Source organism: Coturnix japonica, chromosome 2 (genome assembly GCF_001577835.2).
Source record: "Coturnix japonica isolate 7356 chromosome 2, Coturnix japonica 2.1, whole genome shotgun sequence".
In the NCBI taxonomy this organism is placed as follows: Eukaryota; Metazoa; Chordata; class Aves; order Galliformes; family Phasianidae; genus Coturnix; species Coturnix japonica.
Window position 1 is genome coordinate 33,067,841 of NC_029517.1, and position 144,179 is coordinate 33,212,019.

A 144,179-nucleotide genomic window follows, 5' to 3' on the forward strand; every position below is an offset into this window, starting at 1 on the left:
ATTCTCAAGCAAAGATATTTAAAACTATTATTGGCTTACTAACTTAGAGCATCCTGAGAGTTTATTTGGCTTTAGAATTCAATTTCCCCCCCATTGGTTCAATAATGCTGTCTGACCTTTGGTAACATTTGTGCATTTGTGCAAAACACACCTGTTGTTTTCACTAATGTGAAAGGATTGAATGAGGATGGGATACAACACCAGATCTGCAATTTGATGTATTTTTAGAAAACATATGTTTCTTATTTTGGCTTCATTTTTATTTTTATTTTTTTTTTAACTCTGCAAAACCTAAAATGTAATTGAATACATATTTCCAACTGAAAAGTTGAAAAAGGAGCTTCTTCAGTTTTGCTTGTTGGACTTGGATAACCCTCTGCGGAAAGGAAACTATCCAAGTCTTCCTGTTTTGGCCTATGACTTTTTAAGGTACATGGAGCTGCAACAAACAACCATTCAAGGCCATAAATCTGCCTGGATTCACAACATTCACTGACCTCAGTAAACTCTCTGGAGAATATGATTCAAGTTTCATATTTATAAGGAAATCTGAAAATAGCAGGATTTCATGCTTCCTTGGATTAAAAGAAACAAAAAACAAAACAAAACAACAACAACAACAAAAAAAATCAAACACCAAAAACTGACGAACAGCAAGACCCAAATTTACAGTCTGTCTTTATATGTTGTGCTGGATTATATGAATCACACACAGATGTATGTTATACTATCTGTATATACATATATATATGTATGTTGTTAGTAAATTAAGTAGCCCATATTCAGTTCTGTTTCTTATTTCTGTCGAAGTCAAATAGGAGAATTTCGATTATTGCTACCATTTCCATGGATGGGCTAGCTCTAGTTGACCAGTTGCCAAATAAAAGTTTGACTTCATACTTTTACATCCCTTTGAATCTGAACAAAGTTCGTTAAAATATTTGTCAATGCTTTTGTCTTGGCATTTGATGAAATCTGGTTTGATCTTAATGTTTGAGATGAATAAAAAGACAGAGGCTGGTCTTCAGCTGCTGCAAACTGGCATAGTTCCATTTCAATGAAGACCAGAGTTTTCAGCAGAACCCAGCTGGGCTCACAGTTAAGTTGACCTATTCCATCTGTGGTTTGTTCCTTGTTTGCTTTACAGTTAAAATCGAGAGTGTTTCTGAGTATTTCCTCATTCTGCAAGCATCAAGTATGTGAATGAGTAGTTTCTCTTGTGTTTTGAGGGGAAAATCTGTCTAATGGTTTCATATTTGCACTTGGTTACTTCGCTTCTTTATTGCTGACTCCCTGCTATTTAGCATATTCTCTTCCATGACAGTGTTTCTTTTGTGCTGCTGCTGGTTTTGTTCTCCTGTCTTCTTGCTGTTCTCTTGAAGATACCTGACAGTTCACTGCCTGGTGTTTAATTGTTTCAGGCATTCTGTCTTCCAGGTGATGGCTTGAGTATTAGCAATCTGTTAAAACTTCACAGAGACTTATCAAATTATAATGAAATCTGTGAGACAATGATTTCAAAGGTCTGAATCTTAGCAGTATACATTGAGCAGTATAAATAAGCACGTCTTTCTCTTTCAACTACTGATTATACACACATAGAGTATCTTCTTAAAAAAAATATACTTGTATGGAGAATGCAATGTTTTCAGTTTCTACTCAGTAAAGCATAATGGCAATGTTAATGTGGTCATTGCAGGAAGTCCAGAACAATCAAACAGCATGGTACAGTTGGATACAGAATAGGACAGGCTGAAATTACTATGAGCTGCAATGTAGTATATGTTGTAGTGTAGTATATGTAGCGTCTGTTTAGTGATGTTAATGGGGGTTGGAAGTAGGTGATCTTTAAGGCCCCTTTCAACCCAAGCCATTTTGTGATTCTAATCCTGAATTAATGTCATTGTCAGATGCAGCCACAGCATTGCCTGAGAAATCACAGGGGTATTTCAGTTCTCTTTGGGTACTGTCTGTGTCAGCTGGGATTTTCTTTTCCTTAGTGCTTCACCATGGCAAAAAATGTGAACCCAAATCTGAATTCTCTAAAAGTACCTCAAGGAACTTCTGTGCCAGACTGTCTGAGGCTCTTCAGAAGTTTGTTCTAGTGCTGGAACATTCAGAGTTGTTAACATAATAGGGACAACTGTAAAAGGGAAAAGTACTGAAATAACTCTGAATTCTGTATAGATTTGTAAGAAATCATGGGAAACAAAACAATTGGCAGGGATGTCAACAGTAACAAATAAAAGTGAAGGTTACTGTACTTCAGAGAAGGCGAATGCCTTAGACAGAGTTTGGAAAAGACAAAAAGTAAAGACAGGGAGAATGAAAAGTCTTCTTGATTCCTATCTCTGCTGCATTTGACTCAGATTTAAGTGCAGTGTCCTTAGTAATCCTTGACAGAATTATCACCTTTTACTGTGGTCACACTGGTCTGCAGCTGCCCTGAAGACAGCAAAGATGATTGAGTCGCTTTGTCTTTTTCCCTACCTTCAGCCTGTGCCAGCAAAGGTTTTATCAGACCCAAGCACCTGGATTAAATGTGTCAATGTCACTTTGACATCAAGTCTCTTACCTGTCTGTTGAGCTATGTCACAGGCTAAACGAGAAGTTAACTGCTGCCAACATGGTATATAGCAAGCAGTACATTTAACATCATGATTTTTTCGATCAAAATATTGGAGACTTATGCTGAAACTGAGTGCCTTCCAGGAGTTGCATTCTCTGAACAGCAGAAGTTAAAGATCATTCAGTGTATTGCTAACCTGGAGGTATGATATCATATGTATCTGTTGGAATCCGAATCTGAGGGTCAGCTTCCCACAAGATGGTGGGATGGGTATGACTGACTTGAACTCAACCTGTAAATGAACTCAAACAGGAACAATCTGTGTCTCATCAGGTCTTTCTCATACTTGTGCTCCTTATGGGCAGACATAAGTGCAACCACTCCACTTTGCTCCCACCTCCTGAGCTATAAACATTGCTAAACACGGAAAGTGCATTGTCTCATGCTGGGTGTATTATTTTTAGGGATGGATGGAAAGGGGTGGAGAATGTGAGAATCTAAATTAGAAACATGCCACAGAGTATCAGGAGACCTACTCTGTGAATACTTATGATTGTCTACTTTCAGTGTGGAAAGCAGTGTTAAGGTGGGATTTGCATTGAATCAAATCACAAGTGACAGTGTTTTTTTCTGAGTGGATATTGGTGGCACAGATATCCTAGAATCTGGCAAGCAAATGTCTAAAATAGGAGTTTGAAAGTGCACTGACTACAGATGGATTATTCTACAGATGCACAGGAAGTGAATCAGATCTATATGTTTCCTTACAATTCTCCTACAACAGTGTCCTGCACCTTTCATAGACTCATAGGATCATAGAATGGCCTGGGTTGAAAAGGACCACGGTGATCATGTAGTTTCAACCCTGCTGCTATGTGCAGGGTCACCAACCATTATACTAGGCTGCCCAGAGCCAAATCCAGTCTGGCCTTGAATGCCTCCAGGTATGGGACATCTACAACTTCTTTGGGCAACATGTTCCAGTGCATCACCACCCTCTGTATGAAAAACCTCCTCCCAGTATTGAACCTAATATCTATCTTTCATTGCTGTATTCCTGTGCAGATACATAATGCCAATGGCATACCCAGGTATTCCTGAAGGTCCAAGATAGACTTACAGCTAAAATTTCTCTGTTTGCTGCCTGCATGGCAGTCATTCAGGTGTACAGCTCATCACATTTACATTTGTGGTATGGGTTGTAAGCACACAAAAACTGCCAGAGTAAATTTTTCAGGTGTTGCTTCTACCCATAAAATGATGGTGACCCTTTGAAAATAAGCTCACAGAAAGCAAGATATGTATAGAAAACCATTTATTTGATAGATGTTAGCTGCAGGGGAAGGATAAAACAGACCCTTGCCTATAACTGCGTAGGGTAATCATTCCTGTAAGTGAAACATCCTACTGTAATCACACAAAGACTGGAGCACTGTGGAGGCAAAATCAAAATGCTAGAAGACAAGTTGTCCTCCAGTTTATTAGGTTTCCTTCCCGGGAGGGCTACATTCAATTATATTTTTCAGTGGTTTGCCAAAAGTGCTTCACAGTTAAGCCAGCTGAGTTTGCATTCAGATTTTCTGCTTTAAGTTACAAATGTCTTGCTTTTCAAAGCTTTCCAGCTGACCTGAAGTGGCATGCTAACAGTACTAGAGCTAATTGAATTTATATCTCATTTTTCATTCCTGAAGCCTTACAGACCATTTCCTCATTAAAAAAAGGTGAGTGTTTGCACAGAAGCAGACAAGAGAATTAAGCAGCAGGAAAATCTCTCCGACAAGACGTTGTCTCTTTCTTTTGTTTTTTGAGATTGACAGCTGGATACTTCTGTTAACTCATATTTATCTTCCACTAACATAATAATTGGGAAATGACTACTCTGCTAGAGTAGAAGTATCCTGTGGTTAAATGCAAGAGACTCTGTTGCCTCAAGGCTGTGCTCTCTTCTGTCTTTTTAGTGCCATTTGTATATATATCCCTATAAAATTTGAAGATCTTCATCCATCATCAGAAAAGCACAACTCTACAAGAACTGTAAAAATTTCAGATAATCCATGTTACAAAGAAAGTGCTTATCTAATTATTCCGTGCACATGCCTCAGATTTTGATGTTCAGTGTTGTATGAGTTCTCAGTAAAAGACATCATTTTGCATTGCATGTTTTCTTTCCATTAAAAATAACGTCCACTTTCAGACATTTAGGAAATGAACCTAGGAAGTTTTCTTTTGCATCACAGAAAAACACCAAATATTCACATTATTCTCAGTGTTCCTTTGCAGTTCGTAATCCCTCAAGCCATCTAGCTCATACAAACAACTGTAGAAAAACTGTACCTGAGGCCAGGTACACACTGAATTTGGGCAGAAGTACTTTGCAGGCCTTAAAATTAAATAAGCTTATTCAGATAGAATGATATTGCTGTTCAGTAGTATTTATTGAAGTAGAAAACAAGCAATGGCTCAGCATTTTTTTCAAAATGGTTCTGAATGTAAGCTGATTTCAGTACAGAAGATTCTGTGTTGACTCCCAGATCTCATCTGTCAGAACTCAGGTGCTACAAAAAACTTTTACAATTATTTTTCCTGCAAATTAAAAACTATTTAATGAAAAAGGGTGAAATAAATAAATTAATAATATTGCTGTGATGGTAAGTGCAATGTAGCAGGAACCTAACTTTCATTTGCATTGATTATTAAAATGCCTCTTTTATTGAATTACCTTATTTTATCTGCCAAGAGAAATTCTTTGAGTAACTAGTTTTCAGTCTGTGCCTCCCCAACTCATTATTGAAGCAGTACATAGATATTTGGAGATACTGAATGCACAGAGGCATGATCAAAGAGGAAGGAATGATCATAAGTGGAAGATTAGGTCTTTGCAGTGATCAAGAGCACTAAAAGGTGTATGTGGTATGTTCAAAAGAGCAGGTGTCCTCTTTGGGAGAATAGAGACTGAAAATGCTAATTTTTCTTCTGTTGCTGCTTTGCATTTCTGGTCAGTGAAGCAACTATATAAAACAGCCTGGCAGTATGTGTTGCTATAATCCTCCAGAACTACTGGGTATGTTTGGTTTTGCTGATGTCCTTGGCTAGAGGCTCTAAGCTACTCTACATATACAGTTTCGGCTCTTCTGTGCTTCAGAGCAACTGTGACAGGGAAGATTCCGAAAGCAGGCACAGTCATCCTTCTGGCTGAGTGCACCAAGAAGCAGGGGCAGTGGTGTTTAAGATACCCTTCTGAGTGTCAGCATACACAGTCCCAGAAGCAAGTTCATGGCTCCCTATAAGCTAAACCTCAGTGAACTGCTCCATACTCTCCCAGTGCTGCTTTGCCAACTACTGTGTGGCAGATGCAGAGAGAATTACTGCACACTGGGTGGCTGTTCAGATGGGAAAAATAAATAAATAAATAAATAAATAAATAAATGTGGAATTAAAATATTTCATGTGCTAGTTCTTTTTTAATGGTTTGTACATCAACACTTGTGATGTCATCAATGATTAAAATGATATGTAATTTTATATTAACTGCTGCTGCAATGACAGCAAAGGATTGCAAGAAATTTCCCTTTGAACTGTTGTTCGTTCAGACCTTCAGGAATTTGTTGAGAGAGGAAATCATATTTAGCTGAACTGTTTTTTCAGTCTTGCAAGGGTAATGATTTTTGAGCTCAGTCTTCATTGGTGAAATGTTTTATTCAAAACTAGATAAATGTTTCAATGCTGGAAATCATAGTCAGCATCACAATATTAGGCAAATCAGATGCTGAAACTTTATCGGTAAACAACATCATTTGAAAAAAAAATCAGTTGCTCCATTTGTTCTTTAAATTTTTGTGATCATACACAAGTGACTCCTTTGGTCAAACTCTGTTATTCATGGGGCAGATTTGTAGATTGGAATGTTCACTTTTGAGGAGACGTGCTGAGTGAAGACCAGTGAGTGCTGATCTGAATATATCACAGAGCTTGTATTGAAGCTTATCTGCATAGAGACTTAAAGAAAAAAAACTGGTCCTGGAACTGTTGTAGTGCTTTTGCCAAGGAGCTGAAAGGTTCATGTCAGATTTCAAGTCCCTGCTGGGCAGACTCATTTGATTTTCTGGCATCTAATTCAGACATCATCCTGTTGGGAGAAGTAAACACGGTGGGACTTTCTGGAAATCAGCTGGACTTTGGAAATGTCTGTGTTATTACTTAAGTATTTGCTCTGCAAGCAAGATCCATGTTCACAGCTGTGATGTATTTTTCTCAGCTCATGTGGATGACTTGCAGAATCAACATGTTTTTTTCCCCTGCTTGTCTCCCTGCAATGGACAAAACTCTGTAAGGTAGAGGTTGCACTCTGAGGAACCTTCTTTGCATGTTTTTCTAAAACATAGAGGCATTTTGCTGGAAGCCTGCACATTTCCCTCTTATCAAATATTTAGGGGTATTATAGATCATTACAGGTAAAAATAAGTAAGGATATAAGAGCTTCCACTTAGACACAAAAGTTGTCTTGTGAATCTTTTGGAAACTGAGGTTCTATCTAAGATTTGGTAAATAAATAGGTTTTGATTTAAGAATAACCCAGAATCTACAGATAGATCAATGCTGTGGATCTACTAGCAGAAATATTCCTTAAAAAAATTATATATATATAATATAAATATATATACATACATAAATATATATATACGCATATATATGTGTGTGCAATCAGAGAGTTGCTCAGGTTGGAAAAGACCTTAAAGATCATCATCAAGTCCAACTGCAACCTAATAAACTTACCCTAACTCTGGCAGCCCACTGCTAAATCACATCCTTGAGCACCACATCCAAATGGTTTTTAAACAGACTGAACCACCTCCATGGGATCTATCATCTATCTATCTATCATCTATCTATCTATCTATCTATCTATCTATCTATCTATCTATCTATCTATCTATCTATCTATCTATCTATCTAATCTATCTGTATATGTATATACGTATATATCGTACATCTTTGCTTCGATATTTCTACAGTAATGGAAATATCATATAATATTGAAGTGTTGCTGTAGGTGACTTGAGTTAGAATCCAGAAGCCTGGAAGGTTTTGATACCTATACTGTTTTTCTGATGTTCTCCTTTCCCAGTGTTGCTCTTCTGAGGGCTAACAAGGTCTGAAAAATGACCTCATATTGATAATGTTCAGAAAAAATGCACTGACAGTCTGAAGAGAGAAAATTCTGTTGGGATGGCCAGAATAAATAGTGCACAAGTGCCAGGAGAAGAGACTTGTGTGTTCAAGCAGGCATGAGTAAGAAAAAAACCTGCATATTGGGAGCTAGCAGTGGGACACAAAGGGAAAGAAACATCCGAGGTGAAATTATGTTGGAGATTTTTTTTTAAATAGGTATTTTTATGAGTAGGTTATTGTTAATAATATGTTCTAGCACTAGGTTATCAATAGTTTTCATAGTTGCTGACTGACTTATACCCAAGATCCATCTGCAACACTGACTTTGAAGGAAAAAAAAAAACAAAAAAAAACAAAAAAAACTTGAAATATTTTGCCTTTTTTTTTTCTTTGCTTAAGTTTCAGCAATTTCAATATATTTCAAATGTAGTTACCCTGGTATCTTTCAACAGTCCAGGAAATGAATGGCAAAATAATTCAGATTAAAGGCTAAAAAAGGGATCAGGCAAAATCACTGTTGTCTTCATGTGCCAAAATATTTTGCCTGTGGGTAGTTAGAGCATAGTAGAATAAAATGCTTGCAAAGTCAAATAGCATACTCAAGAGTCAGGGTTTCTCCCTGCTTTTGATACAGTGGGTCGTGATTTTTGTTTCCTTGTTCTTCTGAGACATATATTTCATACACGCATTCTAGGACAATGTGTAAGGTATTTTAGTTGCTTTCCCCTCTGTATAGAGAAGTCTGGCTGCTCTAGATGCTGAATATGGATAGCCATTCCAGAAGTCTATGTCTGAGAATTCTGTGGTGCAAACATGAGAATATATACGTCTGATGCCAGCCAGGGGCCAAGACGTGATGGTATAGAGATGACGAGGCAGAGATGAGAATGTACCCTGCAAGTGAAAGAACAGTTTTCACCTTGGTGAACTGTTTGGCCCATACCACCTTTCCTCTTTGAATAGTTTAAGCAGTTAGAAAGCAGTGTAATTTCCTTTATATGTCCACCCATAAATATAATGCAGATAGATCACTAATTCCCTTGTTTTTTTTCAGTTCCTTTCTTCATTTAATGAGTTCAGATGTGGATATTTTGTTCTGTGAGGACATCAAAAGTAGAAAAATGGCTCAGGATAGTGTATTCTTTCCTATTCTTTACTTATCAAGGATGAATATATATATATATACTGCAATACTGTTGCTGTGGAAAGAACACAGCTTTCTGAGTGCCTGCTCTCTTCTGGTTATCCCAGTGCTGGGGAAGAAACAGCAGTTGATTTCATACCCACACCCTCAGCCTCCCTTCCTTTTTATTCTGCCTGATAAAGCAGTAAATTTTCATCACTTATTCTGCAGTCAAGTTGGGGTCAATCATAATCTGACTATTCATGTCCGTGCAGTCCTTTGAAAATATGAAGTGCTGTAAGGCTGTAAGTGCTGAGTGATTTCAGAGGCCTTTTTATGAACACAGTCTTTTTCTGCTGATTTATAAACATCATGTTTCTGTTGCTCATAGTGAATGAAATACAATGCTTTGCAGTGGCAGAGTGTGAAAGAAGAGGCATAATCTACCACAAAAATATTAATGCTTGAAAGTAAGGAATACATTTTTAAGAAAAGGTAAAACTATGTGCATTTTTATTTTGTTTTTGTTTTGGCATGTGTCTTCTGAACTAGTCAAAACTCAATAATAGATTGAATTTGTAAATGCAGCACACATAATATATATTTGAATTTGTTTGATAAAATTTGTCAAATAAAAAGTTTACATAGTTCACTTTACTCCTGCTGTTTTAATTTACTCCTCATTTGACCTTGATATTCATATATCTTTGCAGAATCGTATGCTAATGATCTTACTTATAGACAGTTTTTTTTACCTCCAGGAGGACAGCAGGACTACAAGCCCATTCTGATTACCTGTCCTGTCCAATATAACCTTAGTCTATTGTCTTGATCTCACTCAACTGCCCATTTTCCCTGGACCCTCACCTCTGTTCTAATTGTTTAAAAAGCTGGAGGGCTGCTGTGTCATTTTCAACCAACAGAGTTAAACTGTAATCTGAAAAAGTTATCACTTTCCCATGTTTCCTACCTGTGGGGAATTCAGTTGAAATTGGATCTGTATCTAAACTGGCTTTAGCTTTATTTTTGCCCAGCTTCAAGGCTCTTCAAAAATAAAAACACTCCTCTTTAGTTCCCAGTAAATAAACTTAGCATGTCAGGTCTGGTTAAGATATGTCAGAACACAGCTAAGAAATAGAAAGGCTTTGAGTATTAAATCAATAATGGCTTTTTCCTAGCCAGTAATCACAAGACAGGATGAAACATTAAGTATCTCTTTCAGGGCCAGATAGATAGAATTCATTCTGCACATCATCCATTTTTTACTTCACATAAAAAAGGAAAAAAAAAAATTCATTGCACAAGACAGACACAGAATGCTTGCTTGCAGGCATTTCAGCCTACAAAAATTAAATCACAATAATAATATCTGGTACTTCTGTGTTTATTTGAACAGTTAGAATAAAAGTGAGACATGCATGGAGACAAATCTGACTGCGCTAGTCAGCAATTCAAGGATGCAATCACATTATTGATGAGTATACTGAAGTCCTGGTAAGCTATGATTCTGTTTTAAGAGATGACTGTGTTAAAGTAACAGACTCCTATTCCCAAAACTAAACTTTACACCTTTGAGCAAGCTTCACTATGCATTAAAAAGTGTTAACAGTTTGGCAACTGGAAAGATCTAAATTTAGATCTGTTCATGTGTTGGGTTTTCTTTGTATAATTTTCTTTCAAATACCGGACATCCAAAATAAAACAAATGTGAAAGAATTTATCAGCTAATAAGGCAAATGCTGGGGAAATACTACTTTAGTAGCATTAATAAAACCATCCTTAGTCACTTTGACTTTTGGTTCTTACAAAATTTGATCTGTTTTATTATATCAAGCTGTCTTGACATCTTAGTTTGTGGAAGTTAAGCACATGCAATTTAACTGTGGTCTTGCAAATTATTAGTTGATCCAGGGAAAACAATTTGAAAATCTCAGTGGCTGCTTATAGAGCCAAGTCTACTTGGGCTACCTTTCTCATGCTCTTTATGCTTACAACGAACCCAGAAAAGTAAGTCTTAGACACCTGAGCTAGCATTAGATAGATGAGGTTGGGTACATGAATCTGTATCCACTAGGTTAGTGGTAGCTAGTTTGTCTATTCAGATGCAGAGTATGAAATCAGCCTGAAGCATCCAAGACCTAGGTGTAACATAAATGATCTCTTTAAGGCATCCATGCACACTCACCAGATACAGTGTAAAAACCAGACATATTAATGCTGCTCTTAAAATAACATTTTAAGAGGTAGCTTACCTTGAACACAAAGATTTACAAAACTCTAAAGGGACTTTTTGTCTCAGTTTTTCTTCCTGTACACAATCCGTAATATGTAACCGTTACATAAGGTAGTGCCAGACATGTATGTCAAGACCATTGAAGACCATCAAGGAGCCTCATAAAGTTATAGACTTGAACTCTATAGTTCATAAATCCCATTCTCTATTTTGACATTTTCGTGTCATATTTAGTTACTACACGATGGTCATAATGCACTAGGGACATTAATAGGTAATGCCAGTGGTACACTTTACTTTTTTTTCTAATGTATTAAATACTACAGCAATCAGTAATGCTTTTGCAGCAAATGCTAAAATTATTGAAATTAACATGAATCAATTTGGTGATGAAGAACTTAAAAATAAAGTCAGGCAAACATCCAGGTGCAAAATGAAGCAAAACCTCTTCAGGCAGGAAACCCAGATCAGATACGGTGAATCTACAATCCAGAGACTCCAATGTTCCAGAGAAACATGGCAAAGCAATATTTGTATTTCTGCTGGCACCACAACAGGGAGAGAATGGAATAAAAGAAACAGATTTAGCATGTGCTTCACTCACTGTTAATTGCTATTCCAACAAGTTAGATAAATGAAAAACATCTAAAGTGCTTAGTTCTACCAGGGGAATGTGTGCTTGACTCTGCTTCAGTTCAATTGCTTGGAAGATATCCTAGGAGAAAATGCCCAAGCGACATTAGGGAATTGAGCTCAGATGGCTCCTGTTTTCAGAATGCAGATTTCCATTTCTGTTATTAAGTAAGTATTTAATTCCTTATCTGCTAAATATATATGTATTTTTCACCTCACAGTTGAGTATAAAGTATTTTCAAAAAAATTAACTGATACATTCTGAAGTTTCAAACAACATAGCTACTTTCATTGAGGAATAAAAGAGTGCCTGTCACTTAGAGTGTACTGCAGGGCTCTCAAGCCTTTGAGTGCAGCCAAGGAGTGGAAAATTTCCAGCCATTACAAACCTGCCTCTTTGAAAAGAGAGGTTAGAACTCTGGAAACAGTGATACCTTTGTCAGAAATCTTTTCTCAGCTGACAAAGCCATTGAATAAACATAATTCATTTCAGTATGGAAAGATCCAAAAAGATGTGTTAAGTAGACCCACATTTTCTCCTCTCTGAACTACAACCACTCTGGTAATTCATTAACCAAGCTGGGATCTATTGCAACAGACCGTTGTCTGATTTTCTGACCCCAAATGTGCCATGGGTCAAGTTTCTGAAGATTGATAACACTTCCACACAATAATAACAGTAATATTTATTTCCATGGCTTCTGCTGTAATTTTTCTCCAGAATGACAGCATAGTGTAACTATAACTTGATGTCTAAACAAGAAAGTGTCTGCTATCAAGGGACATGAGTATAAAAATATTAGAGCTTAGACAGAAATGTTTACACACCATAGAGAAGATAAGATCTGGAATCTAATGGGCTTTCTAATCTATCTCAGCTATTAGGTATTATAAATGCATTCAAAACAGACCACAATAAATCTGCCAAAAACAGTGCATTGTCCTAAAATGGTACGTAACTTTTTGACCTACTCCATTTTTCTCAAAAGTTCAAGAAAGTTTTGCCATTGATTTCAGCGGCAGCCAGATCAAGCCCTTTGAGGTGAAATTTGTCATTATGTTCAAACCTTGCCACAAAGGGTAAGTGCACTTTCATCCTTTGATTGTTGAAAATCCATACTTTATTTGATGATTGTCTTTTAACGAAATCACTCTTCCAAGACCTTGCTGTGATGCATGTACATTTCTAATGTTATTAAGAACCTCAAAGGGCAGGTAAATTGACTGTGTTTCTTCTAAAACCACTTCCATTTCAATCTAAAACCTGACTACATTTTGCAATATAGCAGACAGTGTAAGCTGACTTGAAAAAGATAAGCTTTACAACAGAATAAATTCTTACCCTATATAGAATATACTGGGGAAAAAAAAAAAAAAAAAAAGGAAAAAAGGAAAAGAAAGAAAAGAAAAAGGAGGTGGGGGAGGGGAGAAACACAGGGTGAATGTTTTTGAAAAGACAGTAAGTTTTCCCATCTGGCACTTTCAGCATTTTAAAAGAATGTAATAGCAGTGTTACTTTATTTTAACAATTTATTTTGAATAGATTTTTGATCTTTGGAAAAAAAGACAGAAACAGTCAGTACAGTCACAGACTTGGCATGTGCATTTGTGTTCTCACCTCTATGTCTATGATTTCAAAATGAGGTTGATGAATAGCAGTAGCTGGGAATGCTTTGTAAAAGGTGACCATAGAAAATATATATTTGTATATGTAGATATTGCTTATTTTATCCCTCTGTATGAAATGGAAAATATAAACATCAAGACAATGTCTGGAATGCACCAGAATACTTCTGAAAATGGCCTTTCTTCTTGTGCTTTTCTTTGTCAAACACAGGTTCTAGCAGTTATCTTACTACCATTTACTCACAGCATTCATCGCAGTGATGTCTGATTATTTGGACATTCACTTTTACAAGTACAGTTTTAATAGAATCACAGAATCACAAAATCAGTAGAGTTTGGAATGGACCTCTGGAGATCCTCCAGTCCAACTTTTTTGTGTATGTAAATTATTCAGAAATACATGGTAGAATAATTTCATGTATTTTTTTTTAGTTTGCTCATAGAGTCTGACAAACTGTCTCAATCTGGTATTCATTCATGAACTTTCAACCAGCTCTGTGTTTAAGAGCAACACAAAAATCTCAAAACCCTCATCTGCCCTCAGCCTGTCTTTCTTATCATAGAGTGAGAAAGATGAAAAGAGTATTTGCAGTTATGTTTTCAAGATATTATTTCACTACCAAAAAAATTCTGAAATTGCTGTGCGGGAAGGGTGAAACATCCAATATTATGAGGTTACCAAAGCATTTTGTGTCTATTTTTGCTCCTGGCTACTATTCCTCTGTGCCTTTCTCTGGACCACCTGTGTCTAACAATTCTGGACTGAGACCTCACAGTTGCTTGCCCATCATTGGTCTCCAGCAGGAAGTACAATCATTGGAGACCTGCAGCTGGGCAGTATAGTATTAACACTTCCAAACTGGTGTAATGATGTAATCACTCTAGCTCATACTCATTGGAGTCCATCCTTACTGTTTTTGTCTGGATTAAATTAGGGGGCACTTGGATGATTTTTTCCTTGCTGGCAGTACTGGAAGGATGATAACCTTTGGTGGAGGTCAAAGACAAAGATGTAAGAAGTGGTAATGTTTTCAGCTGGCAAACTGTTTGGAAAATGAACATCTGCCTGTGGCTTTACAGACACCCTGGGAGCATTTATATCAACATTGAGAGGATTTCAGAGAACAATTGTTGACAAACAGTGCAAAATTAAGCCCAGTGAAGAAGAGGTATGTGAAGAATTCTAACTTTTCGCAAAGCATAATGTGTCCTTGAAATACAGCATCCTGTAGAGGCCATTTAGCAGTATGTGGGCCATAAATCTCTGTAGTTATTCAACAAAATAATAGTGCATTTATAGAGGCAGGGATAGGGAATTTTGGGTACTCAGAAATGTCTGACAGCATAGTATTCTTTTCATGCACATCTTGCATTTGCTACTGACAGAGGGAAAATTTGATGTGTGCTGTTAATAACCCACCATGCTCTATCTTTCATTCCCAAAGAAGAAAAATATTTCTTTTGCTGCTCAGAATACAGAAGTGATCGAGTTGTTTCCCCTGTAGAGAAGTACTCTACACTGAGAAGCATCATGAGAAGTCAAAATTCATGTCTGGAAATACTCTTATTGCTCTCAAAAGAAATGGCAATATTTGCATCATGTGCAATGAGACAGAGATATGAATGCAATTTGTAGTGTACGCATTATAACATCTCATGCCATATTGGCTTCAGTGTAAGATGAATGCAAATATAAGATAATAGACTTGCACCATTTTCAGAGAAATACATACAAATTTATAACACTGTTTTGAAATGGTGTTGAGCTTAGCTTTCATCCCATTGACATTTGCAAGGTAGTTTCAGCTGTGTCTTAATACTTTTCCTGTCATAAGCCTGCAAATTCAAGCTAACATAGTCAGAAAAACACATTTGGAATAGCAACTGGCAAATATGCAAACAGGGCTTTACAAACATTTTGTAGATCTTGCCACCTTTTATAGATGAAAATACACTGGGAAAATTAAACAGCTTTTTGTTTTTAGCTGAATATTTAGTGCTGAGTTGTTCTCCTGTTCTTTCTGAAGGTGAGCTTTTCACCAGCTCAGCTTGACTTGCTGTTAGTAAAATATATCAATAGAATCTCTTAAGCCTCAATAAGCATTTCACAAATGACAAATAACTCTAACTACAGGAAAAAAAAAGAAACCCATATTCCCTGTAGTATGTTTGCAATGTTATTTCTGCTATAAGCTAGATAAATATTTACTTCTTTTATCGTTACCATCTGTTTTTAAAATGATGCTTTATGTTTGTTGCTGCCTTTGCATTAATTTGGACCTTTCTTAAATTATTTAACTAGCTGTTAAAATCATTCAGAAGCTCTGACTAACACCCTGCTGTATGTACTTCTAGCAATAAATCAGGTGGCATTAGCAGCTGTGTAAGATTTCCCTATAGTTTTGCACACTTTTTAATGACTCACCATTTCTTTCTGCCTGAAGGAATCAGTAAAGGAAGAAAACAAACAAACAGTTTCTGGGGAAGCTGCATATAAAATCTTCATTTTCTGAAGGAATCTCATGATCACAGACTGCTTTACAGATGCCAATTGTTTTTCATGTTACTGCAGTCATATCTTGGATGCATTATATTTTAAAGGAGCCGATAAGAACACGTTTGTGCCAAGACATCCTGAAATTGCACTTAGTAGCTTAAAGGCTGGGGGGAGGGGGAGGGGAGAACAGAAAAACAATGCAATTTCTTTCATTGCTTCTAAACCTTTTCCATGATACCACAAATAAGATTGATCAGCCTGAGTCAGATATACTTGAGTATATTTCTTGGCTTACCCTAAATCTTTCTCCAGTTCCAATATAGTTAATAAAAGCATGACACCTGGCACCCTGTAATCAATCGCATGACCAGGTATAGTTTATTATATACAGTCTTCCATGGGGATATTTTTAGACCAATATTCTAAGCTAGACCCTGAACGTAATTAATGTAATGAATGTTGTTCAGCTTTTGATAGACTGCTACACTTCAGTGATATAATCTTAAGCGAAACTGCATCTTGAGGTGCTAAGATATAAAAAGACATTGTGTTGCTTCAGTAGGAGTAAAATACAGAGTAGCAGTCTGACAACCTTGAAGGTGACTTTTTCCAACCCACTGAATATCAGGTTCATGCCCTGAAATGAAGTTCAGTGAGATTCATTACAGTTCCTTCTGTCACTAGAGTATTAAAACCCCAAATGCATCATTAACTCACAAGAGGGCTTTACTATTTGGCAATAAGGGATTGACATGACTCCAGTGACAAAACCATCTGTGAGAATACTATGGACTTTTGCTGCATGAGGAAATAACTGCATTTATATTAAAGATAAAAGAACTCATTTTGACCCAATTAGTAGCCTTTGTACATTCTGTGATGAAAAAAAGAGCTTTCTTTAGGGAACAGAGGACACACTGCATCTAGGGGACTTAAATTATAGTCACACATAAGTGTATCCACTCTTGATAACAGAAGCACAAATCTGAAATGTCTAATATCTCATCTGGTATAGCTGTTGACCAATCTTTCCTTACCTTTCACTTATACATATGGAAAAGGGATGAAAAACATTAATACAGTGTGGTGCAATATGCCTTAGAGAGAATATGCCTTAGCCATAGTGCTCCTTACAGTAAGTTACAGAGCTTCCAAAATAATATTAGAACATTGGCAGATGTCTCTAGGCTGTTCGTTTTGAGGACAAGGGACAAGAGGGCAAGAGGATTTTTGGAAGGTGTGGATAATTGGCAAGGAGACTCTTTTTCTCCTGGCTAAATTGCTCTTCTCCAGCCTCCCCTGTCTACCTGACATCATTACTGGGTGAATGACAAATCTGATGTTATTTTTGAAGTGAGACAGGGAAGCTGCTTTGTCTCATCAAGATATCGTCATTTTCAGTACATAGCTGCCTACAAACCTTTAACAAACTCACAAGAAATGCTGAGCTCTGAAAGGCATTGAATAAGCTTGAATAGTATTGTTAACCTCCACTCACTGCATCAGCAATGAGGGGAGTCCAGGACAGATATCAGCAGAATGATACCAAACACCTAATGTTTATTCTGAGGCAGTACAAAGGCTGCTCCTAATTTGTATTACTCTTTGAGGAAAGTTTTTTTACATACCTGTTAGGGGCCATAGCACCTCTTAAAGGCCCATAGCTAATCCATTCATGATCTTCTGCTGCCTTTTCTTCTGCCTGAAGAACAGCAAATAAACATGTAGAAAGACAGCCTGAGAAAGTGGTAGATGGATGCTTGGAAGGGTGGGAGCTTGTTCAGTTTTAGGTCAAATAAGGAGACCCATCTGGCATGTGGTGCTTAATCTTCTATACATACTATAGATGCTTAGCAATATGACTAGATTGTTTTGTGGAGTGTCTATATGTATAGGTCGTGTAATGGTGTTTCACTAAATGAATGTGAAAAAATTGTGGTTCATCATATGTAGGCAAATATACTCATCTAAAAAATGAAGAAGAAAAAAAATACTGTTGCATAATAAATAAGTTTCATTAAGCTGAGGGAATACTTATGTAGACAGCAGGGTTTTGGTGAAATTATTTCATGGAAGGAAAAGGGCTGGTGCATTTGTTTTATAACTGGTCTTTTCCCCCTTGGTTTGACATATTCATGTTTGTTTAAGATGAGACAATGAGTGAAGTATGGCTAGTTTTGGCATTATATTTTTAATGAATATTTACATTTATCAACAAAGTTTCTTTACCGATGCCTGATTAACAGAAAGCTTTATGGCAGCAGCAGTAGAAGCTCCATGGACTTGATTAGGCTTGACCTACCCTTCTGGCATGGTCTCTACAGCAGTTTTGGCTGCATCAGTGAGCATACCTTCTGCACACGTGTGGAAAATGTTGTGTGATAAAAATGAGAGCTTAAAACTTTACTGCCATTCATTTATCACCTGTGTTTTCATGGATATGATAACAACTGCTGCATCAGTAGCAATTGCAACACATTTATTTTATTACACCATTTGGGCACACTGGTTTCAGACCGGGACTCAATTGCTGTAGGCACTTTACAAAAAAAGAACAAAGCACTGATCATGATTCAAGGACTTCACAATTCAAGTGGAAAACCAAGAGAAAAATAGCAAATGGGAGCAGAAAAAGATCAGCAAGACAGTATTGATCAGAGGACTCAGCACAGCAGCAGCCTAAATTGTTGTCAAACTGAATAATTTAAATCAGAATCTTGATCATAGAAGAACTGATTCTCTTGTCCATTGCGGTCTTTAAGCCTACCAAATTTAATAGCATTAATCTTCAAAGACACTGATATAACAATACGATCAATTCTACCATGTAAAGGATGCACATTGTCAGCATTGTGAATGGCAGAGGAACTTAATAAGCCAGGAAAGGAAAGAAGGAAGAAGGAGAGAAAAGGAAATAAGTAAAGAAAAGAAAAAGAAAGAAAAAGAACCCCATAAACTAATATCTTGAATGAGTCAAAAACAAAACATGGTTCATAAGAGATCAGTGTGAGGAAGGCTTACAGTTTGTCCTTATAAGCCTGTTAGAAGCACACTCAGGAAAAACTCTGCAGCTCATCTTCCACTCTCAAAGTGGAAAGATAGTTTGGACCCTATCACATATTACTGCCACTATTCACAATCATCTCAATAGTAAATAATAGCAGAAAAGACTTCACAGCTTCAGTGTTGCACATAAACTTCGCAGATGCATAATGAAGGGTTTTATAACTTAGAACAATAGGAATAAGTCTTTTTAAAGCATTTTATAAAATCTTCATGATGACCACTTGTAAAGGTGGATGTCAAGCTTTCACAAAGAATGGATGCCCAAGAGCAGAGTGAAGCCAGAGCCAGGAGAAAACAGACCACCTCATACAAATGATCATAGACTGGAAGGAAAAAAAGATGTTTAAAAAATACAAGGACTGAATTTAATTTCTTCACTCTCTTCCTCTTCAGGTGAGATGGGTGGGGAGTGCCTGAGCCAACCACTGGTTGTAAAAGTACTGACAGTGTGGAATTGGGCACAGCTGCACTCTTTAAGGCCAACTTATCCCATGTGCTAAGGTGCAATATAAGGTACCTTGTTCATAGTACTGCAGGGTCTCAGGCACTGAGGTGTGTATAGACATATCCTATGTCTTCAGTATAAAGTGAGCAGATTTTAAGTCTTGTGTATGTCTGTCACTTTTAAAGCACACAGTAGTGAGGATCTGTGAGGAGGTACTGGAGAACAGCAGCACTCTCAAGAAGTTGATCTGTGGTTGCATTACAAAGGTACGACTGAGCTCTATTTCTTAAGCACCAGTATGTGCATGTACAGAGATGTGAGAGTGTGGACTTGGGATCTGGAAGTGTGCTAGGACTGGAGTGTTACAGCTAACTCCTGAATTAATTTTGTTATAAAGAAAAGGCCTGCCAAGTATTACCTAGAATTTTATATAAGGACTCTCTAGCCCTCATGGATCTTAGAGAGTTTTCTCTGGTTTGCCATATGAAGCAAAAAAATTTCAGAAAAATGTTTAAAATATCATTCAGCTATGGACTTTTAGTTGCATTAGAGCCTGCAGATACCATAGTACTTGTACAACTGTGTGGTCTTTGTGTAATGAGCAAGGACATTTTATTTTCTCTTTTCATTTCATTGAAAACATAGAAACTTGTAAAACTTGCCTGTTCCTTTGCCTGGAGGAAAAAAAAAAAAAGAAAAAGAAAAAGTATTCTAATGGTGGTTTCTACTGTTTGCATTTTGAAAGTAGAGTGTGTCAAGCTCAGGATGACATTTCCATCACAATAGCAAATCATAGTCTGTGCTGATAGAAAATCTGATATGTTTTATGGAAAGTAGTGCTGCAAAAGATGTAGGAAACGAGTATTTCTCCTCTCATTTCATATGCTTGGCACATGCAGGCCTGTGATGAAATTAGGGCAATGCTCAAGAGCAAGTTTCACAGACTCAAATTCTTGTCTGTGCATGGAAAATGACAGAATAATTAAAAACCACTTAACTGAAACTGGTACAATAGTGGATGATTGGAATTACAGTGGAATATAGTCTTGATCTCTTTCTGGTCATATAGGTGAGATAGCAAGGTCTGATTCTCTGACACTTAAAAAGGAACAAAGATAGACACCATAGTAGAGTAGTTGTCACTGAAAGGGAAATTAGTTATCAAATTTTAACAAATCCTGACATTCAAATAAAAGCAAAGAGAAATCCATCTTTTAAAGGTTAGCCCCCGATTTTACACGGGACAAAAGATGAACCTCTGTGTACACACTTGACTCTTCATAAAAATATATTATTTGCCCTCAGGTATGGGTTGTACTTGCCTTGAATTACTGTAAATGTGTTAAGAATAGGGGTAACAGTAGGCACTGTGAATTCAGTAGAAAAGTTTAAACTACAGCTTGATGGTCTTCATTGGATTAAGTAGCCATATCTGAACCAATCCATGGCAACAGAGTTGCATCCTACAAATATTTTGCTTTCCATGTATTTAGATTACTTTGGTGTTATAAATGATAATGGGAAGTTACAAAACAGAATTTATTTAAAAAACATAAATCACTGTTTTCTCTTGTATTTGTGTTCTTGGTTTGTTTTCATTCCAGTGGGATACGGGGGAGGTGTCAACTAGGAATTCAGGATTCAGCTGATGAGATGATGTGCAAAAACTGTATGAAGTGTGGACTTCATTCACTGTGAAAACCATATGATTTTAGTACCGAGTATTTTTATATATTGATTCTGACCAGGAGTAATTAGAGGCAGCAGCACTGTTACATTTGGTAGTTCAGGAAATTACAGTGCATTACTCTGTTTCTTCTTTTTATTGCACATTTATTCATGTAAAAGTGGAACTGAAGAGAAGAAGCATGTCTTTATGATTGGCTTTTTCTAGCTTCATGGCACAAAATTATTAAAGCATGAAAATACAGAATTTGCAGAAGAGAAGGGAGGGAAGATTTATATTACTAGTTCTTGATATTGTCTGGGACTGCCTGTTTTTGCTGCAGACATCAGCAATTTTCAGGATGGACTAACCCAGTATCTGCCTATATACTGCAAGAGACTTAATAGTTGCTTCTTTGTTTGGAGGTCTGTGAGTCTGAGGTGTGTTAAGAGCAAGACCTGAAGAGCAGCTAAATCAGCAGTGAAAAAGCACAGCCCATGAGGTCCAGTCAAATGAAATTGATGGTGGTTCAAGGCATTTAGTGTCTGAGGATATATTGACTGTGCTGAGTGTTGTCTTATTTAGTCTTTAATTGTCTTGAAGGAGCTATTTGAATCACTTTTTAGTATTTTAATGAAAAAAAATGAAAACAAACAAAAAAAACACAAAAAACACCACTCTTGTTGCTACAGAATTATACAGAAATACACAGCAAACTGCCTTGAAGTCATCATAGCCACACAGAACTGACAAAAGACTCAAATCCTGTACTTCACATTGTATGTAAGAATTTTCTCACATCTCCCATTCCAGTTTCCTACTAAGACAAGACTGACTCCCTAGTGGCCCGTGGGGCAGCTCACTGAAAAATGAAACAATGGGTAAACAGGATATCTTAGAAACCACATTTTGGAAAGGAATACAAAAATTCTGGGAATTTTCTCTGTTCTTTCTTCGCTTTGTTTTCTGTACAATTGCAGTAAAATAGGTAAGACAATGCAGAATGTGTAGACATGCTAATCTGAAGGCAACACTGCTGTTGATTTGGCAGACAAAACAACTCTAGCAAGGATAAAAGATCTGCTGTCAAAACAAGAGCCAGTACTAATATCCTTGAAATAACCTTGATTTTTTTTTATTTTTTTTTAATTTTTTTTGTATGGTGTTTGAAAGTCTTCTACAACACCATCACTGACAAGCTAGTAACACATGAGCCATCAGATGGGTGGGAAATTGCTAAACTGAAGAAATAAATGGGATTATTACCTTCTCAAAGCTGAACTGGCACCTGGTCACAAATCACAGAATCATAGAATTGCTCAGGTTGGAAACTAGCATAGATGACATCACATCCAAACACAACCTAATCTTTCTGCTCTGAGAATCCTTGCTAAATCATCATAGTATCATCATAGTATCATAGTCTCATGCGGGTTGGAAGGGACCTTAGAGATCATCGAGTCCAACCCCCGGGATTCGAGCCTCCTGTGTAGCAGAGCGGCACTTCTACCACTTGCGCTACAGGGGGGATTTGAACCCAGGGCCTCCGGTGTTGCAACGTGGCATTCCTACCACTTGCGCCACCGGGGCACACAAATCATGTCCCTGAGCACCACATTCAAATGGTTTTTAAACATGTCCAGTTATGGTGACTCAACCACTTTCCTAGGGAGTCTATTCCAGTGCTTACCAACCCTTTATGTAAAGAAGTTTTTCCTGATATCCAACCTTAACTTACCCTGGTGCAACTTGAGTCCGTTTCCCCTTGTCCTGTCACCAGTGAGAAGAGACCAATCCTGCTCTCACTGTAAATACATTTCTGGCATTGGAAGAGATCAATAAAGTCTCCTCTCAGGCTCCTTTTCCCCAGACTAAACAGCACCATTTCCTTCAGTCTCTCCTTGTAGAGCATAATCTCCAAGCCCTGGAGCTCCTCAGGATTGGGTGTAACTGAGTCCTATCTTTATAAATGATTTGGATGATGTGATGTGCCCTCAGTGAATCTCTGTGTTACTACAAACTAAGAGGAAAGTAGGTTACTCTTGAAAGAATAGCTACTGTTCAGATAGACCTGGACAGCCAGAATATTAAGCCAACAGGAATTATGAGGTTTAGCAAAGATAAATGTGAAATACTACACCTGAAACCGAATAATATGCAGTAGCTGAACATGTTCTTATTTAGTTAGTCTGGGACGCAGTTCTATGGGAAAGGCTCTGAGGGTCCCGGGAAGCAGCAAGTTGAGCACAAACCATGAGTGTGCCCTAACAGCTGTGAACAAACAATGTTCTGGGAAATATCAGCAAAAGTACAACCTGCAGGTCAAAGGGATGTGCTTATTTTTGCCTTCTAGATATTTATTAGTTCACACCATGGATATGATGTCCAGTTTTGCTTCCCACAGTTTAGGAGAGATGTTGAAAAACTAAGTGACTAGAAGATTGAAGAACCTGGCATGTGAAGAAAGCTTAAGGTAACTTTATTTGTTCAGGCTAGAAAAGAGGAAAACTTATGGGATGTAACAACTGTCTACCAGTGCCTGCCAGGTAGTTACAAGGAAAACTGAAGTATTCTCTACCCAAGAATGCACAGTGATGGCTCAAGAGGTAATGGGGAAAGATTGCTTTGAGAGAAAGTAAGGAATAAAGGAAGGAAAAGAGGCCAGACTTCAAAAATGAGAGAGAAGATATATAGAAGCAAAATAAAGAAGTATGACTCAGTGACACATTTTTTATTGCAATATGGCAAATATTGGCTTTAAATTGCCATCCTGAAGCATTCATTCCCTCACTGATTTCAGCATCTTCTTTTGTAGAGTTTTCTGTCTCTTTCTCTATCATTTCTTCTGAAGGCAAAAAGATAGTGTGCAGCTGGGCACTAGATCTTCTTGATATAAAATGAATTTGATACAGAAGTTGTGCCCTGAATTCACATTGGGATCAAAAAAAGCAAGCACAGTTGGAAAAATAATAAAGATAATAAAGAAAGATAAAATAATAAAGATAATAAAGATGATGGTATTCTAAGCACACAGCTTTGAACATGTTTGCAGCTGTACTGTTTCCCATTGATTTCAAAATAAATTTCTCTGGTGAGCAAGAAATAAATTTCAGAAAACTCTTCCAAATTCAGTGAAAAGATCTTTTAAAAGCAAGTTATAATACAAAGGAGGAGACATTGTGACATACTTCAATGTTTTGTTTTGTTTTTTTCTTCGGTGAAATAGTCTATTGAATTGTCAGTCTGGATCCCTTCCTTGCAAGGATTCATGCCAGTAATGGAATCACTCACATTTGCTAAAACAAGTAGTATGTAAAGTATATGCAAAGTCACTGACCAAGAGTTACACTTATTTTAGTATTTTATTTTAAGACTTTGTGTCTGAGGTGTTGTTGACCCTTGATACTCCAGTCTAGCAGAGACAAAACTTTCCTTGCTTCCTATATTATCACAGATGACCTTCTTATTTCTCACTGACTTTTTTTTTTTTTTAATTATTTTTTTTCCTATGCCAAATGCTTATCAGAATTAGGCATAGAAATTCTTGGATTTGTGCAGTAAAACAGGCACTTCTTGAATATAGCAAATTGAATGCTTTTTCTTGAGGTTTCAGAGCAGTTGCTCTCAATCCTTTTCAGCTATTTCAGTAATGACGTGCTAAAGAGTGTTAGCTGACAAGAGGTGCTGCTTCTATTCCGTTACTGCTCCAGGCCTCATCACTTTTTCAGACATCTGTTGTTAGTAGGGGAAGACGTTCCTGTCTTACGTTGGCAGTTTGACTTTTAGAGGTATCAAGTAAAATGCCTGAGAGGATAATGTATTTGTCATTGCCAGTTTCACTAATAATGTCCTGTTGAGTTTTCCTTCTTTTAAAAGCTTCAGGTTTCCTTTGGAAGGGAAAAAAATCATATTTGTTCATGAGAGTGGTTGGTTTCTACAGTTCTGTACAATTTTAAAGCCTATTTTTCCTAATGTTTCCTGAAGTATCACACTCAATGACTTTGAAGGTGTTACTGTGAACCCCTTTGCTAATTGTTCAGCTTTTTCTTTTTTTACTTTCTTATTCTGAAACCACTAGAATAACTTACTTCTGTACCTATCCCAAACAAATTGTCTTTCCAAATCTTACATTTGTCAGACTTGAATCTAATTAGTCTGAGTGCATGTATAACTGATATGCCACCCTCTGGCCTTAGGATCCAGCTTATAAAATGCTTTATTATGATATATGGATGTGAACTGTCTGCATGCAACTAGGTGACTTTATGTTATACATGCAGACTAGATTATCAGTTTTTCTATACTATTGAAGCTGAGAATGTGCTTAAGTCATGAACTTTATGCCATTTTTGAGTCTAGTTGACTATATTTAAAATAAGTGCAACACTGCTGTGTAGTTAAGATCAGTACATGTTCACTTTTCTGATTTCTTGGGTCACTTATGGTGAACAGCTTGGTTCTGGCTAATGAGTAGCTTGAAAGGAACTCAAAAGTTGATTAATTTACCAGTGTGGATATCTAAGCAAACCTTCTATAAGCAGTTCTACAGAGTATATGATTTATAACTAGTTGAAAGTATTTGCTTTTAATAATTTTCTTTGACATAATCAAGTTTAAAGAAGGCAAATGATTGGTCCAGTCTGACTCATGGATGATTTTCATCCCTCTTCTCAAATAGACCATGATACAAAAGCCATATATATTAGGTAATTGTTAATAATATTAAAAAAAAATAATAATCCATTTTATCACTTGAGTAACTGATTTAATTTCAAGGTGGTAAAATGATTTGGCCCTGAGATGTGTATCAGAATGGAGAGCTAGAGGAGTAGTTTCAGCAGCCTGAATCGACCCATGCTTAGTCTGCAAGGCTGATCTATTGCTCAGTGATTCACTTTCCTTCCAACTGAGCTATACTGTGTTCAGGTACTTTCCCAAACTGCCTTGGATAGTAGTCAGACACTTTTCTGAAGGCGTTCCAGTAAGGCCTTAGTTGCTGACCATGCCAGGAAATATTGTCTAAAAAACAGCTAAATTTATATCCCATCACTTTTGTATCAGTTTTGCAACAAAGAGACTGTAGTGAGGGCCACAGAAATGCTATTCAGAGTTTCTGGAATTCTAATCCCCTTAGTAATCAGACCTGCTCTGCAACAGTGATGGGGAACAATTATCAATCACATGCTGAGGAAGTTTTACTGATGCAGGATTTTAAATAAAGTGAGCTGTTGAAGCCTTTTCTCCAGTCACCACTGCCAACTCAGCTACACTGATAATAGCATGGGTGGGAATATTTTTTTTTAAAAGACTTTTCTTAGAAGAGGGCTTATATACAGCTGTAACTTCTTTTGAAACCCTGTAGAAACATAATCAGAATAGCACAGATTTAATCTTAAATTTAAGCATTTATTTCCATGTTGCCTCTTGAAGCTCTTGCTGTGTTTCAGTGCAGGAAGCCTAATCATCTTTTTGGTCCAAGAAGAGTGTTCATAGCATGAGCATTTAAGAAAAATAAAAAATAAATAAATAAAAATTGAAATCAAATGGGAAATATATATATATATAACTTATTTGCTTTGAAACCACAGCAGTCTCAAAGAAAAATTCAAACTTATTCGTCTATGTGTTCTCTGGAACGTGTTCTAGGGCACAGGTTTTTTGTGGGCTTTTTTTTGAGAAAATTTATGTTTACCAAACTTTGTCTCACACAGTTGTGTGTATTTTGACACAGTTAAAACTAACATGAGATATAGTCATTATTTTTGTTATGCCTGGATACATAAGAATTTAAGAATTTTTAAAATATTTCTGTAGCGAAAGAAGTATGTTTTTCATGGTGACTTTTCCTTGGATTTGTATAGTTACATTCTGCCCTTCTCTAAAAAAAATACTTGCTGCTTAGATCATTAAGCTTCAGAGAACAAAGAACAAAACTCTAAAGTTTACTGAAAATTAAAAAGCAAACTGAAATCAATGTGCTACATACTGTGATGAAGTGTGGATTTTCAATTATTTCTAATTCATTCCTGACAATAAATAGTTCTGCTATGCAGTAGGATGGTACACATAGTCTGTAGTTGACATAGAAAAAACAACAGTAACAATGTGGAAATTGCTTTAATTTGGAACCATGAAGTAAAAACAGAGCTAGATGACTGATGATATCAGTTTTTATTATTTGTCTTCTTCCCAATACATTTTGAGCACGTTCCTTGCTTTATTCCTTAGCTTTCTCCATTAGACCTTTCTTAGCACTTTCAATTTCTCCTTTTCCTTCATCTCATGTAAAATCTTAGTAATCAGTAATACACTGAGCCTATGGGATACCCATACATGTACAGATGATTTCCAGAGAGGTGAATCTACAAGGAATTAAGATACTATGCCAAGAATGCAGATCTTAAAAGCTACAGCACCATCTGAAATATCACCAAGGTCTCAGAAGTTTCAGATTTTGGGTCCATCTTTTGATTTGCTCTCCTTTTGCTTTCTAAAATACTCTTGTGGCTATGGCATTGCTGTGAACCTCTTACGCGAGGCTTTCACCCTGTTATGTCATTGCCAGACATATCACTTTATCTGCTATGAGGTATCCCTAGATCTGGGAGATCACCATCTCCCTTACTCAAACTTAGGTACATGTGGTCCCTAAGTACAAGAGAAACTCAGCACTTTCACATTATTTTTTTCTCATCTCTCAGATCCAGGAGGAAAAATAAGGAAATAGCTTTTGCCACTCTCTACCCTCCCATGAATACTGTCTGGGATCCTTGGAGAGATCTGGTTGCTTCAGGGTCTTTCTTTTCATCAAGAAGAAGGAATGAGATTAGCAGAAACTACCAGGGAAAACTTAAAGGTCACTGTCACTCGGTATCTGTCAGCAAGTTTCTATGACCCATGACTCCTAGCAAGATCTAAACAAGTTGGAAGCTTTTATACATCCTGGGATCATGCTGGTGCCTAAGCAGGACAGGAAGTTCCAGGAAGGACCTACAAGTAGTTGGAGTGAAATTCAGCTTCTCCTTCTTCAATATAAAAGGAAAAAGAGAAGACATGAGTTTTAGAATTTAAACTTTAGTGAATTATATGCAAAACACTACTAGGATGAGACATGCTAATGACATCAATCTTACAGAGATGGCTTTTATTGAAACAGTATTTAAACTGTATTTGAAGTTTTGTCAGCAACATTTTTTGCCCTCTAATTTAAGGATACTTATAGCAAAACTGTTGGATTTTCACAAGTGACTGTGTTCAGACTGAATATCTGACTTCTAATTACATTCAACATGTGTGTTCATTCTAGTGTGTCTGGTTAAATTCATACACAGCAGATGTTTTAAATACCTTCTCTCTGAACAGCTATTTCTGCTTAGTGATATCACTAAGTAGTGATTTCAGGTTGAAGTGAATTCTATGATTTCTCAGTTTAGTTTGTTGTGAAGACATTTTCTATTAGATAAAGGGTTCCTCTGTTCTTGTCTATTTGTAGTTTTTCACAGCTCCTTCATTTTTTAATGCACATTCTGCAGCACCTCAGGCTTTGAAAGCCCTATGATATACAACATCAGTGGTATGAGATTTACAGCAGTGTATACTGCCTTCTTACAGACCAACAGAAAATCTGCAATCCTATATTGCAAGTTTCTTTTGCTGGAGCTGAAGTATGAGCCGCTGTTTGAATCAGTCTTTCTATTAATTCCTTTCTGAAGAATAGAAAGGAGTGAAGGAGGCCTTTGTTATTTTTACTTTTGACAAATACTTGATAGTCTTTATGTGTAGATTCCTTGGAGTTTCAGCCACTGCACAATTTTTCCACTCTCATATCCTTGAAAACATTCCTGAATGGGTCCACTCTTTGAGCAGGAAAACAGAATTCACAGAGTACTTCAGGCAATCCAGGATGAGCATTCAACACAATCAAACAGGCATGAATTGTGAAAGGTTTAGTATATGCCATGTGGAGTTGCTGCCATCAGGCTAGTGAATTCACATAGTGATGAAAAAGTATATTAGAGATGCATTTTATTTGCTGATGTGTCTTCCACATCATCTGTTGATGTAACAATCCTCACAAAAATGTATGTCCTGAGATAGAACTTACATTTTATTTTTTTTTAATAGTTCATGCTATCCTTTGTGTCATTTTAAGACTACATATGTCCTGAATTCCATGTGAGGAGTCTTTCCAATGCTGCACATGTTAATGTGCACATGGCTGTTGTTCCCATGCAAAACTTTTACTTTAAGTTGACATACTCTTAGCTATTAATTTCTAATGACAATTCTGTTGTGTAGATTTATTTTTATAAAATAAATTAGTCACCACCTATTTACTTCTCTACTTTTAATGTTTCTAGTTGCAAGTCTAGCAATGAATATGTACCTCAGCTTCCTGTTTTAAACTCAAAAAGCAATGGAAAAGACACAAAAATTAGTATAAATTGAAAGATGTTTTGTTAGCTTATCTGGAAACTCAGTCTTTCTGTTGACATTCTAAACTGTCAGTCTTTAATATATTTAGATTATTTTCCATATTTGGTAGTGGTGAGTATATATGTTTAGCTCTTCGGAGACAAATATGTTTTCCTAATGCATTTTAAGATGAACCCATAAGATGATACTGAAGAGGAGGTGATTAAGTCTTAAGTTTTTTTTGTAGGCTTCAGTAAAATACATATTATTTTTCTATCCAAAACACTTTGCATGTTCTTGCAAATGTTTTCTAAGCAGTAGCCGCAGATGGTACCGAACACTGGTATGCTGTTCTGAAGTAAATCTCTTCCTGTGAGTTCACTGTTCTTCATTTTCAATTTCTGAGTTGGTTATGACAAAGTGTGTCTTCTAAAAGTACAGTAATATGGATGTTATAGTCATAAAAAAAGTTTTAGTAGCCAGAAGTCAAGTCTGGGTTAAATTTATAATCACTAGAATTATGACCAGTAGCATTAAACTATTGGCAAGAAAGCTAATCAGTTTATTAAAAATAATCACATCAGGAGTAGTCGCTATGTGAAGTTCTCAATCTATTTCAGGCAATCATAGAACCAATGTGTTAAGGTTAGCAAAAAGTGTGACTTTTTCCCCTCTTTGGGCACAGCTTTTGTTTTTGCATTGTAAGATGGTAATGTCATCTTTGAATGCAGAATGTTATGTGGGGATGGAATTCAAGTTAGTCATATCCTTGGACTGACCAGCCAAATCTCTCTCAGCTGTTCTGTATGAGAATATACAACTCATAACATAAAAATTTAGCACATGATTTTTAGGGTTTTCTGCTCTTTTATAATGTATTCGCACACAAGGGAGGTAGAACTTCCATGAACACTTTAGGAAACTCTAATATTTTCTCTAGCTTCACGGGTTTTGTAAGCTAGGATTTACACCATTGTGAAATCAAGAAACAGGAGTCTCCAGTTTCACAATCTTCTTAGACTATTTCTCCAGCAATCTTTTAAAGGATCACCCTAATCCTTTATTTATTATCCTTTACATGAAATGCCTGTAGAGTGCTACATCATTCTCAGTGTATTTCAAGCTGTCATATGAGGTTTATGAAGAGTGTTTTCTTCCTGGTCCCAGTTTACTTATTTTAGTGTGTTCATGATTCTGTTGCAGTTTCCCAGCATGTTTTGTAGCAGTTTCTGTAGAAAATGCCACTATTGGGGATGACTTTAGATCAGTTGTGATTTTAGAGAACACCATTTCAAAAATCATTCACTTTCCATATGACTAGTGGAACATATCCTTGATTGAACTCTTAAAGCCCTTGTAAATCTGGGATACTCCCTTTAATTTCTGTAATCTAGCTGCATACTCAGGAGTGCTTTCATTTACCTTTTAGTTAGGCCTGCACAAGAAAAATGGTCTGCAGTCACCTGAAGGTGTTGATCTAGAGTTTTTTATGGAAAGTGCATAACACTGACGAATGTGGGCTTCACAGTTTTAACTCCCATCACATTTCAGGAAGGAGGTCACTCTCGGTTTCACTTGTAATAAGATAAAATAAAAACCACAGAACAAAAGAAAATTAAATGATCATTTCATTATCTTGATATGAAACAAAAATAGTCTTCTTTTTTTTTTTCCTTACCGAGATACAAATCTCTCATTTCTACCTGATCACAGTATTGAACACTCAGTTTTTAGACCTTTGGCATATGAGCAGATTTGATTAATTTGTTACCTTAATGAAATACAGTTCTTCTGTGGACCTGCTACAACTGACCATGCAAATACTTTACTGCAGTTCCATTAAAGTCTTGCTCAATTGCCTGTAACAGCAATTTCACTTCTTCTGAATCTCTACACTTTTTCCCCTTGCTGTATTGCATTCTTGGAGAAGTAATTCAGTGTTGCAGTTGATTTTAGCTTATCTTTTTATTCAAATTACAGTTTCTGGGAAATTAGATGAGGTTACTAAACATGAGATTTACCTGTCTTCCTGTGTGAGAGGGCTTGGAGGACCACAGTAGAAAATTATCAAGAACGGTGGAGATGTCTCAATTTCTTAAAAAGATACCACAGAGTACAAAGGATGGATTGTCCATTTTATGCTGTTTTCACATCTCAATGTAATTTTCAGTATGAATGCTCAATCCTTCAGACCTTACTAGTGACTGTAGAAAATACTTGGAACACAGGGGCAAGCTGGCGGCTCACTGCCTTTTTTACATTCAGTACTGAACTTTAGAAGCTACTGAACTTTAGAAGCATCCAAGAAAAAATGGATGTATATATACACTGTTTGTTTGTTTGTGGTTGTTTGTTTGCTTGTTTGTTTTTGGTAAACTACTTCACATGTTATAGGAAAGAAAATTATATATAGTAGAATATTATTATTTAGAAGATGTATACCAGATCTTGACTAATCTATCATCCTTCTTTAACTGGTTGTAATAAAGTCATCAGAATTTTTATTTATTTATTTATTTATTTATTTATTCCTTTTTTTTTTTTTTTTTTTTTTTTTTTTTTTTTCTTTTTTTTTTTTTTTTTTTTTTCTTTCTCTAGGTATTAAATCTCTGGGAGAAGTTTTGGTAACTACACAAATTGATCCAACAGTTCTGTCACTATTTTTTTCCATTACTCTATAGAAACAGAGCAATTTTTTTTCTATGCCAGTCAGTGCAATTTATTTTACAAGTTAATGTTAGTTTTAAACACACAGCATTATATTAACAATTAGCATAGCCCTAATCAAGTACCTAATGGGTTCAGCCAAAGGTATTCCTTGAAGTTTGCCTTTTTCTTCTTCCTACATAGCAACCATTAGCCCTACAGACATTCTCTGCCCACACACAGTAACATGATGATGATCACATTAATAGCTTTGTTCACAGCCCTTCTTTGGTTTCTTGCCCTTGACATTCCTCCTCCTCTGGGTAGTCTACTTCTGTTTTAGAACTAAATGATTTATCAACCTGTCAGTGGATTTCTTTCCCACCTTGTATTTTTTCGCCCCACCCCCCTGTCCCCAGTAATTTTTATCTGTCATTGCATGGGTTGCCAACGTCTTGACAGTTCTCAGAATGTGACACCTGCAGTACAGTGTGAGGCTGGAAGGGGAAGTTTCCATTCAGTTTTTTTTGTTTGTTTAAATTTTAAGCTATGGGTGCAAAATCGATTGTATATAATCCACAGATAAACTTGTCTTTCACAAACACTCTGGTGAGATGAAAGTTACTACGTCAAATCTTCCTTCACTGCAATTCCTCACAGTCTCCTCTCAAACTATTTAACTGCTAATTAAACCTGGCTATGGTGGGTCAGAGCTTTAAATGATGTAGCAGACTGAAACAAAATTAACATGAAAAGATTGATCTATGACAGTTCTTGCAGTAGAAGGATCTGACTTAATTATAGGAGTTAAATTTAAGTTCAAAGCTACAGATGGTTTGCATTATTACTAAAAAAAATCAATTAACATTTTAAAAGCTCTCCCTATGTTAGCAATCAACTCACAAGTTAAAACACTCTTGGACTTGTGTAATAAGCTTTAGTTCTTTGTTACCTGGTGCTCAGCCAATTTCCCAACTGTGCCTATAATAGTGCATTAACAGCCATCCAGTCTGTTTCCCAAGCACAATATTGGATCTGTCACCACAACAAATTGCAGATCAGTGACCTCAGTGGTACATGTTTAGTATTGTCTTTGGCCTGGGTGTTGGGTTTTTGATCCAAAACAAAGGCAGAGATTCAAGATAAACACCAATGTTCCTGGTACCCTTGCAATCTCATGTTTTAGAATTAAAGTAATACAAAAGATAAAACATTTTAAACAGTAAAAAAGATGAAGTGTTTTCCCTTCTCATTGTTTTTTGCTGTGGTATACTTACTTTGGGGAAAATTACAACAAGGGGGGGGGGGGGGGGGGGGGGGGGGGGGGGGGGGGGGGGGGGGGGGGGCGGGAGAAGCAATGATAAACAGCTTTCCTCTCTCTGAAAGCAAGTGAAGAGAAGCAGTGTTCTTCCAGAGGCAAAGAGGTTTTCAAAGCAGCTGGGCTGGGACAAGTGAATTGGGTCAGCTGTACAAGTTCAAGCTGAGTGACCAAGTGGTGCTACATGCTAGAAGGGATTTGCAGAGTGGAGTACTGATTCAATCAGTGTTCAGACCCTGGCACACATTTATTTATTTTTTTCCCATTTGTTGTGGAGTTACTTTCGACTATTAGATCAGAGGACTGAATACCTCTCTCAGAGCAATACAGCCTGGATGCATTTGATTTATTCTGCAGCATGGACTGTAACACAATAAATAAGGATGAACAGAAATCTTTCTTCAAAAGGGCACTACCCGTCTAAATGGCATGGGAATATAGATGACACAGAGTTGTGTCTAGGGAATGAAATAATAATTCAGCAAGTTCAGAGTGTCAGGATATACGAGTAGATAATGTCCACGAAGCATTTTGATATTCATGGATATAAAGTGCTATATCAGATTAAAATACTGTCATCATTCTATTGCCATGCACTCACTATCCTTTCTACTTTCAATAAATTATTCTGTGACCTATAGAAACTGTCTGTTAGATGGGGATGACTTCTCAACAATGCTTAAATCGAAATAGGTGCAGGCATTCTGTAACTTACTTGTAAGAGGGGAAAAAAAAATAAAAAATAAAAAAAAAAATGGAAAAGTGAATGTTTTTTCTATTATAATGGAAAACTTGTGCTCAGCTAGCTAACGGGATAGGTGTCCCCTTCTGCTATTGGGATAGATGTAAGGGCACTGCACTAAGGATTATTCCCTGTTATGCTAAGCCCTTGTAGATACAGCCACACCTCACAAGGAACATTTTGGACTCCATTGCAAAATCAGTTCGTCTTCCTTCACTGTGAAACTAAAGATATTGTTTAAGCTGATAGGAATTCCAGGCTTAAGAAAAAACAATAATGTTGTGGGTATACAGTTACTGTAGGCTAAGGCCATAACAAATGGGACAGCTGAAAGTGAATTTTGTTTAAGCTATTTATGATGTGCTTGTTCCAGCATCAATCAAGTAATACAGAATGGTCTTTCTGAATACTTTGTTAATAGGACTTTGGTAATGGAGACATAGGCCTGATTTCTAGAACCACATTATTTTCGGGTAAATTTAATCTTCACTTTTGTGTAAACTCTCCAACCTTTTTTTTTTTAAAATTTTTTTTTCTTTTTTTTCTTTTTCACTCAATCTGTAGAGAAGCTATAAGCCTCTGCACACTAGTAAATCGTCTATGTACACTATACATAGAAATAACTGAGAACAAAGGTGAGTTTCAGTATTCAGCTTGGTCTCCAAGCACTATGCAGTGTTACTGGGCTATCAGCGCATCATCTTCCCAGAAAACTGGGAATGACAAAAGACAAAAATGTAGTATCTTTGTATCACTGCTTCAGGCGTGGATCCCTATCCATGGAGCCATGCAGTACTCCCTTTCATACACTGCTGTTTTGTGAGGAAGAGAGAACTCTTAAGTTTCTCCAAAAACAACATGCCCCAAGATACACGCCCCAAGATAATCTATTTGTTGGAGACTCAGTTTATACTGAATGCATTTCCACAGTTCCTTGCAACCAGGTATCAAGAAAATTTGAACTCTTGTTGTGTACTGGTTGTGGAAAAAAAATCTAACATTAAATTTCATTCTACATATTCCAAAAAGAAGCATCTGTAATAGCATCATCAGTTTCACTGTATGTTTTTATCCTCACCTTCCACTAGCTGCTATTGCCAAACAGATTTTTTTAACAACAAAAAGGAAGTTAGTTACTAAAATTAAATACATGATGCATGTTCACTGGATTTTGCTCCAAACTCTGGATAAACTCCTAATAAAAGCAAGTGTCTAAAGTCACATTTATCAATTTATGCTGAAACAATAAGATCAAATCTTACAGAATTTATCTGACAACTCTAAATCTTGTCTTCTAGTATTTAATAAAACTAAATTTATAAATGTTGTCTGGCACACATAGAAAGTTTTACTTCAAAATATGTTTCTCTTTGTGTGGGTCCTATATTTATCTCTTTTTTCTGTCTTTGGAAATATATTAATCAGGGTTTTTGTTGTTGTTGTTTTGTTTTGTTTTTTAAGATGAGAATCAGTTCATGCTTTTGTGTACTGATAAAATCTACACTGAAATGGATTTATAAGAGTTATAGTTACAAATTGTCTTCTATTTTTTCCTACTTTCTTGTTAAAAAAAGAAACATAGTTTAAGAACCTTTGCATTAAGTGCATACAACTCTTCTTTGCAATTTCTCTATTTTTTATCTATTTTCCTCTTAGTGTCAGAGATCCTCTGATCACCCATGAAATAATCTCCTTAGGGTTCTTCTACTATCCTCCAGGTCATCATGCCAACATCTTCATTGATGGGGAAGGTGTTAAAGACATTTATGTATCACAACATTTTATCATCTGCTTTTCAGATAATTTTCCATCAGTGTTAATTCTATCCCCAAACATCTTACAAAATGCCAGTCCTGTGGAAATCAGTTTAATCTCAGATTTAATTCTCAGACTGTATTAGTTTTTTTTCCCCATTTCCCAGTCATACCTTACATTTGAGGTAAAAACATTATTTCACGTAGTATTTGTTGAATATTTATTCTGGTGTGACATCAGCTTGCTCAGATAGCTATGCTGTGCGAAAAAGTGAAAGCCTTCTGGATTTTACAGTTCAGAAAAAGCTGAGAAAAGACATCTGAGTTTTAAAGTCAAATTTGCAATTATGTATCACAAATAAAATGAAATCGGAAGTGTTATTTGCTCATTAAGTGGAACTGCCTCTGCTAATTATTATATTTTGGAATTTCTCACCATATTTAGTTATCGAAAAAGCAAGCTGAAGGCAAGGTGGATTTTACTTCAGTACTAGCTTTTCTAATCAAAGATTTTTGGATTTGGACACAGTCTAAGAAGAGTTCGTTTGTATAATTTAACCCGTGAAATTTTACTGAAATGTCTTGCAGTATTCCATCTTGCATGTGTAGTTTTTATTTGTACTTCAGGGGCTGCAGGCTTTTTTCGTGATCACAAAAGAAGCCTTGCACAAATTGATGTGTTCCCAGGCAACTTGTGCAGCATTTGTTACAAATTTAGACTCCAAAAGGTAAAGGTAAGGTACAAATATAAATCAAATAGTAACATAGTAGTTAAAATTCATCTCTCAACCAATATTTTCTCTGGGGAAATGGTATTTATTAGCAGTGTATGCAGTAGAGTGCAAATGGTGGCTAGTTTTAAATGCAGCATTTTGCTGGGGAGCCTTCAGCACTCTGTTATGATCACATTGGTTTGAAAACAAGAGTTTGGAGAATATACTTAGAAGTCTTTTTTCATCTCTGTTCTTGGAAAAAAGCAGCAGCTAAATTTAAAAAGTCTGTCAGTTGTTAATACCCACTTGTTTTATAGGGGTTTTCTGCTGCAGTGGTATTGGCCATGGCTTATACCCTCCAGCATATTTGCTTCTTGTGCTTGTCAATTCTCCAAGAGAAAGCCTACAGCAGATATTGTTCTACTGCCAGGCCCACTTGAGTCTGTTTCCATTAGTTCACCCATCCCCTGCAGTGGATTGCATACTGTGACTTTTTTGTTCCTGTAATCTGAATGCCCTGTAGGTGCTCTACTGAGCCTTTCAGCCCAGTGTATTATTGTGTTGCACTACCACTGCAAAGCAGGTGAGTTAATTGACATTCTGTAGGGATTCTTTCTGGAGGAATTTACAAATAATGACTGCTGTAGTTCAAATCAGGTTGTATGATGCTGGTTTGAGATATGCATGCTTTTCTGGAGCTGACTGAAATCAGTGAAATTGATGATAACGCTAGTTTTCCTAATAATGAAGGAAAAAGCAAAGAAACAGAAGGGGAACAGAGAGATTTGTTCGTGTTCTCTAGAATGTGCCCATGAAGCCCTAATTAAAATAATGGAACTAAAATATATATTATATATATTTAATAATGCTCTTTGATTGCTCTGACAGGCTATCAATCTAAAATATCTAGAGAAATGTACCAAAAGTCTAAAACAAAATATCCGACTTTTCAAATGCTTTATACTATGTCTTAAATGTTGCAAAAAAGGCTGTGATTTTTACTTTAATCTCATTATTTTGCTTTAATATACTTCTGAAAAATAGGATACGTTAACTTCTGTATAAAGAGCTAGTAATTTTCAGTTCTCCAGTGTGGTATGTTCCTCTGCATATAAAACACAAATTAATTTAAATGTCCAGTAAACCTACTCATGAGTTTTATTAACTTGCATAATTATGCAGTAGAGATATCATGGTAGAAGAGAAAACTAAGGTTGACAGTATGCATCAATATTTTAAGATAAAATGCATTACAAGGAATACATTATTGCCCCCCAAACTCAAATGTTAAAAGAGGAAACAACAACAACAACAAAAAACAGCAGATCTAGAATTACAATTTAAGGAAATATTAACCTGTTAAGATACAACAGTATTATAAACTGGATACCCAAATAAATATGATTGGACCAAAAGTTAAATTTTTCCCACAGTGGTTTTTGTATAACTCTTATGCTGAAGAATGATGAACACTTTTTACTTTCTGTATTATGAATAGCTGTATTGACTTCAGTGGGAGTACTCATAGTGCTTAATAATTAAGCAGCTTCATAATCTTTCGAAGCCTCTTAAGACAGAGTGAGTTTCTTATAAATGTACATATTTCTCTTATGTAACTGATGGGCCTTATGCCAAAATTTTTAAGGTGCTTCCAGCATTTAGGACTTTCTCTTTCTACTGCTATTAAGGTTTTTGTTTGTTTGTGTGATTTTTGTTTTTTGTTTTTTTTTTTTCTGGGTTCTGTGCAATACTACAGCGCTATGTGGAGGCAAGGGCAAGAGCCAAGGGTAGCATCCCTCTTCAAGGCCTAGAAATAGAAACTGCAAAGGAGGCACTAAGGGGGTTTGCCCTTTAGAGTGAATGAACACATTTCTATGCTGTAATGATATGTAAGGCAGATGATGAATTTAAATGGGAAATAATTCATCTCTCTAGAGAGATCTTTATAAAATTAGTTTTAAAATATGTCAGTATGTATTATCAGAATATGTAATTATTTTCTGGTTGATACTAATCAATACATACAAGTAGCTGTGACAAAACTACATCTGAGCTGACAAATTTGTTTTTTGTACCTATTGCATCAGTTGATTATGAACTTGAGGAACTTAATTCCTAGAAAATCATGAGGCATCAGTGAAGTTATCTCATGTTATTTCTCATTCCTGGTACCAGTACTACCAGGACAAAGATCACATTTTCAATCTTTTCCCATTCTTTTCCCAATTTTCTCTCTCTCTTTTTTTTTTTTTTTTTTTTTTTTTGTCCTGAAACATTCCAAAGCAATGTGCTTAAAAAGCAGCACAGGGATAACTTTGTTCCCAGGTTCTAATAACAAAGGTTGCAAATGAAATGAAAGCAGGGAGAGATCGGTATATTCTTAGAAACAGTCTTATAATGAGGACGCTAGATACAAAAACAAATCGTATCCATTCTATGAATGGAATTTCTACTGGTAAGAGTTGCTAGCATAGCAAAGACAGTACAGCAACTATTGATAATTGGCATTCTTGTGTATTCCCATTTAAAAGACTATGATTTAGAGATAAGAAAACTGTATAAAATCAAATGCATCCTTTCATATATGAAGGTGGTTTCTCTAGGAACTGAAGGATGTTGGAAAGGAAGTATGTGAAACTTGAAATAGATCTAACTCTTCCAGTGATAAAGAGGAGTCTACCTTTCGGTTAGAATTGGTTCAGGAAGTTGCTGTGCACTTATAGTATTTCCCATCCTTGCTTTATCTTCTCTTATGTCTTATATGGAAAAGCAAGAAAGATAACTGCTTTTGGTAAACCACAGTTTCTTATTCATGCTGTGGGTGTCTGTGTAAGACTGCAGATAAGCAGGCTTATTTTTCTTTTAGATGGTGTCTATCCTGCTGTGCAGTTCATTGCCTGCAGAGAACTGTTTCAAGGCAGATCCTGAACAGTTACTAGTGATGGATGAACAGAGTGATTTTTCCGGAGTTGGTAGTTGAACTGGGGGGGCTCTTTTACCTAAAAAAATCTTTATTCTCTATTACATATCAATCTGTGGCAGACATGACCCAGATATACTGGCCATTTGTGGTGTGCAAGTCATGAATTGTGATCTATGGATAAAATGTAATGTTTTTAATAACAGTAAGGAGTTTGTTGAACAGCAGTAATTTATCTGTATGTAGGAAAATTCATTATTAACTGCCAACATGACCAATAGATAACAGAAGTTCTCTTTGGGTAAAGCTGTCTAGCAAGTGCCAGATTAAACAAGCCTTGATCAAATAAGAGGACATGGTGGATATGGGAAAAATATGATGGATATAGGAAAAAAATGCAGCACTGTCATGCTGTCTGGTAATGTTGAAAGGTTATCAGAAGGATGTAGGGTCAGCTTTCACCCCGAAGAACACTGATGAATGTCAAGTTCTTAAAAGTCATGCAGCCTATTATTTTATTATTATTATTATTATTATTATTATTATTATTATTATTATTATTATTATTATTATTATTATTATTATTTCCTTCATGAGCTAAGTGAAACCAGCCATCATTGTGGCAATGGCAGAATGGGAAGGTCAAAATTTGTCCAAATTATTTCTCTTGTGCATTGTAGTGTCTGAAACTATCAGTACCAGAGCAGTGAAAAGGGCTACCACCAGGCAGTTCTCACGTAGCACCCAAGGGGTGACCCTTTGAGCCTGCTGCTTAGCTGACAAGGTGCAGGGTAGGGTGAAAAAACAGCCAGGACAGACAAGAAAATATGAAATACTCAATCCAGAGGTATTATGTACATACAGTGACAAAAAGGTCAGATACTAATGGAGTAAAAAGTTGTTGTTTATGGAATTGATTAAATTAGGAACATTTCCTGTTTGGGGAAAAATAAATAAAGGCACTAACATTCACCATGACTTTAAAATGTCTCAGCAGTTGCACATCAGTAGTTTACAATACTATCTGGAAGAATCCCAATGGAGAATTAAAGATCTCTACTATAAAATGAACTGGAAATTTCAAAGACTCATAAAATTTGTAGCTCAGTTCAGCAGACAATTTGTATTAAATTCCTGAGGGATTATATTATATTATATATATATATATATATATATATATATATATATATATATATATTTCTCCAGCAGTAAGATCTGGTTTAAAATTTGAAAAACAGAAGAAAAAAAAAAATCTCATTGCATCTTTTCAGAGAGGGAAAAAAAGAAAAAAAAAAAAAAAAAAGCTGGGAAACTGTTCAATGGCATAATGACATATAATACCTGTAACCAAAATTCAGAATTTCAATCATCTAAAACACTGTTATACTGTTATATTTTGCTGGCAAACTCATGCTAGTATACATGTCTTGTCTCTCCAGCAATGTATCTTATTTCACTCATCAGCAAATTAGGGGGAAAAAGTAATCAGTAATTATTTCTGAACATTATTTTGAAAATGTTATGATTTCTCATAGGTATGTACGAGAGTTGCCATGGTTTGGCTCAATCAGCCCAAGTTTCAGGGTATATGTCTGACAGATTATACCCCAAAATCTTAAGAAATTATTTATTCCGCCCTATCAGTTACAGTTAATAATAGGCCTTAGGATTCAGTCTACAACAAAACAGGGATTTCTTAAGAACACCACAATTTGCACATCATCTCTGTAGTTGTATTTTCCAGGCAAGCTGAAACTTGAAGGGGAGAGGTTCGTATGTTTGTATACCAAAAAAAGAGCTAGGATCTAACTGTAAATGCACCTGCATTTGGGAGTTCAAAAATTTTCCATTTGCCCTCAGGTTTTAATGTACCTGCTCATGAAGTACTGTAATGTGCCTGCAGCTAGATCGATGTACTCCACCATCAAGAGTATCATTTTGGGTACCTGAATATTTGCATTCTACATTGACAACTGAATATTTCTACAGAACTGAGAGAAGACTGCTCTATCATACAGTAGTACTTCACTCATTACAAAATGTTATTATTGTCTTTCTGCAGGGACAGAAAACCTGGAGAATTGGCTCATTAGTGAAAAGTTTTGCCCCTTTGGCTATTAAACTGTAGTCTCTGAACTACAGACAGTATGTTAAAGACAATAAACTGAAAGAAAACTATTACCATTAGCTTTCTATATTTTTAGACAATTATCTGTATCTCATTAGGTCTAAATGGGTGCGAAGTAAAAAATACTCAGACTGATTCTATTGTTGTCTTCTTACAGTTAGTTGCACGCAGTCAAGAGACAGCTGACTGGAAGAGCTCTCAGACTTGGACCAAATATTTTTTTCAAAATCTACATGTCAGAATATTCCACAAGGCCACTATTTTTTTGTTTGTCTGACAATGAATTCTATTTTTCAGCCTATTTGTGTTTGGTCTTGTCATTGCTTCTCAGAATACCAGAAGTACAACAATGTAGAATTTGCTGTATCTGCTGTAAATGAGAAGCAAGGAATGTGGGTGTTTTGGTTTGTTTGTTTGTTTGTTTGTTTTTTCCTGAGGTAAGAGTACTTGAAGCATACAAAAGTGAGGGCAATGTAAAGCATCCAGCAGAGAGAACCTTTTTTCTTTTATTTAGAGGGCTGTAACCCAGTGCAATTTTACCTCAGAAATACTGCTGAGAGTTGGTAGTGGGAGCAACACTTCTACAGCTCTACAAGAGACATAGGGATGGACAGAAACAGAAAAAAACTCAAAAATAGTCATATATACTGGTAGGAAGGGAGGCTATGAAGTATTTGCAATGTAGCCAACTGAAAATGGCTTCAGTCTTAACAATGCTTAGGAAATCCTGTAATGCTTTCTACTTTGTTTTTGCCATATCTAGACAAAAGGAGCACTTTACAGATTTAATGCAGAAAGATATCTCCAGCATTTCTTATGATACTGAGGATAAACAGATCAAACTATGTTTAATGTTGGTAATAGAAAACCAAAAGAAAGGCTGTGGAGTGATTTTGATTTTGGCTTCTGGAAAAGTGGAAGATATTTGCTTCCCAAGCAGAGGTCCTCTCCATTCCATTGACTAGAGGTTGTAGAAAGTCTCAGTAAAACAAATGTAATTAGAGCTTAGCCAGAGACTGTCTGTAACTGTTGTATGACAATGCCCTGTCTAATGTTGAAGATGCAGTAAATTATTATTCCATGTACAAAGTGTGCAAGCCTACCTCATAAAAGAAAGTAATAAGCTCCTTATTGAACTAACAAATGAATGATTTAGATGGTATTCAAAGGTAATGAAATTTTCTACCACACTCCTCAGCATCAAAAAGTTCAACCTTGAAGCTAGCATAAAAGGAAATTGTATCTCAATTTTGAAACAGAAGAAGAAATTCCATCTGGCAAATGTTCAGATGTTCTACTTCTGGATATGAACTTCCAGAGTGTATCTGGAAATGTTATTCTATCGTGTTAACTTACATCACTGTTTGCTTCCAGAATGCCACTAGTAGTTTTACTGTCAAGCAGTAGAATTGTGTACAGTAATATCTTAATATGTGGAAAAGGCAGATTATGCAGTAAAGTGCATTGTACTAAAACTACATCATTATTGGTGCAGTACCTGAAAGCACCTACAGTAGCAAAGAAATCCCTGGTAAAGCACTATACATTCTCCATCTTGTATAGGTACGGAGTCTGCAGGATCTGGAATTACATTTGAACTTTCTAACTTCATGAAGGTGAAGTTTGATTAAATTTCAAGAGGTAAGGGATAGACTTAGACCAGTTTCTTTTTAGCAGATCTATCTTGATAACTAAGAATTATTTAAATGTGAGTAGATAATGAAAACAAGTTGATAATGTTAGATGAGAAAAAAAATAAATAAATAAGTCACAGGAGATGAGAATTTCCCAGTTTCTAGTTATGCCAGCTAGTAGAGTAATTCAACTAAACACAAAAATAATTGAAAAAGACTCTCCAGATAGCTGCTTGTAATATAAAAATGGCACCATCTTGAAAAGGAAACTGATGCCAAATATTCAAGTAAAATTATTTAGTTCAAGCAAGAATAACTCCATTTGTTGTAGAAAGTAGAAAAATATATGCACACAGAAAAAAAAGATAAATGTCAAGATAAAGTCAAATGGCCAAAATCATAGCCAAAAGACCAGATTTTTACCAGTCCATGAAAGGACTATAGGAGGAACCTGGAAAACAAACAAGAGCAAAGGTATGAGAGCTGTGATATTGTATCCTTCTGCAGACAAGTGATACACATTATGGAACCTTGTCCAAGAAAAAAAAGGAATGTTCTGTGAGGTCCAAGGTTCTTGTAATGGGACCGTATTACTTGCAAGAGGGCAAAGAAGCATGACTAAGAACAGCAGTAAATAAATACATGCCAACTCTGGGATCTTACTTGCTTATAGGCCAGTCATGTCTCAAAGGCAGCGGTGCCAGACTCTGTGGGTGTTTGTCTGGTACATGACCGTATCTAATTAGCACTAAGGTTTGACAGAAGATGGCATCTGTGAGAGATAACTGCTTCAAGCTTCCTCTACCAATTCACACTGCAGGTTTCTGATGTAGAAAAGCTGTAGAACTGAGATAATAAGAGAAAATCTTTATTTCTAGAATCAGAACTAATGGAAGAACCAGATGCTGAAATAATGTAGTACTGTAGGCCTTGATAAGTTTGATTGTCATAATGATGAAACTCATGCAGTAAGTTAACAGAGGGCAAGTATGTGAGGAATTTCTGCAGTTCCAGTTTCATCTCCCATAGAAGCTGGCAACATCACACCTCAGCAAACGCACATGCATACTCATAAATCGATGGAAAAGACCAGCCATAACAAAATCATGAGTAAAAACTGAAGAAAAACTTTTAATCATGATTACTTTGTCTTGGTGTTTTACTTTATTCTCATTTTCTCTTCTGTTTTCCTTAGCATGCTGTTACTTTCAGTATTTCTTGAGTTCCCTATTCCAATGAACGAAGCAAATGTCCAAAAATTATATTTAGGCTGGGTTCTACACTTAAATTCAGCCCATAGTGTGCATATTTCACTGGACAAAATTAGATCAATTCACTTAGCAAACAGGCTTCCAAGGTTAAAATCATTGTTTGCATCTCTAGTACACTTTGTCCATTTCTTTCTTATCCCTCAGAGAAACCTCAGCTTCTCTGGTCATTACTCTACATAGCTAACAGTTTTAAACCAAGAGGAGTACAGAGCTAGATATGTGGATCTGCTTTTCCTGATAATTTAAATGGTATAATTGTTTTTTGCCCATGCCTGCAAATAACATTACTGAATAAGAGTGTTACTACAGCCTGGAAAAATCTAGGGTACTGAATGTTACAGGCAACTGGTCTTTCTTCTCTTTTTGATCCTCCTTCAATAAAAACTGAATCTCATTTCATATAGATGAAAAAAAGAAAATAGTGAAAGTTGTTACACTTATTCCAGACTTTTATCTAAATTTATGTATATAAAATAATCTCTAAGTCCTAAAGTACACATACAGCCCCCATGATTGTAAGGCTCTGATTATAAAATGACTTTGAATATGTATGTTGTCATCAACCGCCCTTTTTTATCTGCAGACAGTAAGAGAAACTTTAAGATTCAGAAAAAAACAATATCTACTGAGTAATTTAAATGCATTATGAACTATTTAGAAAGATAATGCAGAAAATATTAGCTTGATTTCTTGAGAAGTAATCTAACCAAAATGTCTCGAGATCTTAAACATAGAAGCCTATGTAGATTCATATTCCAAATCACTGTAACTTGTTCTCAGCATAAGCAGGTTGAAATCAGAATACATATCACTTCCATCCAATCTATCTCATCACACACTGTCTCATATTGACAGCCTTATTCTTACCATTTCCACATTTATGCACTGGCACAACATACTGATATCTTTGCTTGTGAAACAAAAACAAACAAACAAAAAATGATATAATGCAACTTTTATATTATGGTGGTGGTGAAAGCAAATAAAAAATGTTCTAAGAAACTGAAAATCAGCAGTGTTATGCTATAATTTGGTGGAAAGTGACACAGTACGAGCAGGGTGGCAAAGTCTCTGGCTGAAGCAAATGAGGACAAACACAGATATAGCAGCCATGGACACAGAAACAAATGAAAAACATTGCTTACCCGGTTTATGGGCTGATTTGGCCTGGTTCTGTGACTAGTGGGGCAGAGGGATTTCACAAAATCTGTGCCTCCAGAAGAGGGAAATAGGGGACCCAAAAATAATTAAAAACAGTGGCAACTGTCTGAGGAGAAACAAACTAATTTACTAAACACGGTATTGGAATGTGAGATAACACACTATAATACAATATATATATTAGAATTGAAGCTAATAAATCAAATATAATGAGAGAGTATCTGAAAGCCTTACAGTAATACTGAAGTGATGCATGCAGTTGGGACGGGCAGCAGTGAGGAGAGGCAAAGGAGAAGAGCAATGAAGAGAAAAACCCAATCAGGTGACCTTGCCAGGAGTTATATCTCCTCTCTGACTGCAAAGACCTGTGGAAAGCGTAGTTCCTCTTCTCTTCCAGACAGGTACCCGGAACTGGAGCATTAACACTTTAACTCCCAGTGCACCACATGATGTTATGATGTGGAATACCAGTTACCAAAAATCATAAAACCATGACAAGGCCTCAGATAGGCAGGGATCTTTAGCAAGTTACTCTCACCTCCACTGCCAACCTCACAATGAGGTCAAGGAAGGTGTGGGTCCTGGCACTGACTCTTCCAGTCACTTGGGTGCATTGTGTGTTCACCTGAGCTCCAGTGGGTTGGCCCTTTCCACCATGTGCTCAATCATTGTTTCAGGCTGTAACTTAGCATTTCCACTACAAGCAGTGATAAGAGATTGCATGTATTTCAGCAAGATGCAATTAATTTTCTACTTTATTTATTTGTTAAACAACAAAGCTAGACAAACGTACCCATCATGACAAAATAGACTAACTTGGGAGCTACAGGGCATTCAAATTGCTGAGTAGTACAATTATAAATCATCATATAATGCTATTCCTAGTCTCTAAGCAAGGAGATGCACGTTCAAAACCAGGATTATGTTTTAATATGCAAATTTGTCTCTTATGAATTTAATTTATTTCCCCACTTGAGTGGCAGATATGTGTCCAAACTGAAAGTTCTATATACTTGATTGCAAGAAAGAAACTGACAGTTATAGACTTGAAAGATCAGCTGTTCACCTAAATCAGACTTTAAAAGTAAAGACTTCAACACCCAGCCTTCTCCAATATTTAAACTTGCGTGTGAATATTCAGAAACAACAAATGCCAACTAGAAGTCATTCCTCTTTATATGTAATGCTAAGTCTGAATTCCCGCTAGCATCTGATCCCGTGATCTCCTAGGAGTTTTATAGATGTGCTCCAGCTGAGAATTTTACCCAGTTATGCAGATTCACATTATGTGGTAATAATAGAGCTCTTTGTTCATTGCAGTGTATCACCACTGTACTGTTTCACATGTATATTAAAGCCCATTTTATGACTGCAATGGGCAGTTGATATGGCCAAAATACCAGCTAAAGTAGAAAAAGAGTGTAGGATATAATTTTGGCACAATCAGTGCTGTAGCAAATCCTTGTCTGAACAGTTTTCATCTCAGAGAGAAGATTAACAGTGGATGGACCTGCAATGAGTGCACAACAAATGCTTTTATTGTGCTTTTAAGGTTTGCTCAGCCTGCAAATTTCCCTTAGAAATGCAGTCAGTGTTTGGTGCTGAAAATGATTATGTGGTTTGAGACAAGTTTTACTCATCAGCATTCCGCACCATCACCACAAACTGAAAAAGCTGAAAGAGAAATAAAGGAAGAAAAAAAAAAAAAAAAGAAAGAAAGAAAAAGAACTCAAAAGCTAGATACACAAATAGGTGAATTGATTAAAGAAGATCACTGAGGTGGAAAATAAGGACACTGCCAAGTTGTTTAAAAACAAAATTTCACATACTTTAAAAGTGATGCATTCTAGTAGAGCATTTGTCCTGCTAGTTCTTTGCATGTTTCTGTGAGAAATGAATCATTTGGTGAGGGTGAAAGAAGAAAGAGTAGAAGATGCAGTAGAAATTATAGGAGGGGCAACATATGTAAGCTTGGTACTGATGCAAAAGTGGATAATAATATATCCACACAACTAAGGGAAGGAATAGTCTATGCACATAGAGTGGAACAAAAAGAAGCTGACTTTATTCCTCTCTTTCTCTATAAAATTATCAGGTACTAAACAATTCGTAGTTCCCATTTACTTTTTAAAAAATCTGCTATTTTTCAACCTCCATTTTGAATCTTGGCCTATAGACTTTTGGTAGCATTGACAGCAGTCAGAATTCCATCTGAATATGGAAAAGTGTTAAAGACTAATTCTCTAAATTTGTTATGTTAATGTCACAGCTTAGGTGTTATTGTGTCAAATTTAGGTACTGATTTTTATTTAAAATACAAACTACAAAGCCAATAAAAAAAAAAATGGCCAAAAAAACCCAAATAACCAAATACCCACCAACAGCGCATCAACAACAGTCCTCCGAAGGTATCTCATTAGACATCCAACTTAAATTATCTTATTTCATCTTGTAGTCTCCTATGTGTTTACACTGACTGAATGGGAGATGAGTATACATTTTACTCTCTGCTGGTTGTCTAATGTCAAGAGCACCTGAAAGCACTTAGGATGCTGAACTGAAAAAGGCAAGCATTTCAAATGCAGATTCATTGCGTAACTATCTATTGTATTGGAGTGGAGCTTCAACAGCCACTCTGAGGATAGGTCACTGGTCTTATTCCTCTCCTTTAAATGTCTCGTGTAGCCTAAAAGAGAAGTCAGTGATATGATTTGGGGCTGAGAATAGAGTGATTCTGTTTGCTCTTATATATATCATCACTGATACCGAATGTAAGTTCTGTGCATCTACATTAGTACTGTAGTTCAGATCAGAAATTATTTTTTGAAGCAGATCTCCTGTTTATTTTCCTCCACTTACCATATTCAGATTACATCACTGACATCACTGTCAGAGCACACAATTTTTTTTCTTTTCAGGTGAAAATAAGCCAAAGATTAACTCAAAGACCCCACTTAATATGACACAGTGGACGCTCAATTCATGCTGTCAATCTGAGAAACACTTACAAGCCCAATGCACTCTGCAAGGGCATCTTTTTTTTTTTTTTTTTATTTCTCTCTTTTTCTTTATTTTATTTTTTTTAAATAAAATTATTTTTAATTTTATAAATGTTTTTTCAAACTATTCAAGCCATTTTAAACTAGGTAGAAAAATTCATTTTAAGGACTCTGTCTCCCTAATTCTGGAGCCTTATGTGATAAGAGGAGAGAATGAATTACTTAGCTCAGCATTTCCTGGAATCAGTCTTATGGTTTGTCACCAAAGCAAACTACTCAGTGCCTCCAGAATAGAGACCAAAGCCAGACTGCAAAATTTATCAGAAAAAGAAAAAAAAAAAGTACGAAATTGAAAAACAAATCAATATCTTGCTTTTACCGGTGGAGATTTTAGCTCTCCAAATCTCAGACTGCGCAAATGCTTTTTCTCTAAATCTTTCCAGAAAGTTGCACTGATTTTGAGGGTCAAGAGACATATGTGGTGTTTCAGAGAGATTGCGTTTATGTTCTGTATTAATCCAAACCAAAGTGTGCCACCAGTGGCAATGGACCAAATCCCAGATAATCCCATTCTCCTCAGCAGTTATTTTCTCAGAACACATGGTCTGAGTTCACATTAGATTCCCTTGAGTGAAACCACCTGCATAACCTTTTTTAGAATTTCCCTCTTAAGACTGTCTTCTCAAGATAGTGTTTTTCATGTCAACAGCAGAAGATACCCTGTTGAGCATATCAATTAAAATTATGATTCCTCCTGTTACATAGAGGAGTTGTGAGGGAATTTTGATACCTCTTTGCTGTACTGCATGCATAAACAACTTTGGTGGAATCATCTTTTATTGTCATTTTTTTACATTAAGATTTTCAGTAACAATATATCATTTACTTTCATTGCATTAAAGAAAAACCCTAATACTATAAATGTGACCAGGTGACTTTACATTTGTTGCTTCTTAGGCTACAATATGCTAAATAAGCAGCTTTAAGGGTAGCCACTCAAGATCTCACCTCAATACCAAATTAAGACACTGTCAGCTATCTTCACTGCTTCTTTCAGTTCAAATATGCGTAGTATTTTATATGTCTTGTCATAAAAGTGAAGAAAACAAGACCTGACAGAAAAAGGTTTCAAAACACATTGATTAGTTCTATTAAGTTTGGCTATTGAGTGTTTTAATATTTTGTTTGCCCTAGAACATAGGGGATTCTACCTTCAAATAACTAACTGGATGGCTGTAACTTTTGGTACTTTACACCATTTGGTTTGACGCACTTCACTTATATGACTAACTCTGTTTCTACCTGTCTCCAAAATATGATTAAGAAGACAGAGTATGAAAGTACATATAATTTGACTTGAGCAGTGATATACACTAGTACAAGATTTAGGTCTTTGCTCTTTTATGTCTTTGGCTCTTCCTTTTGGTTCATCTACCATGATGTTGGAAAGATAATTATACAATATTATTTCAAATCATAGGAAGTACTTTATGGTCCTACGTAAGTCCTAAAAAACAAGGACATAATTATTTTGCAAGCTTCAAGCATGAAAACATAGTAAAGCATTTTATATGTTTAAAGTTCAAAAATATTTATGAGCATTTGAAGGGCCTAGATTCCAGCTGATATTACAGCTGTATGTGAGGATCCTTTACCCATCTATGGTAATCTTTTCCAAAATGAAATATGTCTGCAATTAGTATAGAGATGAACTAGATCCTTTCCAAGGAATAGTTTTAAAGGCATTTATCAACATAAAACAAAGATAATAAAAAGATATTGATCTAACAATATGTTCAGACTATCCAACTTTAATTTACCCTGAAAAATATTTAATGAATAAGCAGAGCAAAATGTGGGTTCCATCCATCATTCATGAAATGGAAGAAATCACACTATTCCCATAGTGCAAATATTTGTTCTGATTTGAGAATGATGCTTCCTAAATCACTTTCAGTGATACTTTTTGCAGTACTTGTTTTGGATAAAGGGAGCCTAGATTTTGAAACAGTTCATTATCATCTAGTTCAACAGAAAGGACTGTCATCCACCTGAAGACAGATTGACTAGAGACTGCACCTGAAAGATAACCTTTAATTTCAAGAATAAAAACAATTTATTATACAAACAAATATTGGCATCATGCTATTTATAAAGACCTACAGGATGAGTATAGGGTTCCTGAGTAAAAACCTCAGGTTTAAAAATTGCCATTTATTCAACAAACAAAGTCAAACTCTGCATAGAAATTTTAATGACATAACTTTTGAAATGTCTTGATTTCTATCTATGTCAGTTTTTCTTCAGTTTCACATGGATGTAAATATACATACTATAACATATATGACAGATTTAAAATACTTTATTTCATAAATGATAAACCACAGTGTGGAATATGAATAATTAATAGAAAATGCTTCCAAATATGTTGCTCAATTGCTTTGTTCTTCTGTTTTCTTTTTGGCTTATATAATTCCACTGACCTTGGGGAAGCAACTTAAACATTGGTCCAAGATGTTTCTTGTTTAAATGGACCTTGATGTCATGTGCAACACAAAGCTTATATTCAAAGAAAACACCATCAACAATAAAATACTAAAAACTTATATAACTGCATATAGATGTCACTTGTACTGAACAGTGCATATTAATATGGCAGTAAATCACTGCATCCTGCTACTATAAGCAGCACAGTACTATTGAGAGATACTTGAAATGAACCTTCACAGTGTATGAAAAGTGTTTCCATTTTGCTGTGCTTTAAGTTGCTAATCAACTACTTTTTCTTGGTTGCTATTTCTGTTATTTCAAGAAATAACTATGTGCTCAAATATATAGGCATCATTCAAATTGAAATAAACAGAATCAATGTGCTTTTAAAGGTGTTTATGGCTGTATATGAATGACACATTAGCTATGCTTCACAATAGTTGCATTATAGGGGGCTTTCTTTATAATTGAAATGAACTCTTCACAGAACAGATTACCTTCTGGGAACTAAGCAGGCTGCATGTATCTTAGCCCGTATGCAGGTGACTTCCAATTGAAGTCATTTCATCTTATTAAAGGCAGAATTGTACCCTGGCTAACATAATGTTTTTTGGGCTTTAAGAATACAACTCTACTTATTCTGCCCATGCTGTCAGTGCCCATCTAGCTGAAGCAAGGAAGCATGCATCTCAGGAGAGATTCTGCCTCTACCCATTATCATTTGGCTTGCTTTACCATTTTGTCTTATGCTCGTAGACAATGGTATTCTACCTTGCAGCAGGATTTTGACTGCTCAAAGAAACTCATTTTTATACTTTGCCCCTTGCACTTCAGTAGGTCAGCAGATGAGACATTTCTCACAATTGTTGCTGATACAACTGAATTCTCTATTTTTCCAGTGATTCCCAAACAAAAGCCTGTACTATCACACCGAGAAGCAATGAGCCATGATACATTGTCGTGTTTTTAGTGCATGCTAAAACATTTTATTAACTGTTAGTTTAAGAACTTCGTGGCATTTTCCTAAGTGTCACTGGCTGGTACCTTACTAAGCAGTTGTGTAAAAAGACCTCTGTGTTTTACGAGTAAGGCATCTGCCTAACTTGTCTTTCGGGAGTAATTGAGTAGGGAGAATTTATTCGGTATTCTAGCCAACACTGAAAGAACATATGTTTAGGAAGAACATCTGTGTAGTGTCAGGGATAGCCCTGTTAAAATTTATTTTCTTTAAAAATTTTAGGACACATGCAAAAGAAATTTTGTTTCACACTCCCCACATCTCTTCCTCTATTGTTTTAGAAAAAAAAAACACACAATAGTTAATAAACCCATTACTCTTAGTGAGCTACAAGATCATGATTAGGACCTCAAGGATGGGCTTTGCACATTCTGTAGAACCCAGATCCCTTCCTTCAATAAATTCTCCAAGAAAGCTTTTCAAGGAAATTAGTTAGGAGGGTATATAGAATTATGTATGAATGCTCTGCATGTGTTCCTTCCATGCCTTCCAACAGCCATAGTAGGTTCTAATTTGTTCAATGTGACATTTCAAACAACTGCAGTAAGGAAGCGTGCACTAAAAAATATCCATCATTCTGCCATTCCACGCTGTAGAATACACTGTATCTTTATGAGTTCTTAAAAATTCTAGAAAGCAAAGGACATTTCCCATCATTTTTATAGAACTGCTCCTAAATGTGTCACAGAGTTTCAGTGTCAAAGTACATAGGGGAGAAAAAAAACAACTTGCAAAACATCTAGAAAGTGTTGTAAAGTTCTGAAAAATCTTATTTTTACGTTTTCATCATGCAAATGTACTTTGCAAATGAAGACTAAATTACAAGCAAGATGACCCTTCAATTTAAACCCTGAAGATGAGTGGACACAATTAGAGAAAATGCCATCTGATAATTTGGGATCTTACAGGAATAGCAATTTTATACTCTTTGTAGGCATTTTAGGTGAAGATACTATCAAAAATGACATGTAGTTTAAATTGCTTCCTAAAATGGTTTTATTTAACCCATTTTAAAACTCAATAATGATTCGATTCTCAAATACTGGTTAGATGTCTTTGATAGAAAGCACATATCATTTACTGTTTTTACAAAACAGTAGATGTTTTATATGGAGGTAGACATAGATTAAATAAGATAATTCCCCTTAAGAGTTTTATCAATGCCTGATATGTGTAAATATGAGTCTTGTCTCAACATTTGGAATAAATCAGAAAAAGCGAAACTTCGTTATATTCTGTATATTACTGTTGAGTTTAGGGAGTAAATGTAATCCTGAAATAGCTTTTAGAAGTTCTGAAAATTATCTAAAGTCTTCTCAAGGCTAAATCATCCTCTTACTGCTCCCTAGAACAGAAAAATAGACACCTAATACTATAGGGACTGTGAGGGGAAAAAAAACACATAAGCAAAACAGGTTCAGCATCAAGGTCATCTCCGATTTATTCACCTTTCAGGTTTAGGATGACCAGTAAAATTGCTGGAATGATGTTCTTTAAACAAGAAACTTACCTGAATAGTATCCAGAGTTGTCTTCTAATATTCTTTATATAGATAAAAGATATAAAAGCACACATATGCAATAGCACAAGCATTTTAATGCTGTAACTGAGAGCCAAAATGTTCTTTTACTTTCTTCTTTCAAAAAGTAGAAATAAAAATTAGTTTGCTAGTATTAGGAAGCAATGGAAACTTGTTATCATCTATTAAAACAGGCTTTCTCCTTCCAAAATTAATAACCTATTCAATAAATCAGATAATTATAAGCCAAAATTTACCCACCATGTTGCTATTCTAAATTGTTTTTTCTATCTGAGAGGTGTAAAGGACTGAATTGTGAGCAACGCATTCACCTCTCACCAAGACAAGTTCCTTAGCTTTTAAAAGATTACATAAATTTTATGCACAAATAACTGTAGACTGTATTTGTTCTCATAGTTTCTGGATTTATTTATTTATTTATGGTTTTTTGTTTTGTTTTGTTTTTTTTTTTTAGTAGGTATGTTCTCAAATGTGAAGTAACCTGAAGTATCAGGTGTAATTTTCTGACTTAACCTCTTTTGTTTTTTTTAGCTGTGGAGCAGTGGTGCAGGAAAGCCCTAAAACTCAGGTGTGGCCTGTCTTATTTCACTGGTGATAAGCAGTTTCTCCACAAGTAAGGACTGTGAATAATTAGATTATTATGCCTCTCTTTCAGTATTACTTCCTGCAATAAGTTTGTAATTGTGCCAGAACACTGATTTTAGCATAAGATAGGAAATGGAAAAGAGCATAATTCAGATGAGGGGTGTAATTTATATGAACTTTTTACCATATTATTGCAAACACTTGTCTTTCATGTGGAAGTTGTGTTTGCAGAAGAGAAAGAAATTCATTTCACTGAAGTTACGATGATATTCAAAAGACTTAACTTAGTGGCTTCACTTTCTTTTTTATTTTACAGAATGGGCACCTAGCTATTTTTCTGAAAAGCATTAAAAAAATATGAAGAAGTACATTCAATCCATTCGTTTAAATGGATGTGTGTTTAAAACAATTGTAATACTCAGCACAACTCACACCATATAGCCAAAAAATCATCTTATTTGGGAATGGTCTGCTCACACCCTAGATTGCAATGTGTCAGTATCCCTACCTTTTTAAGTAAATTCTTCTTTTTATGTATTTTGTTTTGTTTTGTTTTTCTATCATATTTTTTGGACTTTATTTTTGTATGATAAAGCAAACATCTGAAAACTGTATTTGTTTATTAACTCACTCATTTTTCTTATTTCCTATGTAAATCTATGCATATCTACTACAACTCTAAATTACTTTATATTAATAAATTTAAGCTCATCTTACTGAGTATTCAAAACATGTATGCAAACTTAGAATATAATTTTCCATTGTGTTGACTGTAAAATTCATCTGCAATCACTGAGTATATAAAAAACAATAAATTGCTATAAAGTCATAGATAGAATATGAACTTTATGTACAAGATTGCTAGAATAAAAGAATGATGAATACATTTTACTTTGAAACTTCATTTTCCATGTGTCAGTACAAAGTAACAATGAAGTATGGAACAGAAACGGAACCAAAATATCGAGTTGTTAATGAATAATTGGAGACTAATAAAGACACACTACACTATACTGCAGTGAGAATAATATAAATGGTTTGAGATGTACTAACTTGGAAGAGAAATAGGAACTCTAATTTTATATAAACTAGAGTATATATACATATATATACACAAAGTCCTGTATTGAGAGAAAGCACAGTGTTAGAGGATTGGTAATGGATTTTCCCCCTTACCACACCATTGATCTGTGTACAAACTAGATAATCAGGAGAAAATATTATCATCTGAAGGATTTTTTAGATAAATGAATGGCTTTCTCATGTGCAAATGTAGGCTCTTATGAATCTCAGAAATGCAAGATGTTGAACAGGCACTGAGAATTTACTATCAGCATTACAAGCAATGCCACAAGGAACATTGGAAAAACAGATTATGGGAGCTTGTACTATACATTTTTGTTTTGCAGCTATTTCTGGGGGGGGAAGAAAAGCTAAATGTTTTAGCTCTTGTTAACAGTGCACAAATATCTGCAGTGACTCCAGGCCCCAAAGCACAACCACATTATGATACTTTAGTTGAGTTGTAGTCTTTTGTTCATGAATTCAGTGGCTTTTTATACACCTATAGGTAATGTAACCGCTTAACACTGTCATTGTGCTGTACTTTAAGCCACATGGTTCTAAGTATTTAGGATTCTAGGAGCCATTTGTGCACAGCTACAGTGCCTCAGAATGGAGGGAATAAATTGTTAAATGATGCTAATTATGGTTATGTTTCTGAGTCCCCAGATTTTTCTTTGGATAGTCCTTTTTTTCATTTTCAGATTTGCCAAATGCATGCTACCCTTCTATTCACAGAAGCAACCACAGAGATATCAAAGACCATTTTCAATTAACTTCCTCAGGTAGCAGTGATCATTTAACTGCAAAAGCCTGCAGCTTGGAACAGAGCTGTGTTCCTCTCCTTTTCGTAGCAAAAATAGTACCTAATCTTGTTTTTTCTTAAATTTGTCTCAATTTTTACTGTTCTTTTACCTCATATAATTAAGGCCAATATTGAGGTCCTCATCTCAGTAAAGTATATCAAGTGCATCATCACCATTCCATCTCAGTGAAAATAAAATTACTTAATACTTTATTTCTCAGCCTAAGGACTGAAGTCTAGAGGCAATAGATTAATTACTTTGTCATCCAGTACAGCATTCTGCTAAAATCTTGTGAGGTAAAGGGATATAGAACTTCATGATGCTTATTGCATAGAAATTTAATATTCTCTCTCCCTCTCAACATAGCCTGTGACACTCAAAAATACATTCTTATAGCAAACTACTGTGATATTAAGAGCTCCCTTACCTCTAATGTTTCAAGCAGCATTTTCTTGATGATAGAAAAGGAAGCCAATAAGGAAATGTTTTTTTCTGAAAAATTCTAACTAGTTATTTGCTAGGCTAAAATGTCATGAATTATAGATAATTATATAAAGCAATATCATTGACATGTACCTGATCTAAAAACATTAAAGTATATTTTATGAACTTTTTTAAAAAACTTTTTTCCTTATTTATTTATTTGTTTGTTTGTTTGTTTGTTTGTTTTTAATGTTACACCATATTTAAAATTATTGAGCTAATAAAGCTACAAAACTCCAAATTAGCCCTGAGGTCAGGAGTTGTGTTGACACAGTGGCAACCAAATCTTTATTGAGTTGTATCTCTCGTATTTCTGAGAAAAGCATTATAAATAGAAGATCAAATGCTTGTTGCTTGCTTTTATAATATGTCATCACCTTCTGTCTAGAGGGAATGTTATGCCAGGCAGAATGCTGCATAAGTAGTGTAGCGGACAAATTATATTACACCTTGTGGTGTATATGCTGGCATAGAAGTGCCTTAAAATAAATAAATTAAATATTTTTGTTTAAATCTCAACCACGACATTGAAAATCAGAAGAAGATAATATTTTCTATTTTGAGTGTGTGACAGAAAATCTCCAGTCTCATGTATTACAAAGCAAATTCCATTAATTAGCATTACCTAATTGTTTATGTCAATATATTCACATGCTCAGAAAGGCTAGAAATAAGATGATAAGACTTCCAATATGACTGCCCTTTTTAAAAGCCATTGCCTTTTTATAGGTTCTCTGATAGAACTGAATATGCTGGAGCACAGATAACCGGAATACAATGTCTTAGACTTTTCTGTATTTTTCAGATGTGTGCCGAACAATATTATAATGCAAATTTTTCTGAAAAGCCATTAAGAAAATTATTTCCAAGAACATGGGCCTTAATATCAAATCAACTTTAATGGAAAATTCATTCAGTATACAAAGACTGTCAGCAGGAGATAGCTGGAAGGAGAAAGGAGAATTTTACATATGTGATGTTATATGAAAGCTACTGCAGCTTAAGCAAGTCAGTAAAATCTAACTGCAGTTTCTTTCTGCTTTAAAAGCAAAGTTCTCTTTCCTTACACATATTCATATATGTGGATCTTTGCTCCATAGTTTGATAGAGAAAATCTTGACAATAAATTTACCAGACTTACCTTCTGAGGCTGGAATTAACTGTTTTACTTATATAATAAAAAGAAGCAAGTAGTTGATATTCACAGTTAAATCTGTACAAGGACCTACTTTTGTTACTACCTGTCATACTTTCAGTGTCAGCATGGAGCATTTGGGAAGGTTTTAACACTACTTCCTCAAATATTCCTCACCTTTTTTTTTTCTTTCTTTTTTTTTTTTTTTAATAGTATAGTATATTATGATCAAGTTGTTTACTTAGTAAGAATATTATAAGGGAAAAATATTTTGATTGGCAAATCCTATTCTCTTGGCAATGTTTCTGATCATTACTATGTTTTAAATACAATTTACCATAAAATAAAACAAAGATTTATGAAATACTCTGTGAATTGAAGGATTAAACTCATCTTAATTGCATAATTCTTAAATCTTTCTGAGTAGACAATGAAACTTGCATTTCCATGACTAAGTGCAAGATTTGACAACTTTTTCAATTTATCACTCTAAATTGGAATTTCATTGAAGCACCATTTCTAGGTTAATTAAAATGCAAGTTGCCAGTAAATGAATTATGTAAATAAGAGATTGTAGAAGTCATGCAGTAATTACCAGTCCTACATTTATAACCTTATTGATTTTCAATAACTTGCACTAAACATTAAACTTATAATGTGTAATTAAAGAAAAGATTAAGCATGGAGAGACATGTGAGAGATTTTGAAAATGTACTGAACCTTTCCATAAATATTCCGTTACATTTTTTTGCTGTGTGACAGATGACAGGAGATGGGCAGTCTGACCAAAAAGCATCTGATATGCAAGTATGGACAAAGGAAAAGCATAGAATTGAATTCTTCCAAATATTAAAGATGGCACCCACTGTGATTCATTGATACTTTATGCAAACCAAACAGTGCACAATGATGTGGTGGGTTGTACATTTCAGCAGTGATGACAGCATTGTGAAAGACAAGCTGTGTTCTGGATAGCCTTGTATGGTGGACACACCATGAAATGAAGAGTGTCTCAATATGGTCATCCACATAAATAGGCAGATTATGGCCAGAGAATTGTGTACAGAGCAAAATATTGAATTAAACATGTTGGAAATTATGGTGGCAACACTGGAATTTTGAAAGGTTTTATCCAGGTTGCTCCTATGGATGCTCACACAGAGAAAACAAACAAACAAACAAACAAACAAACAAAAAACCCCACCATATGCAATCTTTTCTCAATACCTTTTGAACAAGTACAATGTTCCTGGACTGCATTGGTACCCATGACAGGACATGTCTGGCTTTATGAGCCAGAGTCAAAACAGCACTGCATGGAGTGGTGACATATGAATTCCCCATCAAAGAAGAAATTCAAGACACAGCCCTCAGCAAGTAGAGTGATGTGCACTGTCCCTTAGGACGGGATGGGATAGGGGTAATCCTTCTGGATTTGCTGGAACCCAGACAAGTCATCAACTGTGACCACTACACCTCAACACTGAGTAAGCTCAAGGCTCAAACGTGTAACATCTGGCCAGAGGAAAAAAAAATAAATTCTTGCAATATGATTATGCCAGGCCCCATACCAGTTTGAATACTGTAAATACATAACCAAACTGGGCTGAATTGTCCTACCTCACCCACTATATAGTCTGGATGTGCTGTCTTCTGACTTCCATCTGTTTGGGCCAATGAAAGATGGACTGTGTGGGCAACATTTTCCTAGCAATGATGCCATCGTTGCAGCTGTGAAACAGTGGGTCACACCCCCTGGTGAAGATTTTTATGAGTGCAGCATGCAGTCCCTTGTTTGTTGCTGATGAAAATGCATACAAAGCTTTGGTGATTATTTTAGTATTATTGTACTTTTTGTATCTGTTGTAGTTTCCGTGGAAATAAATAGGAAGCATTACTTTCTATGCAAGCTATGTAGACTAGATAAACTAGCAGGAAATATGATGTTGTGCACAGCCTTGCAACATGTGTTAGCCAAGAAGTGACTCACTTGTTATTTCTTTCTTTCCCTAAAATCTATCATTCTGTGATGTTATTGAGCTTAAAAGTAGCTTTACAGCTCTCTTGATATCATCAGTTAGAGTGGCTGAGTAGAAAATTGATTGGGAAATTTTGTCACATTTAAGGTCAGAATGGGAGTCCAGTGGCAGACTGGATTGAGCTGAGGATTTCTGAATTCATTTCAGGAGCTAAGGAAAATCTGGATAAAAACAGGCCATGACCAAGTGCTAAAAACCTAATGTGAAGAAGAGTCTCCAATGTGTATCAGTGCTTAGAAGAACACCAGGCAGAAATACAAGCCATGGTTATGTATTTGATAGTTCTGAAGTTATCATCACTGTCTGTTTTTTGTTGTTTTTTTTCTTAATTGCAGAAGAATTCTCTACTATTCAGATTATTTTGTTCCTGCTCATTCCTGCTAATCTTCTATTTTGTTGAGAAATATTTCCAACTCCTTTTGTTGTTCTATAGAACTGAAACAATAACATCAACAAAACTATATATAATAAGTTGTGATTTCTTTCTTTGAAAACTCAGGGAGAATAAAGTGGTAAAAGACCACAAAAATAACTAACTAACTAACTAACTAAATAAATAAATAAATAAAAATCTTATAATACAGAAAACCTGGAAGTGTCAATTTGCCTTTAACTGAACAGTAGAGTGTGTTTCATTGCAAGATCAGGAAAATTGCAGAGACTAGAATAATATAGCTTGGTTTAAGCCTGTTGTTAAAGACTGTATGGGTAGCTAGAAAGAAATCCTGATGACAAAGGCACCTTTGTTTTGTTGAATTTTGGGTCTGGCAGTGTGACAATGCGCTTTCCATATTAGTTCAAATAAATACAAACCTAGTTTCTAAGCAAATGGAAATTGGAAGTGAGAAGAAACAGTACCTGATCTTTATGCCATTGAGCTTTACAAAAATTAATTCATCCTTTGTTGTAAATTCTTTTATCATGAGAATCTTTATCAAATGCAACACTGTGTTTGTAGCAATGTCCTGAGGCAATAGCATAAGAAATTCATTCAGTGTCACAGCAGATGCTCAGTTTAGATTGTACAGGAGCAATCAATTCAAAGCACAGAGAAAAACGTTTAAACAAATAATAAAAAATAAGCCAAAGCGAAGTAACTATTTAATTAAAAAGCTACCTCCAGAGAAATGGAGGGGCCTAGGGAGAAGGGAGAGCCCCACAACAAATCTGCATCAGGTTGTGTAAGGGAAAACAGTTGAATAGAATAATTGTCTTTGGAGGAAAAACGATTTATTTATTTATTTATTTATTTTCAGAATTTTTTGAAACAGATTTTAAAAGCTACAGTTTGAATAAAATAAAATAGACAAAGATGTATTTGGTAGGTTATCTCCAAAAAAATCACATTCCTACTGAAATAGTAATGCAGAATTTGTTACCAGTACCATCAAATCTGCCTTCACACTACTGTGGCTGTCTTTTTCCGAGAAGCTTAATATTTTGATGAATAGGTGCTTTTTGTCAGTCTTGAATGGTCACAAAATAAAGTCTTAAATTTGTATTCTTAGAAGAGATGCTGGGAGAAGGTTTGTGTAATGAGTAAAATGACTCCAGCACATCAGCCAGTTTGTGGAAAGAAGTGTATATTCATTGGATGTTTAACTACTACATTCATAAAAACATTGTTGTAGTTATCTCAATATTTTATACTACTCACTGCCTGGGTAGATATATTTAAGTTAGTTGGTTCAACATTTTTCACATACGCTATAGTAAATGAAGAATATCTTAAGTCATGGACTCCTTTGGAGAGGCCACTCAGGCAGAGTAATGTGACTACTCTGGACTGAAAATCCTTGTAAGATTGAATTAGATATAATTTCTGTGTTGAATAATGTTTAACTACAGTAAAGTCTGGGGGAAAAAATGCTTATAATTATAGACAAATAACCTTGAGGATAGAGTGCAATATCTATATTTTTTATTATAATAAAAATATAATTATAAATCTAGAACAATAAGGAAATCCAAGTGATCTAATAAAAGAATCTAGGAAATTATTCACTTCAAACAGTCTTCAGATGTCTTTCAAAAAAAAAATAAACTGAAGTACATACTGTCTTGTGTGGTCCTGGGGAAGTAAACAGTTGTCCAGTTCTTAAAGTTCAATATATGATAAGTCTGAGTTCATTTAAGCTTTATTAGCAAGTAACAGAATATTCAAATATTGATATATATTGGTGAGGATCCCAGTACTTGAAAAGATTACCGGAGGTCAGGTACTCTGAAACTTGTAGGAAAGTAGAATGCAAATTTAATGGGTAACGCTTTTTGAAATCAGATCTTCTGTTGGAGAGGTGATGCAGGGGATTATTTCTTGGGTTTACAAGCACTTTAAGTCTGAATCAGCACACATTTTACATGGTCTTTCTATAGCATTTTGCAAGAAAATGGCATAGCTTAATTTTCCTAACAAATCTGCACATCTGCGTTTCAAAAGAACTTTAGTGGCAAAAATGGCACTGCTCATTTTCTTTACTATATATTCAATAATATATGAAAATGTAAAAAGTGGAATATTAGTGAAATTAAAACATATATATTCCAAGAATGAAAAGTTCCATATAAAAGTGAATTCCTTGTGTTGCCTGGTGGAAAATGATATTAATATATTGCTAATAATTAAAAATATATACATCAATTAAGTGTAGATTAAGATTCATGAGCAGTCACAGTAGCCTAAAGTTTAAGTGATTTCAGCTAACTTTTCTGTGAGTACGCAATATCTTGTGAGCTAAGTTTTTTTGTATGTTTGTTTGCTTGCTTATTTGTTTATAATGTTTAAAAAGGCATTTTGTAAATAGAAAGTTCTATTATGAAAAGAGAAATCACTAATTATCTACTACAAATACAACCCAAACATGGATGTTGTGAGCAATGCTGGGACAGAGAAGTCAGTATAGTCAACCCAGTTCACACCTCTGTTTCACTTCACTATCATTACATTGAAACCTCCCAGGCCTTTCCAATGCAGTCTGCAGTGATTCCCCCTCAAAAATAACTTTAGTATAAATAAAATAGTCTTCTTAGTTATTATCCATCAAGTTGCCAGCTTCCTCATAAGCAGTAAGGGACGAAAAGAGAATTTTGAATTTTGCTTCAATAGAAGCAAAAATGGAAAAATGGGAACATCCCACAGTTGTTTTGTTGTTGTTGTTGTTGTTGTTGTTTTTTCCCTCGGCTGAAATTCAAAGATTTCCTGTAAAAGAATAAGATGTTTATTTTATTTTAATTAGTTTCATGAATCCTTAATGGTGGAACTGTTAGACAACATAAATGTTGGACTCACTACAGCTGTTCTGGGTTGTCCCTCAAATTTATACTTCAGGTTCCTTCAGATTCAAAGTAAACTTTTGATTTCTTCATATCTTGGATATTGTTTTTGTTTTGTTTTGTCTGATAAAGCATTTTACCAAATATAAATATATCTTCACTTTCCCATCTAAAGTCCAAATATGAAATCCTTTTCCCTATTCATCCTGTCAAGACATTTTCTTTCCAAAGGAAATAAATACAGAGTAATTATTTCTGGAATTATGTCTATTGTCTATACTCATTTCACCACATGGATTTGTATTCAAGGGTACAATTCAGTTCTTTCACTGTCCCTACTTCCCTCAGTCCCAAACCACATTTTTCACTTGTTTAATGTTCCAGTCTTCTAAAGATCTCAATTTTTAGGAAAGTTTAAGATACACATTATTACAGTGTTTGATAGCCTGGGGCACAGAGCATTTTCCAAAAGGAAAAAAAAAAATGTGTTTTTTGCTGACAGAACAGAAGTACAGAACTTGAACTTACAGCAGTTTTTGCCCACAGGCAAAGTGTATGGTTGCCTTCAGTCTATAGCACAACTAATATTCAATTATTTTTTTCTTACGCTGCTATTCTGCTTAGGTCTCTCCACAGCACTGTTAACCAGTTCTTGAGCCATTCTTCAGCCATTTTGCTTCTTGTAAAAAAGATGAATAATAGATGTTATTATGTGGTAATCAGTAATTTGAGAGTAACCTTCTTCCTGGCCCATAAGCACATGATTCTTAATTTGTATTATAGATTTGTTATAGTCTCACAGTCCACAATCAATCAAGCTTTCAGAAAATAATAGCCCAGTTTAGAAATACCAGTCAATACTTCTGTGATATACTTCTTTTTTTGGCAATATTTGAAGTTTTATCCAGGATTATGAGCAATGGTCTTACTATTATTTTTAGAAGTAGTACTAGAATAAAACACTTCTGTTTTGTTTTCTTTTGTTTTCCAGTATTTGTTTTCTTGATCTGTATACCTTTGGCAAAATATTTTCAGTTCTATTTTGTTCACAGGGAAACATGTAGGCTATTGATGAGCTGCCAAATATGATACTTTGGGTAAAAAACAAAACCAGCAACACTGAGTCTTCCCACATCTCATTCTCCATTTGTTAAACTTTCCTCTATAAGTCTCTTTTCCTTTAAATTTATCAAAGCTTTACTACTATTAAATTGCAGACTGAGAGATTAAATTCAGACTCTCCGCTAAAAAATGCAAACAAGAGGACACATGAATTCCATTCTCTTTTGTCCTATGGTATCTGAACTGATGCTGCAAGTTTTCCTTTCTCATGAAGAAACAAAAATCTTAATGAAACAGATCACCATCTTTGAACATTTTAGGGGGGAAAAAAAAAGATTATTTGAATGTCACAGATTGAGTTCAACCAAAAATGTTTAAAAAGTAGGCTTTATTGTGTAAGCTATTTTTATCATGTTACAGAGCACAGCATATCTGTCATTAGACAAAGTGAAAATAAATACTTTGCTGAGATGCAGTCCAATGACAGGACACAGCTTTTAGTGGCATTTTATTTAACTCTGTCTCTCTAGATTTATGTCCCAATTACCAGAGCTGCAAATGAGAACATAGATGTATTTTATGACCAATGAGGGGAGTGATTGACAAAAGTGTAGAAAGGGTATAGACAAAGTTACAAGCAACCTTAATACAATCTTTGGTACTTGAAGTACTATTAAAAGCTGTTACTGCAATATATCTTAATTTTATATAAGGTCAGGGACTTTTTCAGCTTTCTAATTACAGTGGATTGAGCTTTCTGGGTATAATCCATATAGCTTTAAGACTTCCCATTCAAAACACAATCTGAACCTAATAATCTCCATTTATTCTTAAAGTTCTGTCCTAACTTTCCTGTTCTTAACTTTTCAGCTTATTATATTCATCTTAGTGTCATATGTACATGCTAAAGGAAGCAAAATCTATGCATTGATGCAACCTTCTAAATTTGGGAGCGATATCATAGGTAAACTCTTGCTGTGCATGGTATTCAGCATGATTATGAGCTCATATGAAATGGAATATGAGTAATTTGAAGACAGAGAAATGTGTTTCTACTGCAAATGTGTCCTTTCAGATTGGTGTATGTAGATTCTAACAACCGGTGCAAATATTTCAGAACCTTCATCTACCTGGCTTTCAGAAATCTACATTTTTCTGTTTCATGTTGCACTGAGCCGATCTGGTGACACTGCCCAGAGGTGTATCTGAACAAGGATCGAACAGAACTTAAAAGCATACTTTGAGAAAAAAAGACAGGAAAAGGTGTGTTTCTGAAACATCTTCAGATCTAAGAAATATACACCTTGGCTTCAGTATCACTGCAGGGTTTATAATTTAATCATTGCATAACTAATAATTTTATATTTCAGATTTATGCATTTTATATTTCAGACTTAAGCATAATTTTCCCCTCAGATCTTAGACTGATCTTAGACTGTAACATATATCTGTAGTTTATTTTTTTGGCTTCTGACTTCATTTTCTGGTTACACAAAGTTTCATTTTATGTTTGTGCCATGGACTCCTTAAAATTAATTGTAATTTCCCCCCTTTTGTAAAATTAGCCATATTTCTAGTAAACTATCCTAGAATGAACATTCTTTCAGCCTTCTTAACTATCTTGAGTCTTGATTCTCACATGTATGTTGAAGTGGAAAATGATAGCCACTTATGCACACAGAAATGAGACTAAAAATCCTTAACAATGTTAAAGGCTGAGAAATGTACAGTTCTGTATTTTCTTGAATTATTTACACTAAAATAATCAGCTGATGCAATTATATCAACTATGAATTAAATCAAAATCCATGAATTCTTGCACAACTTCAGGCTTTCAGCCCATCTAATGACTTTCAGTGATATGCAAAACTTAGTTAGGACCGTGATTATCAGAGGGGACCAAAATCAGGAACTATCAAAGATAGCTGCCTCCTGTTCCTTTGACAGCATCTGCCTAAGCAGTACATTTTTATATTTCCCTAGTGTTTTCTATGAATACTCTTTTCACCTTTATTCCTTAACAATCTATATTAAAACCCATACTTTTATAAAAAAAAAAAATATATATATATATCAATTTTTGTGTATACCTAACTGACTCTGATACTCCAAGATTTTTAGAGGCAAATACTTATTAGAAAGTTTTGCTTAGAGAAAAAGTGGGGCTGAATAAGCAATCTGCATAGATCTTTGTGAACCTTAACTATTTTGTGGTTCAGTAAAAGATGATCAGCAATTTTAAATCTTCAGTGTTTAGAGAAGAACATAAAAACATTAACTGAGAAATCTACAAATGTCTCCTAGATCAAAGCTTGTCAACCAGTACATATTGATTTGTTTTAGCAGATTTCATGTACATCAAGCCTTGCACCAGTCTAGTCTAGTTATTTCATCCTTCCTGCCAGTTATCAAAATGTAAAGCTTTAATAGAGCTTGAAAGTTTTTAGGAATAATGTAGTCAGCCTTGACCTATATCAATAATTAGTTTTTAGTAGTGTACTTCTGCATATACAGTATAATGACTTGAAAAACAGCACTATAAAACCCTCTTATAAATAGGAGTAGCAGACTAGACTGGAATGATTTCAAGTTTTCTGTTTATTTTCAGAATGGTTTTAAAAGACAAAATGGCCCACTCTCACAAGACTGCAGACACTTCCTTTCAAAATGATTCATTACTTCCCTGCTCACAAGAGGCACCTAAATAGCTTCATGTGCAGCCATAAAATAAAGAATCCAAAAATAAAATATGAAACAGAAATTAGTCCCTTTTGAAACAAGACCTTCCAACTATTTTCAAAAGGTAACTGGCTCAAGGCAAGTTCTGTCTGTTAACAGAGTTATCTTTCAGGATTAGCTTGTGCTGGTTCAGTGTATGGTGTTTGTCCCTCTGGTTAAATAAGAACAGAACATATGTCAAGCTTTTGAGACCTCCTAGTGATGGGATCTTCAAAATGAGAAGAGCATTTTAGGTGTCACATGTAATTAAAGAATTTGTACCATTTACATCCTCTTGTCCTAGTCAAATTACTATTAAGCTAATTAATTTTTGCTTCTAACAGTCTCCACTGGTAAATTTATTTTCCACTTTGCAATCTTAATTATGGTGTAACAGCATTACTATATAATCTTATCACAGTCTGGTTTTTACACAATGGGATTCATTTTCAGGACTGGAAATTGAAAGCCATTCTATGGACTATATGTGTCAGCTTAGAACTACTTTTGTGGCCAAAATGTACTCAAGACTAGTAAGTCTGAATTAGTTTTCCACTAGGGAAAATACCCCACAAGTCTCAGTGCAGAAGTGATGTGAGTATATTTCCAAGATAGTTTGTCTATCCTTAAATACTTCTTCTTTCATCTGGGACTAGAAAATGTACATCTGGATTATTATTTCTTTTTTTCAAAGAACTTTTGTACTCAAGTTATTTATTTATTTGTTTGTTTGTCAAGTTAAATCTTAAGTTAGTTTGGATTTGACATCTACCTTCTTTAACTTTTATGTTGCATCAAACCTTCTTTCTGCAGCCAGCTTCTCCTCAACTATATCCTCTATGTTGCAATGTGGTTTCTCTGGTTTAGGAGTTTCTTTACAGTGGTTAGAGGCTGTATTTCTAACACTAAATTACATTTCCAAGGAAACATGATAAAAGCTCAGGATGAGGTAACTTTAGCTGACTTGAAAATAAGCTTTTCAACATTTCCAAATATATCCTTTTTTTTTTTTTTTTCCTGTTGTTTCTGTGAAACTGTTCAATGATGCAGACAATAAATATTTTAGTAATAATTGTTTCTCTTTGCAAAAATTGTAATTTGCAAGTAATTAGCGTTTTGGATGTGTTTACAAACCGCATAGACACAATGGGATATTCTGCACTACATGAAGGAATGTACATTCCTCCTTGGTCCACAGGCTAGTCATTGTTTCCCTGTTGTTTATTTCAACATACTTTATTAACAAACCACTCTCTTTCAAGTACATTTGACTTCTAGAGAGGGTGATTCGTTTTGGATAACTTAGTTTTATGACACATGAATTCTAAATTCTACATTTGCTAGTAGGTCAGCAGGTCAAATTTCATGACTTTTTATGACCAGAAAAGAAAATTCAGAAAAATTCAAATCGCTGCAAAGTTGATATTGAGAAACATGCATATATTGATATAAAGGCAGTGTATATAAATATATTCTTCTTGCAGATAGTTTTCATTCTAGATAATAGGTTGGGGAAGTAGTTGCACCATCGATTATAGCTACCTAATTAAATAAATTATGTTATTTGTATTTACTTTATAATCACTGGGAAAAAAAAAATTAAGGATTCCAGATGGTGTTTTGAATACCTGCTGAATGTTCATATACACCTTGGTATATATACCACGCATATATACACTAATGCACACACATATATGCATTATATGTTATTTTATGTACAGGCTGTTTATATATATATACATACATATCTATGTATATAGACAATACCCACTGTATGTAGGATGCAAAGAAATTAAATGCTTTCAACAGCTAATGTTTAAAGCCTTAGGCAGTTTCACTGTCTTTGCTGATTTTTAAAGGATTTTAAAGGAACAACTAGGAACTAATCCTAGTTTATACCTACTATTTCAAATGAGGCTATAGGAGCTGCAGGTTTCCTCATCATGGCCATTCCTTACAGGAGTCTGTCTAACTATTTCTCGAAGTTCTTCAGCAATGAAACATCACAAGCCCTTAAGCATCATATTTCAGCTCCCCACTACCCTTACTGTAGTGATGTTTCCTAGTCTTTATCTTTTATGCTGTAGTTGAAATAGATTATTTCTGTTCATAAATGTTGTCGAAAAAAACAACAAAAACCACTTTATATTATCATTTCTATTCTTCATTCTTTTTCAAAATATCTGAACATTCCTGCCAATCTCTGGTGGCCTTGTACCTACTGATGAACAAGTTTTTGGAAATGAAATGTCCCAAAATGCACTCTCATCTATTTGAAGCCTTCCAAAAGTAAAACAAAAAGATAGACATTGTCAGATTTCTTGCAGATAAATTCCTTTATTAAAAGAGTAATACCTTCTTGATTCAGCTTGTGCTTTTCTCTAAATCTAGATCATTTTGAGAAATCATTCTTAATTGATTGTTCTTATGTCCTTTATTGTGCAATTGATTTTTTGTTGTGTATTTCATTATTGATTTTCAGCCTATATTTCCAGCCTATGTCTTGAATTTATTATGAATTGCACATTTGGATTCTAATCTTGTCCTTCAATGCACTTATAGTCCCAGTCTGATGCCATGTTGAAACTTAACAAGACAGTTTTCAGTTACATCATGCTCTTAATTAGTAAAAGTATTGCATAGAAGTGAATGTAGTTGATTCTATGGACATCACCTGATAACTTTGTTTTATTTTCAGAGAGAATTCACAGTCTGCTACTTCTTCCATATGACTGTCCAACTTGTTTTGTGCAAATTTTAAAGGCTTTTAAAAATTGCTTTTCTAGTTTGATGAGATGGTATCAAAGCCTGGCTGATGGTAAAAATCTTCAAGAAATTTCTTGCTCCTTTCTCACCAGCAAGATCTAATAATCTGACAAAGAAAATGATATTATTTTTTATGATTTTTCACAACAAAACCATCTTGGGTGTCATTTCTTTGTTATTTTCCAGGCTTACAAATAGCTTTGTTCTATGCTTCAAATTTTCTCTGGGAAATGCATTTAAACCTAACTGATAACCCTTCTCTCTCTTGTTCTCCAAAGGAAACTGTCTCCTCTTTTTGCTGTTGTTGTTGTTGATGATTTCTCTTTTGGTTTTGGTTCAGTTCTACCTTGTCCCTCCAGCAGTTTCTATATACAGATAGCAGTGAATCAGTGATGGGGAGCAGGGCAGGCTGAGAGCAAACCCATGTCTTTTTTTTCTGTGGAGAAGGAGTTATGCTCAGACATCTGCCAAGCCCCTAACTGTTCCAATCCACCAAATATTCCAATAAGTTTTGTCATCCCTGTTCTACTTGCTTATTTTTTTTTTCCCCTTCTATCTGCTGCAGTAATCATCTAATCATAAATTGACCTTTCCAGGAAAGATTTTCTCAGAAAAGACTGTGACATTTTGTTCTTCCCAATATCATCTGCAATTAGCTTCCTTTTTTCACTGAGAGTAGGCCAACACTTTCTTTGGTCTTTTTACTATTAATGCACTTCTAAAGCAGTTCTTGTTATTCCTGATACATCTTGTTAAAAGCATCTATTTTTGAATTTGGCCTTTTTGATTTTGTCTCTGCCTACTTGAACTATTCTTTTATGGACCTCTCGACAAGGTGGCCTAATTTCTACTGTTTAGTTTCACCTTGTGCTGAGGTCAGGGAAGAACTCACAACTAAAGCAATATGGACTCCTATTGCATTTCTATATTCCTCTGTACTGTTGAATGTGTTTATGCAATTGTATGTTTTGTTAAGTAAGTACCAGCCCTTCTCAGCAATGTTTTTCATTTAAAATTGATAAAGGGCCATGCAAAGCGATTACTTAATAAATAATTTTATAGTTGATTGTTTACCAAAAAGACCTATGCACAGCATTCATAGCATTTTTAATTCATTACTTTTGACAATTATAATAGCTAGGGTGGAAATTTTGAGAATTTCCAAATGTTCAAACTTGGAAATGAATGAAAAAAAAAAAAAAACCCAGAAAACAGGCAGGTTGTATAGTTTTTGGATTATTATACTTGATATTTTAAACCTTGAGAATTAACAGTTACTTTTTAAATTGGGCTTCTTGCAGGAATGCTGCCCATAAGCATGGGTAGGATAGATCCTAGCTCCAACTGTAAATATATGTGAGCTCATATTATCTTTAGGAAAAGATGCTTACCCTGCTATTAATATGAAATAGTATGTGTGCTTCATTAGGTAGGGCCTCATGTAAGAGGCAACTTTCATGAAAAGGTATAGGAAAATTTATTCCCTAATGAAAAATATACACAATTTTTATGATTATGTGTAATTTATTTATTTTGATAAATTTTATTTTGAAGTGCATTTCAAAAGCAAACAATAATTTGGATGAGAAAGGGAATATATGAAGTCTATTCACAAAGGAGTTGCTTTTTCCCTTCCTTAATCAGACAGGATTTTGATTGGTGGAGATCTCACATCTTCTTGTTATATTTTTCCTTTTCCTTTCCAAAAATAACCCTGAAATTCTGTTTGTCTGTAAGTACTTGCTGCAGCCTGAAGTACTCTGATCACTTAATAAACTCCAGAAAATAATAAAAATAAGTTGCCTATTTTAGTTTGTGGACCTTAATTAAAAGAAAAAAGAAAGAAAAAAAAAAGCAGAGAAGGAAAAACTTGACATGTCCCATGAGACAATGACTAAAGACAGGCAAAGAAACGTAGATTTAATATCACTTACAACTATTAACTCCTCTTATTGGAAGGATATAGAATAAAATGTCCTTTATATCATCATTAAAATCAAATCTTTTGTTATGCAAAAATTTGTGCTCACATAGTGTATCATCACCAATTATTTTATTAGAGGTACATATCCATTCTTTCTATATAACAATGTTTAAATTTATTAGGACTACCTAAGAAGAAATAGAGACATATTAAGAATTCTTTAGTTAGAAACATATTTAATTCTAAATAGAGTCAGATTCAGAAGACATTTTTACTACCTGTCCATGCTTAAAGAAATCCTGCATTACTCTTGGCCCTGAAACATATCTGTCCCTCTGCAAATCTTATATCTTTCAGGAGTTATAATGAAACTTAATAGAGCTCAGAGCATACATTAAGATTATAACATGTTGAGTTAATCATGCTCACCTGCAGCACAAAGTCAAAGATCAACTGGCAGCACGTCAGTAAATAAAATGAAACCAGAGGAAATTGTATGTTGCTGATCTGAACAGAGATCTGAGCCTCGTGTTCAGTAATCAAAGACAGAGAAAACTGCACTTTTGGGTAGGAATTAAGACTGTCTTAGACTAAGATTTATTGAATTTTAGACCTCTATCTCCACTATTTATTTACCTGGTTATCTTCTGCATAACATTTGTTTACAAGTGTTGAAGGAACACACTGATGCTCATGCTGGATGTGAATGAATTGGGAATTATGATCTACTTACTGAAGGGTGTGTCTTTTCTGTTCCCACTGTTCTGAGATGCAGAGGAAAAGCCCTTAGAGCTCAGACATATTTAGAGTTTGCTGTCCATATATTTTCTGGATAAAAGATTAATCTGTCTTTGCTAATATAATATCATTAGGATCATCAATATGATGAACATGTTACTACCATAGTGAAATGTCACACTGTAGTCTTTGAATAACAAAGGTGATTGCATTCGTCATTGTGGCCATCACACAAATTTTCACCTATGGTTACATTTTGTTGTTGTTGTTGTTATTGTTTTGTTTTGTTTTGTTTTTAATATATGTATTTTCTTCTAATGTCTGAACCTCCCTTTCAAAAGGTCAAGTATCTCTTCTATTAAAGTTGGCACCCTTACTTCTGCACAGTGTGTGACTACAAGCAAAAATGCTAACATGCAACCACACAACCTATCTGCATAGAACTATGAATATGGTACAGTCAGTGTTCATTCATCTCTTTAAAAATGAAAATCATAGAGGGGAACTCAGGTAATTCATCCCCATATAATCCCATATATTTGAAAATTATCTTTTTCATTTTGCAGTGTATTTTAATCAGGTTTTCCAAATTGTCTGCAAAAGATATATATAGTGATTTTATTATACAATGTTATTGAAGATTTGTATGTTATGAGTTTAATTTTACCTTGATACTCACAACTCATAGTTAATTATACTGCATTTGAAGTAAAATTTAAGGATAAGATTATTCTTTATAAGTTTATATATTTCTCTTAATACACAGAAATGCTTGAAATTCGAAAGAAAAAAAAACATTATGAGAGATTTCAAAAAATTTATTTTGTCAAATGGAAAATTCATTGTTATTTAATGGTTTCTTTGGAGTCATTTATTGACACTAGTCATTGAACTAGAAAAGGTTTAACACAGTGAGAGCTTAAAAGTAACATGTGAAAAATGAATTTATAGAATAACTTTCATTTCTTTTTTTTTTTAATTTTAAAATAATATAAAATAATATATTTTATTTTTATTTATTATTTATTATTATTTTTATTTATTCCAATTTATACTCACATTGTATCCTAACATTTGCTTACATTTGTAAACATGTATTGGTACATGTAAATTTTTCTTGTGTGATTAAGGGCAAAACCATCATGAGAAGTAAAAATCCAAAAAATTAGTTGTTAATGATCCATGATACAAATTGGCAGAGTTGGCACTGAGATCAAAGAAACTGTGTAAGTCAGAGGAACATTTTCACCTATTACACAATAATAGATGGTTATAGTACTCTCTAAAAGAATTTGTTTGTCTCTTGAGGAAAATTAAGTTCAGGTCCATTAACTCATAAAGAAATTTTTGTACGTTTCTATTACTCTTGGTCATTGAAAAAAGTTAATGAAATAGAACAGGTGTTCTAGACTATATTTTTACCTGTAGTAATGTTCAGAATGCCCCCGAAACAACTAATTATGAAAGCATGAGAAGTTCCTTCTATTGTTTAAATTCCAAGGAAAGATTGAATTATGATTTATGAGGTTTGCAATTTCTAGTTTTGGAACCATATGAAACCTGCTCACTTTCAGTGAGACTATATCCCTTTTAATCCATCTCTCGATGAGGAAGGGGAGATAACAATCATCTTAGTGCAATGCTTGCTCATTTAATTCAGCTCTTTAAGATGACTGCTTTATGAAAATCACACGTATGCTTGTTTACCATTTCATAGTCACGCATCTTAAATGACGACCTCAGGTGATCACATAAGGTTATGTTTAATGTCTCAAAAATCATTTTATCTGCATGGTAAGTACATTACAATTATGCTCAGTAGTTCTTACAAAGGCCATAGGAAGAGATTTTTGAGAACAAGATGCATTGTGATTGCTGGTGACTCAAGACTCAGGCTTCTTCCATAAGAAAAGATTGACTTCATCTGTAGTTAGTGATTCATTTATCACAAAATGTGGAGCTCAAACAGCTAATTTTTTACTCTATTTTGACTCGATCAAGAGAATGCTAAACAAACATCCTGTCTTCCTCAACTGGCCCTGCTTCCTTGAGATATATCTAGAAGGTATTTTAAAATCTTTACATGTGCTGACAGTAAAATATGAAATGAAAGTTAAAAGTGCTTAATAATGCGTTTGGGATTAATAAATCTGATTTTGTATGTCAGTGATCATATGATTTGTTAAAGGACAGCTCACTGAATTGATGTTTAATGCTCATCTAAGGATAAACTAAGTTTTGCAGTATAATTAAATGAGCACTAATGCACAATCACAATACATTAATATGTTAGCCTTGTAAAAATATTTTAGTATTTCAGGCATCTAACAAGATAGCCAAAGCAAGTTAATTAGATTTCAAGTGAGTTGCTAACCATGCTAATTTATATTTTATGAGATTATTAATTAAAAATCAACATGCTATAGCTTCGGTGCAGTACCTTACTGTATTTTATTACCAGCTTTGACTTACAAGTAAATTAAACAATACAAGCATAAAGGATTAGATGAGTGCAACTAACCATTTATTGCTAATATACTTAAAATTATGCTGCAAATGGTTTATCTTTTTACACACTTATTACAGCTTATGAAGAACTCTTTTTAGCAGTCGCTTAGTCCAATATGTGAATTTTCCATGCAAATTAAAATATGGGGCTGACAAAATAAACATGTTTATATAAGTCACTTCCTATGTTCTCATTTCAGTCATGGGGAAAATTACATTTTTAATGGAAAAAAATTAAATAGAATATCAAATGTTAAGAAATGCTGCACTGACAAGTATTTTTTTCCATTAGGCTCAAGTCACCAAATAAACTATTCTTCAATCAAATCCACATTTCACTGAAGACCTGTGCCCCTTCATGGGATTGCTGTGTTAAGCTCAACAGAATTGGAAATTTTGCAAATATTTCCATTCCCAATTGTAACAAAGAAAAGCTCTATTCATGCTATATACTATTTTGCCCCATACACGTTATTGTTTTATGGCATTCTCAGGTGGTAAAAATGCAAAAAAGTGAGGATGTTCACTGAAATAAAGAGCTTGAATTCGGTTTAGGAAAAATACTGTTTCCTCCAGGAGCCCCTGTTTGTTCCACAAAACAAGTAATCCTTTGATTTAGGTCAAATGGGCACTGATTCTGAATGACAGAAGTATCAACAAGTAAGCATATGGCTGAGTCTCTATTAAATTGATCAGAGATTCTGAGTGTTTCTTCTGTGTTCTACTCTGAACTTTTAACAAATTGGAATTTTCCAGCTCATCTTTCAGGATGCCTAAATCCAGGTGGCCAATACTTCTCTGATTTCCAGCAGGACTTTCTTGCTCTCTTACTGTATATCAAATCCTTTACAATTGCTTTAATCTGAGGATACCTTCACAGAGGTTCTTTCTTGAAGATACTTCCTATATGGCAATGAAAACTGCTACAAAGTGAGACAGTGTAGCTTATTTTACTGATACTAGCATCTTCTGACTTGTGTTGCAAACCATAGCCCTGGTAGCTCTAGGTTTGTGGACTCCGATTTAGTCTTGCTATAGAAAATTCATTTCTTGTAGCATTTATGCTCTCTCGAGTGACCTCAATGTCAGGATGTTGTTTACGTTCTGTAAGCTTCAGACTAAAATATTAAGTTATTGGAGTGCCCATTTTTTCCCTTTGGGGTACCATTTCACTCCTGTTCAGCAATCACTCTGAGACACAGAAACAGATTTGTTTCATTAAAAGTTGGCTATCTGGCCCAGCTTTTGCACATTTTGGTGCAGTAAATACTTTATTTTGTTGCACGCCTCTTCATAGTTTATCTTCCCACAAGTAAGTGTGACAGAAGCAAAATAGACCACTTTCACAATGGGTGAAAATGGGTCCTCAAAGGAGCTCGGAGCTACTTACATTAAAACCCTTATGATTATGATTTTGCAGATTGTTGCTCATCTCAATCTAGAGTACAAGGTGATATTATTGAGGATAATATTTCATTCAGTAAAGCTATTGGGTGCATTTCAGTATTCCTGATCTTTGTCCATGACATTGTAAATACTCAGTATCAGGATCCACTCAGTGTTAAAGAAATGAAATATTATGAAATATTCTAGATACCTAATAATCTTTCAGACATAATGTTATACAGACACAACACAGGGAATCCACTGCATAGAAAATAGAGGTTTCCTCTTTACCATTGCATAAAGATTTCATTTCCATTTTCCCCACTGTTGATGTACTGGGTGTTATTGAGTGTAGGGTTTTGATTCATTTAGCATATTTTTTATCCAGTTCTATAAAATATATCTATATTCAAAGTCTTAGACATTTTTTACAATTACTGGGGCCTCCAACAGCTGTGACATATTGTTATTACTAAATAAAACCTAAGTGTCTTAGAGTACTTTTATCCAAGCTATTCCAAGCTACGTATATATTTCATGTGCAGTACAGACAACTGTGAATACAACAAAGGTAATTATGCATTCAGTTTGAAATTTCCCAGTATTTATTCTGTCATTCCTGCATGGAATTATTCAGTGGCAAATCCAATATGAGGTGGCAAGTAGCATTTGCAATTACTTTATTTATTTGTATTTCTCTACATAGCTAACCCAAAAAGTCATCTGTAAAAATGTTGGTAAATCATGCTTTGGCAGTTCTTTTTACTTCTTACACTCAGACCATCCAGAAACATTAAAAGCTCAACAAACCAGTGCACATAACAAACATTTGAAAAAGAGGGCATTTTATCAACAACAGGAAATATGTTTCTTTCCACCCCTTAATGACCCTCAGACTCTCAGGATGTAATCAAGTCTTGTAGTTAGAGAAAATTAGAGTCCAAAACTCTTCTGCTGAGAGTAGATTACTCACAGATCTTTGTTTTTCTACATGAAAGGATTCCTGTTGAAATACCTCTATTAAATGCTGCAGTACCAGTAATAAAAGCCACTTTTTTTACAGGCCGATGTCCAAGGATCTTTCCCTTTATACTTAGAGCAGTCAGAAGTGGCCACTGAGCACTATGGTACATTCTGCATCAATGACTTCTCTGTTCTTCAAGGTGCTCTGATTGAGAGGCACATGGTAAGAAACTGCTTCCTTCTGAACCCCTGCTTTGGGCTTAATGTTTTTCTTTTTTGTGTATTTTGTTTTGTTTTGTTTTGTTTTGTTTGGTTTGGTTTGGTTTGGTTTTTAAATCTACTGATAGTTTATATCATGGTGAGTGGTTAAGTCCACAGCTGAAAGAAACACCTGCAACCTCTTGGACATGAGTGCACAGAGAAAACTATTCTGCTATTATACTGTTATAGCAAGATATTCTTCATGGTCAAAGCTAAGCTGTGAGCTCTGGCAATGAATAACATGTATTTTCACAAAAGGGCCTCTGATAAGTCCATCTTAATCTACTCTTGTTTGCCTCAAGCTCACAATCACATTTTTTGATTTATCCATGCTAAACTTCAGCCACCTCATTGTTACTTGACTCCACATATAAATGGAACAACAAGATGAGCTACTTATTCTCTTATTTTCTCATCTTTTCAGCCCTGAGAACAGAGATGGTAGTTGGCCTTGTATACTGCTTTTGTTAAAAAAAAAAACAAAATTTTACATTAATATGTAGAAAAGTGGAGTACCAGACTGATGTCCAACAAGGACAAGCAACTACTGAAAAGTCCAGTCAATATTGCCCACTTACCTCTGACTTATTTTTATCAGCAAAAAATAATTAGTCTGAGATCACTTAGTTAAACTCAGAACATTTGAAGTTGCTCTTAAAATTGAGGACTTTTGTTGATTCCTTTAGAACTTGCTTTAAAATCATGAAAATTGTTGGTTCCTTTTATATGAACTACTGAATACCAATATATTATTTCACGTATTCATACAGTAATTTTCATCACAAGCCAAATGAGCAAGCACATGAAAGAGTATCAGTATAAAATTGCCATATGCAATAAAATACAGCGTTCAGAAAACTGAAGTGCAACAGGGTTGATAAATATCAAATATATCAAATTTTAAAGGTCTTGCCACTCTCCTAATATTGTAGTGTTTTTGATTATATTTAAACAGTTCCAAACACATTCTGAGAGATACATTTGTTTTTGCTTAGTCTGGAACTTGAGAGCATATCTTTGCTTTGGGCTCAAAGGCCCAGTGATGGCTTACAGACATCATTCTGGCCAGGAAATCTGTGAGAAGTAGAAGTAAAAGGGTAATATTAGCATGGGCCCCAGCATAGCTCCTTTGTGTCTTGAACCACCAAAGGAGTATAGGAAAAAATCTGGTTTTCAGTAGTTCTTTTTTTTAAAAAAAAATACTTCCTTGTAACAATTGTAATGCTGACTGAAGAGTAACACCTGGAGTGTTATGTTTGAAATCCTTAAAATATAAACAGCAACAATAAAACTCAGAATAGCTTGAACTAATTTAAATCTTATACATATTGGTTTCAGTCAAGATTTTTTTAGTATGCAAGCCAGGTTCTCATCATTATTATCCTGATGCTTTTACTTTAATAAATTAAAGATAAAATTGCTAAAGAAAAAGTTAACACAGTCCTAGGAATATTCAACAGGTTGACAGCTATTTTGAACTCAATAATTTATGAGAACAAGACATCTCCATTACATTAATAATTCCTTGGCATTTCATTCAATTATGCTGTTGTTTTGGATGTTTATTATTTAGAGAAAAAATGACTTTTGAAGGGCAAAGTGGATGTTCTTGGCTGAGATAATTGTTGAGCTCCAGAGATTAGTGATCAGTTATTAATAAACATCCATAACACAGACTGACCACATGCAGATATCTATAAAAAAAAAAACAAAAAAAACAACTCATGCTCTAAAATAGGATATGCATGAAGCTGAAATCTTGGATCAAACAGAATAGGTCAAAAATTTTTCAAATATCTGTTTCTCTCCCTGAGAAATTAGAATTCCCTGAAACCCAAAGTTGCCATTTTCGTAATTTGCTATGATTGCTGGGGCTATGACCTTACCACAGGTTTCATACTTGACTAAAACAAGGCAATTAATAAAAAGCAGTCTACTTCTTGTCACAGAATCACAGAATTTTTCTGGTTGTAAAGGACCTCTGGAAATCATTAAGTTCAACACCCTTCTATAGGAGGTCACCTAGAAAAATGGGAAAGATACACAGGAAAGCATCCAGGCAAGTCTTGAACATCTCCAGAAGTGACCCCACAACATCTCTGGGCAGCCAGTTCCAGTGTTCTGAAGCCTCACTGTTCAGAAATATGTCCTCATATATACATGGAATTTCCCGTGACTCACTTTGTGACCATTGCCCCTTATCTTGTTGCTGCACATCCCTGAGAAGAGCACAGCCCCACACATCTGACTTCTACACTTTAGATATTTATGAACAGCCATGAAGTCTCCTCTCATATTTCTCTTCTCCAGGCTGAAGAGTCCCAGATTTCTTGTACAGCAGATGCTCTAGGCCCTTGATCATCTTTCTGGACTTCCACTGGTCTCTCTCTTGATAATCCCTGTCTTTTTGTACTGAGGAGCTCAGAGCTGGATACTTCAGATGTGGCCTCGCCAGGGCAGAGTAGAAGGGGAGGGTCGCCTCTCTCAACCTGCTGGCCGCTCTCTTTTTAATGTACCCCAGAATATTATTGATCTTCCTGCCCACAAGAGCATACTGCTGGCTCACGGCCAATCGGTTGTCCACCAGGACACCAAGGTCCTACTCTGAACAGGTCTCTTTCATGTCATCCCCTAACCTGTTCCAATGCATGCTGGTGTATCTATAAGTAGAGGACACTGAATCTGCTGGATCCATTGCTCATTTTCAAACATTTTCAATTTCCATTTCTCCTAGAAAGGGAATTTCATACATTGGTGGCTGTCGGTTTCATCCACTTTGTAAACTTGCTGAAATTTTGTACTGCTTTTCTTTTTTCTTTTTCTCTGACAATATGCAGACATCATAGATTGCATACTGTATGCAACTGCAGATCTCATGCGAACTCATTATAACGTTATAATTTTATAACATAATATCTAATATGCTGCTGTAGATAATTCACTTTGAATAACAACATCAATGCAGTTCAGAGTTTAAGTGTTTTGTGCACCCTTCACACCAGATTGCAGTGAGAGATTCACTGCTTAGCCAAAAGCATTCAGACATGGACATGTAGTGTCAAAGGCTAAGCACAAAATCCTTTACAAAACAATTACCATTTTGTCTTTATTCTGGCAAATTGTCACTAAATCCTCTCATTCTGTATTATCTAAACAATAATTAATGTCTGATCTTTTTTTTTTTTTTTTTCTTTTCTGATATACTATGAATACAGGAAAGCACACTGAGTTTACAGCAATTAAGTTGCTTTGTTTTTTTTTTTTTATCAATTTATTTATTCATTCATTAATTTTATTGAGATCCTGGGTCCCAGTAAAATACATCCTGGAGTCCTGAGGTAACTGGCTGACATGATATTTGAAAAGTCATGATGGCCAGATGAAGTCCCTGGTAATCAGAAAAAGGGCAACTTAGCACTCATTTTTAAGAAAGACAGAAATAATGACCAAGAGAGCCATGAGCTATCAGCCTCATAGAATCATAGAATTTCCAAGGCTGGAAAAAACTTCCAAGACCATCCATTTAACCATCCACCTGCCACCAATATTTACACACTAAAATTTTTTCCCTTTAGTATAACATCTGAACATTGCCTGAACACTACCAGGGATGATGAATTAATCATCATCCAGGGCAGCCCATTCCCCTGTCTGAGGACTCTTTTGGAGAAAAAAAATTCCTAACATCCAACCCAAATTTCTCTTGGTGCAACTTGAGTCTGTTCCTGTTAGGTATGTAGGAGAATAGGCCAACCCCCACCTAACCACAAGCTTCTTTCAAGTAGCTGTGGAGAGCAACAAGGTTTTCCCTGAGTCTCCTCTTTTCCAGACTAAGCAATCCCAGTTTCTTCTGCCACTCCTCATGAGACTTGTACTCCAGACACCTCACCAGCTTCACCTCTGTACTGGGGAAGATCATAGGGTAAATCCTCCTGGAAGCTTTTGTAAGGCATGTGCAAGGGAGGGAGGTGATATGCAATAACAACCATGGCTTCACCAAGGGCAGGTCTTGCCTTACTAACCGCATTACTTTTTATGATGGTGCAACTGTGTCAGTGGACAAGAGCCACTGATGTTATCTATCTGGACTTCAGTAAGATAGTCTTTGCAGTGGTCCACCCACATTGTTCACTCTAATGGAAAGATATGGATTTAATGGGTGGACCATCTGATGGATGAGAAACTGGTCATGACATTTTACCCAGAGAGTGCTGGTGAGTGTCTTGGTGTCCAGACTGATATCAGTGATGAGTGGTGACCCTTGGGGGTCAATACTGGGACCTCTAGAACATCTTCATCAATGATATGAACAGTGGGATTGAGTGCACTCTCAGCACGTTTGCAGATAACACTAAGCTGTGCTATGCAATCGATATGTCCAAGGGGTGGGATGCCATCCAGAGAGACCTAGATAAGCTTGAGCAGTGGGCCAAGGAGAACCTCATGAGATTCAATAAAGCCAAGCTCAAGGTCTTTTGCATCTGCATCGTGGGAACCCCAGCTATCAATAGAAGCTGAGGGATGAAAGAATAGAGCACTGTCCTGACAAAAAGGACCTAAGTATATCAGTGGATGGTAAACTAGACACGACCCTGAATTGTGCTCTCACAGGCCAGTTTGCTAACCGTAACCTGGGCTGCATCAAAAGACATGTAGCCAGCAGGTCAAGGTATACTGGCGAGACCATACCTGGAGTACTTTGTCCATATATGGAGTCCTCAGTAGAAGAGAGATCTGGACCTCTCAGAGCACATCCAGAGTATAGCCAAAAAAATCATCCTACCAGGACATAGTTGAGAGAGCTAGGTCTGTTCAGCCTGGAGAATAGAAGGCTCCAGAGATACCTGAGAGGGGCTGCTGTGACAGAAGAAAGGTGAATTTTTGAACTAAAAAAGGGGAGATTTAAATCAGATATTAGGAGGTTCAGGTTGGATATTAAGACCAAATTCTTCTAAGAATAAGTGCTGAGTTATTGGGACAGGCTACCCAGAGAGATGGTGAAGTCGCTTTCCCTGGAGGTGTTCAAGAAAAGGGTAGATGTGGCAATGGTTAGTGGGCATGCTGACAGTAGGTTGGCTGTTGGACTGTTGGATTATATGATCCTAGAGGTTTTCTCCAAGCTCTCTGATTCTATGATTCTGAGATGTTTTTTACAATAAGGGTGGTGAGGCAGTGGACCAGGCTGCCCAGAGAGGTGGTAGATACCCTGTCCTTGGAGACATTAAGGTTAGGCTTTGGAGCTACCTGATCTAGCTGTAGGTGTCCCTGTTCATTGCAGAGCAGTTGGACTTGATGACTATTAAGAGGCCTTTCCAACTGAAATGGTTCTATGATTCTATGATTCTGTGATTCTAAGGTCCTTACAAAAACAATGTGCAGATTTTTTCCAGGTGCTACACACACTACTGATAGCAGATTTATTAAATGCACTTCAACAGAGCAAAGTTTTCAAAACACATTTATATCTGATCTGAAATTTGATTCTCCTTTACTTCTATACTTTTTCTGATGCATGACCGGGAGTTACTGAAGCCCTGTTAGTGCTGTAATCTGCTTGATGAATAAGTGTCTTTCAGAAGTGTACTGTGAAGACATGTTGATATCTTGCTATAATAAGCTGACAACTTCCTTTCTTCTTGTAGTTTCCAATATTTATTGTCGATCTGCTTAAAAAAAAAAAAAAAATTTAAAAAAAAAAATAAATTTTTGCATCAGGCTTTTTTGCATTTCTGTTCCTGAGGTAAACTGCCTTAGTAACAGGCATGTTATGTCCATATGCTCTTTCAAGTGTATTCCTCAGCATAGATAGATAGAAGATATCACATCTCAAAGATTTCTCCTGCATCTGCAAAATCCATCAGGTTTCCAGATAATGACAAATATATCTGCATCCCTTTTGTTAATGGGCAGAGTGACTCAACTGTCACACAGTTTCATATCAAGGGTGACAGGAGACATGTATAAAATCTGTGTAAGATGACCAAACGTAGACATCATAAATGTGCAATTTATGTTCTTCAATTAGAAAAGCAAGTGCTAAAGTTTAAAAGCCAACAAATTAGATCTAGTTTTGGTATTTCTAGATTTAAAAGTCCTGTAGTCAGTGTTGTTATAACAGAACATTTTAATTGTCTCCGCTTAAAATTTTTGGTTTTGAGTTTGTGAACAATGTTTAGGTCTCAGGAATTCTCCCACAGAGGAAAAAGCACTTCTCATAATTAGACTACCAATGCCTCTACTCAGTCACTGAAACAATTGTATACTAAAAGTTCAGAAAAAGAAAGCAAATTCTCCCTACATATTGCATAGAAATCCCTGATCAAACTGTTGATATTAGCTCATATTCTTTAACCATTTTATTATCATGTGAGCTCACATTGTCAGATAATAATATTTCCAGTTTTTCATCAGTCAGCTGTTCTAAGTTGACAGAGGCATGTCTGTTGAGTCTTACCTTGATTTGATTCTCTTTCACCTCTTAAATATATATCATATCAATGATTCAAGTATAAAATTAGTGCAACTCCTCCAGAAGTATACATACAATAAGAGTTGCTTTACCAGCATCACTTTTTCCTCCTGTCTGTGATCATGTGTCCCTGGAGAGAGCAGAGCTAGCCATATGTTATATGAAATCTATTGACATAGTAAAAAATTACAAAACAAACAAACAAAAAAACAAGCATCACAATCACAGTTTTAAAAGCCTTATTTCTCTAGTACGATTAACACACTTTTTAACTTCATAATTTCATGCAAACTTGTAGAAAGTAAACTGCACAAATTTAGAGATGATATAAATATTGTAACTGCTGTAAATGTGTTTACAGGACTGCTGGGGTAGCAGAAATGGTGAATCAAATCAATTTTCAAGATCCATGCATGTTCCCTTAGTGATGAGCTGAGATGCATCAAATTCTGGAAAACTGAGTATAAAGTTAAGGATTTAATGGTGCCACTGGGTCCTATTTTATTTTATTTTATTTTTTTAACAGTAATGATGGGCAGTAGTATTATTTATTATCATCAAGAAGCCACTCAGTATTTTCCAATAAAATAACAGATCAAAGGTAAGCACACAATCAATTCTAATGTTTGCCCAAGTGATTCTTAACAGTCTTTACAAGTAACCACGTCACCATAACAAAGATGTGTGACCTTAAAATAAGCCCTTTCTTTCCAAACATATTATAAATAAAAAGAAATAATCAGGAGAGAACACTCCTCCCAAATTCCAAAGATGATATTGTGTAGAGTGTAATTTTTTTTTTGACCGTTCTCATAGGCACAGTCATTCAAGACATACTGAAAAGGTAGCTACAGTGAATTTGTGAAGGATTATGTGAGTAGATTATCAAGAGTTCTGATAAACATGGAAATACTGTCAATGGTACACTGACAAGCATTGGAATCAGATTGAATTACTGTAGTGTGGAGTAAATTAGATTGTGGACCTTGAAGAAGAGCTATCCACATGTATATAAAGTACATTTAACAGGAGAATCTTTCACTGAGCTGTTATCTGGACTGTAAGATCTTGCAATAACAAGATGGCAGCACATGACTGGTTTTTAATTAAATTAAAAATCACAGAGAGTGAAATTAACATGTCTGTAGTTTGGACCAACCAGGTACCAGCATAGAAAGTGGCAGCTGCAGTGCATCTCCACTAAAATATAGGCACCATTGCCATCAGAAAGTGGTGAACATGTTAAAAGCCCTGTCATGATAGGTTGACTATCTGTTTGTCTGTTGGAACACTTGCCCACTTTAGGCCTTTCCAGCAAAATGCTACATGCGATGTTCTTTGTATTCTTCTTATCTGAGATTTTAAAATAGCTCAGGTGTCTGTGTCTGCAAAGAATCAACATAAAATGAGCATAAGCCACCTCTAGTAAAATCTATATTGACTTTAAACAATGTTTGCTGTCACAGAGTCATTACATCATTTTGTGGAGATAATGGTAGCACTTGAGACATCAAAGATCATATATTTTCTTTCTTTCTGTTTTTATTTATTTATTTTATTTATTTTTTATTTTTTTAAACTAACAGAAATTCCTGTTGATGTCAACATGTCCAAGAGTACGTTAGTACATTTCATCTTTTCAATTTGAGCTGGGATTAAATGTTGTGGGTACATGTCATATGAGCTACAGTAGAGACATCTTATATTTTAACTACAAGTTGTATGAGACTGAATTGAAAGTCTTTCCCAATAGTCATTTTATGAGATTGAACTATTTTAAATTTGTACTTCACTGCAAAGTTTTAAGTCCTCTAAATATTTTTCAGTATTATAAGAAGTCTATCACCCTAAGAAAATGTAATGTGATACAGAGAAGCAGCATTAAGATACATTGTCTTTTAGTGTGATAATGTAATAAAATTAAGTATCATTGTCCAGCACAATTTTTCCCAGGCAAAACAAATTATTCTATTCCCAATTTATGACATAAATGTACTTTTTTCTTGACTTGACCTGACAAGTGGATGAATTGAAAAATTTCCTTAACATTACTCTGAGGACACTCAAAAATAGCTGTGTACCTTCTTTTACATTTCTTCTACATCCATCTAAGTTTCATGCGCTTTTTCCCACAAATTTTCTATTTAAACCTCACATATTCCCACAAAAATCTCACCTTGTTCTGAGAACAACCCCTTAAATTGATAATGATTTTTCAGAATGCACTGCCCGTGTCATGCAAGTCTAGCCACTTCAGGATTTGTCTGTAGCATGTGACATTCTACTTCACCTCTAGGAATCTTTATCTAAATTTCATAAGAGAACAAACAAGATTTTTATAGGACTGATATTGATATTCTATCTTTCAGCTTTGCTTCCCTGTACATGCAGCATACATCTGACACCTCCAAATCTCTTCTGAAATTCTGTTTTAAAATGTTACAACTCTATACGGAAAAATAAATAAAATCAAGTATGTTCTGTGCCTGAGTAAATCTTTCTTTAGTGCAAATCAGACAAACAAACCCTTGGTAGATCCTAAATAAGAATGAAAAATGGAATGAAAAGATCCTGGAAATGAATAGATTCAGTGTTGTGGTGTGGGTGCTGGAACACTGAGTGTTTAGAGATAATTGTTCTCGGTCTTTCTAATTCAGACTTTCCAGATGACATTTAAGATTTTTCTGTAAATCTCATTTTTAGAAATACGTAACCCGATACAATCTTTAGAGCAACTACATGGCAAATCATTGGTCTGACTTTCATTACCACTGAGTACATTAGGGTCCTATTTTTGAAAATCAACTCATTTAGCAATAACATAAAGATGTAAAGAGCTTCTACCTTTAGATGCATAACACTACAGATCCAGGCTCCAGCTTATTACCTACAAATTACCTCATTACCCCAGGTTCCTTATGACATCAGTATCTTTTCCTAAATAGACAAAGGTTAAATTTCATGACCTTAAAGTCACCTGTTCAGAGTAGCCAAATTATATGTTTCTGTCTATTTCTGAGCTGAAAACAAACAAGCAAACAAAAAAAACAAAAAAAAATATTTCATTGCCTAATAGACTTAAGCCATTTATGTTTGACAAGGAATTTTGTGCAAGCCGTTTCCTGGAAATTCTTCATGTTTGCAAATCCTTACTTGTAACAGCACATTGAACATCGGGATATGTGAGAGTTTGTTTCTTTCTAGAGCCATAAAGAAGCAGTGGAATATTTTAGGCATGTTTTTCCCTGCTGGGTTTCCCTGTTCTGTAGTGTATATGCTGATTAGCATCAAGTAGGAGAGGCAGCTTAGAAGAATGATCTGTTATATGGTTCTGTATTGCCAATGAACATCAAGACAGAGAGGCAGGAATGCCAATACTAAAGATAAATCTAAACAAATTTTTTCCATAGCTTCCCACTTCTTTTGTCATAAAGACTGCAAGTCTGTTTCTGCATATGTTTCCCATCCAATTCAAGACTTGGTAATACATCAATCACAGAGTATTTTATTCTTTTCTTAATGTTGATTTTCTTAATGAGAACAACTGTGTGTACTCTTCACATTTTATTTGATATATAAACAGAGAAGTGGGGTTAATTGTGAACAACGTTTATTTTTGAGAGGGGATGAAAACCCACTCAAATGCTGCCATTTTTCAAGCTGTGAAGCTTTTCCTTCCACAGCACATATGCCTTACTACATCCTGGCAAATATAACCAAAAAAAACAAGCCACGATAAAAATCTCTTTTTTAATTCAATTTTTTTTTTTATTTTTTTTTTAACAGGTAGTTAAAAGTTAAAAGGTAGAAGCTATGAATTCTTGACAGTTACATATAGCTTCCTCTCTCCCTAAAAGTTTCAAAATGGCACATTAAATGTTGGCCTCCGTGATGGTTCTGGCATATGAGCCTAAAGCTAATAATGAGTAAGGAAAGGAAGCATACTCAGTTTGAATTGTTTTCTGAAAAATTTTACAGTCCAGCAAAACAGAAATCCAGTTTAATAATATATTACTTATGCTAGATGTTGTGTGCAGGGCTAATAGCCTAAAACATTCATTTTTCAAATGAAAACATGATTTTTAAAAATAATACCTTCCAAGAACTGTCCCAGTTGTATGAACCACTGTTTTCAATGCAATAATGGCCTTTCCTTTTGATTTACATGCTTTTACATCACTCCCCAAGAGTCTCCATGCTTTTAGACATAAAACAGGCTTGTATATTGCCAAACTTCTGGAGTTTAAGTGAGCCTTTTTTATTTTTTATTTTTATTTTTATTTTTTAATATATACATATATATTTCTTGGCCTACATGTTAAATAGATAGAATACATAAATGACATATTTCTTAGACTATTACATAAATTTTGAGTTTAAATTATTTTCTTTGTACTGCTTAATTTCTGTTTATTCTGGACTGAAATGACAGTACAGGGCATAAATAAGTGTGGGATCACACTCATGTGAATGATGCTCTTCACTAGGACTTAGTTTACAGTGCTGAGAATAAAGAGATAACAAAGTTATTCTCAGAAGGTGACTGTGGAAAATGCAATGAAATATTAGAATTATCCAGAGCTAAAGCTCATTCTGCTGTAGCAAGGTGTTTTGCCAGTGTGACTGAGGTAGCACATAGGTAATCTGACCACCTGGTCTATCTCCAACCTCCCACTGCTCATTACAAAAAAATCATTTTCCAGCAGATGCCTGTGATAGTCCACGCATCTGTATATGTGTAGAGTCACGACAAATACATTCCTAAGTCCTTTGTGAAAGCAACTCATGTAACAAAAGTTAGTGAGCTCAGTGGAAATGAAGAGATATTTTATTTATTGAGTTATATACAGATATAAATTTGTATTCTTATTAGTAGAACTGACAGGGTAATGTTAAAGACAAATAATGACAAATATATAAATATTTATAGCAAAATATTGGATATGATCCTTTCAAGTGACTAATACTTGCTGTGATTTCAAAATGTTTATTTTCCTCCTACTCTCCTTCTGCATCTACGGTCTCTCTGTCCAGGAGAAAATGCAATAACAAAACTCCTCATGTGACTTATGATTATATTTCTACAGAACTTACTCCATATGCAATTTCATGTCCCCAGAACCTCTAGCTACATCAACATATAGAGAAGGTCAATCTGTCTTTTTGTTTTCCCTTTCTTCCTTTTCTGAAAGTCATGTCCTGCTCTGGAACTGAGATTCCTAGCAAAAACCTTCAACCCAAAAACAGTTCAGCATCTGAGACCCTCAATGCAAAATTTCCCAAGGACCCATATATTATTCAACCTTAAATTTTCCATGTTATAACAGCTTCTTCTTCTTCCTCTCAGCCACTTAACTCCCCACATCTTCAGATCTAGATTTACCATGTTACTTAGCAGGGAGAGGTCACATGCCTTACTTCATTGGGAATATTTATTTAAACTGCAACTGAAACTTCCTCAATTGTTTTTACCACATTATATTATGTGCTTAGTGGTCCAGTTGATAAGATAATGAATGGGATTCACAGTGAAAACCTATGTGTTTCTATCCTATTATGTCAAATATCCTTATATCTATTGTGACACAGTGGACATGTGGTGATTATATCCAGTCCAGATGTAGACATCCAATTACTAGAAATCTACATTTACTTAAGGTTATTCTGCAACTTCGTAATTCATAAAAGGAAAGGAATTTGTAAAAGTGTCTGAAATTTGTATTTCTAATTCTTCCACATCCCCCTTTGAAAATAAATTATATATATGTGTGTGTGTGTGTGTAAATTTATGTATGTATATGTATATGCAAGTACATAAGTTTTTAATATTCCACACTATCACTGTTATTGCTTCTTCTGGTACAATAATACAAAGATTTACTCTTGTTTGTTGGTATGAAATGCAAAACAGGAAGCACTTCAAATCTGCAAAATTATTAGCACATACAAAAAATTAAAAGCTGATGGCAACATAAACTAAACTGAGAAAACTCAGGAAGAACTGTTTTATAGTAAGGTCTCTGAACATGTGGAATTAATAACTGAAGGGAGGGTTGAGCATTAGAGGTGTAAATGAGTTCAAGAGAGCCTCAGATTTCCTTCTTGAGCATGAAAGGGGTCAAGTAATAGAGCAAAAAGACATGAAAGTGGGATTAAGGTAAACAAAAAAAAAAGCAGACATGCTGGGCCAGATGACTTTTTCCTGTTTGTAAATTTCATGTTTTCAACAAAAAGTGACTACACAGATGGTCTGTGTTATTCTCACATCCTTTGAAATTCAATTTCCAAAAATGTCACCTTGTTCCCTATCCTCCTGTGAAGCATAAAGTGCATATACTGTTTTCCAACATGTTCACATGCATTCTTGCTGTCAAGACTGGTCTACTTCATTAGCCATCACTATGGAAAAATGTGTGTAAGAAGGGGGTTATAAACATTAATAGTATCAAATTCGCCTGTGCAGATCTGCATGAGAGAAGGCTGCTGGTGGCTCACTAGCACTGTTTACTAAGAAATTCAGCCTAACAAAGATGAACTAGTTGGAGCTATGTCCACTGTATTTGTGGTCAATGCTTTTCTGGATTTTCATTTCAGACTAGGAAAAAACTTCCAATCTTTATCTATGAAATTGTCTCAACTTGCATTAGTTTGGACATAAAATAACCTTTAAGGGTTTGAAAGCATTTGGCACAGGGCAGGGTATCCAATTGAGTTAACTTAGAAGAAACCTTACTACTGAGTACAAAAATTGGACTACAAAGGAAACAAATGCAGAGTATGTGTATGCTGCTGCTTTTGATCAGAACATTCATGATGGCGTAGTCTTCATTATCTGAGTTCACACTCGACTCACCCTCCTCCATTTTGTGATCTACTCCGTCTTACCAGACACTCCTTCACTATGGAATGCTTTTACATACTGTCTGATTTTCATAGCATCATTAAAATGAAAAGAAAGGACTTGGAGAGTTCAATCAATCTTATATAGCAGTCCCACTTTTGTGTTGAGCCATGCTGCTGTTATTCTCAGACAGATTACTGGCAATGAAACAGGTCTCTCTGCAGCCAAAGCTCAAAGAAAGTTGTGGTGAATTCATCCTGGATTTTCTATATGAATTGTGATGTGTCCCCAGAGAACCAATACTCTTTAACATCTTTATCAATGACTTAGTCAGTGGGATTGAATGTACCTTTAGCAAGTTTGCTGTGGACACAATAGAAAGAGGAGATTACATCCAGAGGGACCTGGACAAGCTTGAAAATTGGGCCCACATAACTGAGTGAGGTTCAACATGGTGAAGTGCAAGGCATTACACTTGAGTAAAGGCAGTTCCAGATAGGCATAACAGACTGGGAGAAGAACCTGAGAGCAGCCCTTTAGAGAGGGACTTGAGAGTCCTGGTGGAGCAAAAGCTTGAAATAAGCTAGCAATGTGTACTTGCAGCCAAGGAAGGCAGTAGTGTCTGGGGCTGCATGTATAGAGGAGTGACCAGCAGAGTAAGACAGGTGATTGTCCCCCTCTGCTCTGCACATGTAAGGTTCCATCTGGAGTACTATGTCCAAGCCTGGGGACCTCGCTCAAGAAAGATGCAGAGCTGTTGAAGCGGGTCCAGAGGAGGACCATGAAGATGATCAGAGGGCTGGAGAACATCATCTTTTAAGAAAAGATGAAGGAGCTGGGATTGTTTAGCTTGGAGAAGACTCCAGGGACACATCACTGCAACCAGCCTTTCAGTACTTGAGGGGAGCTTACAAACAGGAAAGGAAAGAAGTTGCCCAGACAAAATGTGAATGTCCCATTCCTGGAGGTGCTCAGAGTCAGGTTTGATTGTTCCTTAGTCAGCCTGCTCTCGTGGGTGGCAACCCTTTCCATAGCAGGGAGGATTGGAAGTGGATGGTCTTCAAGACCCCTTCCAATCAAAAGCATTCTGTTATTTCTCCATATCTGAGCAAACAGTCACCACATTCCTTTCTCATGGGATAGGTGAAAAGACCATCCCTTTCTAGTAACACAGCCTAGGGTATGTATACAAAGGTAATAACTGCTAGGATGAAGAAGGAAAAGACACTACTAAATCTTCCCAAAGACTAAAATAACAACAGAGGAAAAAAACAAACAAACAAACAAACAAAAAAAAAAAACAAACAAGCAAACCAAGAGTTTAAATCAAACTATATATAATGTGATTCTGTGATAATGTGATTTTTCCCGCTGGTAGGATTGCTTGAAACTGCTTCTCTTTCTCATGGTATCAATTTTTCCTTTAGCATTTACTTCAAAATCAAGGACTGAGAAACAGATTGTTTTCCATTGTCTACAAGGCACACACACACTAATACCTGATGCTTCTATGTAGTTTATTAAAGAATCTTTAGGAATTACGCACCTGGACAAACCCAGTCCTGTGTTATGGTTCCATTTGGACCCACTGCCTTCCAGCAGCTATGCAGCATATCCATTCTTGCATTCTGCAACAGTCCCATTTTCAATGGCACACTCCTTTCTGTGGGGATTTCTTGGCAGTGTTTTAGTGAGGTACCAATCCCACTTCCAGCCAGTAATGGGCAAGGGATAAAAGCTCCAGCAATGTCCTGTGGAGAAGGAGGGTATAGCTCTACCCTGGTTCCTCTCATACCTAATGTGATTGGCACATGTTCAGAGATAAAAAAGAGCCTGGATAATTCAATCACCCAGTTTCCTCCAAAACCTCTTTTTTTTTCTTCAGCCCTTTTGTGAAAAGAGATACCAAACACACATTTGTTTTGTTGGAACATGTTCATGTTCAGAGACAGTGTATGAGATGAACACCAGGGAATCTCAGAGCCATTTGAAGACTCTCATTTCCTTAACAGAATGAGTTTGGAGGGGAGGGGGGGTTGTTCTCCAGCAGAGCATAAATAATGTGCGAGTCAGGTCCTGGTCATATTACTCTTTTTCACAAAAATTCTAAAAATAATAAAGAAATTGAAAGTAAAGGCAGCTCCATCAGTCTGTAAGTACTAGCCTGGTAACATTTATAACAGGGGATAAATATTGCTTAGAAAAAGAGAAGGAAAAAAAATAGAACAAAGAAAGAAAAACACTGAATTCCATAAAATAGAACTTCACTTTCATTGTAATCCAGCCTCTTTTTGTACAACCTCCAGACATATATGAATACAGTGTTTGTTTTTGTTCAATTATTTTTTTACCATCTTTAAAAATATATGAGAACCCAACTCTTTGGATAAGCTTGCAGACTTGTTTCTAACCATAATTCTTAAAGATTTTAAATAGAACTTTTTGAAAGTTCAGAAATAAAGTCATGTGTTTTATGTTGATAATATACTCCTAATATTTTGATATGGTTGTTTGGGAATGTTTCTTAAAGAAAAATTGGTAAGAAAAAAAACTTTGTACAGTAAAGGAAATAAAACATGACTGACTAAGAAGGAATTTAAATCGGTGAAAAAAGGATCAAATGCTCTTTTCTTAACCTGCAAAATGGATGTAAATCTGAACAAAACATTAGCCAACATTACATTACTCTAAGGTGAGTAAATAGTTAAATAAGTTCTTAGTACACTGTCTCTGTCATAGTGATTGCTCAGTCCTTGGTTGTGCATCACATGGTGCTCCAGCAGATGCTGATGTTTCAGAGAGAGAGGCACACAATCCCATCAAGAATATTTACATTGTATAGCATTATAATTTTGTTGCACCTGAACACCAGCAGTGCCAAAATTTTTTCTTGTATCTGTTCTCTGCATGTGAGTGCAGCTGGAAATGCATGGGTTAAGTGACACTGCTCCACCATGTCTGTCTCAGTGGCAGGGCAGAAGGTTATACAGCAGGGATCTCATAGGAAGGTGAATGCTTCTCCTAATGAGGTGAAGATGATGGCTCTAATGCAGTGGAACAGCTGCAGCGGGCTCTTTCCCAGCCCGAGTCACACTGAGATCAGATTCAGCGTATAGCGGCTCTGTTTTCTTCACACACTATAATTATGATTGATTTGCAAAAGATGTTAAACTCTTTGCCTTTGTATAACAAGAGCTTTTAGTTGGTGAGGCACTGAGAAAGGGGGTTTTTGGTATTCTTCCAGAGAGGACAATCTCCCTTCTGCCTGCTCAGTCTTTGTGGCTGACAAGGTTAAATTTTCCTTTTGCTGCAGTCTCCTTTTATGCTGCAAGATTTGGGTGCCAGGAGTGACAAGCAGCTCTAAATTCAGGTTTTGCAATGTGAAAACATAGAAGCCTGTTTTTTTCCAATTGCACGTCATATACAAAACAAGGAGATGAGAGACTCATGACTTCTTATCTCTTCTGTAATATCAACTCCATCATTTCCATTGTAGGGTTTACATCATAGTTAGACTTGATGTCAGAGAAAAATGTGAGATTTGACTGCCTGTGTAATTCTCAAAAGGCTTTCCTTAAAGCTAAAATTTGAACACGAAATGTCTGATTCCCCAGATTCAGCAGCCAGCTCTGTCCTGGTTGTGTGCCTCACTGTCTGGACATGCAGATTGCCTCCTCCTGGCAGGTTCTCAGGGGTCAGGAACTTCTTAGGAGATGCAATGTTGCACCAGTGTCTGCTGGAGTCTTTTGGGCTGATTGGGTAGCTGAGCAGGATGGGGCTTAACAGTATTCCCACACAGATGTAGGGTTTCTGGAGCAAAGCATGCCAGCTTTCAGTCAGCCTAAGACTCAGTGGAAGTAGTAGGGACTCTTTACTAGTCCTCAGAGACCTCCTCATAGAAAATAGTCCCTGCTATGATGAGCTAGTCTTTTGGTTTTAGCACAGGAAGCTCTTTATCCCAAAAAGTAAACAAATCAATTTCGGCAAGTAATTCAAAAGTTTGGAAGTGCTGGAGGAAAAAAAACAACAACAAACAAACAACAAACAAACAAACAAAACCAAACAACAACAACAACAACAACAAAAACAAACCAATTATGAACAAAATTGTTTTCCTGGATTTTGAATTATTATTCTGTCTTTAGCTATGTGATCATGAAAAGTGCCTAGGGTGCAGAGCAAGCAGAGCAGAAAGCTGCAAGAAAAGAAATGATCATTTTCTTTCTGGTGTGTAAGCATCAGACTAGAACAGGAAACAGGAGCTTTCTTTGCCAACACATTGCTACATTTGGACAGCTTAATTCTAACAGCTCCTGACATTTGCAGATTTGATGCCACAATGTGAACACTTTCATAATACAATTTCTATTCATACTATCTGCATAACTATATATGCTTTGTGACTTAGCAAGGAGGCAAATTTTCCTTTATAGTTGTAAGACAATCATTATTGGTACTATTTTTAAACCTTGGGCAGCATACATCCAGCTTATTACAAACGGTTTTGTCAATTGCTAGGCTCAATAGCATTTCTAAGTGTAATGGTAGAGTTCAAAATTATTGTTAGGAATTTTTGAGGATGGTAATAAATAAATTATAACTAATAATAGTATTTTCAGCAAATTGCTGACACTTAAGGGAGTAAAAGCTGTAGAGCCATACTGAACCACACACTTTTTGAAAAAGCAATTTCACTAGTGGAAACTCTATTAGTATCTCTATATGTTATTAGGACAGCAGGATTTGTTCTGCAGCTGGACTTATTTGCTACCTTAGATTAGATTCACTTGCCCATTATGTATGGATCTATGCACAGCTGTCCAATATGCACTGTCAAGACCATGGAAGCTAAAATAGCATTTACATCTATTTTTATTTATATGCATTGTTTCTTGGTGTATGTTTTTCCTGTTTAGTACTTCTACTGCTAACAACTGATTCTGAAAGCTAGGCAAAACATGCACTATGATCATTCTCTTTGCAGCTTTACAAAGAATCAGACATGTTCAGTAGCAGCAGGGAATTAAAACTCCATTTGCAATCCAGAGAGTTAATTCCATGAGATTGTCACCATCAATTTGAAGTGACATGTAAAGGTGACATGAATGGGTGTTCTCTGAAGTGCAGGAACAGCTGAAGTTATTGCACCCCCACTTCCAAGGCTTTGAACTATAGGAGCCAAAAAACATGTATGATATACTGTTGCTTGGTACATCTGAGGGTTGTAATTGGGGATACCCTACTCTAAAAGAGATCCTTAAGAACCAACATAGTGATGCCAGCCTATGCCTGATGGCGCCAGACTGTGTGGTATGGTTGACATGCCCAAGGGACAAGTTGCCACCCAGAGAAACTTAGGCTTGAGCAGTGGGTGCAGGAGAGCCTCTTGAGGTTCAACAAATCCATGTTCAAGATCTTGCACCTGGATCCCTGCAACTCCCACTATCAATACAAGCTGGGATAGAGCAAGGGGAAGTGGCTTCAAATAAAAAGACAGAAAATTTAGATTGGATATGAAGAAAAAAAAATTACACTAAGGGTTAGGTGAGACACTGGATCAGGTTGCCAAGAGTTATGGTGGATGCCCTCATCCCTGGAAACATTCAAGGTCAGACTGAACAGATCTGAGCAACCTGATCTTAGTAGTGTTCCTGTTCACTACAAGGGAGCTGAGCTAGATGACTTTTAAGGCTCCCTTCCAACTCAAACAGTTCTATGATTCTATAATTCTATCTCAGATATTGTAAGGATGAAATCTATGCTTTCAGAAGCTGACAAATAACTATTCAATTCTAAACCTAGGTTACCAGTAGATAAGAACAAAACAGTCAGTTTTTACATATGTATTTTTTGTTTAGGTTATAAGAATATCCTGGCTACACATACAGTTACATCCTGCTGGAGTTCATGTGATTCAGCCAAGCTTTGTACCTCACTGATCTCTGGAGACTGTAGAGAAGATGTGCCCAGCCAGCCCTGACCTGAGAAGATGAGCTCTGCTGAACAGTACTAAGGGGTGAGATGGGACCAGAAGGACCTCAGACCACGTGTGCTTTCAGCACAGTGAGGCCAGGGGTCTTGTTGACTATTACTGTACTAAGATAATATGGTACTTTTAAACAAGCTGCCTCTCCAGATTACCCTTACATCACAAAAGAACTGTATAATACCTTGGAATTAGAGTAGACAAGATTTCATTATTTTTCAATTTCAGGGCTGTTGTAATGCAGACAGTCCACTTAATACATACAGCTTTTCATTCTTTCTTATTTATTTATTTGTTTTCCGTGCTTAAATTTAGTAACATTGTAAGAGAATGTCACACTTCTGCTGATGCAGAGGTCCTAATTCCTTCATTTTGTCCTGGCTAAGCTACTGCAGAGATTCGTTTCTCACTAATAACTGCGTGTGCAATTAACAGCTGATGCAAAAATCCCCTGCCTGATCTCTGCTGGCATTGAATAGCTACAGCTAATAACTACAGATTTGGCCCTGCTACAAGTCTTGTTGTTAATATGAACTCATATTAGTTTCAAGGTGTTCTTGTTACATTAGGAAGACCTTTCATTTAATTAACGGATATCTGACACTTCTTGAACCACACTTTTCTGTACATCTCCATTTTTCCCAAGTCACAAAGTCTTGGCATTGGCTTCTAAGATAAATGACAACTGACAACTGGTAACTTGCCCGCTAGGCAACGTTTTCTGCAAATGTTAATACCTGGGTGTTCACAAACCCTTAGTCTCTTCAGTGACAGTCCCTGCAGGAAATTTTACTGTGTGAAACAAATATAGGACAGCTGCATATATGTTCCTGATTTGCTAATATAGCACATTAGCAAGAAAACATTGCCAAAAGAAGTCAAGACCACTTCAATCCAAGACAGTGGTTTAATTTCCATAATTTTCATTACAGATTACAGCCTTTGAAAGCACTTAATGTTGTGAGGATGTAACAAAAATGGCAGCTGATGTGATTTAGTTTCTCTTAAAAGGGCCTCATTTCTATTTCCTTCTCAGGCTACTTAGTTCGTCCTATCATTATTGAATATTGGCAGAAAACAGGGCTGTAAGGGAAATCTCATGAGAATTTATAATTTTTCTCAGCATAGCTTTCTGCCAGTTTTACAAGTGAAATTTTACAGGTGCAGATGCAAGCACACTGGAGAAAACAGGAAAGTGGAGGTGAGTGAGCAAAAAGCAAATAGCTAATTGAAAATTTTTGGAGATGATTGTATCCATCATTAGTTTTCCCATGTTTTGTTTCTATTTTCTCTAAGATAAGGAAAAATTCAACATATTAAAAACTTTTTCATCTTCTAATCTAATCTAGTGGATTTGTACAACAAAGTGAGCTACTAGTTGTCTCTAATAAGTAAAGTAGCACAAAATACTACTCCATTGGAGAGCTTATAATGCAAGAAAATAGGAACATTCAGTTCCTGCGGGGAAATGCGATGCTGGGAGAAAATTGTCAGTAGTTGTATGTATATATGTATGCAATGTTAATCATTTTTGTTATATTTGTAAGTGTATATACTTGCGTTGTACAATCTAAGCATGATGTAATGACATGGGATAAGGGATGGATACTGTTCTGGTTTTGTCAGTATTTCATATCACAACATGATGCAGCGAGCTGTTTGGTGCTGGAGCACAGTGCTGGGGAGAAGAATCTCCATGGGTACTGTGCTTCTAGCAGTCCCAGCTATTCTCATGTGAATTCCAACTCTCTGAGAGGAAGATACACTGAAGAGACAGGCTCCCAGAAGTATCCAGTACTCCTCATGTGATTTCCAGTTCTGGGTGAATTGGGGGGAGAGCTCTCTGCCTGTCTAGGAGGCCAGCCATGAGAGCCTGCCAGTAAGATCTCAGACTCTCTCTCCTCTCCTCTTTTGTTTTTTTGTTCATTTCAATTATTATTCTTAATTATTCTGTATTATCTCATATTCCTTTTAATAAATTTGTTCTCTTATCTCAATTGAATGTTTTTTTCATATTTCTCCCCTTTTCCTTTGGGGAGGGAGGAATGTCCTGTGATTAACTCTTCAAACCACAACAGAGAGGTTCCAGGAATTTTAATATATTTGTCATTGTTGCCTGCGTTCTGATGGTAATTCCTTTTTATCTTGATTTGTATTGATTGCTTTCTTACTATTAATGGTTCTGAAAAATTTCAAAACGAAATTCTCCTACACTTTGGTTTTTATTGGTTGACTTGCAACAGTAGAGGCAGTAATTGGAAGCTCTTTCTTGGAAGTGCAGAGGCTCCTGAAAAGCCCTAAGCTCACTTTAGGAAGCCTGGTAAACATAGCTCCAGAGCTCCATGCAAACTGACAGGGAAATATTTGCCTTTGCAAAGAATTCAGAAATTCTTTGGTAGTAAATGCTGTGCTAATAGATGCAGAAACATGTGCATCAACAAACAGAACTCCTTAAATTTTCCATACCCAACAAATCCTTACGAATATCCTCCATGATCTCCTTCACTTAGATCTAGTGTTTACAGAATGGCAAACATCAGGGCATAGCTGTTGTTATTTTCAAACAGAAATTCAAATGAGACTGAAATTCTTTAGGCCTTTAATGAGTTTCCAACATTATTTGGGCTTGCAATAATTCTCTCTGGTCAAAGAATTGAAACTATTGACCTGAGTCCATTTCTTCTTTCTTTCTTTCTTTCTTTCCTCCTTTCTTTCTTTCTTTCCTCCTTTCTTTCTTTCTTTCTTTCTTTCTTTCTTTCTTTCTTTCTTTCTTTCTTTCTTTCTTTCTTTCTTTCTTTCTTTCTTTCTTTCATTTCTTTCTTTTCTTTCTTTCTTTTTTCTTTTTCTTTTTTTTCTTGGCTTTCTTTCTTTCTTTCTTTCTTTCTTTCTTTCTTTCTTTCTCCTTTTCCTTTCTTTCCTTTCTTCCTTCTTCCTTTCTTCTTTCTTCCTTTCTTTCTCTGTCTTCCTTCTTCTTCCTTCTTCCTTCCTTCCTTTCCTTCTTCCTTTCCTTCCTTTCCTTCCCTCCTTCTTCCTTCCTTCTTCCTTTCCTTCCTTACCTTCCTTCCTTCCTTGCCTTCCTTCCTTCCTTCCTTCCTTCCTTCGCTTCCTTCCTTCCTGTTCCTCCTTCCTTCCTTCGCTTTCCTTCCTCCTTCCCTTCCTCTTCCTTCCTTCCTTCCTTCCTTTCCCCCTTCCTTCTCCTCCTGCTCCTTCCTTCCTTCCTTCCTTCCTTCCTTCCTTCCTCCTTCTCTTCCTTCCTTCTCCTTCCTTCCTTCCTTCCTCTTCCTTCCTCTTCCTCCTTCCTTCCCTTTCCTTCCCTTGCCTTTCCTCCTTCCTTCCTTCCTTCCTTCCTCCTTCCTTCCTTCCTTCCTTCTCCTTCCTTCCTTCCTTCCTTCCTTCCTTCCTTCCTTCTCCTTCCTTCCTTCCTTCCTTCCTTCCATTCTGCCTTCCTTGCCTTCCTTCTTCCTTCCTTCCTTCCCTTCCTTCCCTTCCTTCCCTTCCTTTCCTTTCTTCCTTTCCTTCCTTCCTTCCTTCCTTCCTTCCTTCCTTCCTTCCTTCCTTCCTTCCTTTCTTCCTTTCTTCCTTTCTTCCTTCCTTTCTTCCTTTCTTCCTTTCTTTCCTTTCTTTCCTTTCTTTCCTTTCTTTCCTTTCTTTCTTTCTTTCTTTTTTAATTCAACCATAATTATTTTCTTAGCCGTGTGCACACAGCTATTCCTGTAGAGATTTAGATTTCCTGACCTTGGTCCAGACATTATCTCTTACTATGAATAAATTTACTCAGAAAGCTGCTCGCTAAGTGAGTACCGTCACCCCAATTTGTCTTGAGTGGCATATGTACATAGAAAATTTTCAGAAATTTAGCCTGAAATTCATGTTAAGTTACCAGTATTAAAGGAATTACACCAGAGCCAATGAAACCTAAACATGGGGGTACAATGCTAATATATATATTTTGAAGATATTTCAGTAGAGAATAAGTCAGGGCAGCATATTGAAAGCATGCAGAAGTATCCCAACAACTATGGTTTGAAACAATTCTTGTAACATTTCAGTATGCTGCTTTGGAAGAAAAATTTTACAATACGTTATTAGTAGTAGCATGACAGTATCTCCTATTTAGCTATTACTCAATTCTCTGTCTTGAGAAAAAGGATTGAGAATAAGAATATTCTCTTATATTTTGATCAATTTAAAAGTAGTTTATATTAATCATACTAGCTGACTTCAACTTTTTGTTGCTTAATCTAAAATTCATGATAATTGTAATACTCATATCAGTCTAGTTGTTTTCTAAATCATTTCCAATTTCTTATCATACTGTTTTCCACTAGATCAATATAACTCCAGTGAAGGTCATACCAAATAAAGGAAAAACTTTGCTACTTCATTCTGTCTCAATATGATTTAAGTTATAGATTCAAAATTTGTATGAACATGAGGATGAGTCCTTAAGTTACACTTCTTACAGGTTCAAACATATAATTTCTCTTCAAGCTTCTCCAATTTATTATGGAGTTAAGCTAAACTGATTTTAGTTTTTCAAAATAAAACCTTCATATGCAACTGAGATCCTCTGCCTTATTTATTGGCAATTCTGATTCATATAGGACTTCTTGTCTAGTACTCCAGTTCATCATAAGATTCTAAAGTTTTGTCAGTTTTATCTGCCTCCATCTTTTAAAATTTAACTATTTCTTATACATTAAATAAGTATATTTCAATGCACTGAAAAGTATAAGAATACATTAATTATATTGTTGCAAGATGGTAGATGAGACAGAGTATGAAGTGTTTCTACAAGATCCTGTGTCATTCTTATCTCTTCAGCAATAGAACATTTGCAGTAATATGAGGAACTGCTATTCCTAAACAGTAGGAAAAATGATTTCTGAATATTTATATATAAAATGGCCAAAATGGAGCACAGTCATCATATTGGCCAAGTTCTGGGTAACATAATGCTTTCCTTATATTGATATCTTTCTATGGTTTAAAGTTCCTCATGATAGCAATGAAATCCTGGTTCAAGAAGTTATCTTTACTGCTATAAATATGCATTTTATTTTCATTGCATTTCTCTGTGTTTTGCTTTGTTGTTTTGTTTTGTTTTGTTTTGTTTTTGTTTTTGTTTTTTTCTACAAGTCATTGGATCCTGTCTGCTACTCAGATGAAAAAGTCTCTGCTACTGGATTTCTGCTTCCTACAGTTCAAGACACCTAAGGCTTAGAGAAAGACACTCCTTAACCTTCCCTTTGATTTGTTAAGTCTGTGGAGCACCTGAAGAGTTTTTCTATAAGACGTATTTTCCTGCTCTTTAATCCTTCAGCTTTTTTTAGATCCTTCCCTGTATTATCAGCCCTTTTTTTTACTCAGATGTCAGACTGAGGGACTCTTCACTATGGGATGATGAACTAATTTCTTTCTTGTGTGGCTTTCTCTAGTCCTGGGTTTGCTTCATCTCATTGACTGCATTTTGTCACATCAGGCTTTTGAGATTAGCTGTTGAGTTGCTATCACCCACCAGTTTCCAAATCTTTTTCATCACACTCCTTTGAAGTATATAATTCTCTCCTGCAGGTAGAGTTTTTCTGTATAACTTTGCATTTCACTGTCATGTAGTGATTAGGTTCAGCTGACCACACAGACCTTTATTTATTTTTATTTACCACTTCCATAATATCTTTGTAGGCTATACACTTTTATGCTTTCATGATTTTCACTTTTATATCGATCTTTACATTTATGCTTATGCTGCCTTTTCTTCAAGGTATTGTTGATTTTTAAATTAAAAAATAAAATAAAATAAAATAAAATAAAATAAAATAAAATAAAATAAAATAAAATAAAATAAAATAAAATAAAAATAAAAATAAAAATAAAAATCAAGTTCCAGGTAATGAGGTCCAGGTTGCGCAAGATCAAAATTGCACTCACAGTGCTCTGGTTCCATATCTGCCACTTTATTTTAAAAGCCGACCATGAGATTTCAGTCTTCTAGTATGTTGATGGTATGTTTATGTAATTTTTTAATGGAAATTCTCTCTAGGATTATGCTCATGGTTTACTCTGGTTGTATTGTACCAATGCTTCTGTTTTTATCATCCAAACTTATAATTTTTCTCATATCTCTCCAGATGTAGTGCCTCCCTTTTATTTTCATGGAAACTACAATATGTACAAAGAGAAAAATAACACTGTTCGATAGAGCAGTTTTTCAGCTGTGAAACAATATTTTTCAATATAGCCACCATAATTAGCTATGCATTTTTGCCAGCTATGTAAAGAGCCTGAATGCTATGCTTTTAAAAGTCTGCACCAGCAGTGGTGATTCACTGTTCTTGTTGTCGCTGCTAAAATTCACCATCCACCTGCTCAATGTGCTTGTATCCACTTTTTGCTCTCTGTAAATATTCAGCAAATATCAATGAGTATCAATGGGTGATATTTTTTTTCTGCATGGAGAAATTTAGTTCCATGCTTTTGTTTCATATGCACTTCCATGTCAGATGCCATTTTGTCAGATGGCTCCTCTGCTGCGATTTGTCACACAGCAACAAAACATAATGGAATACTGTCAGGAGGGTTCAACCTCTTCTGTCATACCACCAACATCCACATCTGATATTGTGGGCCAATATAATAAAATAGGAGGCATCACTTTCAGAGCATCCCTTGAAGATAAGTTGTTCAAGGACTTTAGCAGCCATTCTTTCAACTTTGCCCACAAAACCAAGAAAAATCAGATGTGAAAATGAAGCTTTTTTTCAAGAAAAATTAAGATGAGTTGAAAAATAGCTAATGCACAATAGGCTCTTCTTTCCGGATAGAAAATAAATTAATTCATTTTTTATTATTATTTAAAGATGGTCTTAGCAAGTGAGTTTTATTCTTGTCATTGGTTTGATATTAAAATTCCCCTCCATCCTGTTCCATCTAATTCATAATAAGCTTAACTAACTTGAAGAGTTTTGTTTCAGACAGAGATATTCCCTGTTCAGAGCCAATAAAATTTGTTTTATGATATGCCCACTTTATGAGAATTTTTTGTTTTATACAGTACAATCCATAGACATTAAAAATTTAAGATGAGGTTTAATTTGTCCTCTTAAAAATGTAATTGCATATCAATTCAAGCTCATTATTATCAGATTCACGATTTGGTTTTAGATGTACCAGAAAATAAGCACATTTTGTATGTGGATTAGTGGTGAAAAGATAAATTTTAACCTGTAAATATTTTGAGCTTAAGACTTGAAGCTGAATTTTAAAGGGTTCTGCTCCAGAGCAATACCTGCTAGATACAGGAGAATATGATCCATAAATACAAATTTTTAATTGTGATCTGAACATAATCACAGAATCACAGAATCACAGAATCACAGAATTACCCGGGTTGGAAGGGACCTCAAGGATCATGTAGTTATCCAACCCCCCTGCCTAGAGGGCCACCAAAACATACACATTTACTAGATCAGGTGCCAGGGCCCCGTCCACTAGGTCTTGAAACCTCCAAGACGGGGCATCCCAACTCACTGGGCACCTGTTCAGGACCTAACCACCCTTCTAGTAAAGAACTTCCCTAACATCCAACCTAATCGTTCCCTCCTTCAACTTATAACCATTTCCCTAGTCTGCTATTATCAGCCCTTTCAAAGAGTTTACTCCCCTCCTGGGAGTAAGTTCCTTCAGGTACTGGAAGGCTGCAATGAGGTCACCGCCGCAAGCCTTCTCTTCTCCAGGCTGAACAAACACAACTCCTCAGCCTGTCCTCATAGGGGAGGTGCTCCAGCCCCCTGATCATCTTTGTGGCCCTCCTCTGGACCCTTTCCAAAATCTCCATATCTTTTTTGTACTGAGGGCTCCACACCTGGACACAGTACTCCAGATGGGGCCTCACAATAATGGTGGGCCTTTATTCATGCCTTTACTTATTCCCTGCATGTCAGGTGCAAATGTATGTGGGTGTGTTTACATCTGCACAAACATTGTTTGTGTTTGTGTGTTGCAGCCTCATGATCCAAGTAATGAATTATTACCATAGCTAGTGACAGCCCACGGGCTTTGTATTAGTGTTGCAAATTCCTGGAAGTAGGACTTGTCAAGTTTGATTTCTCTTGGCTTTGTGAATCTTCATTTTAGCTTGTTTAGCCAGCAGCAATTTTCTAGCTAGTAGGCAACTACTAACATTTTTCTTTAGCTTTGGTTTATCTTTGCGTGGTTGTTTACTGTTCTGTCCGTTGCTATATTAACTCTGATATATTTTTGTAACAAATAGGTAGCAATAACGAGTAGTAATGCAGTGCACAAAGGACTATCTTTGACTCCAGAATAATAACATGCTGTAAAGGAGTGTAGGTGTACAATAGTATTCTTGCAGTTGTGGGCACAGGACAAAGTTAAAGGCCACAATGCTGTAAATATTTTATTAGTTCAGTGAACAAAATAAAAGAGAAATATATTTTATTAAAATATATGCATAGAATTTTTGTTCTTAGCCTTGTATTTAAACATTATGGAAGGGTAGAATTTTATGTCAGTGTAATGGGTAACCAAATCACCTATCCTTAGGATAACTAAAACCCTTGTATTTTCCACGTATTCCCTCACTATCCCCACACCCCACTGGTTTGGAATCTTCTCAACAAAACTTTCTGATTCTCTTTCGCACAACTGTGCTGCCTATGCTGAGAATTGCTTTGCCACATCTAGGAACTGTCACTGTCACTTCCACAAGGGTTATTTTGAAAACCTTTATACTATGAACTCTGTACCTCTCCTAGCACTAGGACTGTTTAAAGGAGAAAAGTATGATGACTAGTTTAGCAGCTTTGCCTTTCACTGACAAATCAGATTTCTTAAACTATGCAGTAGAATGAGGACCTCCACTCTTTTCTATAATATGTTTGCCTTTGACACTTTGTATGGACCTTGGGCTAATCATTTAAACAGGAATATTACGACCTAACAGAGCTGTCATGTCCCCAGTCTGAAGGGGAACTAATATGAATGATTCAAAGAGACTTTGATTTCCCTGCTTCAAATATGGTGAAATATCGCTCTGTCTCAGCACAGAACAGAGCAGACCTCATCCTTTGCCAACAGTTTGTGCTCTACTGCAGCATCCAGGTGTGAAAGGCACTTTGATACTGTCTTCTATTCTTTGGCCTGATCCTGCTGTGCTGTGAGTGTTGTAAGCTAAGAAAAGATCAGGCTTCCTTGTGTGTCTTTCTTCAAAGACACTCTTGCTCCAGCTTTTCTAGTCTTTGCATTTAGAAGAGAAGCTGAAACCAGCTTCACTTCTTAGAACAGATCTCCGTCAACATCATCTTTCTGTTATGAAAGCCTTTGTTGGCAATCCTGTCACGTTTGCAATACCAGAGATAGCACTTAATTAGATCTGTAAGAATTACTATAAGGAGTCATTCATCACCTAGATTTACAAACAACGTATGTAGCTTTTTTTCACCTCCCTCTCTCTCATTCCACTTCTGACTTTTTGTAGCTTGTGCTGAATCTGCAAATTCCTTCCAAGCTAAAGGAGTCCTAATGTGGGCACTTCCCTTATTGTGCATCCTGCTATATCACTACTGTTGCCCTGAAAAGGCAATGATTGCCTGCTGCTATTTCAACCCTAACAGCAGGCTGACTGGGGAGAGGCTCAAGATCATAGTTTTTATAAGGCTGTTAGCTGAGCTTGTACCTGACTTCAAAAACAGAAAGTCAGAGCAGCACTTCTTAATCTTAGAAGTTGTATGGGTGGTATCTCAGGCTACACCAGCAAAAAAAGAGCAGAGGTTTTAATACAGGACAGGAGTCCTGACCACATGCTTACTGCAAAAAAGCAGACACCACCATCTCTGTGATTAACATCAATTACATTAATTTGGTACCTTCTATTCAAAATGCCATCAAAAATATGTGTGATTTGACCAAAATACTTATATCTCAATCACCCAGCAACACTCAAATATTAATTAATGATAAAAAAAACTAATCATAAGAGAAAAAAGAAGAATAGAACAATGAAGAAAACAACATAGTCCAGAGATAAGACCTCCTGATTTATAATCCTCTTGAATTCAAAGCTGCAACATTTACTTCAAAGTTTATCTGTGGCTATCAGCTATAGAATACAGGCACTACCCCCATGGTAACACCTCTCAAAATCTGTTATGGGGTATTTGATATGTAAATATATTTTAATAACACTGGTACAAGATTTATCTTAAGAGAATGAGCAAGAAATGCATTAAGAGACATAAATTTGCCTACAGATCATCTAAGCACAGAAAGGAAAGGTTGTAAATACTGAGGAAATCATTTCCTGGGAGTTACACACTGAACTCAATTACTACATTTTTTTTTTTAAGAGCTTTGAAGTGCTGTACTAATGTTATAAAATCATTAATTCAACTGCTACCCCTCCTATGACTTGTTTAATTATTTCAGAGCCATAAGCACAAACTCTTTAATAATTAAAATCACTTCTTAATCTGTCCTTCCTGCTTTAATAAATTTCTTGTAATCATAATCACTCAACTTCTTACTCCATTCTCCTAAAACAATTTTTAAAATCTTTAAAATTTTATTTTATTATCTTATTAAATTTTATTCTATTTAGTTATTGGATAGCCAATATAGTGCATGATATTCTCAAAGTTTAAAGCATGACAAATCTTTGTTGTAGCACTTAGATCAGTGTGCAGCAGAAGGAGATGGTAGTTTTGAGGTAGAAAGTATTATTTAAAATTTTAAAAAATTAAAAAAAGACACGTGTTGGTTTAGATACAAGAAAAAGACTGTTAATATTTGGAACAATTAAAACATCCACATGGAAAAAATAAATAAATGAAAAAGGATGTCTTCTAATCCTTGAACTGTATAGGCAGCATGGGACATAACTGCATTATAAAACATTTACAACAGAATAAAAACTGTATTAAAAGATAATAATTAATTTAATAATAATTTCAACTTGAAAAATACTTAGAACCTGCCATGACCATAAATTTTCATTTGATGTCATAACCCCTCTGTAAGGGATCTCTCTCAGGTCCAAGCAACAACATTTTTAAGATATCCCATGCAAGATTACAAGAAGCAGAAGAAATTCAAACTGCCCTGTATTAATTGCGTTTGTTAACTAAAGTTGGAACACATTATGAGTTTTGAAACATCTAGATGAAATATTGCTAGTTGCTGCTCAGGTATTAGATGCTGCTAATAAAACCCTGCAACAGGAAAAGTTATTTCCCAGTTCAACCTAAAATGAGCATAAGGGAGGTCATAATGAAAAGCCTAATGGTTTCAGTGAGTTCAGAGGGATACATTGAGTAAAATATAGATATACTTATTAAATTTTTTATTTGTTATTTATTTATTTATTTATTTTTTAAACTGAGAATTGAAACCTTTATTTTGAGGTAGTAAATGAAATGAAAGTTTCAATATTTTGATATCTGTTGTCATTCTGTAAGAATGAATGATTCATTCAGAAGCAAACAAAATTTGTTTTTCTTGTGAAGCATCAACTATGGCAATGATTTTATTGTTGGGCATGTAGAGAATGTGAGCGCTACATGGAATGGTATTGCTATGTAGCATGGAGCGTGGTATGACATGGGACGAGTCAGGGATCTGGGTTTGCAGAATAAGGAAGAGGTCAGAGTAACCAATGTGCTTGTGGTTGCCCTAATATGATAAAAAATGTATGTCCAATTGAGAGGGAGTTCATTGATCAGGCAGCCAATCATTGAATGACACACCCTGCTTGGATCTAATAAAAGCTAAAGAAACTGCACAATAAATGAGCACTTTTTTATGTTCAAATTGGAAAGCTGCATTTATTTTGGAATAAATTAGTATATTTTTACTAGTAAAACTTCACACAAAGTAATGAAATAGATGAAAATATATAGGTCACTCCAAAAATATATCCTTCTATATATTTCCATGGAAGCTACAATTGGTGCAAAGAGTCCAGAAACACTATTTGATAGAGCAAATTCTCAGCTACAAAACACTGTTTTTCAGCCTGGACCAATGTTAGCAGATTCAAATGGATGAACTGATCAAGACGCTCTTTACTGTGTAGTGTGACAGCTGTGCATGGTCATCTAGAATTTATTTCATCCTTCACACCACTGTTGACACAGCAAAATGCACCACCCACCACCTCACTGTGCACACATGCTCTGCTTGTTCTCCATAAACATCCACTGCTTGGTCTCCATGAATGTCAGTGGGTGAAATTTTTCCATGTGAAGGAATTTAATTATACACCATTGCTTCATATGCACTTCCATGCCATTTCCTAAGATTGCTCCTCGTCTGCCATCTGTCACCTGGCAACAAAACATAGTGGAATACCAATGGGAAGGTTCAGCCTCTATTGCCATACCAGCATCTGCCTCTGATGTTGTGGGCCAACATAATAAAATAAGAGGCATTACTTTCAGAGCAGCCCTTGTACTATAAGTTTGTGAAGGGCATACTGTAACTTAAATCTCCACAGAAGTCTAAGGTCTGTTTCTGGAAGCCTGACTATATTTGAAGTTTCTAACAAGTGATTCCTGTATGTGAGGAGAAAGGGAAAACAAGGTCTCAAAAAAAGAATTTGACCCCTGATGAAAACATGTATTTTCTTTATTTTCTTCTGCCCTTTATTGTGACAATATTAGTGGTATGTGAGAAACACTTTTGAACTACAAAATTAATAGAGAATCAATTGATATGTTTGGAGGAGAATGTTCACATCAAAATTAAATTCAAATGAAGAACAATGTTTCTGTAGCAGACAGCTGAGGTTCAGCTTAGTGTAATAGTTCAGTCAAGAATCAAGAATGCCAAAGTCTGGGCCCACACGTGCAATTCCGGTCAGATTTCTGGCCCTGAATAAAGCTTGCATTCAAGAATTTGTGACTTCCCATCTAATTTTCACTCTGAATCAAAAAGAAAAGCAATCTCTAATTTAATCCTTTTTTTTTTTTTTTTTTTTTTAGGAAAGGGTGACAAAAGAGACTTATATCAGTGCATTTATCAGACAGTTAGAGATCCTCTGAGAATACAGCTTAGTGAGGAATCCGTTTTTTAACATGTAAAGATGAAGACTGAAATTGCAAACAGGATGTTCACAAAATGCTGAAATAATTTTGAAGTAATTCAGAGTATTTCATAAGTCTATATACTTTTCCACTGGCTATAGTTCCAAATAGAAAACTGATGTAGAGATTATTCTTATGAAATAGAAAAATATGAAGTCATCATTGGCAATAGTGAAAAGAAAAGAACTTGTTTTTGAAACAGTTTGGAAAAGTTTGTCTCTATTCCAAACATATTTTGTTTATGTTACGAGACAGTTACAATTTAGGGAACCTTTACTGAGTTCTCTTGAAAGTGTGTTTTTTTAAATGCCTCCTGGAGATGGCACAGTATGATACATATGATTCAGTGTTGATCTCTAAAAGTATTGTGGCTGCTATTTTCACACGAGATGTTTAAGAGATCTTTTAGACTTGGGAAATTATCAAAATACTCATTTCTTGGTTAGCTATGTACCACTGCCCAGCTGTGCTTAATTAGGCAGACATTTGAAAAAGAGCAAAAAGCCTTAAGTCACACCAGTCATACCAGAAAACAGACTGCATCAAAGTCCCTCTTCAGTTAGGTGCACTTTCTCAGGGAATTTCCAAAAAGTTATTTTTCATTTTTTTCTCATGTCATTGTTTTCTGAACTCAAAGAACCATGAAAAAGTTGCATAACAATTTTTTTTAATCCTCCATTGGCATCCAGAGGACATTGTCAGATTTCAGTTCTGTGTTCCTGAACATAAATTCTAAGATCTCCACTTTAAGGTCTTCACAGTCTGCAACAGATTGAAAACAGAAGATAAGTACAGAAATACTTAGAAAAAATAATTCCACTAGCCAAACATTTCTAAAAGATTTTTGAAGATTGGATTTCATCTATACTTATCCTGGTCACAGCAATTAATTTTTCTTTAACTCCTGTTGATTTCCTCTGACTTCCGTGTATCTATGTCTACCTATTCTGGACAAAATAAAAAAGAGAAGGAAAAAAATGACAAAATGGGCCTGGATGATACACATATCAAAACAGTTTCAGGGTTTAAGGATATTTGATTGCTTTCTTCATGTACTATCAGGCTGGACTAATGGAGTTGGTTTGATTTTTCATGAAGGAGAGAAGTATCATTTCCTATAATCTCATGTATTTGGGGGGATTACAAACTTCTTGAAACAATCTTCTAGTTAAATGCAATTCTATACTAAGCCATGTAATTTGTGTTGGGATTTTTGTGAAAAGAGTTAGAGAAATGTATTTCTATAAAGTATAAGGACACACTCTTTTATAGCTTGTATCTTCTAACAAGGATTTGGTCATTGAGACTTTCTTTCCTCATAACATTTTTATTTCTTGCCTTTTAAAAGCACATCAGCATTATGAGTCCCGGAGGCAAGTTGGTGTATCTCCCTCTCACTGCATGATAGTTCTGATCTCTTTTGTCTTAGATGCTGGGTATACTAGATTTTAAAACAGTGAAATGTAACAGGGAAGGTCATTTAACTTGTTCTTCATCTTCATTTCTATTTATTTCCTGTACAGTGCTCACAGCTTACATCTAGAATTACTTGGCAACTGCTCAATAGCAGCAACACAAAAAGCTATTACCTTACCTGGGAGTGAAATGCAGTACTGAATGGGACTAGTCTACTTACTCACATGGTGAACTCTCATTATTCGTCTGTCACTTTTATCATGCTGTTTCTAGGAACTGAACAGGAAAATAACTGTCTCATGAGACAGAGACACACATACAAAGCCTTGTTTGCCTGGAGTTGTGTAATAATCATCTAGTCTCTGCAATACCAAATACGTTTTAGATTGTATAAAAATTGCAGTCATTCTGTCCAAATTCCAGTGTTTGCTGATGGTTCATCCCAAAGTCAACAGATAGCAGAGAAACAGGAGTTTCTAATATATGGAGGTGAGTACATTTTCCACAGAATGTTGTTTTCTGCAGAAGGAGAGAGACCCAGACACAGATCTCCCCATTTTATTTAATTAGGTGAAGACGCTTAGTTTCATTTGATACATAGGGAGTTTCAAGTAGAATAAAAAATAAATGTCATTCTGGTCAGCTATGCTCAAGACTGACAACATGAGGGATAAAAATCTTCTTTTCACAGAAGTAATCTTTGTCACCAGATAGTTGGACGTTTGATAAGACAGGGAGAAAGCTTGTATATTGATTTATTTCAGCATAGCACTTATCCACAAAACACTCTAGGTTCCTGTAGTGATCTCATTTTGAATCAGAAGTAGATGTATTGGACAGTTTTCAAATCCCATTAGGGTCAGATATAGTTTGTCTGCTACATTTGTGTGAGAAGGATATAGAGAAAAGTGAACCACGAAAAGTGGCAGAACATAGAAAACAGAATAAAACAGAATTCAGAATTTCTGTGGGTATTAGTTCCTGGGACTGTGTCTTAGGCAAGCATCTCCTAAATTTTATATAACTCAAGCAATCTCTTCAAGAAAAATATTATCTAACCACGTATTAACAAGTGTTCACCGATTCTTAAGTTTCTAGTTTCCCCATAATACATAAAGTTGTTCCTCTGTTACTTCAGGAAATCTAGTATAGATCTTCATAATGTATTTTCCCCTAAGGTAAGTCCAGCTAGGGAGAATTAGGATCTATTTGACAACATCGAGCAAAAACATCTCTGTGAAAATGTTTGCTAATCTAGCAATTAGATTGTCAAATGAGGTTACTTTGGTGATGGTAACCAGAGGCTGGTAAAAAGTGATTCTTGGGTTAAAGTAAGGAAGTGCTTGATGGACAGCTTCCTATGTGAAAGCAGTTTCTCTGGGGACCTCCTCAAATACCTGTAGGCACATATACAGCATGGAAGATGAACAGAAAAAATAAAAAGTCCATGCACAGCTGCAGAGCTATGAGCTCATTGCAGATAAGTGGAATAGCTTATACAGCAGAAGGGCAGCAATGAGTTAATAAGAGCTCTTCCAAAGGGACAGGAAGGGAGGAAAGACAAAGAACCTGGTTAAATGCATGGAGATTTGCCTGGGAACTTATGAGGTGTCTGTCATGAGCTTATGAGCAAGAATCAGAGGACATACCAAGGGGCATCTCAAGATGTTCCTGCTATAGTTCGCTTGATTTTGATATGTCTTTCAACATCGTGAAGCCAAAACAAAAATATGTAGTTTGGATAACTGAAACATACATTAGGTGGATATGTGGCTGGACAGAAAGGATACAAAGGCTCTACAATGCTCATATACTGCCAGGTCACTCATGGCACCACTCCAGGTTCAATACTTACACCAGTAATAACTGATGCAACCTACATGGCAGGATAGAGTGCACTCAACAATTTTGTAATCAGTACTAAATAAGAGGGTTTCCTCTCATCTCCTGGAGTATATGAGGGACCTTATAAACTGGAAATATAGGCTGTTGGGATTCTCATGAATTTCAACAAAACAAATGTCAAATCCTACATCTTACTTTGTAGTTGTACAGGCTGGAGGCTGACCAGCTGGTACGAAGCTCTGCAGAAAAGGACCTTGGTGGTCCTGGTTGAACAGCAGTGTGCCCTTGCTGCAAAAAGGGCCAATTACATCCTGATCTCCATTAGCAAGAATGTTTCCAGCAAGTTCTATGAAGTAATCTTTCCCCTCCATACATCAGACCACATCTTGTCAGATCACATCAAAGCGTGTTCAGTCTCCAGAGTAGATGGTTAAGGGGAGAGTTTTATTGTTCAACTAAAGTGAGAATTAGCAGTGAGATTAACTGGAGTTGTACAGCACTGGAGTTACAGACAATACAATAGAGCTGCAAAAAAGAAAATTCTGATTAGCACAACAATTATTTTTCACCACAAGGATGAAAAACTACTTCAACAGCTGCCCAGAGAGGATGAAGAGTGCCCTTATCTGGGAATATTCACAATCAAACTGGACAAGGCTAGAAACTTACTCCAAGCTGGCATAGTGCTGGTTTATCCCCATCTTAATTATTCTTTGATTCTGTAAATGAACACAAGCACCTGCAGTGGGTTACTGAGAAATAAAATAGTCGCATACTTGTAGCTACAGAGCAAGTCATTCCTTTGAAGTCTTTCTTATCTGTCTTCTGGATAACAATGTGTTACATCTGACATCTTCACCTCTCAGCAAGAAAGATGCAATTTGCTTAATCTTATTCCAAGTGCCTGATTACAAGCCTTAATCACTCAGCAGGCCTGACTGTAATTACTACCTGAAGATCTTCCTTTTGGGAGTTTTGAGCAAAGGTAGATTCAGAAATCCAAAAAATATCTTTGTCGCAATATACTGCTTAGTTTTTAACAGTAGGAATACAGCGGAGCAAAACATAATTTTACAAAATTATAGCAGTTTGTATAGGCGAGAATCAGTTTGTGGCATCTGAATGTCCACATTGTATACAACAGAGATAAAGTATCCAAAGTATTTTTATAATTATGAGAAGTTTAGAAGCAGAAGTCTAGTATGGGTCATACACGTTGCATACTGAAGTAGTCTATAACTCTCCGTTGATTATATAAAGAGAAATGCAGACAATGCTGATTATTTGTAGACACTGTAAATGTCTACAATACATTATATTAGTCCCAAAGTTACGATTCTAGCTTATCTCTGGAGACTGGATTACATTCTATACACCCAAATTTGCCCTTTAGCCTTTGTCACTGAAGGCTTCTCTTTGTATTTTAATCCAAGTTTTTTGTTATCTGCTCTGTTTTTTGATCCAGCGTAAACCACATGAGTCAGCCTGCAAGAATGTCACAAGTTCACTTCAAGACTGAGGGAGCTGAAATATTCTGAAACATTCCTATGAAATTAATATCAGGATTAGAGAGTATACTGTTGACTGAGCCAATTTCCTGACAAACATGCTCTGTATATTCACGCAGTAAACACCACAACAATCCTGTTAAGCCATAGCATTCATAAAATATTTACAGGCAGCTTCAAATTTGTCACAATATTGTAAATATTTAAAGCAGTATCACTGGCATGTTGGAACTACTGCAACAGTTCGCACCCAGGCACAGCATTTCTGACTTTGCAAACACTGCCAGACATTTGCAGCAACTTTTGACAGGTATTTGCATAGATATCACACCCAGTAAGAGTGTATTTTTTTGTTTTCTCTTAAGCAGAAGTGAAGAGGAAGACTTCTGAAGGTTTGCAAGAGTCAGTCCTCCAATCATTCGTGCAAAAGAATTTTACTTTGCTAATTTTATGCAAAATATAATAACATCATAATGAAATTTTTATCAGAATTTATTACTGTCTCCATGAAAAGTAAAGGAAAGGAGAATGCCAAAAAAGCTTAGGGTTAGAGAAGGAGCAAGTGGAGAAATCTGTATAGAACTTTGAAACATGATTATTTTCAGGAACAGTTAACAATGTGCAAAGAGATCAGGAGGTGAGAGGGGTTGAACATCAGGGCAGAACTGAGAAATATAGTTATATGCCAGTCCTGTACTACTTGGAAATTTGATTTTATGGGATTTAGCTTTTATACTCCATTCATTTCCAAAAACATGCCAGCATTCACTATTTTATATGGTCAATCAAGTAAAATTCCTTTATTGCTTAAACAATTACCAGGAGTAATTGCTCTTAAACAATTACCAGGGTTAAACAATTACTCCTAGGCGTATTTGCCTTTAATGAGTCTTCGATGACATAAATGTTTGGAGGAAAAATAAAATACAATGGAAGTCCCTCAAGAATTATTCATTTCTACCAGTGTATGATGTAAACAACCCATCTAAAGATCCTGATCTCCTCAAGAACTTACTTCAGATTCCCCTGCGTTACTCAGAGTATATTTATAGTAGTAGGTCTATACAGCATGGCATACACAGATTCTATGGAGGTGAAGCCTAATGTAGCAACTGTAGAGAACAGTTGTATTCTATGTGATTTGTATCCAGAGACTGTTAAAAAAGCAAAACATGAAAATACAGCAGGTCCATTTCTCTTTGTCCTTTATCTCTACCATATCTCTGCAAACATACTATATGCAATTGTTTTTCTCACCCCTTTTCTATTCTTCTCCCTTCAAAGATCTAATGAAAGTTTATTTCCAGAGATTTGGCAATTTACCTGGGAACCTGCTTATTAGCTTTGAAGTCTTCAATTGGACCCAGCAGTTTATATCTCATCTTTTTAATGCAAGTATTTGCAGTGATGACAGCTCAAAGTCAGATCCAAGACCCATAAATCACAGAATGATTTTGTTTCAATAGAAACATTTATTATTCTTGGCCTATTACTTGTTTCTTATATTCAGAAAGGCTCGGAATATAGAGTGTAAAATCCAACAACAACAAAATTAGTCTAAATGTGTATAAAACTATTGATGTAGACCTCTTGTTTTCCATAAAAACAGAAGTACAAACAAAATTAGTTTTCAAAGCTTTTGCTTAGTATACTAGCATTTTATATTGGAAAAAAATGTATAACATGGCCAAGAAATTTCAATGGGGACCTTACAAGAAACTGAGTTTGAAGAGGAATGCATAACCTTGTTCTTTCTACTCTCTGATCATCATTTCCAAGTGATATATCTGTTGTATAGTTGGAAAGTTATTAATGCACTTACAAAAAATGCCTTGTACACTTCAGAGAAATGAGGTTTCACTGGGGAAAAAAAAAAAAAAAAAAAAAGAAAAATCTTTAAAGGCAAATCATGTAGTTCGCGATAAAAGTTCTAAGATAGAAAAAAATAAAATAAAATAAGCAGCTGATGAATGAAGTCTGCTCTTCCACTGGGTATTATTAGTACTGTTCCAATGTCAAGTGCAGAACTACACTCAACAACTCTCTTCAAATGCAGAAAAATCTATAGAGGCTTATGCTTTACACTGGGTTTTAAGCCAATAGAAAGAAAATAAGAAAGAAAATTTTGCTCTGTTATTACAATATCCCCTTTTTTTTTGTATGCTTAGACTAGATTTTCAACAGAGTGCACAAAAACTCACTTTTTCCACAAGTTAAAGAGAAAAAGGGACCTTACTGGGAAAACAGAAGAACTGTTGTTTGTGACATTTCTAAAGTCTTCCACTTGGAACTAACAGCAAGTACATGATGTAGTTTTAAAAAAAAAAAAAAAGTCCAAAAATATATATAGCAGCTAAAATTTCATTTTTCACATCACATTGATTCCACTCACTTTGAGGAGTACAGCTAATTTAGTATTCAAAGACAAATTATTGGACACAAACATAGAGCTCTTCAACGTGTATATGTGAAAGCATGTATACAAACTACCCTAAGTGTACACCAGAGGTAAATTCCATTACAGTAAATACAAACTATTTTACCTGCAATGCTTTCACAACAGAATCTAAGTCAGTATTCAACTGTAATGTTTCTTATCTTTTTGCCCCTATTTCCATAAAACAAAAGGTCAAAAAGAAAATAATTAATTGTAACAGGAAAGCACCCATGCATTTAATTTGTAATATTATGATTTAGATGAAAATAAACTAATTTAAAGGCTAACTATATATTAGATGCCAACACATTCGTGAATTAACTTTGCTCTACTCTACCGCCAAAAGCATAATTATTTCAGCATGCTAACAAGTGTGTCATCAGGAAAAAAGAAAAAAGTGATATATTACATTTAAAAGCAATGTATAAAATACTTTGGTTAGGCTTTCATAAAGATTTGCACAGGTCAAAATATAAAATGGGGCGTAGTCTTGAAGCACCCAAAACTGCAGCAGCAACAAATAACAGCACATCAGCTGGCTCTTGCAGTAGAAAATCCTCATGGGCTAATGTGTAACGCTGCAGAATTGACAAGGCTGGTTGTTTATTTTTCCAGTCCAACACAGTCTATTGCTAGAGGCACCGTATAACATCAGATCAGCTGGTTTATTGTAGTGATTTTGAATGATAATATTTTTGCTGTTGCAATAGAGGCAAATTTTTGAACAGTCTACTTTGCATAGCACCGTGTAAAAAATCATAGTCCTTCTTTTCTATAATGTCAAATGACAGGTAAATCTTTTATCACTTGCTTTTATATCCACTCTTACTTAGATATAGGATTATTGTTTTGTTCTGTTACTATATTTAGACATGAATTAGTTTACATTGCAGATGGCAACAAATTTAGTGCCAAGAAATTCTCTATAAATATTTCTCTGTTTATGTATGTCATATGTGATAGCATAAATGAAGTGGTAAAAAGAGGAACACTTTTGAAATGAAAAGCAGATTTTTCTGTCTTGAAGTGAAAGGTGTGAGGAATCAAAATCATAAAGTAATCCTGAATTAAAGATTAATTGTAATTAGTGCTCAGAAGAGAATGAAAACATATATGATATTGACATATGGATTCCTTATCCCCTTCTTGCCATGGTTTGCTTGTACTTGATAAAACCTGCTTGGATTGCCTCAGAGCTTCATTATGTAAGAAATGAAAGAAGATTGTCATGGGCAAAGTGATGAAATATTTGTCAAATTTAAAACATAAAATTCTTACTTTCAACAAGGATGGCTTAAAGAGAGACATTCTTTCTTCTTTTTTTCTTTTTGATGTGTGTCTGTTTGTCTGTGTGTGTGTGCGTGTGTGTAGAAAAGATGTGACATGTCTATTCACCTTCTACGACCAAAACTTGATCACAAACACCTCAGTCTCACACTGTGGACTGTGAGCTCATCTGAATTACAGCTGTATTATCTTTCAAGACTCCTTATTATACTGCTTATCACCCAGAAAGTGATAATCTGTTCCATATGGAAAATTCTTGAACTATGTCATCTAAGCATTCAGATATTAGTACTATTATGCATGGATTTAGCATACAATCACAAGTTACCACCCTGCAAACAAAAAGATGACTATGACAACAGTGATGAGCTATGCTTGTGTGAAACAATTCTTTAGCTACTTCTTTCAAAGGGCAGTTATCACAACTCTGTCAATTTTTGAAAAAGATATTAGAATTGTCTGCCTTAATATCCAATTAAATTCCTGGGTACATTAATCAAGAGCTCAGAGATTTTGTATCTTCTCTTGCTAATGGACACCCAGGCTTATCAGCAGTGTGAAATATTTTCAGCAGAAAAATGTGCAAAGCTGTCCTTACTCTTCATACAAAATAAAAATTAAAATATTAAGTGAATCAGAGCACTGTGCTCCACTGCTCTTTCATATGTATAAGGACCACTATACTCAGCAAAAGACACAGAGGGTTCAGAGAGTATCCATAGAACAAATTCAGTAACTCTCCCGTGAAGTCGAACACCCAAGTCTCCTGTAACTGCATATGAATCAAGATGTCACACACATAGATTTATATATAAAGGGAAGGAAAGACATTCATTTTGAAGAAGAATCATGTTAGTAGTGGGACTGAAAGTTTAGCCACCACAAAATGGTCACCAGGTGCATCTCCTTCAATGTTTCTAAGCTATGCTATTCTACTGCTACAGGTGATAGGTTTTTTGACAGAGATGCTTAAATTTAATATCAGCAAATTCTGAGTATTCAGTTAAATTTATTGGTAGAGAACAGAGTCATGAGTATAGTTCTTGATCAAGTCAATATTATAGCTATTTACTTGGTTTTATTATTTGGGTGTATGTTTTCTATAAACCTCATCTGCAGCAAATCAAACTTTTCTAATACTGAACTCAGATTTTGGCAAAGGAAATGTGAAGGGCTTACTATATGCAGGTGCCTTCTCATCAAGTTTGCAAAAAAGCAGATTTTTGTGGCTACTCTATGTAGTTGTCTGACTGCATCTTCTTAAGATCCTTCTTCACTTGGGCTGTGCATTTAAGCTCAGAATCTCCCCTTGATTCTTGAAATGTGCAAGGCATTTATGTGCTGGGCTGTGCAAACTACTGATGTGAATCTGACCATGCTTCCACGTTCCCAATTGATCTCTGGATGTGTCTATGACTGTTAAGGTCCTTGCCATGCCAGAAAAGGTTTCATGGTCTCCAAGGAGCTGCCCATCACCTTGCTGCTAACAGTCTCTTCTTAAGGGGACAATTCTCAACAGTACAACAATGTCCTGCAAGACTTAAAAGGTTTTGCAAGTTTTCACTTCCCTGGTGCAGCACAGTATCTATCCTTCCACTATTATATCCAAAATGTCAGAAATACACAACAGTTTTATGCTTGTTCTCCGATCTCATCTGATGAGTCCACAGAATATTCTTCCTTGAGCTATGTGTAGTTGAACTTCAGTTTGAAGCGGAATGGGAATGCTCTCATCCAGAAAATATTTAACATTTCAAATGCAGTAGTCAAGATGAAACAAAGCCTTGTGAATATGAAAAATCACAGAGGAACCTTTCCCCAGACCAGGAAAAAACACTACTGAAAGGTCTGAACACTCACCTGCAGTACAAGGTGCTGAAGTTTATATCCAAAATTGTTCACAGCAAGGGCCACTATCTCAGCTGAATATTAACAAAGCTAATAGTTAAGCATTACACTCTTCATGTCTCAGAGCTGGATAACATTCATTTTCTCACTACAGCTGCATCTCCTTTACAAATGCAAGCGAACTAGACACATTTTGAAGGAAAAGTTTTAAGTTTAAAGAATAAAAATAACATTTCATCTGAAAATTCCTGACTGGCTTTCATACCAGGCAAAACATCAAAAAAATTATTTTAAATAGCCTATAATCAGTTCCTCTTATGATAGCAAGTAACTTTATAAATAGATTTTTATGTTCGCAGTGGATTATTATTTTTTGATGGTTGATTTTAGTACTAATTCATTTCAGTCTTCTGAATTGGGAGCATTTACTTTAGAACAGAGAAGACTCAGTGAGCAGCCTTCAGATACTTTAAAAGCTCCTTCAATGATCTGGTAATAATTTGCTCTTCACAGATAAAGAAGAAGTAATGGACATAAATTGCATCAAAGAAAATCCAGGTTAGTCATTATCATGCACTTTCTAAAAGGTAAGGGACAGTAAATTCCTGAAACACAGTGCCTGTGAGAAGTATGGTGACTTCATTATTACAAGTTACAAAGACTGGGTTTGGTAAAGATCTATACAGAAAAGAATAGATATATCCGATGGTGCTTTGGAGCAGAAGGATGAAATATACATTGTCTTCAGGTCCCCTCTTCTCTGAAGAGAAGAATCTATGCAATATATATATATATATATATTTCTCAAAAGTTTTCAAATTTTCTTATATTAGTATGAGAATCACCTCCACATGTAAAAAGTTTTCAATACAGAAACATTTAGTGCTGCACCCTGCCCTTTCTAGAAATAAAATAAGATTTCCTGGGCATCAATTTGCCACACTGTTATTACAGTAAATATGATTAAATCACTTACATGACACTTAGCATCTCATTAGTCAATTATTTTTCTTCAGCTTTTTAAAGAATTTCCTTGAATTTGGGTCTTGTTAAATGCAATATTATAAAGGCTCTTAGACAAAAATTGAAATCCCAAATCAGCATACCTTCTAACAGATTGTGCGATGGTGGAAGCATGGAAAAAGTGATGCCTAAATGAATCTTAATTGTAATCCACTTAAGAAGTGCCAGAGCTTGAATAACATAAAATAAAATTAGAAATATCAAGATCTCACAGATGTCAAGTCGGGTGGTCAAAGAGGAAACATCATCCCTTTCCAAAAAGGCAATTTAAACCTTAATACACACTATATTACTGTATATTTTTCTGCATATTTTAGGACCAGACAAAAAAAAAAAAAAAAAAAAAAAAAAAAAAAAAAGGGTACTATATAATTGTAAAACAGAATTGCAAAATTCTTCTGTTTTTCAGTTTTATTTAATCATAGGATTGCAGTAAACTAACTTTTGGGGAAAATAAAATCTGTGAAATTCAGCTATCATCACAATACTGCCATTCACATATTACATGGATACCGAGCAAAAATGCCCTTCCTCTTTAGATTTACAATAAATTGTTGTCTTCCATTTGTTAGCATGGAGAATTACCATCATATTTTCAAAGCAGTAGTATAATTTCTCATCCTTCCCTTGCACCTAAAAGGTACTCTGAAGCAAGAATTAAGGCTTTAGGCACATGGAAGGAGAAGGGTTCATGTCACTGCAGCCTCTGCAGCAGTGTTAAAAGTTCTTTTCACAGTGTGCAAGAAGAAAAATGGATAAGCTCTCACTGTTCTTGACTGCCTTGGCTCTGCAGTGCTTGCTGGAACAAACAGCAGTTGATTTATCTCTGTTCCTGATGATTTGAAAGTACACAGGAACAGTGTCTTTCACTTGAAAATGCCATTTAAACAGACATATCTCAAAGATATGACCTGTGATTAAAGAGACAGTGTTTGTCACTGATGAAGTTCAACTTGTTCAAGACATTTTCAATTACCTTCTTCAGTGTAAAAGTATGGTAGGTATTGGAGTGATATCGTTACTAGTTTGGGTTGGCTTAAAAGAAATTAAATCAGAAGACCAAGGGCAAAGAGAACAGTTTTGGATTTGGAGTGTTTTCCTCCATTCAGAAGTTCTGGTTAATTTGGAAGACTATGGAAAATAGCAATGCCTGTTCTCCTCCATTTTTGTCATTGAAGGAGTATATACATGTGTGACTTACATAGTGCTCTAAAGCTATGTTTTATGGAAATAATTTATTCTCAACTGACAGGTGTTCATACCAGATCTGGTCCTGAAAATTTCCCTTGTATCTCAAAGAAAAGATCCTCCAGGACAATACTACAAGAGACCATGTCAAAGGCTTTGCTGAAGTCTAAGGTAGACTACATCAACAGCCTTTCCCTCATCTACCAGTCTGGTCACCCAGTCATAGAAGGAGATGAGGTTTGTCAAGTGTGAAAGGACTGCCTTTCATGAGCCCATGCTGGGTGTGTCTGATCCCCTGGATGCACATGCTGTGTGATCTCACCCAAAATTATTTGTTCCATAACTTTCCTTGGTACCAAGGTCAGGCTGACAGGCCTATAGTTCCCCAGATCCACCTTACAGCCCTTCTTGTAGCTGGGAATCACATTGGCAGTCCTCCAATCCTCTGTAACCGCTCCAGATAGCCAGGAACACTGATAGATGGCAGAGAGCAGCTCAGCAATCACCCCTGCCAGTTCCCTCAGCACCCTAGGATAGAGCCTGTCCAGTCCCATGGACTTGTGACCATCCAGATGGAGGAAAAGCTCTCTAATTGTCTCCACCTGAATCACCGGGGGTGTATTCTGCTCAGCATCCCAGACTTCCATATCAGGGCGTAAAATGCCCTGAGAATAGCTGATATGCCTATTAAAGGCATATGTAAAGAAGGAATTGAGGACCTCAGCCTTCTCCTTATCCTCGCTGGTCACATTCCTCACTGCATCAAGTAAAAGATGGAAATTTTCCTTAGTTCTTCTCTTACCAGAAAGTATACGAAGTATACAAAGGAAAAAGTAAAATTCACTCTTCCACAGAATCATAGAACTGCTTGAGTTGGAAGGGAACTTAACTCCCCTGCGATGAACGGGGACACCTACAGCTAGATCAGGTTGCTCAGACCCCTGATCAGACTAGCTTTGAATGCCTCCAGAGACAAGGCCTTCACCAGCTCCTCTGGACAATCTGTTCCAGTGCTTCACCATCCTTTTTGTAAAAAACTTCTTCCTATAACAAATATAAATCTCCCCTCTTTTAGTCTAAAACCATTTCCCCTTGTCTTGTCACCAGAGACCCTGCAAAGGGCATTACTGGCTCACATCCACCTTGCCATCTACTACTGCTTCCAAGTCCTTTCTAGCAGGGTTGTGCTTAATCCTTTCATCTCTCAGCTTGTATTGATAGTGAAGGCTGCCTCTACCCAGATGAAAGACCTTGCACCTGGATTTGTTGAACCTCATGAGTTTCACCAGGGCCCACTGCTGGAGCTTGCCTAGGTCTCTGAATGGCATCCCCTCCCTCAGGTGTGTCAACTGCACCACACATCTTGCTGTCATCACAAACTTGGGGAGGGTGTGCTTGATCCTACTGTTGATGTAATTGATAAAAATTTGAAAAAGCACCAGTCCCAGTACTGACCTCTGAGAGACACCGCACATTACTGATCCCCACCTGGACACTGGTCCAATGACCAGCACTCTCTGTCCATGAACATCTCCTAGAGCCTTTTTTCCTAAAATTCTTCATTTAAAATAATAATAATAATAATTAATATGTTAACTTTTAGGTGAATCAACTTATTTTTACTATATGCAAAGGGTATAAAAGTAAGTACAGGAACAGTAGTTATTTCCAGTCCTTGAATTCAAAGCCTCTAGAAGCAGTTTGTAATATTTAATCAGTAGTTCTAAATGGAGTTCTCCGGGTTTGTATGTGGCAATTCTGGAAAAAAAATTACCACGGGGACTTAAATTATATAACAAGCCTTTAAAAATAGGTAGTTTGGATCCCGAATTGAACTAGATCATGTTAAAGAAATAGATGCAGAAGAGACATTTTCAACATGGAAATTTATGTCAGATATATTCAGTGCGTGCAGGCATTCTGGCCTATTCTTGCATATAAAAACTATTTACTATTGCTTCAGGTATCAAAATGAAACATTAAACACACAAAACAGTCCATCAGGAGTTTTCAGTATTCACAAGCTCCTTATTTATATAAAGACACCTGCAGCTGTATCTCATTAGAAGAAAAAATGACCTTCAGTGACCAATAAAGCTAATCAAAGAAAAGTATTATTTTTTTTTCCCAATAAGCACATCACTGCCCACATTTCCCCTCAGAGGCAGTCAGGATAGATTTTGTTAGTAAGAATGTGATCAGTCTTCCTCAGACTTCTCTCTGTTAATTAAAGTGTACTGTGTACATAGTGTCTATGCTTGTATAAAATAGGATGTAAATGAAAAGAAATTACAAGACCATTTTTAAAGGGTAAACAAAACTGTTTGTCATGGCAGCATTCAGTAAATTGAATACAGTGCTAAACTTACTCGATACCACAAGGTCTCAGAAAATAATGATGATGGTAGCTAAAGAAGCAAACTACTAGACTGATGTGATAGGGGGGCATTTTCTTTTTCTATCACATAGGACAGAGGAGACTGTGATTTTCTTATATTTAGATCCATATTTTTATATTTATCATTTTGTTATTAAGACCAAGAATCCCTATGTTGGGTCCACCTAATTTTTGTGGATGACTAAATATCACATTTTGTTTCATCCTAAACTTGGGATACATAATTTGTTACTCAAAAATGTCTCAAAGACATTTCCATAGTTCTTGGTTTTTGTGTTTACTGTGATGGATGTTACAAGCTGCTTCATATCAGAATTGTCCTGGTGAGACAGGTTATTCAAGAGAAGCATTCAGTGGAACACAATACATCTACCCAAAGTACTTGTATAACTCCGATTCTCAAAGTATGAACTCTACATGTTCTTGTTTAACCTCATGTGATCTCCGAAAAACAGTTACTGACATCTTTATTTAGATTATATATAAAAGTCAGAAACATGTAAAATGAATGAATGTTGTCCATGAGATCTCTAACAAAACAGAAACTGCAACACAAATCCATAAACTTAATTCCAACTTTGTTGGATACACCCTTTTCTCACTTCTGTGAAGCATATCTAGTTAAGTTCTGTCAGCAGCAGAAGAAAATTAAGACATTAGGAAAATCTAAAGACGAAGACAAATAAACATAAGTAGGAGAACTGCCAGGAGCAAGTGAAAAGGCAGAAGTAACTCAATTCATAGAGTGCACATTTTCTTATATATTTTTAGAACATTTCAACGAGCAAGCAGGTATTTTATACAACAGAAGAAATGGTGGCAGAAATGAACCTCTTTCCAGTGAAATAAATTGAAAATGTAGTGTTTTGAACCATTCATTCTACTAGTCCAGACTGCTCAATATCTTTTTTCTTTTGTTTCATTTCACAAAAGAAATCAAAGGACATGGCTTAGCTTTTTCCTTACTGGTCCGTCTTCTCTTAAAAATTGCTGTCCTTCTACTCCCAGTGCCCCCTGATAGATAGTTCAAGGCAAGGTCCAGAAGTCTAAACAGATTGAGCTGCTTTGATGACTGATACCAATGGAGTCAGAAAGCTTTTGATAAAACATGCTGTTGACAAAACTATAGAAAGGCTTTACTGTCTTCTTTAATATGGATTGCTCTTATTATAAAATATAGTAGAGTTTCAGCCCATACAAACTCTGAAAACAAGCCTCTCAGGGCAGGGTGTTATAAGGAAAACAGTCCTAAGAATGACCTGAGTCTGTTCTTTTCTGTAGACAGTTCAAACTCACTTTTAGTCTTTATCCAGAAATTTAGATCACATGGAGACAAGGTTGTGGATTCCACAGCTATGACAATGCCAAATGTATCCATAAAGCTCCAGACCCCATGGTTAGTGACTGACTTGAGGTCCCATTCTGGGTTTTTAATAGAGTCCTGTTGGACCTCTCTTGGTTATTTTCTCCTGACTTCATGAACAGTGTCACGCATCTTTTAAGAAAATTAAATGGAAGCCAAAACCACATAAGACCAATGACAAAGCTGGGCAATCAAGATGAGGATTCCCTGCCTTTCTCTGCAATTAATTATCAATTTCAAATACATAACCTGGAACCCACATACCACTAAATGTAACAGAAATCAAAAAGACTTTTTAATCATCTGCTTCTTCAGAATTGAACTACTTCTGCCAGGTAAAACATATTTTTCCTTGAATGTCTATTAGAATTTAAAATAATTTAATTTGAATTCTCTTCATTTACATCATTAAAGGCTTCTAACAGTAACAAAACATTAACATTTTTACACCTGTGACATCCATGTTCTGTTCCTAATTGACCCTCAATTACAAGGAGTGACTCCCTGGCCATGCTGAAGTCCCTTTTCCAAATACATAATTTGAATTTACAGTGACCTGTAGTAATTGGTAATTAGTTAAAGATCAATACTTAGGTCTAATGAAAAACACTGAAAAGAACTGAATGCAATAATTTCCTTGCAACTAGTGTAGCTATTTTGGAATGAACTGGCCACTTTAGAATGCTGACTCTGGCTACATTGCACTATTTGGAGATCTCCTTTGACACTCCAAATAAGTTTTTGTGACTGCTTTTCCAAGGCACTTAACAGTACAATATAGTCTGCAATCAGACACATGGACTGTCAGGGTTTAGGCATAGTTACAAAGCCTTTCCTGTACCATAAAACTCATATCCTGTGCCAAAGCAGCTGATATTGATGGAGTCTTTCCAGAGTCCTAACTCCATATGGAAGTGTATCTCATAAAAATGCCTGAGTAGGCCACTGTAAAGGTAGATGACATAGCTTGGAGGGAAGTTAGGCCTATAACTTCATCATCACTTATGCTAGTCATTTGCTTAATCACTTTTTACATCTGAAACTGTTATCAATGAAAGACTATATATATATACAATTTTTTCTAAAATATCTAACAACTAGAGTACATGTAACAGTCATTAGATGCAGGGTTCTTCTCATGCAGGTCACATTAAGTCATAAAAACAGCAACCTCTGACCTTAGGACCTCCATAGCAGATGGACTGATGGCCTCTTTGCACTGCGTGCAATGTTCACTGCACAAGCAGTACAGATGTGACTTACAGTCCAGGTAAACAGAAGAATAGAAACATATAAAAAGAAAAAGAACCATGAGCTGCTTCTTGTTAGAGATAGGAACAGAGCTTGGGGCACCCACTTCCTAAACTGTTAAACACTGCTGCCACTATTACTTTAGCCTAAAAAAATAATAATTAGAATGTTTTATTTCATCGTTTGTTTGTTTGTTTTTCTGAGCTGTTAGTTTTCACTAGTACCCTCCAGCTTCTTGAAAGGAGACATTGCAACAGCACACTTGGGGAGAAAATTTTTTTTTGCAAAATCACCTTTCCAAAGAAGTAACAAAAGGGATGAGCTACCAAAATCAGATCCTGTGAGTACATGGATGATTTGGATAAAGAAATGCCTGCAGGGTAATTGTGTGGGTAGTCTCCCTCCATTACTCTCAGTGCAATTGATTTTGATCTGTTATGTTAGCCTCACTAAATAGTGAGGTGGTTTCCTTCTCTGTGTCTCCTGTAATGACTAAGAACATAAACTTAATTTCAAAATGGATGCAATCTGTGAACCAAATATGTGGTGTTTAGCTTGTCAGCAACTGCAGTGTGATCTTGCACACTAAACTATAGCATTATTTCTGAAGCCTTTCCTTCTCTTTCTTTCTTGTCATATATGTAAAACCCCAAATGATTTCTGAGAAATATTCATTGGTGGTACTTACCAGAAAAAAAAAAAAATATGGAGATTGTAAATTAATACTGAACTCGTTTATTAGAAATCTATGTAATCTACTAGAATTTGCAGTGTGTTCTTTTGCTTCCATGGATGTCAAATGCAAAACTAAGAGTCAAACTGGCATATAGTGAAGTCTCCTGTTGTCTTGGCCATTGGATGAAAATTAGGATAGCTATTACAGTAGTTATGCAGCTGGAAGTATTTAAAGAAAACAGCAGGCAACACAAAAGATTATCCAGAAGAAGCAATTCCAGATTAACCCTTCTGATGCGTTAAAACTTACTAACCTACCCTTGCTCTGGTTTAGAAGAAGATGTGACTTGGAAAAAAAAAAAAAAAAAGTTAAAAATATATATTTTTTGTTAGTAGAATGTAAATGTAATGTAATTGCCTTGTCATGATGAACTAAATAGAAAGGACAAACGATAATAACAATCACATCAGAATATCACATGATATCCTTTTCTTGTACCTCTGGCTTTTTTGAAAATAATATGCTGCCTTAAGTTGTGTTCTGCTCAGAAATTCTTGCTGAGAATATAGTAAAACCTACTGTATACAGAAAGTACTGGGAAAGTAATAACATGAAAATTACTTCAACACAGGGCCTCTGCACCATGGAAGTCCCACTTGAACATTGAAAATAGGGTTTTAATTGCAACATAAGTGTTTCTGCTCTGCTGAGAAAGAAATTTCACCCAAGGAGAGCTGCAGGTCTGCACAATTAACATCAAAATGAATCAAGTGAAAGGAAACATTTGTACTGGGCTATGCTTCACCTTTTCTGTTTTTCAGTACATTTGTGAGACACTGCTTGAGAAATAAATAATAACTGGTTACTGAAACAGCTCTCCTTTGTGTAAAAACCATTCGTTTTTATAGAACTTGGAAATTAGGTAGGAAACTTTCCACTGGACAGTTCTAACACATAATTTTTTTTTAATATGTATATTTTAATTTCAATATAGAATAATTTTGTGTGTCTCTTTTAGCAGTACTTTCCTGAGTGATGCTACATTTAAGATTTTCGTATGGTCTCCCATCCATATTGTCATGTCTTTATATTTCTACTAAACTAAAAAAAAAAAACCAGAATCTGGGTGAGCCTCATGAGTAAACATTATCCCCTATGCAGGGACAGATTTGAGTCATTTCAAGTTTAATGGGACTGAATGAATCCCAAGTTTTCTGCCCCACCCTTAACTGTATCAAGAGGAAAAATTCACATAACATTCTGCAATTTTTTGAACATCTGGACAAAAAGGCCCGAGGTCTTTTTTTCAAATTGTCCTTTAACATTTCACAAGGCTGCAATATATATTTATTTTTATAGTCTTGAGTTCCCTGCTGGAACAATCTCCTCTGACACAATTTCAACACTTCCTCATTGAATTTTTACTGCTATAGTGAACACTGCCAAAGGCTTTACCCAGTATAACCTCATCTTCCCACTCATAGTTTCACAGCAATACAAGTATGTTTATAAAAGCACTTAAATGGCTTAGAAGTTAATAAAGATGTTCTAAAATTAAAAAAGGGGGGAAAAAAAAAGAGAGAGAGAGAGAGAGAGAGAGAGAGAGAGAGAGAGGAATATGATGGATTCCATGAAAGTCAGTAGTTTGTCTATTTTGCTCTCACATCAGGCAGATTTATATTAGCCAGTTCAAAGGTTAATATAGCATTTCTAGCTATAGCAGGTTTTGCAAAGAAGCCCATAAATGTTTTGTGTCATAATTATGTAGTTATGAGTATAGGAAACTAGAGGAATCTGCTATGTTCTTCTGGAAATTATAAGCAATATGTTTTGAGCATCACACCTGGAGTCCCTTCAGCTGATAATAACCTGCATTGTGCACTTCACATTCCCATCTTCTGCTATTGGAAAATCAAAGTGAAAAACAATTTATCCTTACCACAACACAAGGGCAATTTTATTTTCCATTCTCCAGCCTTGGCCTCCTTTCTCTACAAAGTCCTTCAGCCTCTCTCAGCAGTTTCCTTGCCCTGAGGTCTCTGTTTCCTCCTTGTCTCTACTAACAAGTATTCTTTCATTGTTGGCAGTCTTAGTTCCTCACAGCAAACTCTCTTTACCTCCTTGGGTTTGTCTTTTTTTCTTATCTTCATAATGATCCTTTCTCATCTCTCCCTAGGACACAGCTTGCTAATAGATAAAAACTAAACAGTTTTGCTGAGAGTAATTCCAGTAACAAGCAGGCCAATGAAATGGAGGGCTAATTTATAGAATATGTAGGCCAGCAGGAAACTTTTGGATATTTTATTTTGTTTTCTTTTAAAGGAAGAATGAATTAAAAAACTCTTTAACTGAAAAACAGCAAGAGGCTTATATGCACAACAGTGTCACCATGCTGGAAGAGGCTTGAAGCTAAAAAGTTTTGCCTTTTTGTCTTTTCTTGGTAGGCAAGAACTCAAAACAGTCAACAGTGCATACAATCTGCTGAAGTCACAGGAATTCAATGTCAGGACCATGCATCTCAAGGTCTTCTCTGCTTCTTTCTCATCTCCTACATGCAATGTCATAGACATGCACATATTGTATATTTCAGTCCTTAAAGGGATGAGAAAAACACATCAAACATACAGTTTAATCCAAAATCCCATTATTTCCCAACCAAAATCTAGCAAAAAAATAACAATATAAAATATGCTGGGAATAGTAGATCACCAAAGCCCTAGCTAAGTCTTTGCACATTGTGCCAGACTCACTATAAATGGAAGAGGATCACCTGTGCCTTGGGATAATTTCAGAAGAGGCTGATAAAGGGGGGAAGAGGCACAAACCTGTGATGTTCCCAAAGCCAAGCTGTAAGTTCATGGCACAGTCAAAAGTACTTCCCAACTCTCCAGTATCCTGGCTCAGGCCTTGATACAGATAGAGCTCATGAGAAGGAGAGGCTCATAGTTAATAGATCTGTGTAGGTAGGAAATCATGTCAGAGAAAAGAAGGACTCATCAGCTTTCTCAGGCAGACACAGCTTAGAACCTGCTTTGGTTATACATTAGAATATTCATAAACACAATACTCATATGATTTGTCAGGTGGGAAATTCGACATTCCTTGGACTCCTTGCCAAGGAGTCCTCACCTCTCTGAAGCAGGCTGATCTCCAGCAATTCTACACCAATCATCTGCAATGCTGATATTTGGAGAGGGGTATCCATTGTGTAGAATACCTTCCTTTTCACAAAGAGTTCACTTCATCACTGCATGCTGCCTTCTTGTCACCAGCTCCTATGCTTCCTCTCTAATGAAATCTGTTTCCTTCCCAAGACAAATTAAATTATCTGTCCATTCTTCTTAATCACACACATACGGGCAAAATCACTACTGTTCCTAATAGCAGTAAGTATCTGCTCTCTCTTCAGCTCAAATGCATGCCTCCTTCGGACACATTTCTCCTGTCACCATCTCCCATCAGTCGTAGGATCTTTCCTTCATCCAGTTCCAACCACTTACAGACAGGAACACTGTTCCTTGTAGAAACAGCTGCCTTCTCTGAGATGGGCACACAAAGGAGCAGGAGCAATCTGCTGTGAAGCTACTAGTAATCAAATGATGTAACAATAGAGATAAATGAAGACAGAGAATAAAATCCCCAGCTACAAGATAGGCAGGCTGTGTCTTGAGCTATAAGCAGAGTATCTGAGGGTCTTTTTCGGTTTATCTATCTATCTATCTATCTATCTATCTATCTATCTATCTATCTATCTATCTATCATCTATCTATCTATCTATCTATCTATCTATCTATCTATCTATCTATCTATCTATTTATTTTGCTTCTTTGGCACTGCTTTACAGAGTTTATCATGCCAACAAAGTATTTGATTTGAATTTTATCAGGCACCACAGGCTGACACAACTAAATCTAATTAGCAAATCCCTCTGCTTCTGAGCATTCAATGCAGAAAGATTTTACCTTCTAGTCTTAACCTAACTATAAGAATTCAAATTATTAACTTTGGTAGTACCTTAGGAATATTTATGGGAGTTGGATTTTCAGTGTTTCAAACAGATGTCCAAGTAGCATCTGCCCAGGATCTCATGCAGGTTCTGAGAGTTCTACATTAGCTATGGACCACCAAGTCAACCAAATAGCTCTGACAGAATCTGACAGACAACAATTTTGTAAAAAAAAATAATATGCAAATTCTGTTCTCCCTGGGCACTCTGTTCTTCTGAGGGGAGAGACTGCAACTGCAAAGGCCATGTAGGGCTTCACAGAGAAAACATCAGACCTTAGACTTCCTTAGGAGGTATTATAGCCATCAGTGCACACAGCAGAGCTGAGAAATGATGCAAGATGGTGGGAAATGCTTCTGCAGACCCTGGCTTTTATGTGTTGCTCTCTATGCAGTGCTAAATACTGCTGTCAGAAAATGACAGAATTGAAAGTTAAAAAGATTGTGCAATCAAGGAGAAGCAAAACAGGTTGCAAGAAAGATATGTATGATAAATATTCATAATAATAGCCTTGTGTTATTACGAAAGTTCACATGCATTTATTTATCATCTAAGAATTCAAATTCAACTTTGTGGCAAACACAAGGTTGTAAATCAGGCATATGCTAACTCTTATGGTTTCTTCTTCACAAAATTAGTTTTGTTTTATCTGAATTGACTAGTAGCTATGTCATTCTTATCCACCATACCCAGATCTGAGGTAACTAACTTGACTTCACTGCTTAGGTCTGACAAAAGAAGACATAATTATAGCAGATCAACGGCATAATATATTCAATACTGATATTAGTACAAGCATATCTACTTCATAATCAGTCGACTTAGCAGTTGTTTTTTGTGTGTTTGTTGTTGTTGTTTTTTAATCAAATATTAAAATGAATCTTATGGCTCTGGAACACAAGAACAAAAAGCACCAACAAAAATCAGAACAAGACGAGATATTTCTAAGTAGCACTGGGCATTAGAAACTGTTAAGTATTCAATAAAATGAGAATTAAAACAGTAGAAACACATTTCCCATTAATCATCAAAGTGAATAAAATCCTAACTTGTTCACATTAGATAACTGAATTAAACACATTTGAAGTCACACACAAAGGCTTTGAAAATTGAATTTATGTAATACTGACCATGAACACAGGCCTAAATGTAAAATAAAATAATTCAGTGCCTTCAATGAATATTCTAGCAGACAAAATCTTTACTTTGTAACTGTTTTCACATAGCATGAGTTCATATCTAGAAGAGAATCCAGAAGTGAGCATTAACATAAAAGTTTTTTTTTTTTTATTTCACCATGAAAGTCATTGTATTCCATTATTGACGTGCATATTTTATGTGCAGAAAGTTAAAAATTGTTTTCATGAATCTATCATAGGTGAGGGGAAAGAATATTTTATGGAAACTACAGACACACACAAAATAAAAATCATGATTTTCCTGATACTTTTTACACAAATGGAAGACCAGCATAATCCTTTCTCAGATTCTTTATGTAGTTTCTGTCCTAAGACTGCAACATCAATATCTGCAAAAAAATATAGGTTATTGTTTTGTATGCTGGACAGATTTAACCTTGATGTGATGATGTATTACGATACATCATTGAATAGCAATGAATTATTCTTTTCCTGTACGATCTGAAGGTTGTAAAGCAAGAAAAATTCAAAGCCAAAAAACCTGATTTGACATCCACTCTTGCTTTTTACTGTAGAGAAGTAACTTTCAACATTACTTATTTTTTGCTAATGAATCCTTAAAGTAATTCTAGGAGGGTACAGAATTTGCATGACAAATTTAAGGTTATTGTAATGCTGGGAATTATTTTATTGTTCTTAATTTACCTTTCACAGCACACTCAGAGGTAACCAATGGAAATTCAAGGCTTTGTGAGCTGCAAATAGAAAATTATTGTTGAATGTATAGCATAAGAAATTAAAATAATAATTTAACTGCTGCAATCAGATGAAAAAAAAATGAAGCCCTTAAATCCGTAAGCATTAAGGAAAATAAAAGCACATTTTCAATGCACGAACTTTTCAGTCCTACTCTTAAACAACATTCCATTTAGTCCAAAGGCCTCTTTACCATTAGTTTGACAGTACCTGTGTCAGAAAAGACTCAGTGCTATTTCTGGTTAAAAATTATTCCTAAGACCTCTCTCCATTTTGTGTTGTACCAAGGTCAATATCCCTCATACCCCAGCTGTTTAGTAGTACTAAGATATTGCACGACATTTCACCTCCCTTTCCAGTCTTATTGTTGACTTACTTTTGAAGAGTCCTAGTTCCTCTGATAGGCATTGATTGAAATGCTGAAAAAGTCAGTGACTATCTCATCGTGCATTTCACAATCTGCAAAAGAAAATAGTTTCCTTTTGTTGCTTCTGTTTCTTCCTGGCACAGCAGTTTTAGTAGGCCTTTTCCTGTTCTTCATAACCTAGCAAAATAACTCTTGCTACTGTTACATCGGAAGAGAGGAAATGAGGCCAGGGACTGAAACTCATTACCATAAATTATAATATACTTCCTTCCCTTGTGGTCTCAATTAAAAGCAGTAAAAGGTACTGATGAAAAAAATAAAAGACTGAAAATATACTAGCTGAAATATTTAAAGCTGAACTTTGTCTTTGGTCTTGTTTTTCTATTCCCAGGGTTGTCACAGACTTCAAAGCAATCCTGCCAGCTAATGTTGCTGAAGAATGTTTTATAAACATCTATATTTACCTAATTACCTCCCTACATTTACCTCCTCTCACACAGTTGGAATAGTATATTCCTTTGTTCATAATTGCTTGTTTCTTGTGCTATAAAATGTACTTTAAACATTAAAAAAAAAAAAAAAAAAAAGTACAGTGGCACTGATAGATAAAGTATTCCCAAATTCAAATAATGTACAGTGTGAGCAGTGTCTTCAACTTCACATGCTGACTTTCTTCAGACACCAATCACACTGAAATTAGGAGGAAAAACTAAATCAGAAAAACTTACTGTCTGGATCTCAGTAAGAAGCACTGAAGCCTTTGGTAGGTTCTAGAGTGAGTTCTCCAAAGCCTGGCTCTTGTGTGGCAATGAGATGACAAGTTCTCATAAGATATTTGTTACAAATATTTCTCTGCCAACTCTACCCTCAGCTTTTCTCTTTCCTTCTTTCCTTCATTCCTTTTTTTTTTTTTTTTTTTTTTCCCCGCCCTTCTTCGTCTAAATTTGTGTCACCTCTGCTTCCAGTTTTCCACACTAATATCATTGAGTTACCCCTAGGCTTCTCCTAGCCCTAGGAGAACCTCCCTGTACACACCTCTAAACATGTCTCCTTCCAGTCTTTAAAAACATTCCTCATTAGAACATTTACACAAGTACTGATGACTGCTAAACTTAATAACAGAACCCATTACCTATCACAACAAGCTAATATTGATTCTTTGCTTCTCTTTTACTGTCTGTACCTACAGATGTCTTTTGCTGATGTTTAAGCAGTAAGTTCACTGTAACAGTAATTTAGCTTTAGGTATGTCTATGAAGAATTTACTATAGAGTGTTTCTGTTTCTGTGGCTGGGATAAATTTAACAAAGTCAGTTAGCTTTTAAAAATATATTTTTTATCTTTTTATCATCTTTAAAGATGATTTTTTAGACAATATATTGCCTAAAGAAATGATATTTTAGAAATAGAAGTAGACCTCTGTAATCAATGAAGGTTATAATTAAAGAACAGTAAAATCTGTCCTTAAATAATGTGGAACCTCTTCATACTTGATGATTTTCCCTTCCAACTTGAACTATTCTAGATTCTATGATCTAGCCTGGGACAGAGAGTCATATGAATTAATCATATTGCCAAAATTCAGAGTGAAGCCAGGCCCTTTCCTAATTCAGACTGAGGTTGTAATGGCTTTTTTTGTCCTTGAAGATTTTGCTTTCTGATTGTGAAAATGATCTCTTTAAATTTATAAAATTGACTGAAAGGATGAATTGGGTAATTTTTAACTCAAGTCTATGCTAATTTCTCATCAGTTCTATTAGATCATAGCCTTAGAACTGCAGCTAGATATTACTTTTTTTCACGCTTTTTTTTTTTTTTTTTTTTTTTTTTACACAACCATCTTCTTATCAATCAGGAAAGGAACCTTTTTTCTTTTCAGTATTTATTACCCATCTGTAATATAATGATTTTTTTTTTTATATAAGCTGACCATTCACAACATAGGGTGTCATTATATTTCCATTTAAAATTCTAATTCAGTGTGGGCTAAGGTTTACACATTTGTCAATGCCATAATTATACTGTAAATAAATCTTTATCCCAAAGAGAGATGGTGACCTTTGCAGAACTCTATCTTTTGTAGTTTACAGAGATCATTAGAAAACAGTAAAAGCTTAGTAAACTTAAAATGAATTTAAAAAAAAAAAGAAAAAAAAAAGATTTTACAAATAGAGTGAAAGAACAACATTAGAAGAATTCATTAATTGTACCTCTCTAGGAGATGAGTTATCTAACTGGGTCTGAATACAATTTACCCACCGTATAAATAAGTGTTGATATTCTATTACCTCTGCCTAATAACAGCACTGGGACACACTGTACATTTTTAATCTGGGTTTCAGTCCTACAAAAATTAAAAAAAGATGCTTCTTTCTCTTGTGAGAACACCTGTTTCATCATCCAGATGTTATGGTAACATTGCTTTTAAACTGTTTTTGTGTTCTGTGGGTGGGTTTAAAAGTTTGCTGATACTACTGTTACTGCTTCCTTCATTTCTCTTTTTAACTTCTTCACTAAATGCAATTAATGAAATCCACCAAATACCAATTTTCCTGAATTATTCTTAATGAATTTCAGGCTTTGCCTTAGTTTCCCAGCTGGTTTACCTATAGTTCACAAATTCCACTGACCACTATCAGTCTGCTCTGATTACTTCTAGACAAATACATTAATGTTCTGTCAGCTTTTACTGCAATAATCTACTAGGTTTTTCCATCCATTCAGTTTTATGTTGTAATGATTTGTGAGTTGAAACATTAACGAAGATTTCTTCAGGGATACTATCTCTCTCATCTTTCTGACAGTGTGCAGCCATGAAAATAAAGTCCACATGAAAATAGCTTACATACTGCAAGCTGTCACATGTCCCATGTAAGATGCCTCCTCTGCAAATTACAGCACAACTTCCTCCATGGTTTTTTGTTTGTTTGTTTTTTCCTTCATAAAATAAGACCAATAATAAAACTTTTTGTAGAAATACATAAAAATTTATCTGAAATTTTGTCAATTTCTGTTAAAAAATCTGTAAGAATCCACCATAAAAAAAAAACAAACAAAAAAAAACAAAACAAACAAACAAAAAAAAAAACAAACAAAAAAAACCACCCCAAACACCATGGGTTAGGCTATCAATTATGTTTTTCTCTATAATGCTCCTCAAGTCCCTTGCCATGACATGCTCAAAGGGATGGATGATTTTCCATTATCCCTCACTCTATTGACAGTTCCACTACAACTCTTCATAATTCATTCTTCAGGGATTCTCAAGCATTTGATCAGATGCAGGATTTTTCACCAGCTTTCCTCTAATTTTTCTCTCAAATGCAACCAAGACAAGCAGCACTTGACATTTGTTATTAACGGAATTCAGTGAGACGCAAAAAGAAAAGGCTTGAAGTGGAATATCGTCTCACATGCTATCAACTTAAGGAATTTGTTTATTTGAGAGGAAATATCACATGCTTGAAAACAAATGCAATTTTGAAAAAGAACAAATTTTCAATTATTTTGGTGCATATCTGGATGTAAAAGTAAAGCAGGTAATGTCTGAGATAATAATATACAGTTCTGGAGTCATTAAAGTCTTTATGGTAAAAGATGCTCAGAGCATCTTTTAGTAGGATACAGCTAGAGTTCTGTTTTTCAGGGGGCTTGTTGTAAGGTCACTGCTGTTTCTTTAGCATGTGTCCTCTAAAGTCTGCAAAATGTTCTTACCTGGTTAGTGGTGTTTTCAAAGAAAGTCACAGCCTGATTTAATTTGAAGTTTAGAGAGTGGATAAATAGGGAGAAAAACCACTAAATCATTATACTTGTATTAAAAAAAAAAACAGAAAATTCCCTTCTGGATGCTGAAGCTCTAGAAAGTATAGCTTTCCCTAGTGTGGAAGCACAGAACTTGGCAAGCCCCTGAACTCAATTCTTGGTTTCTGGCTCCGGTCTGTACTCACTACTCAGCTCCTCAACTTTTCTACATACATATTAAATGATTTTTAATAAATATAAAGAAGTTCCTACCACCTTTACACTCCAAACATTTTAATGCATACAAAACACATGAAAAGCTTTCCTGTTGAGCAAACGTATCTAAGCCAAACTTGGTGCTACTAGGAACATACAAAAATAAATTCCTTTGTCTTCCCCATGCTGTTTTACTTATTGAATCGATCCCTTACTAAGCTTTTTAGGTCTGGGAAGTATCCTGAGGAAAAGATTCCTGTGATAACTGCATCATGGAGAGAGTGATTTGCATAAGAAAAATTAGACTCGTATACACTTCTTGAATGGCTTCTGTGTATTCAGAATTGCTCTGAGCATCTGACAGAGATCTACTTCAGTATCTGGATTTTATCTAACTTCAAACTTTGAACAAAGCACAGACTGGTCCTAACTGATACAAACTCTTAAACATATACTTCTGTAACACTCCAGGTTAGACATTCAGTCTAACTCCTCCAGTATACTGCAGAGCAGCTCTCAAGCATCATAAGCAATAGTACTTGGGAAGACATTTAGATCCTCAGAGCATCACTCTCTGAAATACTTTATTCAATAATCAAGATTTGTATCAAGTATCATAGGTTTTGGTTTTTTTTTACTTCATTCTGAACATTTTCAGCCTAAGCTGTAGCTTAAAGAGATTTTTCTCTTTCAAGCTGAGTACTTCCATATGACTGATTTAAGCAGAATTCTTCTGTCCTCCCTCTATAATGAAAGTGCGTAAGCTGTTATACCTCATCAGTCAAAGAGATTTCTCTTTGTCATTTTTATCCCTGCTGAGGAAATGACACCTGCTCTTCTTCCAGCAGCTGTTTCTTTCTCCAGACCCACTCACTAGGATACAGTGCATCAGAGCCCAGAATATGTGCTTTAGGGATGGAATAAATTACATGTCAAAAGTCTCATGAGAAAAACATTTTTCAGAAACTCCCCTGTCAGGACAGCCTCAAAACTAAACCTATGCGTTCTCTTGCTAGTTGTCAAAAAGACAACAAATCTCTGCAACCCTGAAAAGTCTCTTAGTACAAAATGGGATCCAGTTCTCTTGGCCAATGACAGTTTGGCTCATTTGTCTCTCTTTTTATTACAACACTTATTTCAAGAAAACAAAAAAAAAAAAATTACTTGGGAGGAAAGCATTTCTTCTCTATAATTATAGGATAGTTCAGCAAATGCGTCTAAATCTATCCCAATAGTGCTAGCCAAATCCTTGGATAAAAATATGCATTTACGATAGCTTATTTCGTTTACTGAAACTGAGTGACTTCAGATATTCAAAAGGATTTCATTGCAATGGCTTCTTAAATTTATAGTTCTTTTTCATGAAAAGTAAAATAAATTAGAAAAAATGTTTAATAACATGTAGATGTGCCTTTAATAAGTGAGAAACTTTTACCACATTACACTGAGCTCAATTGGATCAAAAAAAAAATGGCCCTGAAGGACTGCAACATTGAGGCTGCCTTCTTGCCCTCCATAAGCACCTGCTGGCTGCTTCATAAGGCCGTTGAGACCAGGGCACCAAACAGAGGACTATTTGAGCTCATCACCTTCATAAAAATGCCAGTGCTCGAACATATCTATGTGATACTGGATATCTAACACTTAGCACACCTTTTGAGGTCTCTGAGTTTGTTTGTTCCTAGTCTAACCTATCTTTTATTATCCTAATTAACAGCTTGTTGAATTTTAAGCCACAATCGTTTGCTATATATATTTCCAGTCTTGTAATCTGTCCTGAATGTGCAATTAGATCTGCTAAGATTACATTTCCTTCTGAAACACCAATCATGTTCAACATAAGCAGAGATGTTGTGTCTTTCACTCTTCACACACACACATGCACCAAACTGTGCCTCTTAGGTTTGATAGGCCTGTAGGATGTTGCCTTGTTAACCACAGAGAATCACTTACTTAGGTTGGAAAAGACCATTAAGATCAACTAGGACAAATTGTTACTTAATACTACCAATTCCCTCATCCTCCTGAGTGCAACATCCACAAATCTCTTACATACCTTCAGGAATGGCTATGCCAGCACTATTCTGTCAGCCAGTTCCAAGTCGTAACGTGGTCACTCCCTGACAGAGCAGTCTGCTGTGTTCCTACCAGGAAGCTATCTGAAGCTCAGAGATGAAGAGCGTAAGAAAAAAGGAGAAGAAGAATTGTAATAGATTTATAAAATATAGCATATTTAAAACAAAGAAATTAGCAGCACCAAAAGCCACAGTTCAGTTTCTGACTACAGGAGGAATCAATCCGAGCTCACTGTAGCTGTTTACTCCTGAAAGCTTAATCATAATACAGAGCCTGGATGTTCTCTTGCTTACTACTTCAGGGCTTTGTTCAGCAAACATTCACAGCTGACAGTGCATGCTGGCATAACCAGACATGATCCCAATAAAGACACAGATATCCATAATCTGTTAAAATATATCTGGGATGTGTTTTCTTACCAGTCTGGCCTTTTTCATATCTTAACCTTGGGGCATAAGCAAGGAGAGAAAAGGCAGATCTGTAGGCTAATATGGTGCAAACCTGTCATTTAAATACTTAAATCAACAGGCTTGAGGCCTTCTGGTTGCTCTCTAGGTGCAAGATTAAGTGAGACAGAGATAGGCATCACTGATATCTTTGGCAGAACATCAGGCTGGAGGGATGACCTGGGGATTTACTCTTGCTGCTAGCATTGCAATTGCAACGTTAAGTCCCAGTACTGGGCCAGTACTGTACTGTATTGAAAGAGCCTCATTAAATGCTGTTTTGAGTTCTGACATCCTTTTTGCTGCCGGTCCTTTTGGGAGGATTTTGTTCAGTGCTCAATCATATTGACAGGGTCAAAGTGCCTTCCATTCTCTATAAATTTCAGTATGCACTGGATGACTTCCTCTGCTTTTCATATTTTAATTGGTTTGTCAAAAAGAGTAATTTGGGGTCTTTAAGAAAACTCCTGGGGTGGTTTGACCAAAGTCCCAAACATGACCTCTTCTATTGTCAGAGAACTGCAAGATTGACTTTTATCCTCACATTACTGAAACACTCATAAGTCATATTCTTCACCTTTTCTTTTTTTTTTCTTTTCCTTTTTTTTTTTTTTTTTTTCTTCTTCTCTATATCTCAGGGTGATTGCATGGACATTGCTTGAGTTCTATTTCACCTAAGGAGGAAAAGGAAAGGTCAGTGTCTCAATCTGTATATCTCAACCTTTTACAAGAATTGAAATTCAAACCAAAGTATATTTTAAATGAAATACATTTTTTCCAAGGGTCAATGAGAACCAGCTAGTGCACTGATCCTTTTCCTTCTGTTTCAAGGATTTGATTTTAAATTATTCATTCTGCCACTACTTCATGTAAACCTTGTCTAGATTAATAAAGCTGAATGTTGAAAGCTCTGAGAGAGATTATTAACTTCATAATGTGTGTGCATCAAGTGCATGGTCCATACCAGAGCTCACCTTCTGCACTAATGATTGTGATTTATTTCTTGCTTTTCATTATTCAAAAACAGTTTGACTCTCAAATACATGTTAATGAATTTAGCTGGAAGAGCTGAACTCTTTAGGACAGCACGTACAGCTAGCATTGTTTCAAGGAAACAAAGCATAACTTCATGACAGCATAATATTTCTTAAGAGATTTTATTCTAATTATTTGTACTTTCCTTTGTACATACCAGTTTCCCAAGTCTCTGTTCCTTCACATTCAGAGAAATAACAGCAGCTAGACTCTGTGCCTACAGCAGTGGGAGAAGGACTCTACATCCTTGGTCTGGTTTAAAGGGCTTTTGATCTTGCATATCCTAGGCAGATGTGAAGGACCCATGTGTAGAATGAGTACTGATTCAGGAATTGAGAGTGAGGTTCCATCAACCCAAACTTGCCTCTCTGTTGCCACAGTGGAATTTCCAGTTCATTGTAACTGCAGTCTTTAAAGGCTTAGCGCTAAGCATCTAATGTCGTTTTTTCTTTCCTGAATGTTAATATATTCCATGAATTTTGAGACACAGTTGCCCTAACTTCAAGGATGGAAAACAAACTACCGTTCTGCCTTTTTGTCTTCATCCTTTAGCATCTCTGATTGTATCATCTTCTACCACCACACCAGCAGCTGCTATAAACCCCTCACTCCTACCCTGTAAAAATTAGAATATTTCAAATTTTAGTATCCCTTTTGATCCTATGCTCCAGACTGGCAGAGTAAACACTGCTAGCATGGCCTGCCTTTGGTAACTAGCCTGTCAGATAATAGCTTCCCTGCCAGCTCTCAAAGGTTTCTGTGAGTCTGTGATATCACCTTATCTTCACCGTTGTTATTTCCCATGGCTTTCCCACTTGTGATTTAATTTCAAGTAGCCTGAACAGAATAATATCAAACAGAAAATAGAGGAACCCTCACTGCTCATTAGGAAAACATGAATATTTCATTTATTCTCCTCAGCATGACCTTATCACTTTTCTGGAAGTACAGTAGAAACTCATGTGGAGCAGATCACCAGTTCTGCTCCAAATACTGTCCAATCCAGTCACTTACTGTGACTTCCATTCCCATTTCCTTTGCATACTGAAGAGTTTCATGTCTCTGATCACTATTTCCAGTTTCATTTAGTTGTCTCTGTATATTTTTTACCTTTTTAATTGACTAGTGTGTGGTTTTGACAGCTAGAGAATAGTTCAACTCCACCAGGGCATACCCCTCACCCACATGACCCTTGAGGCACTTCTGTGAAACAACTGCCATGAAAGCAATTTGTTGTTGATCCAAGTCCAAGAAATAAACATGCTGTTCCATATATATGTATTCTAATACATACTTTAAATGTCACATAATTTTAACTTAGTACATAACCATAATGTTTCTCCCTGCAGCTTATACTCTTGCATTATGCATTTATGTAAAATGCATTTAGCCAGGAGAAATCCTTTGAAATTTTCATCTTTATTCCACAGGGGAAAATTATGGACTGTATTCTACTTATTCAAACCCCGGAATAGTTGTATGAGTTAATATACAATTTAATTTCTTTATTTAAAACTAGACATAATGCTCTTCTCTTCCTTTGCCTGAAGTTTGATCGACTAGCACATCATCCCAAAATAATTGTCTTTGATTAATAATTTTAGAGAATGTATTTTCATTTTGTCTTTTCATACATGTTTTCTGAATATTTTGCAATTTTAATCTTGTTAGGAACAACAACAACAACAAAACACTAAGATGCTACAGAATTGGTCTTTTTTTGTTGTTTGCAGCTTCATCTACTTCAACTTTAATCTGTCAAAAAAGCATTAAAAAAGCATTTGTTGCAACAGTTTCTCATTTTTGATGATAAATCAGGGAACAGTCTTCTGATTTTCACATCTGTGCAACATTTGTAAATCATGCAGAATATAATTTCATAGTATTAGTCCATTTGTATATATTATACTAACTAGTATGTTAGTTCCAGTCCCCCTGCTGTGGACAGAGTTTCCAACCACTAAATAAGATGACAGATCAGGTGTGGTTGTAATATTCTTTCCAGACTTATAGAATAATATTTGATAAATAATTTCAACATCTGTTTATATTTTCAGTATTTTCAAACATTGTAAAGCAAAATAAAAATTTTGTGATTGTATACTCCAGTAAAATTGTTTATTGTTGTATTGAATACTCACTTGAAAGAGGAATATTTTAATTTTTCTCTACAGATAACTTTCAGCAGGTTTACAGCTTTTGAGGGAAATAAGTTATAAATTGTAGTGATGAAGCTTCCCCTCCCCTTCTATACATATACAGATTTGAGCATACC

The 144,179-nt window shown here is 35.7% G+C and overlaps 1 long non-coding RNA gene across 1 annotated transcript; it reads left to right on the forward strand.

Moving 5' to 3' along the window:
* Positions 1-54,305: 54,305 nt before the first annotated feature.
* On the forward strand, positions 54,306-98,739 carry LOC107309261. The gene is made up of 3 exons (XR_004306448.1): positions 54,306-54,389; positions 77,325-77,447; positions 96,654-98,739. It is a non-coding gene; the product is annotated as an uncharacterized LOC107309261 (long non-coding RNA).
* Positions 98,740-144,179: the final 45,440 nt, after the last annotated feature.